General features: G+C 37.4%; 1 protein-coding gene across 4 annotated transcripts; it reads right to left on the bottom strand.

Annotated features, from left to right (window-relative positions):
• Positions 1 to 13,136: 13,136 nt before the first annotated feature.
• AHI1 (Abelson helper integration site 1) lies at positions 13,137 to 104,424 on the bottom strand. Of its 4 annotated transcripts, none has more exons than XM_039568988.1 (25): positions 104,328 to 104,424; positions 99,727 to 99,798; positions 98,774 to 98,895; positions 92,390 to 93,000; positions 91,673 to 91,827; positions 91,166 to 91,379; positions 90,060 to 90,249; positions 88,470 to 88,565; positions 86,805 to 86,990; positions 85,718 to 85,855; positions 84,576 to 84,708; positions 83,458 to 83,581; positions 81,042 to 81,271; positions 79,881 to 79,984; positions 78,970 to 79,088; positions 75,857 to 75,987; positions 74,417 to 74,557; positions 72,322 to 72,524; positions 60,272 to 60,389; positions 37,638 to 37,696; positions 32,169 to 32,234; positions 29,736 to 29,898; positions 28,208 to 28,308; positions 17,846 to 17,925; positions 13,137 to 14,303 (listed from the first exon to the last, which is right to left on the bottom strand). In XM_039568988.1, the coding sequence occupies exons 2-25, from the start codon at positions 99,734 to 99,736 to the stop codon at positions 14,066 to 14,068; spliced, it is 3,732 nt and encodes a 1,243-aa protein (XP_039424922.1). In that variant the 5' UTR covers positions 99,737 to 99,798; positions 104,328 to 104,424; the 3' UTR covers positions 13,137 to 14,065. The 4 variants fall into 4 exon arrangements, with proteins under 4 accessions (XP_039424922.1, XP_010399558.2, XP_010399564.2 ...); XM_010401256.4 differs by lacking the exon at positions 104,328 to 104,424 and adding an exon at positions 102,723 to 103,980; XM_010401262.4 differs by lacking the exon at positions 104,328 to 104,424 and having other exon boundaries at positions 84,576 to 84,712; positions 85,718 to 85,827; positions 99,727 to 103,981.
• Positions 104,425 to 110,143: the final 5,719 nt, after the last annotated feature.

The following is a 110,143-nucleotide window of genomic DNA, read 5'->3' as shown; positions in this document are numbered from 1 at the left end:
GCCTCCTTTTCACTCTCTAGCTAAGTGGCTGTCATTAACAAGGGTGTATTTAGTTCTCTGACAGCCTCAGTGGAATCCACACATCAGTGAAGGGTCCCTCCAGCCCTCCAGGACCAGGCTCACCACGGTGGCTGCAGAGAGGGGAAGGTCCTTTTTTCTTTCTGCCATCACCTGATACCTCAAAAGGTCCCTCTCAAAATGCACTGGGCTTTTTTCCCCTTCTCTAATAACACACTGAGTGCATGTGTAACCTCACTTGCAGTGCGGTTTCTTGCCTCGCACAAAGTATATTTGGTCCAGGTTACTTTTCCCTCCAACATTAGTTTTCCATAGCAACTTGAATTAGAACTAACTGCCCCTCTGATTTGTCACAAACTCTGACAGCATCCTACGCACCACCAAAAGCTGAGTGATGGCAGGACAGGAAAGTCAAACAGGCAGGCAACATCTGGGCTTGTTTTTACCTTCAGTCTTTGGTGCCTCAGCTTTCAGTGTGGAGAGTTCGTAAGGATGCTCTGCAGCTGCTCTCCAGCTGTGACAAAACCCAGACTTACCTCTGCCAAAGCCTCTGTAGCTGTAAATAAGGCAGTTTTGGTAAGCAGAGAATGATGCACAGGTCTGGGAGGAAAGAGGGGGAAATGGGGGACAAATGCTTGGCTGACCAAGCTGCTGAGCCCTCCCTGATTCACCTCAAAGAGGCCAGTTCAAAACACCTCACCGAAGTTGGGGATTCTTGAGCTGCAGTCACATTCCCGGCCCTCAGTGAAACCGCCCACTCTGACCCTCAGGAGCAGTGCCAGGCAAAGCGATGCCTCCAGATCCAAGAGCTACAAGTCTGCCACAGGGCTGGAACTGCTGGAAAGCCGGGCCGTGATGCAATCCTTTGGCAATCACTGGCTATGCTGCAGTAAAACTTGCCTGGCTGTGCCACTTGTGCCTTCTATATCCCTTGCTTTGAAGAATGCCATGTGCAGACTCAGTGAAAGGGAAAACATTTCCCTTCCCAGGAGATTTCAACAGCAAGTCTTGGATATTCTCTTGGCTATAAAAATAGAAAACACTGCTTGGTGGTGGTGATGCCCAGTTTCTTCAGACCTCTGTTCCTCACACAATGTTTTCTCAAAGTCTTACCTGAATCTCCCTCACTGCAGTTCAAGCCTATTCCTCCTTTTTTAATCAGCAAAATCATGAAGAATAGCACGATGTTTTCCTCTTTGCAGCCACGTTAGTATTAACAGATAATTACCGTCTAATGAAATGGAATGGGATTTAGAAATATCAGCCATTAAGAGCCTTCAGCTGAAAGGGAGCTGAAGTATGACAAAACCTGCTCTCTTAAATGTAGTATTTCAGGATTTAACTGGATTCACACTGTTAAATTGAAATTCCACAGCAAATGGAATTCTAGGCTTGCAAAACAACTTCCTCCCATTTATAAATCATATCACTTTGCATGTATTTGAATGCTCAAACATCTATTTAGTCCCTGGAATTATTTGTTCTTTCATTAATGGAGACTAGATGAAAGCTGCAGATACCAGCTAATAGTGATTGAACATAAAGTAAAACCCCTTTTATTGTACAGGATCTGCAGCCTGAGCACCATGGCAATAATCTAATGATGCCAAAACTTGGATGCCCTTCAAATGCTCCAGAACAATAGGTGCTGCCAGCATGACCTACACGAGGCACCACTGGCTGAGAAGCCAGGCTCTGAAGTTGCACTTTAACTCTGTGGCCAAGGCAGGACAAGGGAGCACCCTGGAAGGGCTGTGCATGCACTGAGCTGGGCAAGGGGCCAGTGCTGCTCAGGCTCAGCCTCCTGGGGCTCCTTCTGGTTTTGACCCTCTGAAGTCCAGCTGCCCGAACTCAGGAAAAGGTAAATTGGAGTCCTTGTCAGGGTATTCCAGAGCAGGGAAGCCCAGCACCCCCCAAGGACTCCAGCAAGACTTGCCCAGCAGTGAAGCTCATAAACATCTCCATTTGCAGAACTTGCACATTTTGAAGTTGACAGGGGCTCAGTCTGGGTAAGGGGTGTGAGATGAAAGTTGTCCCTAAAGCTGCTCCTGCACTTTGGAGCCTTGTCAGGGCCAAGCGTGCAGCACGCTGTGGACAATTAAATGCACTGATTGTGTGCACTCAGCTGTGCATCAGCAACCCCTTTAGAAAAAATGTCCAGCTTCCGTCATTTGACACCAAAACCCAAATTGCTTGAAAGGCTGGTGGGATTATTCAATGCATGTGCCATAAAATCCACACATACTCTGTGTAGCATGAAACTAAAAAAGCCACTGCAAGCAAAAAGTGATTTCTCGCACTAATATATCGAGTAGATTCAGTGCTTTCAGAGGGTTTGTAGGAATGGGAAAGGATAGGGAAAATAACGCAACCAAAATGTGGTGTAGTTAATTTCCTGACTATTATTTCCCTCCTTTCCACCAAATGGTTGCATTCACCAAGTACCTAGTTTCCTGAACAGAAATCTTGTTAATTCTGAGTTGTGGAGAAAGGGTTGACCACGAAGAAAAAATGTGAGAACATTACAAACCATTCACTGACTGAGATCATAAAAGAAGAGAAATGGACAGGGAAAAGGCCAAGTTCTTCAACAGTGAGACATTTCCAGCTGTACCACAGTATTTATTTTAGTTTAAACAGATGGCTCAATGAATTAATGAAATGAAGGTGCATAAGTCAGGACCCCCCAGGAATACTGCCCTCTACCTACTATCATCACGTAAGTCTGCATATTTTTCAAAAGCCTAAGTGGTCACAGCCTTTATTAATCCTGTTTCAAAGGAAAGACACTTCCACTCCTTAATGAAAGAGTGCTTACAATTGAGATAAATACTGGATTTGCAGCATGACCCTCCTATCTATTGATATGACACTATTATCTCATGTTCTGTAAAATAAGCAGGGTCTCCTCAACTACTTTTTAACACATTTCTGTTTTGCTATCAAATCAAGACACCATCCTATGTGCTGGGCAGGCATTCCTGTTTGTAGCGGACAGAAACTTGGGTCCTTTCCTTGCCAGCTTATCCAGCATTTATCTTCTCTCTCTGTTTTGGTGGTAATTATCACTTCTGAATGCAAGAAACCTGAGGGGAAAAGCAACCTCTCTTTCCTTGCCATGGAACATACTTCAAGGCTTTCGGTTTTTCTGGCCAGACTCCCATCCCAGATTTTTGGAGCTCCAGTGGGGCTTGCCCTACTATTACAACTGCCAGCAGAGTGTATTGTAATAAGTTACAGTGTCCAACTACAGCTGAGTAATCCACCTTTAGAAACAAAGGCCCTTTCCAGAGCTTTTTCCTCTCATGCCTGGTAGTGCCAGCCCCAAAAATAAAATAATCAAAGTTGCCTTTCCAAGATATATGACTGAAAAACATGATTTTACAGAAGTACTTTAAAAATCCCCAAACCCTCAAAACTTAGTCCCACCATAAATACAGACTATCTTTCAACTACTGAGTCACAGGTAGGTGACAGCTAAACTTTTAAGATTCTGCTTGAGGACTGGACATTGTCAAGGCAGTCTTACATAGATTAACTCTCAGGCTGTCCACAAGAGAAATATTAGTATCTTCAGCTAAAGACAGGGAAATTGAGGTGGAGGTTCAATTTACCTGAGGTCATGCCATAAATCACCGGAGCAGCACAGTTAAAACTGAATAGCCATGGGCTCATGAGTTCTGGAGAAAGATTCAGGGTCAGGAGTTTTGCTCCAGTTAGAGATTTATGACAGAGGAGATAATGAATAAAACATCTTCACTGCAATTTTCTTCTCAAAGAATGGTTGTTATGCACCAACACTGATCTAAGTGAGTCTTACAGATGCTATTTTGGAGGAAGAAAAAGGCAACTAATAATAGTACACGTAACAAAGAGAAAGAAAGGAAATATATGATCATCTAATTTAAATAGATCCAGAAGAACTTATATTTTGTTCCATCACACTGCTTGTAAGATAAAACTAAGCTTTTCCATGAGAGAGAGAGAGAGAAAAAATAGACAATCTTTGTAGTGAAATCACATGGGCATACCAAACAGAGCTGCCTAACTTCTTGTTTTCTGTAAAACCCTATGCATTATTGAGCATCCCTATTGTGTCTCCCAATCCTTATCTTTTCTACACTAACAATTCCAATCCCTTGCACACTTTTCATAGGTTCCTAAATCTCTTGTCATGCCCACTGCTGTTCCCCGAACCATATTCAGCTTGTCTGCCAGCTCCAGTATGCAGTGCCTAAAACGAAAGCAAAGTATTCCTGCTGAAGCTTCACCAGCATAATTTGGGAAGAAGTAATAATCTTCTGATCTTGCACACTTCACCTCTGCTAATATCATTCAGATGACCCTTTTTATCAAACAGTTATAGTGTGTTGATGATTCACTTAGTTTGCCTTTGAACCTGTCACCTCTCACATTTTTCTGCAATAAAACTGAAAAGCCACTTTATATTTTTGTCTTTGGTTCCTTCTTCCTCTAGCACAAATCTTATTGGCTCCTATTTTACGGTTTTGCACCATTACTTCCATTTTCCAACATAATTTTTAATTCTGATCACGTCCTACGAACAGCCTGCAAACTCCTGGTGTCACGCACACATTTTATAAATACTCCTACATCGTCCAGCTCATTAATGGAAATAGTGAATAGAAATGACAGAGAACTGACCTCAGGGACCTCACTTGCAATATCTCCCTGGTATGATAACTAAACTTGGATAACTCTTTTTTGAATGCAGCTTTTCTTTTTCAATTAGTTATGCATCAACTCCTCGTGATAGTTTCATCTAGACCATATTTCCCCCCCCCCTCTGGTTATAAAAAATATCATATAAGACAGTATCAAAAATCTTACTGAAATGAAAAGTCACGACACTTCTTATGTACTCTTATTGACTTAGACCAGTTTTACTGCCAAATAAGTGAATTCATTCGAATAGCCAACATCAATATTTTTCATCTTTTGATTTTTCCCTAAAAATGGTCTTTAAATAAGCACAGAAGTTCTTTGTGAAAAACTGTCAACAGTTTCAGTATTTCCTGTGACAATGTAATTCTATGCTTTTCAATATTTTCAAAATCACTCCTGGTATTTTTTAGTAAATACTGATAAAATACAGCTAATGAATTAGGTCATTGACTATTTAGACAACAGTTTCAGATTAAAGTTAATTAATCTGATTTCCGTTGAAAGTCACAAAAACAGCTGTAAATCAAACCCAGCAAAGTGGAAACAAATAATCATTTCAACATCTTCTGACAAAGTGTTTTCTTGGTTTTCAACAGCACTAAGAGCCCAGATCACAACTTTGAATTTAACTTTCCAAAGCATTTCCAAATGCTTTTCTTCCTAGAGCAGATACTTCAGCAACTTAGGACAGAAGAAGCAAAAACTACTTCTACTCACACCTTTCTAGTCAAAAAAGTTGGAATGGCAGTGCCAAACCGGCTGCCAACCTGCCTACACAAAATAGACCACCTTCAAAAGGGCCGATGTAAAACAAGGCAGCTACATCAATATTTGCACAGATTTGTCCAGGAGTGAGTAAGTTCTTTGAGTTACAGGAGGCACGAGTGCCTGGAGAAGTGAATCACCCCCGGGGATGGACGGCAGGGTGTCCGTCAGAGAGATAAGCAGCGCCTGATGCCCAGGCAGCTGGCATGCTGCCACCCATCCCATTTCTCCATTTCAGCTGCAGTTTTACACAGAAGGCAGGAGGCCAGCAGGGAACTGAGGGTGGCTGGGAGGGAGAATGGGAGCAGCACCACAAATTGCGTGTCCTTCCAGGAGTCCTTAATCCTGTGTGACATGTGCCACTGCTTACAAATCCACGTAGAGCCAGGCCTGTTTTCCACACTGCTGCACTGTGCAGACAGACTGTGTGCCCTGCTCAAGCACTTTTCTGCTGGTATTGCACAGGTTCAAATGGCAGAAAATGCTCTTTTCCTCTTTCTGACTGAGTTCTTACTCAATTTACAGGATTCAATCTGACCCTATGAGACGTATTCGTGACAAGAAACTCCAGTTCACACCAGAATTCTGCAAGTGAGGTTAACCAGCATTCAGCTACAGTTGCAGGCACAAACACATGCATCTTCAATTTGGAAGCTGTGCTGGTCCATTGCTGGGTCCTAAGAAAGCAAATATCTAACTTTAGCTAATTCTAGCTCTAGGAAAATACAGCAGCACTCTGGAAAAATATACCAACAGTTCAAACGAATTAGGAATAGATTTCTTCAATGATACAATATATTTCCAGTATGTTTTACCACACATTCAAAACAAAAAAGGAACAAAACTATATATATATATTAAAAAAAAAAAAGATAACACAAAACATTCACAGATGTTACAGCACTGATCTTAGCGTGGGAAACTGGTGGAGTTCAAATGACTCAATGAAGCAACCTCATCCTACAAAAAGACCAAACCTTGACAGTGTTTGACCAGTGTCACCCCCATGTGCTGAACTAGTCACTCTTTCCTCTCCTTATAAAATGTGTCTTTAGGACAAGCATGAGCTAAATATTAGGTGGCAAGGCCTTGTATGTACATTCAAGCTGGAAGATACTTGAGTCTTACAGCTTTCTTCTCCTAGGTTTTCATGGCTCAGGAGAAATCTTTGTTGATAGTGGTGCTGGTAATGGCTTTCAGCATTACTTGTTCTGTATTGCCTTCTGTTTCACTGGCGTGAAAAAACAGTCAGTCCTAAGCAGTGTTAAAAATATTAACTCTCCTCATGAAGCAAACTGAATCAAGCTGTTGCTAGATGATAGCATAAACCATCAGGAAATTGTATCTTAGACCATGTCTACACAGGTCTCTGTCCTCCAACACAGAACTTGACCAACAATCAGAACCTGAGAATTATCAGACAATTTTTTTCCCTGTGAATTCAGGCTACTCAGGGATCTAATGGGAGGCAGCCAAGTCTGTAACTCTTGTCCCACAAACCTGATGTCAAAAACACTGCCTCAAGCAAGTCTCAGCAAGAGCCAGGTGCCCAGGTTCCCAAACATGACTTGAAAACCCGTATTATTGTGTTGACAAAGAGTAAAAAGGGCAAAATGCCAGAGACACTGAATTCAAAAAGCTGCCATTGAGGGCTTTTTCTTCTTTCAGAGAAAATCTAACCCTGACTGAAAGAATAGCAAGGAAAAACAACTGTAACTACCACTTCAACCGAGTGTGAGGCAAAAGCACTGTCTAGAGCTTCCACCCTCCTTCCCAGTGCTGGCTCAGTGACTGGCATTCATCCCTGGGGAGCAGGAAGCCTGAGCCCTGGTCCTGCTCAGTACCAACCCACGAGGAGGGTGCCCTGGGTGCCCCTGCTCTGTGGAGTGAGGACGCCCTGCTGCCTGCTGACTCTAAGGGCAGCCCACCACCTTCTCATCCAAACCTTTGGATACAGGCAACAAATTAGGAGTTTTGGGGTCTAAACTGGGAGTCCTGATGTTTCCTTGGGAGAATAGGGCCTGCAAGGTCCAGTGAAGCTACACCCTTCATTGGGAAGCAAGCCAGTGCAGAGCCACATGTTGTTCCACATCTTCTGTGTGCCTGTGCACATCTGTGATGCATCACCAAGGAAAGCCACCCCGGGATATTTATGGCTCTGTAGTTCTGTCTCAGTTAACAGAAGAGCCATTTTCAGTCACCCTCCGTTGTAATCCAGACTTGTTTAGCTCTGCTCGCACTGATGCTTAAGGAGCAGGGATGTCAGGAGCCCTTGGCCACACTGCAGAGCACATTGATGGCCCCTTCTGCCCTTTCCCTGATGTCACTTTTTTATTATGACATTATACCAAACCACAATGGGGATTAACCACCCCTGTATAAGCTTGTTATAGGCTTATGCAGGCTGCTGGAGCTTGACTTTGGATGGCATTTGTTTTAATGAGCCTCAGGCCGATGTCACTATTACACCCATGATGGTATATCCCCATCAAGCGCTAAAATGAATGCAGAACATAGCATGAAGTTGCTTTATACAGTGTTTATACAAAGGTGTCAAAATCTTGATGACCCACACTGAAAAAAGCTGGCTGATGATGCAATGGCAAAATAAAAACATTGAGGTGAAACTAAGGGAATAATTACTGTCCATAAAAAAACCAGCACTGCCAAATGAGTAACACTTGGTGATGATAACTACTTGCATGTACTCTGAAGCACTCACCTGCAGCAATGGATGTGCAAAGGCTTAACTTGTGCACATTAAAGCACACAGTGCAAGCAAGGGAGCAAACCAGCCTAATCTACTTACCAAAAATTTGTGAGGGGAGAAAGAAGATTTTCTTCAAGTTATACAGTTGTGCGGTGCTGAATTAGCTATGTCTAGCTGTAGATTAATAGCAGGATATTCAACACTGAAGATAGCCCCCAGAAAAAGATGGAAATCAGTATTTCTTTGTTTTAACTGCTAGCTGAGGCAATGAACTTAGGATAAGCAGCTGAATGCAAGGACAACCTGTTCTAGTCACCTCTGTAAGAACTAGAGCGACAAGAGATATTAAAAAACTGATTTGTGAGAAATCTGTACTAATTCTCTTTGCAACTCACAGACAATTTCATTGGAACTCTCTCACTATTATTTAACAAAACCAAGTGTCTTTAACATGGGCAGAAAAATAAGTATGGACTGACCAAGAAGAAAGTTAAGCCAGCACCGAGCGTCTTAGCTCCACTTATTAACTTCATCACCAAAAGACATGGCGAGGCCTGCGCTGACTCAGAAAATGTGTGAAAAGAGGTTCCTCAGTCGAACATGTCCACAGAACTTCATTAACTCTCCTTCTGATCCCAGAACAGTAGGACCTAAGCCAATACATTCTGCAACAATTTCCTTCCCAGCTAATGCAGGCAGACGTACTGACTCTGCCACGTGCACTCCAGCATGCTGGTGAATGTAAGTCTGGTGAAAAATTTCTACATAATAGAGAAATAATGGTAATACTGGGCTACCTTTTTTTTTCTTTTTCCTTTAATACCTGCATTTTATGTGACTATGGAGTTTTCAAACAGCTATATCATAACAGTCTGTTGCAAGCGTATTGGGTGTTTCAGTTTGCCAGACCTGTCATAATAAATTAATTACAGGATGTTGCAGAAGTGGCTGAGTTCCAGCAGCATCTTGCACAGTTTAATATAGACCTATTTCCCCATTTCGATGTATTTGTGGTTAGATAAATCCTCAGAGAATTTACAGCTGCTACACACTAGTTTATTACACTCCCTGTCTTTGCAGGCAACATAAATGCAACAAAAATTTCAAGTCTGCTCAGAGCATAGATTTTACTGATATTGCTTTACCGGTGTGGAAACACTTTTTCTGCTAGAAGTGGCATCTGCAGTTTCTGCTGATTGTTTGCATTTGAGCATTACACTGGACTTGTAAAATTGCTTGTCACAGCCAAACGTAATGCAAATTCATTTGGCTTGACAAAGTCCTCACAATCAATCAGGTGGACGAAGTTTTAGATGAAATGCAGAGCTGATATCTTTATCTATGGCTGCAAGATAGAAAATATTTTCCCAATCTTTAAAGTTAGTATACACTAATTGCAGCCATGATGTTGCCTAATCCTTGCTGCTTTTGCTGGAGCTTTGAGTATAGGGGTCCATCTACTCTGAGCAGCTTGCAGGACTGGGACTCCAGATAAACATCTCACTGCTGGTAAACAGACCCTTCTGAAGGGGAGGGCAGCAAGGAAACTGCATACAACAGATGAACAAAAGACAAAACTCTTTCCAAAACCACTGTGAGCAGAACACATCCATGTGTAAGAAAGGGATCATATGATATTAAATGTTTAAAAGAGCAGGTCTTGGTGTGAAGTTCCAACCTCTGCTGCAGCTGTTTTGTGCCAGATGAAGAAGCTGGAGAGGACTGAATTGAGGCAGAGGTGCCTATTGCAACAGCCAACAACTATAAAGGTGCCTCCTGAAGACCTGTATCAGAAATCAGGGAATGAAATCTTCATCTATCCCAACAGCTCTGCAAGCCATAGGCTATGTGGAACTTTGTAGGCTGTAGCTCAGAGTCAGAACACAGAGAGCTAAGAGTTACTGGAGAGACACAGAATGTTGTTCATGGGTTCTGAGAGTTCATCCAGAAAGCTTCTGTAAATGGCACAAAACAAATGTTTTAAAAAGTGAAGTGGTTAAATATCTGAATTTCTGAAGTCTAAAAAACATGACTGAAGCGACCAAAGCTTTGCTATAATGCACCTACACACTATCTTCTGTTCCTTCTTCTTAAGTTCCAATTTCTAATTGCCACATTTTTGCAAGACTCCCTAGGCAGCAGCTTTCTTCTCAAAGTTGCTTATTTCCCTCTCTCAGACCTCCTCTTGTTTCTATTCCCTACACGCAGCAGTTTTGTTCCTAATGCATGTATGCTAAACTCCAAGCAATAAACCCCCTTGAACTAACATAGTATATTTTTACAAGTGCAGGTGTACATCCATAAGTTAATTTGTCTGAAATATTCTGTATGGACATTGGACAGAATGCTAAGGGAAAAACCCCAGAGTGCCAACCTCTACATGAATCTTCCTGGCTTCCCTCCACTACTCAGAAAATATTTCTATCCCCACCCAATTTCCACATCCATAAAATAGGTTGCACTGCATACATACTAATTCCATACGTGCTGGAAAAGGATCATTAAAAAACCCCATCACTCTTTGTGTTTACCAAACAAGTGTTTTTGCCTTAGTCTGTTCCCGCCTTAAATGAAGTATTTCCTATTCACCTGAGTAATTAGAGCAGAAGGATGTAGTGAATGAAGTGCCTCATTATCAAGTTTGCATCCACAGTCCCTGCAGAATGGCTACCATGCCGGCTATTTTTCATAGCTGTCTGCTTTTGCTTGTAATGGGCCATTGTTAACCCTAAATGATCCTGACATTCAATTCTCCATCAGACAATTGCGTCCAGCCGGCAGATTTAGTTCACTAGTCAACAGAGACTTTCGGTTGTCATGTTCCTCTGTGTTCTCATTAGCCCTTGTTTGACTGTGATCCATCCCCTACTGCCTTCTGAATTAAGTGATGCTACAAATACACTTATTATGTTTTATGATGTCTGTTCCTCAAATTATTTTAAGGAAAAAAACTAAATGCAATTTGATGGCTATTGGGAAACACAGGAAAAACGTGGCCATCCATTTTCTTCTGCATTGCTGATTTATGCACAGTTCTCGGTATCTCTGCCATATCATAAAAACATAATATCAAGTGTATGGTGTAACCACATACACAAAACCTACAAACACCAGAACAATGAAAGACCCACGACGCTGCTATTGCAAGGCAGCTATAAGTACCTAATATTCACACTTTTTAAAGCAACATTTTATCTGGTTTGTTCCAGTAATGAACTCATGTCACCCTCTAAGGAAGTCTCACAGAGACTGTTGTAACTCTTGCATTTTAATTCACACATCATGGCTCAGGGAGAAATTTTGCAGGACACTCGTAATGCTTCATCTAAAAAAAAAAAAAAGGAAAATTTTCAGTAGGCAATCTGAATCCTTCTGCAATTCTTGTCTTCCACTGAAATTTAAGTCCTCTATGTACATAGACAATATTCAGCAAATGTATATGATATTCACTGTAAAGTGATTTTAGAAAATATGTAGATTGCATTAACACAGAAACAAGAAGAATTATATGAAGTTTTTAAATTGGAAACCTCTTTTTAAATCATTATGCTAATCCAAACTGTTTAAAAGTTTTATCCTTTTTTGTAAATTTAAAATCCCACCAGCAATGTCTGAAGAATAAAGACTCTACTAACACCAAAAAGCAGTTCTTCTTAAAATGAATATATCAGTCATATTTCTGAACAAAAGGTAAAATCTGTCTTTGCCATTGTGCCATGCTCATAATTTGTTAAAGAGGTTTTAGGATGAAGGCTCTAATTTTAATACCGAAGGATCATAGACTTTTAAAAATTTCAGATATTTTTGTTCCTTTTCTGTTAAATGAATGCAGAAAACTAGCACCACAGTGACACTGTGTATAAAGGAATAGAAGTCTCTAACCAACCATGTGGTAGGGAAGAAAAAAAAATTATAGAAGCAAAACAAAAGCTATTGCAATTACAAAAAAACATTATGAAAAGTTTATTTTCAACTCCTGCATTTTCATGTTTGGCTCTTATCTGATTCCTTCTGCTTAATTGTTATTTGGAACTGTGCCTTGGAAGACACTACTGCTGCCTCTCCTCTCAATTTGGAAAGTGTGGCAAAGCAGCTCTATTCAGCTTCAGAGCAGTGAACATAATTGGAGCCCTAGTTCGCAAGCATGAAAGGAGGTGCTGTGCCTTTGATTAGAACTACCATCTCTCTGTGGTGTTTATCTGAAGTGTTATTTCTGTCTTCAGTGTCGACAATGGCAAATTAACATTTTACAATGCTTTCCAATGAGCTCCCAGATCTTGGCTATTGCTCAGCTCTCCCTGACGTGGAGCCTGATGTCATGTTCTGCCCTTGTTTTAAACGTGACCCAGGACATTTTAAGAAATGCAAGATGTAGAGATTTTTCCTCTTTATAAAATCTCTAAATGCCACATGTCACACAGGATGATGAGCTGAAACACACTGCAGGGACATAAGAGGTGGGGAGTCTTGACAGAATCAGGCAGCCCCAGGACTAAGGTAATTTTACACCACCTCTGACTGGGGAAAGACACATTGCTAAGTTTCCAGTACACATATGCAAGCCCTATTCAGGGCAGGGCTCCATGCACATACTCCAGGCAGAGCAAAGTTAGGACTGCTGGCAAATAACAACTACCAGTGGGCCAAAAAAAGAGTATTTGCTGCTGTGCTTTACTAGAAAGAAAAACGTTTACAGGTTTTTCTGGCTTCAAAACATGTGCAAGGAAGGTATTACAATATACAGCAACTAGTCCTCTGCATCTGGGTGCATTTCACACATCAGTGCCCACCATTGTTATTTTCACTTCTTTTTTTAATGGAATCAAGTGCCCTGTCTACTAAATAAGGGCTTTCTAATTTTATGTTATTTATTGCTTCAGAGGGGGAGGAGAAAGAATTTCCTAGCAGAGTAAAAATAAACTGGACATCATCAGCCAGAAAAAATACCAACACTAACTGATAGAAAGCGTTCTGTTTAATATAAAATATAAATTATTTAACACCGTAGATAATTAGTGAATTCAATAGTAAAAGGTCACAAAATAATACTCAAGTAAAAAAATAGATTAATGATGCTTACAAGTGAATAAGGACTACAAGTAAAACAAACAGCACAGTTGGATATGAAATATTTCATTCAGACAAAAGAAAGTACATTTGGCAAGACTGCTGCCACAGCAGCCAGGAACTCTGACAAAACTGCAGTGAATCTTTACTATGTGCAGCACACCTCATTTGAAAAATATAACTGCCTGGAATTTGCAACACTAATATATTTTGATAAGAACAAGTAGTCCTACTGAAGACAGTGTAGTTGCATAGGTAGTTATTCCACAATTCCCTTCAGAGCTGCAAAATGCAGTCCAAACAGATACTAGATGTCAGGAAAATATTTTTTAAAAGCTTATGTTTTCAGGTACACCTTAATGTCAGCACTCCTTTGGTTTTTTACCATTCTGGACACTCTTCTATTTTACTTAAAGCATACTTTAAAATGCTAATTTAATAACTTACGTAGTGGTTGGGCTTGTTTTGCTCTAGACCACACTTTTTCACTTGATTCTCTGCTCCCAATGGATTGATCTACAGCCCACATAAATGCCTAAGTGAAGGTTTAATCAGATATCAAATTAGGAAACAAGGTATTTGACAGTTTCAGTTCTTTTCCAGTCCAGTGAGGAGCTGAACCTCCAAGTTATGTTGATTTCAAGGAACCCAGGGCAAAAGTCACCCAAAACTGGTTTGCACCATTGATAAGTCACAACTGGTACCATTTTGCATATTTAAGTATTTTAATTTCTTTGTTTGTTGTTAGTCCTAGAGGAGAGATCATAATTGCAGCCTTCAACATGTCTAATGAACATCACCCCAGTATTCAGAAATAAATTATGCCTCTGCGTCATGGCATTCGGGCTCAAAGGCAATATTTGTCCTTCCATTTGTGCTTAAGTTTGAGCCTCTTGCTGCCTTTTTCTTCTTCTTCTTCAATTCCACCCCATGGGATGTAGGTTCGTTTTCAACACCATTAGCTGTAACTGATGACAGAGGAGTATCGACACTCATTAAGTTGTGCTGATTTTCTCTCTCATTCCTTTGTATCCTTTTCTTCTTTTCCTTTGTACCTCTAGAGGAAGGTGGATATAAAAAGAGTAAAAGAAACACAAAGTTAGCCCAAATTTAGAGCTTTTTCCACCTACAGCTGATGTGTTAGAGCAATTGTCTGCCTACCCTCTTGAGCACAATGCTGAAACAACTACAAAAACTACTGTTCCACAGCAGAACAAAGACAGAAAAACCATGAAGACAAAATATGAGACCACTCCACTAGTCTACTTTTTATCATAGCATTGCTTTCAAAAGAACTGCTCATGATCTTAAAAATCAGCTCGTCTTGATCAATAGACAACAGATGTAATTAAAAAATACAAATTACCAGTCTCCTCCTCTCATAAAAGCAATTGCACTTGTTTTTTTTTTTTTACTTTCCTAAGCTCAGACACCAAAATACTTACAATTAAGGAGACATTCCTGGTTTATTTATGCAACAAGAGTAAGACAGGCAGTCGAAGTATATAAGATTAGTTTTTCCATTTTAATTTGCCTGAATGAGGACAGTCAGAAATCACTTTAATGTCTATTTATGCTTATCAGCCTTCATACAGTGCCAAAAGGATCAGTCAAGTTCCTGTATCCCAGTTAATGCCTCTAACTGGTCTTGCACATGATGGCAGGGATTATGCAGATGTTACACCACTTCCACCATGAATTCCCACTCTTGGCAGAAGTTGCAACTTTCTATTTAACTATAAATACGTAACATTACTTCGACTCTAACCTTTCAAAGGAAGGTACTGTCTTTGTTAAAAATTTGCATTGTGCCTAGTACAAAGGGGTCTTGGTTTACGGCCTGAATTGTTATGTTTAATGCAGCTGAAACACATAAGCAAATGGATGAATCGAGACTGATGAATGTAATGTGTCTTTTCCACAAGTGCTGCACTGTTGATGATACTGTCCTAATGTAATCAGATTTTATAGATGAAAACGTTTACACATCAGCCTTGCTAATGAACTGATGAATATCTGCCTGTAGTTGGAAGGTGTTTTTAAGCTAAACTGTACACTTATGAATATGCAGATTGCTGCAGCTCTAGTACTGGAACATCCTAAGGAAAAGGTTCTGGAGTCTAAGACCCTCTGTGTTAGGATTCCTAGAACAATTTGAGAAGTACTGCTGCATGACAAAATTGGGATACAAAGTCATAATTATTCAGTGATACAAGTACCAATGTACCAAACCGAGTGTTCAGCTGGGTCTCGTGTAAATTATGCAGAGAGCAGTACCTAGTGCAGCTCAGCAAAACCACACAATGGGAACATGTCTAAGGACATAATGGCTGCACTGACAAGTAGCAGCTAATCATTAATATTCAAAGAGTAAGGTTAATATGCTATTTCCAATATAAAGCTACTCTAATTTTGAGAAGCAGTTTTTATCTTTTTATTATTTGAGCATCAGATGTGATGATGCATCAAAACTTAGATTAAAAACACTTAGCATCTAGAGTCTGCAGAAGACACATTAACTGGCTAAGATAAAAGTCTACTACCACCTTGTATAAAATTTGTTTTCCTATTGCAAAACCATATTTTCCACCCAGAAATTCTCAAAAAATAGACATTTTATAAGGACTTGCCATTCATGTTCTTTTAGAGCAGGTATTGTGACCATAGTGAACAATATTGTTCTAATAAGCAAGCCAGCAATCATTCATTTGGCTTAGTGAGTTGCGCAGGTGTTAAAGTTTCACTTCTCCATATCGAAAGTGTCTACTTGGCAACCACATCTCACTTGATTCTTATGAATTATGCAGTAAATAAATTTCATATCATATATGTCAATGTGACATGCATATTAAGTGTATTTCCACAGAAACCAGGAAAATAATAGTATTAGGTGGAGCAACTATTTAAGTACAGATTGGATTGGATCTCAAGTCATGTTGATATTGCTGTTAGATGCTGAAATATAAAACTTTTCCAGTTAAGATGGCAATACTTGCATGCATGTAAATTTTTAAGGATATTTCAAGACACATTGACTGCAGTGAGCAAGAAAACTACAATCCAGTCAGAGCCCTGGCAGGTCATGTTTTTTTTAACAGTAAAGTCAGAGTTTTAATGAAAAATAGGTAGCTATGATTCTGAACTGTTTTATTATCTGATCTGTGCTGTATAAATACCTATAAACAGAAATACTGAGAGTTTTTCAAACTAGTGGCATAAGCAGTATCAGAGGATCCTTTTCTCTTCTAGCTCTCAAAATAAGCTAACAGCTTGCAGTCTTTTGTGAAAAAAACCTGGTACATGTGGTCACTGCTTTGAAGTGCCATGACATGGAGCATGCATGAATTCAGACTGGAATCTCCATGATGCTCCTGCTCCCTATAGTTCAGGATGAGGGAGCACATTCTACTGACTCAAGCATGTAGGTGTCTTCTCTCACCTTTTTGAAATGTAACTGAAGTGAGTTTGGGGCTCTATGCCTTTGGTGTGACATATTCTCAGGATACCCTTAGTTTCCATTAAAATGAACATTTGTATTTGGTATGACTCAAAATTCTTGAATTTGCTTGTATCATTTGTGATTCCACACTTTAAATCTGGGGTCCCCTATTTTTCAGTGGATGCCCTGGAAAGGTCACTCAAAATAATTGTTTCCTGAAGTTCTACCAATGGAGTTGAGTCATCCCAAATTTTTGATACTGACTTCTAACAGACTGTGTCAACCGTCACAGTAACTGTGCTTTTACAGCATTTCCTTCCTTAATGTCTATGCTATCAGAATAGTTGTGCCCAAAATTCAACACTGAATTCTGTCAATGTGTAGTTGTACAGCCTATTTCTCATTGTACATGAGGGTTAAACTTTCCACTCACAATTTATTTTCAAATCTAGATACAGCTGGACAAACAAAATTCAGATTTAAAGGCAGGTTAAAATTAGGTATGTATCTGCATCTACAGCATAATGCACAGATTATTTATATGAGGAGGGAACCAGTCTGGAAAATGATCAGTGAAATAACTTTGCTTAGGTGACACATACAATGGCAAACATGGGAAGTATTTTCAGATATCAATTTTTGAAGCATAAATGGTTGCAATAGCTAGAGATATTGTGGAAGCTCTTGTTCAAAATGCTGAGAGCTTATCTGCTTACAGCTTTCACGCAACGCAGAGATACGATTTTTAAAAAATGCAAGTGTTAACATCAAAAGTGTTGCTGGCATCTTCTTAGAATGTGAAAACCCTTTGGAATTTACGTTAATTAATTATTAGAAGGTGCAAAAATAGTTTGCAGTCTGCAGCAATAAAATCCTAAGATAGCTAAGGGATGCCAGTGAGCAACCACATATCCCAGAGTTTTGATTGTTATGTACATTATAGTCCTTGGTCTTTATGTTCATATACACATGGAGATATGCATGTGTATATGAACTGTTATTTCCTTTGCATTTTGGGTGTGAAGCACTCTCTGACTGATCACCCAAAAGCTAACTTCTTGTTTTGCTTTAAAAAAAAAATAACCCTTCCAACATTTCTCTCAGTTTTCAAACAGCAGGTGGGAAATAACACTGCAATTTTTTAAGCATTTCTTGCTTACTGTGCTGCAGATGAGTCTCTATCTGTGTCATGTTTGGAGATAAATTTTAGGTCCCCTGACTTACTGGTGACTGGTGTCATCTGTAAAAGAAACAAAAAAAGCAGGAAGGTAAAAAGACGACAGACAACGGGGCCAACACATGTGCATAGAAAACCCACCAGCTTCCTGAATAAGGAGAGAATATACCACGTTTGAAAAAGAATGTCTATCAGCCATAAAATGTTAACTCCTATGTGGTTACAAACAAGGAAACAGTGCCCTGCTATAAAAAAAAGCTACTTGCAAATAAAAGAAAGTTTTCAGGTATGTGTAGAAACAAGAGGTTATGAATCTGCTTGAAGCCAGCTTAAAACACACACTGTCTTAAAAGAATTGTTATTTGTGCTACTACCAGTGAAAAAGCAGAATGCTAAAAAGCCTTCTTATTGCATAGTTTTCACAAGGAAAACCTATCTTCTTTAAGCCTGCAAGTTTAATTCAAAAGCAGTTCAAATCACGCCAGGTGACCTTGTAATTCTGAGCTAGAAAGATTCCCCAAATCTGGAAAAGTAAATTCTCTCATTTCCCAAGTAATTAGTACAACTTGCAAACAAACTCTCTACAAACAAACCTCTTCTAATTCTAAAAGGTCTCATACTTCATGAAAGAATTCCCATAAGGAAATGTGAGTGTCCTCCCTGAGTCTTCAGGGACAGGTTATTTTATTAGTTTAATATTATTTTCTACTGACTTAGAATAAACAGGATCAAGCTCCCATTGACTTACTGAATTCATACATTTACACTGCCCACAACAACCATGTTCAAACATTAGTCATTAGAATTAGTCTGCTGTAAAAACACAGATTGCTGGATTAGTTTGGACAAAAGTCAGCCTATTAGAATACAATAATGTAGCATTGACAAGGCTAGGAAGAAAAATCATCTACTTCACACACAAAATCCTTGTTAATACAGTAATAAACTTGAGACTAAGTAAATGGTAAAAGTAAACACAAAAGAAGGAAATATAATACCACTGATATGAAAATACAAGGGAGTGTTGTAAAGGGAATGACTCCAAGTAATTAATACTTCCTTCAGCATTTATAACCTCATGGTTCCTTGCCATACACAATCATGAATTCACTTTGTTTGCAGTCAAAACAAATTCTTTTTCAGAAAATCCTGTGTGAATGAGTCAAATCATTTTTAGCCTCCTTTTTGAGTAAATATTACAGAATCTTCTCACTGTACTAATACTATAATCAAATATGAACCATTCCAAAGAACAATAGAGTAGAATTCCCTAAAGTGCTACTACAGAAGACTGACCTCTTATAAAAAACAGACTAAGATTTTTAATACTTTCAGACACCTAAACACCCAAAATTATCCTTGTTTTACAGTTAGAAGATTAAAGTATCCACTAAATTTAGCTGCTTAACTGAAAGCTCTTATGATCTGTTTTAAAAGCAACTCATCACATAGCCTTTCATATATTAAAGCACAGCTTTTTAGTATGAGTACCAAGGAAAGAAGAGCACACAATTGGAGACACTCAAATAGCTGCGTTCACCTCACATGGCAACTCATGAGAATTCCTAGGTCTGTGAAGACGGACTCCCAACACTCCACAGTACTGTGTGTGACAGATTTCTTACTTTATTCCTACAACCTTTCAAGCATGTAACAAAGGAGGAACTAGATACTAGATCTGTTTGAAGCAGATCTCGCTGCCACTGCCTCCTTTTGTCTGTTCCACACACCTTCGTGTCCCTCTTAGCCTACTCCTTGACCTACTTTTCCCATCCTAGTGATGTAAGAAGTAGCAGTACTGAAGAAACGAGGGGAACAGTGGCAGATGCACAGAGGCAGTGCAGGAGCTGGTTAAGCAAGGGGATGCAGCATCAGGAGGAAGAAGTGAAGGCTGGGAAAACAGGCAGGAAGTATTTGGCTAAGGAGGTGTGGGAACACACTGGGAACTCACTAAGGACATATCGATGTAAGGAGCAATCCAGGCAGGGAAGGCTGGAGTATGGAGGAGCTGAAGAGGCTGTTGATCTAATCTTTGTCCATTTCTAAACCTCTCCACCACTTATTATGCTTGAGCAGATCTCCCATGAAGTTCCAAACAGCTCTGCACTATCGTCACTGCTTCTGTATTAAGATGCAGTAAAGCTGGTGTTGGAACAGGCATGGTGAGAGCCATGACTCTCATCCAGATCGCAGAGCTTAAATACTAATATTGTATTACTAGGGCAGTGTTTGCTTTAAAGAAAAACACCCTAATGTTTCAGATACTTATGAATATTTTTCTGATCACAAGACCAAATACTGAACACTGTATAAAAAATGAGCTCCTTTGCAGAGTGCCACTAATGGTGTTCAATTTTGCTGCTATGTTCTAATTCTCCCCGTTTGTGAGATCCAGCCCACCATAAGGAGAAGAGAACATTAGTTCATGTCAACTGTAGAAGCTTGGATTTTCTCAAGTTTCTTTTGCTTTATGATCATAGGAATTGTAATAAAATATGTATTTTTCTTTCCTAAAGGGCTTGCTTGCTTTACAGTTCTTTTATTTTATCCTGAAGTTCTCTCTTGCTTGCAACATAAGAAGCAACCTAGGCAATATAAATAAAAGCAAAATACACAAAAAGCATATCAAGTTCCTGATCCCTGCTGTAGAATCCATAGCAGTAAATCAAGCACTAAACCCTTATTGTGCAACTTGTGGGACCAATCAGGTATTTCAGAACACACTTTCTAAAAGAACCTGAAGCAGAGGGCATCTAAAGGAAATACTAGGGACAAAGTCTCATCCTAAGTCTACATCTTTGGAGTGCTTTCCTCTAGGCTGTGCACAGTTGGCCCTAAGACTGATGGTCTGCAGAGGTTCTCTGGCAGACTAAGAAGTAGATGGACAGAATACAGTGGTGTGGGAAATCTATTCAGATGATTCAAGCCATGACAGTAAATGAGTTTGCTCTGTAGCCTACAGAGGAACTCTCCCATAGAAGCTGTTTCTACAGAACTTGATCTAATTAAAAATTCATTGGATCACAGATGGCAAGAATGAACATGTTTCTGATGCCTTTTCAGATGTGTCTTTAGGACACTAGACTCAGTATTAGGTTTGTATTTTGTTTTCAATTACGCAGTCCATGGATAAAAGATTCACAGCCATGTATTTAACTCCCCAAAACTATGCCAATGCCTGCTGTCAAAACTGTTCTAACAAGTCAAGTTTGGGGGAAATGTTGTGACACCACACCACACTCATCATTTTCTTTCCTGCTATTCTGCACCCGTCCACACATTTCCCCATTAAATGAACAACTGGCAGAGGCCTTTGCTAGCAGAATTACATGTACTTCTTTTGCCTTGACCTTCCCATTTAAAATGCAATTAACTTACAATTGCTTTTCCCCCTCCCTAGTGTTTTTAAAGAACAAGCCTATCTAAATCAGACTGACCATGTTCTAGCCCTTATATCTAACAGTATTAGCTTAGTTGTGAGAATCTAGCAGCACTGTGGCTCTGTATACAAGAGACACATTGGCATGAATTTCTCTCTTTTGCATAAAAGGGAAAAATCTGTTGGGTGAAAACTGTAGTCATGGCTTAACACTAACAAATACTGCATCTCAGAAATGAAATCCACTATATGAGCTTTTCAGGGATAACAAAAGGAGGAGGAAGAGTGGGGAAAAGACACTTGAGATTGAAACAGTATGTTTTAGAACACCTGTTTCCAGTCCTGCAGCCTTGGGCTCTGGGAATTTATATGGGGTCACAGCTTTGCATCAACATTTGCATAAAAATAGTTCAATTCTCTTCAGAAAGAGGCTATGAGGACCCAAGGAGAAAAATGGGGAAGGGAGAAGTTAGCTTTCTCCTGAGACAATATGTGTCACTCAACAGCATTTTTAGTTCTGCTTGACCAATTCAGTGGCTCAGTCTGATTCCTCTGATCTTTAAACAGACTGGTCACCTACAGAAAATGTCTATGCATGAAATTTCACCTTTACTTTTTTCCCCCAGCAGGTATTAATTTGGTTGTAAACCAGATACCTTCTCTTTCAATGACTCAAATAATACTATAGACACAGGCATAAGTATTTTTGAGACAAAACACGTAGCTACCAGTTTACAAATAAAGTAGCACCACACATGCTTAAAGAGAGAGTAATTCAACTTGCAGGAGCAGTTGACAGGCTGGAGGGAAGGGATGCCATCCAGAGGGACCTTGAGAAGCTTGAGAGCTGGGTCTAAGCAAACCTCATGAAGTTCAACAAAGTGAAGTACAAGGCTCTACAGCTGGGTTGTGGCAATCCTAGACACACCTACAGGCTGGGCAGAGAAGTGGTTAAGAGCAGCCTTGTGGAGAAGGATTTGGGGGTGATGGTTGATGAAAAATTCAACATGAGCCAGCTGGGTGTGCTCACAACCCGGAAAGCCAAACAAATCCTAGTCTGTATCCAAAGGAGTGTGGCCAGCAGGTCATAGGAGGTGATTCTGCACCTCTACTCTGCTCCTGTGAGACCCCACTTGGAGCTGGAGCAAGTCCAGAGAAGGGTCACAAAGTTGATAAGGGAACTGGAGCACCTTGCTTACAAAGACAGGCTAAGAAAGTTCGGGCTGTTCAGCCTGGAGAAGGTTGAATGGAGACCTCATAAAACCTTTTGGTATCTGAAGGGGGCCTACAGGGAAGCTGGAGAGGGACTCTTTGTCTGTGTCCTGATTTCAGCCAAGGCAGGCTGAAATTTTGTGCAACAGCTGGGAGGGGCATGGCCAGGATCCAGATGTGATAGGACCTCACATCATTGCCAGGGATAGGGGGAGAAGGACTTTTGGAGAAGGGTGTTCCTTCCAGTCAGAAACTAGGTGGGGGGAAGCCATCTGGCACTAATTTATTGTAGCAGGCTCCACAGTGAGCATTTCTGGATGTGAATCACTCTCTCTTTTGTACACTTTTGTTATTAATATTACTACTGTTACTGTTCATTTTCTTATCTCATTGCTGTTTACAGTAAATTGTTCTTATCAAAACCCACGATCTTCACCTTTTGTGCCTCCAATTCTCAACTTCATCCCAGCACAGTGGAAAGCGGGGGAGGAAGCAGGAGCAAGAGAGGGGTGTGTGGATCGGGAGAGCCTCGATGGGGGAACTGAATTGGGAAGTACCATTCCTAAACTACAACAGCCTGTAATGATAGGACAAGGAATAATGGGTACAAATTGAGAGAGGGGAAATTTAGGTTAGATATTAGGAGGAAATTTTTCACTGTGAGGGTGGAGAAACACCGGAGCAGGTTGCCCAGGGAAGTTGTGGATGCCCCAACCCTGCCAGTGTTCAAAGCCAGGTAGGATAAAGCCTTGAGCAACCTGGTCTAGTGGGAAGCATTCCTGCCCATGGCAGAGGGGATTGGGACTAGATGATCTTTTAGGTCCATTCCAACCCCTTCATATTTCATGATTCTAATTCAAACAGTACAAACTGCATTTTAAAGGAAAAACAGAGTACCAAGAAATAGGAAACTAAAGAACTCAAAAGCTGAAATATGTTGATGTTGGGTAAGGATTAAGAAAAATAGCCCATTCCTCATAGATGGTGCCATAGTAACATTTCCTTCACATGAATGATTTCTTAAAGAGTAATCAAAGTCATTACTACTTCAAAAGTAGGTTTGTAAAGATATATCTATTTTATAATCTATTCAACAATTTATGTGGAAGACTACACAGCAGCTTTGCAGACTGGTTCTAGAAAAGCACAGTTTCTGTCAGCCCAGATGTCAATACCTTCAGAAACAGAGATCTGTAATCACATTACCAAGGAATGAAGCTCAGAATTATGAACTTCACTATAATACATTCTAATTCAATTGAATATCACCTTTTTTCATATCTGCTCTCTCTGAACCTTGAAAATGAACACATTCCATAGTGTGTCAAAAGTCTTCAGCTCTATTGACTGCAGGAGTTTCATTGTATTAATTCCATAGTGTTTCCCTCATTAGCATAATCACATCTTCCTATTTCCCCTCTCCTCTTCCTAAAAGATAATCATTCTCTGAAGTGTTCCCCAGTAACCTGAAGAAAGGTACCATTAATGGAGAAAATAGAAAAAGCACAAACTATAAACCAGAAGTTTTTGATGAAACTAATAGAAAAATTTCTAGCTATTATTTTTGAAATATGGAACAAGTTTTCTATGCTTTTTAAAATTTAAGATTAAATAAATAAATTTTAAGCCCATAAAATCACCCACATTTCCATAGCTCAAGCCCAGGGGAAAAGCAACAATTGCTTGGCAGGTTAGTTTCAGGCACACTGGGCTAAGTATTCACAAAGTCTGACAACAACCTCCTCTAGGGGAAGAAGAGTGAGACCATGAATTATTTTTCTGAACACTGATAATCCCAAACTTTGTTTAAATATACATGGAACCAAGTTTTGATGACCTTTGGGTAGATCATTCAAATTGTGCAACAATAATGTGGTTCTTGCCAGTAAGCCTTTTCTTTTATTTTCTATTTTACATCTTGGCATTGTTTTCCGAAGATAAACGTACCAGAAAGAATACTTTCTTACACTTTTAATGGAAGTTTTAAATTTACTGTTTTGTTTTTGTCTATTACTACTTCCTACTATTCTCATGTAACATGGAATTGCATACTTCATATTCAGAATCCAGTTACCTGCATTTCATGTAGTGAGTGGCAGGCCATTGAATTATAAAGCATGTTCGCAAGATCTTATAGCCAGCAGAAAATTTCTGATTAAAAAAAAAAGACACTCTATTGACTTTGAAATGTTTCTGATTGGCCAAAATTTTGCAAACCCCACATTCTGGTTTCTAATAGAACCCTATCTGAATTCCTGTCCTTCATCTTAAGGAACTTGAAAACAACACATTAACTGGAGCAGCCAGATGATAAATCCATCTCTATTTCTTGGAATTCTTCATCAATGCAGCAAGACTTTCACTCCATGAAATTTCTATTGTCAGTTTACATGCATGTTGTAATTAAAGATGATTATGACCTAATTTTGTGGCTTAGGAGTTAAGTAACTCATAAGGCAGGAAAACAAGGTTTGCATAAAATTATTATGTTATGAATGCAAAACTGATGGTAGAAAGTATTTTGAAAGAAAGTTCTTTGAACTAAAGCTTTTCTAAAAATTATTTGCAAAGATTAATATTGGATCTTAAGTATTACACCCTCTTGTAATGTTAATAATTCCACTTTATTCACTCATAAAGCTCTGACAATTAGCTAGATATGCATGTGTAATATCTGCAGTTGGAAAACTATTTTTAATTAGACTATCTGGTATTCTCAGTAATTAAAACCGTAGTCATAGTCAATATTTTAAGTGCTTATTTAGTCTTGAATGATAGCAAAATCTCACAAGTAATTGCTATGATGATTTTCATAGTAACTGTTTTGCAGTCTTAACAGTGCTAAACATTTGAGTAATCCTCAAAGACACCCAGAAAGAACAATAAATATAGCAGACCTAGGTATAACGAAGAACTTGGGAAAACATGTTTGTGTCCAAAAAACAAACACAATCAAAAAATTAAGTTATATTTTCCTGCTTGTGTCAACAATTTAAGAAACAACTTAATTACTCCATAAATATTTTTGGATTAAAAAAATTAAAGCTTTTCTTCCAAAGCAAAAAAAAACCCCAAAAAACACAAAACACAGAGTATTACAAAGTAATGGTTTTTCTTATTTCCCATATAAAGGAAATTGGCATTTCCCTTCATTGAGTCTTATAATGAAAAAAAATGAAAGGAATAGGAAGAAGAGTTGCTGTGTCACTGCTGCAAGACAGGAACTGCCATAACCGATGAGCCCCCTCAGTGGTCACCTTAGCAGTTTTGTCTCAGAAGCCTCTGCCTAAATTGCCTAAAGCCAAAGCCCTGCACAAGTTTCATTCATTCTGGCAAACAGCTGAATGACAAGTTGTTTCTCCTATGCAGAACTCTGTAGCTTTTGTAAACCTATTACACTTCAAGGCATCGTAAGTCTTACAGAGATTTGATTCATCATTTGATTCAACTCACTATCTTCTTGATGGTTTATACGGTCCTGATGTGACTTGAAATTAAAATAAATCCTCCACATCGTGTTTCCCAGTCATTCAGATGCTTTTGAAATCTCAGTCATTACCTCAGCCTAAAACGTGTTATTAAAGCAATTAATCCCTAAGCATACTCATGTAAGAGTGTCCTGTAGTAGTTGAGCTCACCAGGGTAACTAAGCATGGCCTAAACAAAAATTTCCTTCTACTGATAGTAGATGTGTTCCATTCCAGCTTAATGCTCCCTGATCTCGTTTAACAGCAGAAGGAAAGAAAAATAAAAGAAAGAAGAGTGCATTGACTTCACATCAGGTACTACTATGTACACTCTCTTCACTGCTCATTCTTTGCCAGTTTAATATATAATTTTAAAATAATTTTAATATAAACCCAATAATTTTATATAAATTATAGGATTTTATATAATAATACAAGATATTATATTATTATCGATTAATAATATATGATATAAGTTTTTCCAGGACCTGTTTCATAACCTTCCTCTGGACTCTTTTATGATTTTGTAGTGCCTTTGGCTGCTGTGCAAAATAAAAAGCAATTTTATTATATTTGCTTGGTTTTGGACTGTTAATGTATATTTGATTAGTTATATCCTTTGAATATCTGTAGGTACTATATAGACTACTACAAAATTCCAACTAATTATTTAACATGCAGTTAATTTAACTCAAGGTACAAGCAGAATTTGAGTAAAGAGCATTTGAATTAAACATTATTAAAACTGAGTGTTACTAAAACAAGTACTACTAGTAATACAAAAACTAGTGTTAGAAAAGTATGTCAACCACAGACACTTGAGAAATTCTAAGCAATCAAAACTAATTAAATGTTGCTTCTCACAAAGCTGAATAACAAATATTGGTTGCAAATGTTAGTAACTGTAGTTGGTGTACATAAAAGTATTTTGATACAGTAAATTTACTAGATTCCTACCAGATTAAAATAGAAAAAAAGATATGGATAACAATGACCAAGTCTAACAACAGTAGCACTTGTCTCTCTTCTAATCTAGATATGAGTGAAACTGGGTGATTATAACAACATATTCCCTCTGGGATATTCTCCTTGCCTCTAGCAAAGTAGACAATTAATGAAAGAAATCTTCAGTAATGTAATTTTTTCCATATTTATTCTAGTCTGCCTTTACAGAAGCATCTAGAAGTAATGCACCCTTGTCTTTCCTGGACAATGGTTTGGCTAGGAGTTTCTCAGCTACAAAGAGGTAAAGGATACTTCAGATTAATTATTACTATTCAGTGTAGTGATTTATTCCATTTTCCAAGTATAGTTAGGAACAAAACACTTCGTAATTCGATTTATAGCAGTTGGCTTCAAGAAGGCAGCTGGCTTCAACAAGATCACCAAGTGAGTAATCTGTACTCTATAATTTATTAAATGCTACCTCTCTATATTCACTGACTAAAAACAGAAGCTGCATAAAAAAGGTCAATAGAAATAGCCTTGAGTGTTTTAACCTTGAACACTGCAATGTCTTTTCTAGCCTAAATAATTCTATGATTCTATACACTACGGAGCAAAGAACAGATCAATCATCTGAGAAGAAGTCCCCAAAAGTTGCAACTAAGCAACATAGAATATGTTCAGAGTCTTCCAAATCAGACACAAAATACTGGATTCAATTTTAGAAAAGTACATGGAAAAGTCAAATAATTTAAAAGAAATCTGAACACCACTTTTTAAGTAGTTGTGTTAGTACCATTTCAGTAAACGAACAGTTGTGGAAAGCCATGCTTTAAGACAATCATCAGTCTTATTTCATGGAAGGGAAACATAAGCATGCAAAGTTTCTAATCTCCTGGAGAAGTGAGTGTCAATTGACCTGCTTTGCACATAGCAGAATCTCTAAAGGTGAGGTAAACATCAAATGTCTATTTTTTCCTGGACTGAAAACTGGGCCCTGTTTCTTTGTTCTTCTGTACATACTGTATATTCTGACTAACTAAAATCACAGAAACAGGAATGCTTATGCACACGTAACTTCTGCAAACTTGGGGTCAATGGGAGATTTGCCACTCATTACAATGGTGCAAGTAAGCAGAATATCTAATTGCCACATGATGGAACAGCTGATTCCACACAAGAGAAATATTAAACTTCTGCTGAAAATCTACCTGCTTGCCTGGAATGAGATGTACACACGAGAAATTTTTACATAAAGCATCAAAAATTAACACAGTCCATGTGGCACACAAAAGACATAACCTACCACTACTTACACAATCCTTCCTTCTCAAATTATTACCTTATCTAGAGTCAGAGAACCTTCTTCTGCTTCTGTTGGTCCTTCTGGTAGGAGAGGAGCAGAATCTGGTACTAATCCTGAAGGCTGTTCTTCATATTCTTCTGAAAAGAGGAACCATAATTCTCCATTATTAGAGCTATGAAAGAATTTATGTGAACCACCATGACATTACAATCTAACCAAAAACAGGATGTGAACGAAAACAGGTGAAAAATGTTTGAAGGCAACTGTTGTACGAGAATTTATGAAAATTCTCCCATAAACCTTTATTTATACTCGTAAGTTTAGATTTAAATGTGATTTATATGTTCATTATTGTATAAAGGCATTCAAACATTTACCTAAGAACAAAGTCCATACTGTTAGCAAGCAGGTGATACGTAACAAATGTATCATACACATTTCTTTTGATTCAATAATAGGATGATCACAAAATGAAATAGCAAATTATATACCAGAGATTTTATTTCACAGTTGGACAACTGCCTCAAAAATTTTGTTTACTTTTTTGTTGTTGTTTGTTTTTCAGAACATTTTTTTTAAGGCCTTCACTGAAGACTCTTCCTACAGACTTCTCTCTGGGTTTTATTGCAAGGAGGAAAGGCAGGGGAAAATGCAATGGATGTACAAGGAGAAGGCAAAAGGGAAGGGCATAGTAATTCTAATTAACTTCATCAAGTGAGAACGGTGTTATCTGCAAGTGTTTTTTAGGAAAAGAGGCTTAAATACTAGATTTCACTTTAAAGACATAGGGAGGAACTAAAAAATGGGGGAAACCATCTTGAGAAATTTTGGGTTAAAAGATTTCTAAATACCAGTATAACTGATAGTTTGATAGTTTAGGAAAGCAAATAATTTCTTGTACTATGCAACCACAGGCTGTGTCCACAAGCTGAATATTTACAACTGCCAGCACACTGAGCATCTTTATAGCAGTGGACTTAGTAGGATTGCTTCCTATGTTATTTGTTCAGATTCATCTAGGTTTGTCTGTAATCAGTTTAATCAAAACTGTTTTAATGAAAAGAACCTGGTAGCAAGTTCAATGCTCAGATGTGAGATCTAACCATTACCATTCTTTTAAAACTTCATACTGAAATCCAGTTATTTGGGAACTGAACATTTTCCATTAGAGCAGGGGAAAATTAAGAGTCTGTACGAAAGCTAGATCTAATGGAAATTGCCTAAGAGAAAACCAAGATGTTTGTGAAATGCTCTGATGTGTCCTAAAACATTGCCAAGCTGGGCCTGAATTAGGTGGCTCTGTGTTAGAAGAGACAAGGGATCAATCCAGCTGACAAATAATTAAGTCAGTAATAAGCTGACTTATTCCATAAGCTGGAATGTTTAACCAAGTGCAATGGTTAGCTAACTTTACACAATTTTTGCACCACAATAAGTCATCATTATGCCACGTGTGTACTACATAAATTCCTATCTTCAGAACAATAAGCAGAACAGCATGGTAAAATCTTGGAGCATCAGTTAAACCCACACCGGTATACCAGGAAGACAGCAGTAAACTTACTTTCACCAGCCACATAATTAGCTGGAAAATAGCCTTGCTGTCCATTTGCTAGGCTGCCAAACCACCAGTTATCATTATCTTTGTATAACACTTGGATAATGTCACTGCGATGGATGGTTAGCTCATCTGATCGATGCGCTGTGTAGTCATAAAGAGCCACTACCTAAAAGAGAGATAAGAGCACCACAGCTTTATCACAACCATGCCACAGAGAAAAAAGCGCAACATTCACTTCCTCTTGCAGAAAAGCAGCTGAAACCAAAGCTCCACTTTGGTAAAAGCTGAGGCTGCCTCAAGTTTTGCTAATGGGATCAGGGGTGGTGGGAAAGCAGCAGGAGAGGCAAGATAAAGGACTGTGGGATTGCAGAAATGGTTAAGAACATTGAATTCACTAAGATTAGCTTCAAAACAGCAGCTGTTAGTTTTATAAGCAATTTGCTTGTGAAGCAAAAGGGAAAAAAAAAAAGCTTCATACAGTCACTTTCTCAGAACTGTTACACCACCTTCAGATCCCATTCTCTGTGTGCTCATGAAGCATATGTGTTTGAATAAATACTTCAACAGTATGACAGCTTTAACCAAGGAAAAATTTAATACAAAAAGACATTGAAAACTTTTGCTTTGATCATTCCATTTTTTCTTGTTTTGTTTTGTTTTGCTCAGAAATAAGCATTTGGATGTACAATTTTATAAATTCCTGCAAAAATACATTTATATTACATTTCATGTAATGAATTTATTTGACAGTGAAACACAGTGCAGCTATACTTTTATGAACAAGAGTACTAAGAGTCATCAGCACTATGCATACTGCATATAATAAACTACTAGAAGCCTGATTTCTACCCTGAATATGAAAATATCAAGTACAATTTCTTATTTATCTCCTATGCCCTATGAACAAAAATCTGTCCTAGTGAACTCTGAGCAGAAAAGCACGAAAGGAAAACAAATAAACTGAAAAAATAAGGGAATTGCTCACTTCCCTCATCACAAGTGAAGAGCAAAATTATGACCTATTTTACACACAGAGTGCTGCTTCCCTACCTACAATCTTCACCTCATATTTCTCTACAAAATTTTAAGTGGAGGTCAGAAATGGGGATCATTAGGAGCAATAGGAGGGTTAACAGAATTGAAGGAGCCAGCAAAGTTATTTATTACTCATTACTTTTTTATTACTCATGCATGCATTTAAATTTTCAGACTGCTGAATTCCACAGTGCTTTTTATATTTGTATTTCTGCTTTGAGCAAGATGACCTGGGAGTTGTGTGTGTAAAAATATAGCCAATGTCACTTGCATTTTCATAATTCCATGCCACCAATTAAACAGATTAAATCAGTTATGAATGGGAAAAGATGGAAACGATTCTACCACTGTAAATTTTACGTGGCAATTTGTGAGATGGTCAGCACCAAAGAATTAGTATCACCACAGTTTTCAGTAGACAGGAAACTTACCTAAATATGCATTCAGCAGTCCTGAATTTACATAAAGAAGCTAAACAATGAAATGTCCTTTATCATAACTCTCCTCCCTGCATTAGGAAAGCTAACAGTAATTACTGGTGATGCTGGCAGTACAGAAATATGAACTGTAGAACAGAACCAAACTAAACCACACTAATGAGCGCCATGTCCAGTAAGAGGTGCTCTAACAGTGCCCACTTCAGTTAAGCGACAAGTTCATGAAAACCATGAGGTCACTTACAGTAAAAAACCCCCAAACCCAAAAAGGAATGTAGGAATGCAACATTAATTACTTGGCAGCATGAAGAACAATGAAAGGCAGAGCAACAGCCACTTTGTTTTGCAGTATCTTTTGTAAGACACTTCTGGTGCAAATTTTGTGTTTTCTTGAAAAAATTACAAAAATTCAGTCACATGGAAACTGCCGCAAATAGTTCAAAACATTTAAGCAAGTTCCACTGTCTGCCTCTCTGAAATAAGAAATTAATATACCAATGTGTCCTGTAATACAACTGGTTTAGTAAGCCTGACAATTTAAATAAAATGCTGAAATTGCCACTATATTCTCTGTTGACATATGATCAGAAAAATGACCATAACAGGATATAGGAAATGCACCTCAGAACCAAAGAAGAATGTAAACCACTCACAATTACACCTAAAGCAGTGGACTTACTTCTGGTGTGACACTCAAAAATTTGTCAAGTTCTATTTGGGTCCAAGTCCAGGCAAAAAATAAAAAAATCTGTATTCAACAAAATTTTACGAAATTATTTTTCAAGATTGATATAAACCCAGCAGTAATGTAGTTATCCAGTTATGAACGTCTTTGTAAGAATTACAAAATCTACAGTAGGAAAAATAACGTCCTTGGGATCATGCTAAAAAAAGGGCACGCTTTCTAAAGCAGATACAGCATAACAGGTACAGAACATATTGCAAAAAATTACATAATACTTACTGTCTCTTGCCCGGGTGGACAACTGTTTCCTCCTCCCACTCCCAACGCAGTCAGGCTGTCATAATTCTAGAAGAATAAATTATTTTAAATTTTAATATGAAACATTTTGCTAAATTACAATTGTTTTTCATTTCTCCTGTAAGGCAGTAAGAATTATCTGCAACAAAATGCTTTTTATAAAAAAGAAAAAGCAGAAGTGATGTTAAGCAACACTGAGTAATATTGGCTATTGGCTGGTAGATGTTTAGAAGAAGATATTAAATTTTTCAAGTATGTACACTGCATTAAAGACACAACTGGGCTAATGACTATGCAGTCCAAGCTTGTTTGCATTGCAAACACTACAGCAGACATTTAAGAAGTTGTTGCAGTGAACTTTACCTCTGAACCAGTATGCAAAAGATGCCACTTCCATATAATGAAGAATTTCAGGTTGGTCTTAATAACCAATACTTTCCATTTGATTCTAATTGTTCTATCCTTACCACTTGCTCTTCAGACTTTCAATGAATTCAAAAGAATAATAGGTATATAATGCAATAATCAGGATAAGCCTGCACCTTAAAAAAAATTAATTTCTGTAAAATAATAGAATGCTTAAACTGAAAGAAGATTCAGAATAATTATTAAAATTAGCAGAGGAACGACAAACTAGGAAACAAAAAGGAAGAGCTGGAAGTCCTTTGCTGGTATTACTTATTTTTTTTCCAATGGTCTATCTTCACAAAGGGAAACCAGTTTCCCCTCAATTTTGTGTGCATCAAAGGATACATGCTACCATACAGAATAGAAATATTACACAGCAATTAAAATATTTTAGAAGAGTCAAACATGTGCTTTGTGAAGTCAACATTTCCACCTCTAACAGATATACTGCGTTATAACTCTTTTAATTTGAAAATTTTAATCCAACATACTTCATCTTTTTCATATTTTACAGCCACTCCTTTATCTGTCTTTTTCATGAACTTCTTTATCTTACTTCTGCTTTTAAAAAATATATCTAAAATGTATTGTTCTTTTTATTTTCAATGTTTGGTTTGGTTTTTTTTTTTTATTATGGTGGTCCTAGGAACATCATTACAAATTACAGAGAAAATCCTTGCAAATCCTCAGTAGAATAAATGCCATTCTTGAAAACAGGGACTCTTGCCCTCAGTGTTGTTTTAATAATTTAGTTGAACTTATCCCATATGGGAAAGAAATCACTGAGTGTCCTGAACTCCATCCAGTCTCCAGATTGTTTTGGTACTGTCTCAGTAGTTACAGACACACACAGCAATTACAGATGAACTCAGTACAAAAGTGAACAGTTGCGCTCATTTTTTATCATCTACCCAAATATCTAAGCCTACCACCTAAAGAGTTCTGAATAATTATGTACATGCACAGAAGGAAAAAAAAAAGTGTAACTGCCTGATTTGATAAACAAATTTTGAACAAAGACTGGTGGAGCTGCAGTTCAGAGTACACAGCTTGTTCAGTGGTCTATTGGTAGTCAGCACTGCAGTACAGGTTTCAGCTAATTCTCATTTTCCATTCTCAAGGTTAAGAGAACTGTGCAGGCAATGTGCTTAGCCTGTGGGATGGGAGTGCCTCCTGTTGCTCAAAAATGATTCATCAGAATTATTAGCAGTATTATTTAGGTATCTAGTTCAGGTACTCATATTGCCCCATTATTATGTCTCAATCTGTCTCTCTCTTTTTTTAATAAAGTATTTATGTGGCTCTCAAACACTTGAGAACAGCTTGAAGAGAGCAAGCTGTGTGGAAATAACAAGCTAAAATCTATGAGTCACCCTGAGACTATGCTGAATGTTCTCAGACACAGCCTTAAACTTTTAAGGCAACAAGAATCCAAAGAGGTGCCTCTTAAAGAGGTATTCTGAGTATGTCACCGGCTGCACACACATCTACCTCCAGCTGTGCAGGGCAATTGCCACGGCTGCCTACCACAAACACAGCTACTGCAAGGCAGCAGAGCTGCCTCTGGTGTGCCATGCCGTTCTTCAAGTAGTGTCAACTACCAGTTACACCACAAGAAACACAATAAAAACTACCAGCCTTTCGGCTCAGAAACATAATTTTTTAAATGCTGTGTCACAAGATTAAGGCATATTTTCAGGATTTCAAAAAAGCAACAGACATACTAAATGGTATGAATACATAATTCTTAATACAATATTAATGCGTCCTTTTTTTCATGCAGGATGGAAACTAGCTAATCCTTTTCTTGCACTGAAACAGATGTGGGGCTACAGCTATGTTCCAAGGAGTTGGTCTTTTTGGGAGGCAGACCATCTGTGGGAAACAGAAACAAAATGCTTGCTGAAAAAGTGTGCCATGTCACACTGACTGTGGTTGAACAAAGCTCTTAGGAGCTTTCAGCATTAAGGAACATCCTCAGTGGAAGATAAATAGATCCATCAGTTGATGCAGAGTTCTAGACCATGGAGTATCACACTGGTTATCCATGACTGACCCACTTAGGTACCCTTGACATTTCTAGCTCAAACCAAACAAAAATGTTTCAAGACGCTGATACAAAAGAGAACACTGTAAGTGAGAGTAACCTGATACATTGTTGTGTCAAGTTTTATTGATTCCTGATAATAGCCCTAATTAAAATGTTTACAGCTTCTTTTTAATGGGTCAGTTTCTGTGATTGCTCAAATGGAGGTTTTGCTTTTTTGATGCAGATGTATAGTGGCCAACAGGATTTGGCCATTAGATAGCACTCATTCCCTTAGGAGAAGGAGCACTGAGTAAGAACAAGAGATGTATCTTATTGCTGCATTTTCTGTAAAAATCTCAGCATTTCCTTTCTACTACTGAACCAATATATTTCAATTACTACAATATCAAAATGTAAAGAAGGAAATATTGGAAAATGTAGAGTCTAATGATTCATTTAGTTTCATATGCTTCCTCCTTATATGTAAAGATATTCTTCATTGTAACAGAATAAATATATAGATTAAGTCCCACTTTAATTAACTCTTAATAACAACACTTGGAAAAAAAGCTTTTCTAAGATTAATTTTAGGCAGACACTACACATACCGAGGTGAACCCCAGTGTGTATGCCCACAGGGCCAAAGCCACCCTCCCTCCTTTTCCCATTAGCGACAGACTCAGGGACATGAAGGACAAACATCTATTTCCTGGACCCTTGACAGCAGCACTGCTTCCCTCCACTCCACCTCCCCTAGCTGCTATCTGCCAGAATGGAAGAGAAACTGGGAATATTACATATGGAAACACCCCAGAAAAGACACAAGAAATGTGTGTTACAGCTTCTCTTGTCTGTCTAGCAAATCTGTGCCTCACTGTGTAATAGCCAACATTCTGAGACTATTACCTTTCGGGGGTTTGTTTTGCTGCAGCTTTTGGTTTATGGTGGTTTCTTGGTTTGGTTTCTTTTAAGGAGAAAAAGTAAGAAATTAACTCACAGAGCTTAATTGAAAACCCCTGGTTGGCTTAAAAGGTAATATTTAAAACATTTTAAAAATTCTACAGAATAAATCTGAGATTTTGCTCCATTGTTTTCCTTTTTCCTTAGGAACCCATGGGTTAGAAATTTACTTAATTGTCTCCTCCCCTAAGAATGCTATGCAATCTCTTTATTCCAGTAAGTGAAGTTTTAAATTAAATGCTAAATAAGATGAGGCTTAAAAGAAAGCAGCTCAATACTGTTAGCACTTTTGTATTCTGTTCTCATCCTCTGGTCCAATGCAGGTGCTAGCTCGGGACACCTAACTACAAATTTAGTCTATGAGAAACAGAAGTACAAATATTAGTATTAATAGCTAAATTAAAATTATGCTAAAAGTATCAATTGGCAAGAATGATACACTCTTCTTCAGTCATAACTAATCTGTGTGGAGACGCTGTACAGCTCCTTAGGCTTCAGATGACTACAATCCTGATTTGATTACAGTCCTGCAATATTCAATAAGCATGGGAATCTATAATTTGTCTAGACAAAGAAAGGACCAAAACTGCACCAGGCTGCACTTTATTGAAACCTGAAATGTACAAATAGAAATCAGAAATGCAAACACAGCTGCTGTAGTAAAACCTACAAGGATTTAAAAAAAAAAGGAGAGAAAAGAAAAAAGGGAAAAAGATCAATTGAGAAGCATGTGAAATACTCCAACTCCTGAAATGATTCAAAACCTCTTCAACTATTCTGCCATTTCTAAATATGCTAGGTTTTGATACTAATTGCTCAATTAACCTGCACTTACATGTATTAATGCATTTATAATAGAAGAAGTAACAAATATATTCAAAACCTTAATTTAGCCCTCTCAGAAAAAACTATTTTAAATTAGCTGCTACCTAGCATTTCACAAAACAGTTGATCCTGGAAATGTTTATCAAGTTTGCTGTGGTGGAGAACACTATAGTACTGGTTGAACAATTTATATTTTTCCCTAAAAAATTACATATTGATGGCTAAAAATTTGAAAACATGAAAACAGGAATCATTTAGCAACTAATACAACTGCAATGTAAAACCATGCTTTCAAAATTTCTTGGTGAATCCTATGTACCTTACAAGCTTTCCACAACTGTCTTAACAGATTCTGTTAAAAAAGGTAGGTCCAAAAAATCCTAAAGCAGTCCAAACAAAACCCCAAATTAACTGTGAAACAGCTATAAATTACCCAAGTTAATTTATGTCCATTTATAACATTTCTCTCAAAACTTAAAATAGGTGCAGTTACAACAGAATATTAAACCATGGCATTCTGTCCATGGGTGTAGGAGGATTAACATCTCCAGTACAACAGGCCCAGCTTCATAGACACACAAATGCATTCAGTATTCAGAAGCACCACTTGATCTTTCTTCACTAGTTTCTCCACACATTTTGTGTTTAATACAGGTTCATCAAATGTATAGTTGCAATTAATAGCATTTACAGATTCTGTTGGATTTTTATTTTACTTATGGTGATCAGGAAACCAGAAACAAAGAGAAGAACAAATATAATTAGTAGAAGTTTACAATCAATATTTAATAGATAAGCAATTAAGTAAACAGAGGATAGCTGTGATTTCACTTGTTACAAGTATGAGTAAACAATGAAAACATGGTGCTGCAAAGAGAATTTAATTCCAAGGTATTGTCTTAGCTTTTCTCTCAGCTACTTATCAATGCCTGTTTTCTTAGTAAAAATAAAAAAACACAGGAGTGTGATTTTATCTTATTTATTTCTAAACAATAAGTAAAAGTAATCATGAAAAAAATATAAAGATTTGATTTGCAGATATCTGATCTTACTACCAGCTGGTCACAGCATAAACTAATTTGGCCATGTAGACAATTGGTTTGAAGATACCTCTTTTTTGAATAAAGACAGGATAAAAAAACCCACGTCTCTACAATGAGAACTTGTGAATAATGACATTTTATAGTTAAACATCAATTTAAAAAAAATGCAAAGAGAGAATTCCTTACCGTCTGTAGTCTACCCAATAGTGTTCGACTAAGAGGATTTCCTACTGGGCTGAAGCACCCTGTGAAAAGAAAAGGCTGTGAATTTTCTGCTTGTTATCCTTTTTCCATCGAATAAACCATTTTATTTTAAAATCATTATGTTAGCAGGGTATGTTTGACAAAATTCTAATGAAAAGCAGCAGCATCTTTCAGTCACAACTATGCATCCTTCAGTCGGGAACAGTTGGAGGGTTTATTTAACTAACAGACCTGACACAAGGTTAACTAATCCAATATTTCCATTCAAATGATTTGGAGAAGTAGCTCAAGCTATGTCCACATGCCACCTCGTGCTCAAAGCTGACACTATTATCTAGGCTGTATTGCTTTTCTCTTCATTGAATTTCCAAGTAATGCATACAAAGTTTTCCAACAGAAATGATCACAAAAACTCACAAAGGAATTACTTCCTTATTTTATCTGAAAGAATAACTATTCCTATTCAGTAGTTCCCTTTGATCATCAGAGTTTCTATCACAACACATCTTGCTGTTTATTTTATTCACTCTCTACATAGCGCACTTGAACAAGTACTTGTAAATTCTTTTCTTTTCAGACTATTATGTTAACTACTAAGCTTAGGAAAATCCTTTTATCATCTATGGATTTATCTTTTTGTTATTGGTCTCCTCAGCTGTATACTTAAGAAAACATCTTAAAAAGAAAAGACACAAAAAAATCTGAAAATCGTTGAACATGACAGTGAAAAATGCTACCGCATCATTGAAGAACAGTTTCTCAAGCACAGAAATGCCAGGCAACACAGAGTTAAGCTCACTGGAATTTCTCTGTGAGACACTAGCTTTGAAACAAGTTTTGTTTTTAAAGAGAAATAAGTTCTGAAAACTCATTTTCATTTGCCACACCAAAAGCCTGCTTTTGAGGAGTCCAGTACCTGAATAAAGTGGACTTTTCAGATTCAGACTCCCATGTACTGGCAGAGCTCCACAAGGAAACTTGCACAGCTCCATCTATAATACACTTTCTAAAGCCTAGTGGTTTTGACTTTCACAGGAAGTTTACTCATAAATGCTTAATCATTAAGATATTTAGACATTTCTAACTAGAATAAAAGCTGCAAGCTCAAATAACTGTAGTTAAACCATGCTCCTGCAAATCTGCATGCAACTGATCTCCTACTTGTGAGAAGTCCTAAACACATGCAATAATGGATTATTTAGCTTCATGTATGAATTAAAAACATTTTGATCTTAATAATTTCAAAAAATCTTGCATAAATTCTGAAATACTTTATTTTGAAAGGCTTAATTTGCTTTTATTACTTTTTCCCACCTCTTTTAAGAAGAAGAAAGAGATGAGAATGCAAACAATTTTCTGAATTCAATCCATCCTTGCAGACAGTAGTCCTGAAGGCAACCTTTTTTCAAATAAGCTATTTGCTAAAACATTTGTTCAGTACTAACCAAAAGTCAGTGGGGATATTACTCCTATTGATATTGTTATCTACATATTCAGAAAGCCAGAAAACCAGATGCTACAGAGATGATAGTACATATGGATGTATTGTCACATACACATGTTGTATCAAGTCTTGGAATAAAAAACAAACAAACTGAAAATCAATAAAACGTCTGCATGATAAAAAACTTTATTTTTAAGATGGCCAATTTGAGCATGGGAATGTTGTGCCACTTTACACAAACCCATACTAAGATAAAAGATATATAAAATATTTGATAAAAACATTGCTTGTATATAAATATTCAAGTTTTAATTAAAAACAACACGAATCTGCATTTTTATCATTTCCATTATTGACCTTCTTATTTTTCTAAGGAAAACACACATTACTTCCAAGTGCTCCTGGACTGTAGGTTTATGGATGTGAGTACTCCTGTGCAGCCTCTATATTCAGCTGCTTATCAGGAGAAAACTTTATGGTTAGACTGATATTCCCAATTAAGCCTCAAAAAGGGCAGCGCAGACCTGCTACGCTGCAAGCATAGGACAGAGACAGATATGTAACTCAGAGATATAAGGAGTGCTGTATGGAATTCTAGAAGCTGGCACTGGTTCAGACTCAATGTTTTCCGTGACTAGAAACAAAACAAACAGAAAATTCTTATTACTTTGCTTGTGTAAACAGACCACAGCACACCTGGGTCCAAATACTCCATGAACATGTCTATTGGTTACCCCAAAGTAGTCTTTAGTGTCATCTTGTTTTTAGTTATCAAGCATTCCTTTAGTAGCCCCTACATTCAAAATGGCCATATTAAAAAACCCCAAGAAACAAAACAAACCCAAACCAACAAAAAAAACCTGCTCAAATCTTCCCCATTCACAAAACAAGCAAGCAAAGGAATATACATCTCTTCTTCCCCAAATGAGGCAGTAGAATTTTAAAGCAATGTTACACAGCTATGGGCTTGATATGGTTCCATGCTTGATGAAGCATGTAAATGACATCAAGCAGGTGTGACTAACAGCCTCAGCAGTGCTTGCTTTGATTCTCTCTCATCCAGGCTGTACACGCTTTTCAACAACCATAGTGAAACTGAGGTCCAGATTCCCGAAGGACATTGCCACTTGATCTAAAAATTAAGTTTACAGGACACCGTGACCTGCTGGGACTCTCACTTAGTCTGAGCTTATAGAAAGGTCATTAAATCCCTTGTAAGGTCAAGCCCAAAACCACCCCCCCCCAACACCCAGGGTAATCTAGACTGTCCTTTCTTAAGGAAACTCCAGAATCACAAATGGAAAAGCATTTTTATTGATGCAGATGTTTTATGTGAACTCTCCAACAATATTCTTTCTTAACACATCTGCTGTCTTCACCTTCCAAATAATATACATCTTCAGAAGCTAATCTCTACGAAAGTATCAACATTTGAATCATTGCATTTCCTACTACTCTACATTGATTCTTCAGCAGTTTCCTTTATACGGAATTTTACATAAGAACATATTATTTCTAGGAGAACTACTGTTAACGTCTAACTGCAATGTTAGGCATCTCAAGATGATAGATGCTAATGCTTCTCCTCAAATGCTCTGAATTTTCACATTGACACAATTTAACAGCAGGAGAGCTCTTCTTTAGTGCCCACATAATCCTATTGTTACAATTATGTCCTGAGCCCACCTTTAGGGAAATGACTTCCAAAGAACTGGTTTGAAAAACAATGTATCTGTCTACCTTGAAAGGAGCCTGAAACTGTGGTAGTTTCCTGTACAATTTGAACAGCGAACTGAAACAGTTCCCCTTGGTCACTTCTGCTAATATACTCTTTGCCAGTATAACTGCAACTAAAGAGAAGACAGAAGCCATGCACTTGTCCAAAATGTGTCTGTACTACCAAGTCCCCAGTTTTATTGCATGCTTTCACTGAAAAGCTGCCATCTGCTCTAGATAAACACATTAGTGTGAGGTGATCAAATTTTAAATAGTTGGACTGAAATGCACAAAGTAGGTGAGTTCACTTCCAAACAGACTTGACTTATATAGAAATTGATATGGTAACAGCAAGAGTGCCCCAGAATAGTACTTGTAATAATTAAGAACACCTCCTTTCAAATAACAGCATCTTTAGTGATTTTATTTGTTTTAAACTAAAAGCATAAGAGGCAGAACAGGGAAAGAAGTCTTTCTAGGGAGTCACATAATTCCACTATTACCCTACTGGACTGTCTACAACCACACAATGTGAAATGCTTCTGTGAAAAAATGCTCTTTTAAAAAAGGCTTAGATAGCATTCATTACAGAACTCTTGCTTTAATGAACTTTTTGAAAGAAGATTTTTTCTCACTTTCTGAAATGCTCTTGATAAATCTATTTTTTAATTACTAAAGGTATTTGAGCATAATAAATCTCTAAGGATTTCAGTCACATGGAATCTATAGTTAATGAAATCATCCAAAAGTTCATCCTGGAAAATTCTCAGAAAATCACAGAACAAAGGACAAATTTACATCTAAGGAAACTGAAAAATGTTAATATTCAGACATTTCTGTGACAAACACCTCTAAAGCATGCAGAGAGAAAAAAAAAATCTTACCTACTCTAGTTACACATTATTCTGTTTTTAATGGAGTTTTACTTTAGGTTTATACTAATTGCTAATGTCCCAAAACCCACAAAAATCCTGGAAGACATGAAAATAAACAATGCCTCTAGGAAATGTTATTTCTTGTTACAGAAATTCTTATGAATTATATCATGGTTGCTCTTGCAACACAGTGTAGTTAAAATACACCCAATTAAATAACAAACACTGGAAAAAAAGTCAAGTCACATATGAGATGAGTATGTGTCAATCAGCTCATTCCTCTCCCTACTCATCTGCGTCTTTAAAACTTTTTCCAGTAAACGGAATCGTGTTTTCAGCACAGTCGCCAAGTCAAAAGTATGATCTTTGTCACCAAAGGATCTTTTAGAATGCAATATAATCTCTACTTTAGGTTTCAAAGGAAAGTTTTAAGGTTTCAGCTATTTCTGCAATTTCATTTTTCAAGCTATGTATAATGTAAGGGAATTAAGGTAATTTTGTAATGATCTAAATATATATTAATCTTCCCTCAAAGACTTTATCCTCAAACCAATTATGCTCTAACAGATCAAGCAGAATTCATTAAATAAAAATACTGTTTATATATTGGGTAAGAACGTGTTTTCCTTTATTTAAACACAGGATCACAAATACATTTAGAACCCACCACAAACATTTTCAGACACAGTTCACACAAAATGAAAGGAGTGGATGCACCTACGTAACACAAGCGTATCTTTTTGTTTCACCAGCAAAGCAGATGTTTCAAAATATCCACTGCTGTAGGAGAAAGCCCACTTCCAATTCTGCTCTACATAACTTAGTCTAGCACCTTTGATTTTGAAGATATTCCAGACTGAATAAGAGAATTGATAGGACCAAAGTGTATTGAAAACTATTTCAATGAAGTTTAATCTGTATCATGGTGACAGGACAAGAGGAAATGGCCTCAAACTGCATTGGGGAGGGTCAGGTTAGACACGAGGAAGAATTTCTCCATGGAAGGGGTTGTTAGGCATTGGAATGGGCTGCTCAGGGAGGTGGTGGAGTCATCGTCCCTGGAAGTGTTTAAGAAACTACTGGATATGACACTTAGTGCCATGGTCTAGTTGACAAGGTGACTCTTGGTAAAGCTAGAGCTCAACGACCTTGGAGGCCTTTTCCAACCTAAACAATGCTGTGATTCTGTGATCTTGCAAACCCCTTAAAATGTATATGCTCAAAATAGACAGTTCTCACATGCCGTATTTAAGGGTACATACGAAGGCGCTGTGATGGCAACATTACTGAATGCAAAGGTCTCCTACAAACACCCATTACACTCTTGCAGGGTATTCTGCACTGACAGAAGTCTACTCAGTGTCAGCCCATGCCATTACTAGCACTCTCCTTGTCTTTTCCCCACCTTTTGCTTCTATCAGAGCATCTGGAAAAGGTTGCATTATCTCCTCAATGTCATTCTCATTTTCTAAGTGGGATTCCAATTAACCTAAATCTATCCACTTAAACCCAAAAATCTACAGGACAAATAGAATCCCTCTGTTTACTGTCTCACTTTTTGTAAGTTATATAGAGAAATTTCTGATTATTTATTTTGCCAGTTGGATATGAGAGCTGTCTATATGCTATATACACTTCAGAAAAATGAGAGACAGAAAAGCTCTGGCAGCTCTACTGCTGCCAGACAACACTCTGCCAGTTAGTGCAGACTAATTTAGATGGCAATGACAAAAATCCTAAAGCATAAAAAACCTCAAATCCACCCCACCTTACCCTCTCCAAGCTAAGCTGAAACAGCTGTGCTGATAGGTGGAAAAGCATAGCTTATTTTTGTTTCCCTTCTCCATCCCTATTAATGCAATAAAAACTTGTAAATTAACAAAATAATCTTGGGAAATTATGTCAATAGATTGGGCTTGGTTTGCCATTCAAAATACTACACCATATAGAAAAAGCCTGTGCATCAGGATAAGCTTTCAATAAAAAAGTAAGTAATGTTTGCCTTTTCAACCAATTGTTCACTTAACACTGGTACTAAAAGGAGTTATCTAGAAAAATAACTAGGGAGTTACACAATTCAGAACCATGCAGCTCCAAACATTGTGCTGCAGCTTCTTTAACACAGCATGCAACTTCCCAGTGGATGCCCCAACTGCAACTGCTAGGAGAACCCTCCGTTCTCAAACCACGAGCAAGTCATGGTTTTCCTGAAGTGAGAGACACAAGTGGTCTAGTGTGCTTTAACAGAGTAACTTCCTTCTCCAAGAAGTGATGCAGTTCCCTCCAGCTAATGCATCTGGTTGTCTCTGATTCCACAGCCCAAGTGACCAAGTAGTTTGTCCTTGCAGCAGAGTTAAATGAACACTGGAGCAGTGGAACAGAGCAAGGCTTAAATTCACACCTGTAGATCCACAGAGAGATACCTTTGCTGTAATATCCACCAATTCCAATCCTCATGTAAGAGACCTCAGAATCAGACAGCACCAACATGAAAACACTATGCTTCTGGCAGTGCCAGATCCCACAACATAATTATATCTCTCATCAGCCAAAAGAATGCATAGAGATACTCATTCAAGTTTAGCCATCATTTTCATTCCTGGTTCAAGGTATACAAGGACACATACATGTGTTTGCTCTGAGAATAATCCTCCAGGAGGAGGACTATAGAGATACTGGCTTTGGGTTTCATTTGAAAACATATATTTTGTACTTAGGCACAATGAACAGGCTGAATTTGGCCCCTATTTAAAAAAAGCACAATGAAGTGAAAACTATTGCATCACAAAAACAATTAAAAAATCCAACTTTTTAATTAGAGATTAAAATCAAATACATTTAGCAGCCTACACACCCACCTAATTATTTCTGAGTAATCTTATCAAACCATCATCTTACATTTTTCTTGCAAATGTTAAGTTTCTACAGTACCATATATAAACAATGCAAGTAGTAGCACGTGTCCCAAGCATTCTTTTGAAGTAAAGAACATTTATTGAATTCATGCTAATCAGGAATGTGCTAATTTACGACAACTTCTAACATGACATCACAATGGCAGTAGATACTGAAAATGAGCAGAGGTTACAGTATCCAGTTGCTTCTTTCTACAACATAGAGAACAGAAAGTGATTCTATAGCAAACATCAATAAGCCTGCATAGATACCATCAGCTTTCTGAAATCAGATTGGCAGCATTATTTACAAGTTTTAGATAGCAGATAAAAAAGATGTAAGGAAAATGCAGACTATGATGCATTCTTTGTATTACTAAGAGTTATTTTTCTTCTAGTGCTGCAGATATCCTGAGAAAGTCATTATTAGTTTTGCTAAGCTCACCTGGACTATTTAAAAGCAAAAAAAGTAAAGTAAAATTGAAAAGAAACTTATTTTGTATTCTATTACATGTAGTTTGTGGTGTTCCCTATCAAAAAATACTTCATGAAATACAAAAACTGCAGTCCCTTGGAGTTGTAAATGCCCAACACTGAAGTAGCAACCTTCACTTTTGAGTTTAGTAATAGTTTTGCTTCTACTTTAACTTACCCTCCCTGAATCAGAGGAAATTGAGGTTTTAAGCAGGATTTATGATTATCTGTTTTCTAAAAATATGTAGTACAGTTAAATTTTATTTATTAATACAGGTAATTCCTATGTAATACAGTTAAATAGACTTTATCTGCAACTCTCGAAGTGTCTTATGACCTCATGACTCTACTCATGTCTTTAAAAAAATGTATTTGACTGCAGATAAAAGGCAAAGAATGAAAATTATGCAAGGAAGGAAAACCAAGTAATTTACTTCGCATGGTTCTTCCCACAACAGAAATTCAGCAATGGCTAGTTACTCCCAGTTACTTACATCAAATTAGCCTGCCGTTCCACAAGTGAAAAGATGTAAGAAAATATGCTTGCAATACCACAAATACTCTTTAAAATCACCAATTTTTTGCAATGCAAAGTCTTGTCAGTTAAGTAAAAACAACCACTTACTGCATAAACTATTGAATTTCTGTATTACCGAGTAAGCCTCACAATGTCACACCACATCTTGACTGGAGAAAAAAAAAAACACTTTAAATCTTGTAACTGCTTGAAGAACTTATGTAGCATTTTCCTAACATTTACATTCAGGGTAGAATAGTATCACCAACATCATCTGCAATATGCTGGAAAAAATAAGTCAGCTTGATATTTCAGGTCTCTATCATGACCAGAATAGCCACTACTTTTTCTATGTTTCTATGACATTAGCACTTTCAGCCAGTACTGAATAGTAATTTTGACAAATTATTACCAGAAAATTCCATGAAACAGACAAACAATTCATACCTTATCAAACCTGAAAAATGCAGGACCATTGGCAGACACTGTATCAGGAAACCATTATATAAGATTTTTAATTTGGTCTCAAATCAAAAGAGTAAGGAAAAAAGCTCATGACAGACACACTTCTTACTGTATATTCAGAATTAGAAGATCATGTCTTTAAAATACACCCCCGAGTTTACTTTCCATTTTTTAGTTCAGAAATTAGACTGGTCAGATATTTCACGAAAATATGTCTGTGGTGAAACCAACTACCCCATGAGAGCTTTCCCACATGCGTACTTCTGAATTTTCAAGACAATTTATGAACTACTTTAAGAAAGAGTTTTTCTATGTATCAGTGCTTAGAACATGTATGAATAACTAAGCCCTTTCCAATTAGTATCCAATTGTATAGGGAAATATAATAATGGCCTGCAACCACTTTGGTAACAAAATCTGAATATACTTCCTTGCAAATAACACATGACAAAGCACTGACTAATATTGGTATCATCTGTTACAGAAGAAAATATACTGAAATATTAAGTCCAACATTAAAGCAACACATTGGATATCCAGCTGGGCACAGATTTCAATGATGTTGATTTTTCAGTTTCCTTTATCTAAAAGGTCTTCAAAGTCCTCTAGAATGCAACACCAACCTGTTACTGCTTTTATAGCAGTGGATTTTTTGAATGTTTAGGTCTTAGGAGGGGAATACGCGAAAAAAAATAAGCATGGAAAATGTTTGCAATGAACATAATTAGGAAGCAATACTCCCTTTCATTTACACAGGGATAAATTTCCTGAGGAGAGGTAAAAGAAGGCAAATTAAGACAGGCAGGCTCATAAAGAGGTGCTGTGCCCAGCTTTGGGCTAAAACCACATTTCTAAAACTCTGGATTATCCTGGAGAGAACAGAATTCTCTCCAAGGTTCAATCAACAACACAAAATGCTGCAGCTGGGATTAGAAGACAGTAAGATTTTCCATTATCTCAGTGGCAAGCCAGAAAGTAAAAGTAACAGTTCTATCCAGTGAATTTGTATCTTATTTGTACAGGAATTTTGCAAGCAAGACTATTAGCACAGCAAGTTTAAAAATGTAAACACAAATATTAATGAAAATTAAATTCTGAACGACTGAAAAAAGAAATATCATTTGACTAAATATTTTTTACAGTATCATGAAATAAATTTGATTAAGCACTTAATCCAATACCATACCAGCTTTTTTCACATCATCACACAGGTAGTGCCAAACTGTTAAAAACTGCAGTACTTTAACATGTAAGCTTCATTATATGACCCATCCTCTCTGGTTTGACTACCAGTTGCAGCTAAAATCACTACTGACTAAGCTCATACAGCATCTCCAATAACCCAAAACCCAGACAAAAGCAGCAAGTGCTAAGTTTTCATAATCATAAGTAAGAGGAGAGTGATTAAGGTCTGAATATTCAAGGACAAGAAGTTCTCCACAGCCTACTCTGAAAGGAACCACCCATTTCTATACATTATGCGTTGTAAATAATATCAGAGTTTCTTTAAAACTGACTTCATCAACAACCGCTACAAACATCTGTTTCTTCAAAAGGACCAAACAACTGAAAAACAGAAAATTGTCTAGTAACACTCTTAAGTTTGGAAGTCTCAAAGCATATGTCTTAATAACCATGTTCAGTAGTTCAAACTTCCTAGATGGTTTTTGCACACGCTTACGTGCCAATTATTAACTCAAGAACTGGTGATACAGACAACCCTGGACACACCTTGTTCTCTTTGAGTGATTCCTGGAACTTACTCTGAAAATTATTTGTTTTGGTAAGAGAAGCTGATTTGCAGGAAGAGCCTTAATTGAAACCACAATTTCAATTGCTGAAGATCCTTTACATGTGTGAGTAGCAAAAAAAGATGGAAGTTTCCTTTATGTTCTGTACAAGAAGGAAAACAAATTTTCAATAAAGTACTGTTACCAAGGTACACATGATGTGGTATATTATAGATGTGCATCGTGTGGGCACTACACTCCAAATTTTGCACATAACAGAAGAACAATTATATTTCTTCTCCTCTTGTTGCTGTTTTTTATGCAGAAGCAGCCAAATCTGAAGCAAATATAATTGGGCAGAACATATATTATATGAGATTGAACTGCTGGACATGACAGGTGAAAAGCTACCACTAATTAATCAACATGTATATTCAGAACTTGTGTTTTGAACTATTCCTAAAATGAAAATTTCCAAGAACATGCTTGGAGTCCTTACAGGAGAAAAGTATCAACACAGGATAAGTTCTTCAACTAGCTCTGTTACAACATTCTCCTGAACAAGTAGAAGAGGTGACATCTCACAGACACCTCCTCTGAATTGAGAGAGTCACAAAAAACCCCCCCACTTTAAGGACAGGACGATCCTTTTTTACTACAGAGGTGAACTCTGCTTAAATGTGATTATCCATAAATGAAAACTCAAAGATGCAGGGAGTAGGAAAATGAAACCAATTTAGGGTCTTCAGCTGAAAATACACCTTACAAAGTGAATCTTAATATGCTCTGCAGGTGCATAGTGACAACCAGAAGTTTGGTGAATGAATTTTCAACACACTTTTGCTACTAGGCAATTTGTCACAGCAAAAGATGCTCGATGCATATTTTGAAGGAAGCTCCAATTTTCTGTATTTTATTATTTGGCATATTAGCTGCAGCAGTCTGCTTCCTTTGACCAGTCAGGCTCTGAAAAGATTCCAGAAAGACCTGTATCAACATATGCCATTGCAACACCCTTCAGCTAATCTGTAAAAAACCCCAATCCATAGCACCAGAAGCTAGCATATATAGACAACTGGAGTAGAGATTGACAGGATAGGAAAAGGGGATGTGATATCTAGAATCATAAGGGGATGCTGGAATCAATCTTTAGATGAGCTACAGAGTGTAAAATATTATGTGTCACACAGTTGAGTAACAGCTTTCTGCAAAGGGACTGTCCAGCAAGCCAGAACAAAGCCTGGGGTCAAGTGAGCAGGGGAGACTCTAAAAGGTTTTCAAATTTGCGTGTCTGTCATTTGAATTTTTTTTCTTTGCCTGGGGAAGTGAAAACTGAAGAAACTGAGCCCTAATTGGAAAACATGAGAAAGGAACCTCTGCAATCTCTTCCTTCACTGAGTGCCACAGGTTGCAGAGAACACCCAAATACAAGTTTTCAGAAGCAGAGTTTTAAAAGAATTCTAGCACTTCATTTGAGGCCAACAAGCAATGAGTCACTGTTCCTTACAACCTCCAGCAAGCAAGAAAGTGAGCTAACAATGAGCAGACAGGCTCCCAGTGAAGCTCTCATTTCATCTGCATCAAGGCAGCACATTGAGGCCACCTCTGTATACAACAGCACACTACTGTGTGACAACAGCAACATCTGAGTTACACACCCACAGAGTCTTCACTTCTCTGTACCTGCCTTCTGCTTTGTTAATGCTTTCCCAAGCCACCATCCTCTATCATTAGCTTCTACAGAATCAACATGATCCATATCAAACTGTAATGATCAAACTGCATCACTACCACTGCTTATTGCAGAGCATAATATAGACCACATACACCCGAAGTTAACTTTAAAGGTATTCTATTAGTAGAATGAATCATGTCAGGGAAGTTTGCTGTCACTGAAATTGGTGCTTCAGCAACAACAGTAACAAGTTGTCTAATGAACCCGTGGAAGTTTAGTTGCTTCACACATAAAAATCTATCAACAAAATTAGCAAAGGCTTTTTAAAAAAGTTGAAAAAGTATGCATGTGTACCAAAATGGGATGGATAATATATGTTTAAAACATAGATTTTTTTAGTTTTTAATGTATTGGGTTTTGTTAACTTGTCAAAACCAGCAATGAAATGAAAGTACTTTGGTCTCCTCTTGGGGAGATAGGGGTGTCTCCCTCCTGTGCACCATGGCTGCTACTGGGGTTTTTGCATAGTCCTCCCAGCTCCTCTGGAAATGACAGGAGCAGAAGGACTGGAGCAATACAAGAAGGGATCAATTTCTTCATTTTTTTCACTCATGTTTATTGCTGCACAGACAGCATCCTTGCTGACCTGAGCTATCTAATGGAGGAGGGAACTGATACTTTACTGCACAATCCTTGGCAGAAGGAGTTTCCCCTTTTGTGACCAGCTGAAATTTCAACTAAGCATGTTGTTGTCTCATGGCTCAATAGACCAAAATTACAGACAAGCTCAGAGTGAAAACAGCTAACAGGACCTCTCAACTTAGGAATTAATTAGATTCAGTTGTTTTAGGATCCACAGAACTGAGAAAGTAAGGGCACACTTAGGCCAAATCACTTTTGGCAGAGACTTTCCACAGTACTACGTCACACCCTGATTTTGCAATCTATATCCACTGCTGCCAAACAGAGAGTAATGCTTCATTTAATCCACACCCTTGTATAATTTGGCTGAGAGTACTTCCTTTAGCCTGAAGGCTCAGCAGTAATTACCCTAACATACACCAATTTCAAATAAATATAAATGGTGTTCTTTAGATAAAGTTTTTGGAATCTTCAAAGATTGCTGTTATTGTGCTTTGTATTTAGTGTAATTTTTAGAGAAATATTTTAATTAACTTACCTAGAAGAAACATGAAAAAGAACATATAATAAAGGAACATGTGTATCTTTGATCTCAGTATAAATAATTCTAGCAAGTTTAACTAGAAAATACAAACTCTTCTGACGTTTATAACATTTTATCAATCAGATAGAAGAAACTGGATAAGCAACCTTTTAGAACAGAAGAACTAGATTGTCATTAATGTTAATGGTTATGTCTCTGTGTCTTTACTATTCTGTTGGAACATTTTTGTGGTTAGATGAATCTATTTATACAACTTATGTTTTCAAATTAAAAAATCATTTTTACTATTCATTTTGTAAGTGTAAACACTCAGCTCTTCTACCTTAAAACATGGTCCTGTACTTGTGCCTTGAGCCAGAACTCTGACATTGTCCAGTGATGTGGGCAGCACAGCAGGGTCACAGAGTTCTGAGGAAGTTCCTTCCTCTGCAGAATGGCCTGAGCTACCTGTAAGCCATGATGAAGGCACAGGTGTGTCCCGTTACTCGTAATTTTTATTTACTGCTGAAGTCAGCTGTAAGCTGGAACATCGTGAGCCTTTGTAATCTGTTTGCACTGAAGAAACTGAGTCACAGCCACTTCAAAATGTAAATGGTATCACCAAATAGCTTATAAAAGAAGGAGGTATAAAAAAACCCCCCAAACCATCTTGTGATAGATGTTCCTATTGTTTTAAAAGAAACTAACTTTGAGAAAAATATCTGTAAGCTGTATTTTTGAGTTCTTCCATTGCATTATAAGCAAATAGTAACAAAAAATTTTTTCTTTCTCCCTTCTCCCTTACACATTTCCATTAAGTCAAAGTGAGAGATATGAATATCTTAAAATGAATGATCATTTTCCCCAGGGGAGTTCCCATTCAAATTAACAGACATATATAAAAAGCACTTTAGACTTAATTCTCTTCTGCTTATGGTAAAAATACTTTTAGCAAACATCATTGTAGTTACATCAGCTGACACTTGCTGAGAGCTGATCTGTGGTGTTGAGCTGATGATTTCTCTCTACTGAGTTCTCCTACCATCTTTTGAAAAATAAAGAGAAAATCCACTAACTGGATCTAAAACTTAATTCATTATAATAAATTCTCAGTGACTATGCAGTAATCTTCAATTAAAACAAAGGTTTGTAATGACTGTAAAGGTATGTTTATCTTTGGTTAATAGTAGGAAAAAATCCCACAACAGAATAATATACTCAAAAACCAAGGGACTAAAATAAGTCAAGTTCACTCACTTAAAAAGTGCTAGTATTCTGCATTATTGTTATCCAGACCAAGTGGTGGTGGGGATGTTTATGTAATTCAGTTTCCAAAAGAAAGAAAACATACATACTTGATCCAGCCGCAGAGTTAAATGCAATTACATCCTACAAATTACAGAAAATGTGAGAACTCTGCAAAGTTGCAATAAGATACTTTTTATAATAACAGAAGGCAACTAACATTTCTACAGTTAGGAATGTAAAAGAAAACACTAGGCAAAATTTTGAATTTTTTGGCATCAGTTTCCCATTGGAATAATTAAATGAAAAGGTCACATAAAAAAAAAAAATCCATGCCCCTCAAAATATTAGAATAGTTATTTTGAAAATTTTTTGAAGTTTCAATTTCTGAAAAATGTGTCAGGCAGAATTAGTTCTTCAGATATGTGACAGAGCAGGAAGACAGCAAACTGCATAAAAACATAGAAAAATGTCTGAGAAGTTAGACAAGTATTAGGCACATATTTCTTTCATCTTGATGCACATTCCCCTTTTTCAAACACATGACATAATCTAGTAGCAGCAGACTGTAGCTTGCAGGAAGCTAAACATTCTGCAAGCACTTACTCTCATGTATCACTTCCTATGTTGGCAGCACCTCCACAGGACATACTAAAAGTGTTCTGCATTTCTATCCAGTTTCAGACTTAAAGACAATGGGCAGCAGACTGCTAATCAAAGATATTTCCCCCACTGGACTGGCTGATCACATGAGGCCATTAGGACTACCCCTTTCTCCCTCTGTAGTAGTAAGAATAAATGGAAAAGATAAACAGATTAGGCAACCAGCGCAGACTACTACAGCCATTTTGCACAGGCCTTATAATACCACTTCATTATTTGCTCAGTCAATAACACAAAAAAAGGCCAGCAGACTCACCAATGCTAATGAAATTGAGAAACTTTGTGAAATTATTATACATTATCTACTTCCCTTTTGTTTTTTCCTAAGTAAAATAAAGTAAAATTAGTTTCCTATCATTACCTATTCCTCCTAGCAGCTTGTACTACACTCAAAGCACTTTCAACTAATAGTGTGGATAGTGAACCACTTTTAGGTGTGTATTTGGTTCTCTTCACCATAATATGCTCCTGCCCCAATTTTAAGAAGATGTGGGGATAAAAAGAAAACTCTCAATGAGACTTAGACATTATGGCAAATTGCTACACCATTTCCATAGCTCTGATCTGTGCAGTCCTGCAGGCTTAATTGCTTTCACCATCACAGCAAATCTAAACGAAGCTGCTGGGTGAGCTAATGAGGCAGCTTACATTACAATTCAACAGGGAACAGTTATACCCAGATTCTTTCAAAACAAAAATTGAGTTCCTTTCTTACATTTATATTCTTCGCAAGAAGTCTTTTACACACTCTCAAGATATTTCTCTTAAAAATTGAATAGGAAAATATTTCACTCCTATGTTAAAATTTGATTTGTTAAAATATAATATTTACAGTAATATGCTAGGATTAAAAAGAAAAAAGTATGCATTCAGTGATCTGTGTGCCATTCAATTTGCCTGCATGGACTGGATCCCAGTAACAGATTTCTCCAAGGGGCACTCCCACTGGCACTCCCTCTAAACAGAAGTAGTACCCCTCCAAGGTCAAAATTATGTATTTTCAGCACAGTAGTGCGAGGAAGATGCCAATGCTGCCACCTGTACCACATGGCTTCTTTTAGTCATCTTCTGTCTTTCAATCAGTTCTTTCAAGAAATACTACAAATACTGTATTTCATGTTATACTTGGACTATATAGTACACATACATGCACACTTCAATTAATATATACTCTGTCATCTTTTTTAGTATCTCTTCGGAATATTTTGTTAATGATTATTCTCAAATTAGAAAAAATAAGTTATTAGAATAACAAACTGAATTCAATTGTTCATTTAATACATTTTCAATAACAGTTTGCGTAAGTCTTTTTTCCCCTAAGAGTTTCTTAGTAAGACATGAAAAGAATAAGGCCACACTGAACAAGTTTTCGGCGGATATTCTTCCTTGAGTGGCACAAAATTATGTGAAAGGCAAAAACCCAAACAAAACCATCCAATTCCTCCAGGACTGTGGCAGTACTGAAGGAGAGATGTTACAGAGTTGGGGAGAAAGTATGAAATACTGAGAAAAAAAAAAATCAATGATTTAACATACATATGAGACTGCAACTTTTGATGTGTTTCTGCAGCATGTCTGCACAATATGAATTTTGCTGCATGGTGTACCTCCTTTTTCTGGTTCTTAAAAAAACCCTCCAAGAATAAAAATGGTATTTTGAGAACATTTAATGATGCATAAGTTTTTCTGATATCTTTGATGTAGAAATCTATTTCACTGTTTGCTTGAGACTGAAAGAAGCAGTTTTAAATAGTCTATCAAATGTAACAGAGGACTTAAATGTGAAGCCAGTTTTGTTAATACCTTTAGAGCAATAAAGAGTGCTTTGAAGCTTTCCCTTTATATAGGTGGAAAACACCTTTGACTGTCAGTTGTGTTAATGGAGAGAAAATTTCTAATTGTTCTCAACCCTGCCAAAATGTTATGTTTTTTGTTTTTGAGATTTTCTTTAAAGATACAAGAACCATCACGTTTCTAGCACATACGTAATTAATTTTTAAGAGCAAGCTTAATTAAATGGTTTTATTGAAGTCCAAAATTCAGTGAAAAGATCTGTGTAGTATTTATAGTCGAGCTTCAATCTCCCACATAATTAACAATTAGGGTCACTGTTAATTACAATGACTTGAAACCTAGAACTTATTTTAGAAAGCACGTCCTGAACAGAGTGGTAGTTACTGAAGAGTCACTGTTGAAAAAAGCCCAAAGATGCTGGATATTTCTTTCATGGCATGCCACAGACCTGCAAAACAGTGTCTCATAGGAAGGTGATTTCACTGTTCAAAGATGCTCACAGTCTTAAGGAGGAAAGGCAAACAAAACCAGAGGAGATTTTAATGTTTGTCAACTAGAATGAGCAATTGAGAATCTGGAGCTTTTGCTACTTCCCTATTTGTTTAAAAAATAACAACTAGGAAATGGGTCATCCTGGGAGAAGTTATAAAGAGGAGCATATGAGAAGGAAGAGATGGGAATGTTTAAGACCAAGTCATGGATAATGGTACAGTGCAGTGCTGCAGAACAGCACTACAGGCCAGGTATGATAAAACTAGCACTAAGCATAAGCAGAGCTATACGGCACAGGCCAAGGCTCAATTCTGACTATCAAAGACAGATCTCAAACAAATTTTATTACCAAGGAAGGGAAAAAAAAATTAAAGAAACAAAAAAAGAAGTTCAACAACCTTAAATACTACATACCTTTAGGGACAGATTCCTTAAGAGTACTAAACATCCATAAGACTTTGTGAATCTGAATTATAAATGTAAAACTTGAAGGGGATGATTTATTCTAAAGACAAACATCCAGTAAACTTTTCAAATTATTGAAATAGCTATGAGCACAGATACAGCTTTACTGAGTCAGACACAAAAATTATCCTATATGGTAAAATGAGTCACACTCTTGATGAAAAATTTCAGCTAACAGGCTATCAAGACAGACGGTAAGAAAACCCAAGTTCCATGGCTTTCTCTCAAATTCAAAACAATCTTTGTGAGAGGAAGGCACACAACACACATTTTCTTTAATTAATTTTGTTAATCTGATGAAATGTCTCTAATGAAATGCTTGATACATAACACAAAAATAAGTTGATCCATGTCTTGTATCTGCTTTGTGGTATTTATTTTGCTAATTACTATTTGACAAAATTCATTACGTTTTTCTAGCAATTCTAACCACACTCTTGACAAAACTATCTCTTGCACAGCACTGCATAGCGTCAATGGGAAAGCACTAGATGTTTTTAACCTTGAATTTGGCAAGACTTTCAACACTGTCCCCCATAACATTCTCACAGATGAACAGCTCAAGTATGCACTGTGTAAAACAGACAGCGTTGAAGTTGGCTGAGCTGTAGAGATCAGAGGTTTGTAACCACTCACATGAAATCTAACTGGAGACTTTAGACCAGGGGTGCACCCCAGAGGTCGATACTGGAGTCCATACTTGAACTTTTCCATTACTGACCTGGATTATAAGACTGAGTACACCCTCAGCAAATTTGCAGACGGTAAAAATCTGGGAGGAGGGGCTTATACAGCAGAGGGACGTGCTGCCATACAGAGGTGCCTTGACAGGCCACACAAATGGGCCAACAAGAACTCTTGAAGTTCAACAAGGGGAAATGCCAAGTTCTGAACTAGGGGAGGAATAATCCCATCCACCGATTCAGACTGAAATACACAAAATATCATTTAAAGATAATAAAAAATCCTTTCTGTGAGAATAGTCAAACATTGTAATAGGTTGGCCAGAGATGTTCTGGAGTCTCTATCCTTAGAGATATTCAAAACCCAAATGGACACAGTCCTGAGCTTTAGGAGAATCCACTTTGAGCAGGAGGGTTGGGCTCCATGGTCAATGGTATCATGATCTTGTCTTTACTCATCTCACATAAAGAATATTCTGTCATTGAGAAAGATACTGAAGTTCTCTATTAGATGATTAAACAATAAATTACTTAATTTAGAGCAAACTGGTTGGAAACAAAGGCAGTCTTGCCTCAGCATCCATGAGCTAACTGATCTTGAGGCAAGTGGGGAAACAGCAGAATAGATAGCAGAATAAGACTGGGGCTTCATGAAAGCCTATAAACCTGTAGAAGTATGCACTTGAAAAGCCAAAACATATGATACATCAGGGTATACAGAATCCATTTGTCAAAATAAACACACATATTTAAAAGCCACAGTAGTGAATATTACTTTTATCTGAAGTATTATATTACAAAGTCACATATAGCTAATTCAGCAAATGTATCTGGATATGAAAAGATTTGAAAGTCAGGAAAGATCGGCTGTATTACTGCTACTGCTCATATATCACTGTCATAGGTTAGCAAGCATAGTCCCGGAAGGGACGTCCTTGCTAAGGGGTGCTTACAGTTTCCTCTGGGAACTGATAGAACCTATCAGCTGGCCAGTTTGAATATGGACAATTCTCTAAGCCACTTAAAGTTGTGATCACCTCTGTGATCCACATTTAAGAATAGGCAAACTCCCCCTCCAAGCTCTCTCTCGTTTCCGGCGCTGGGACAGGTGGCTGCAGGGCCCGAGCAGGGCCCAGTGGGCCCGGCCCAGGCCCTGCTTGGGCCAGGCCGGGCCGGGCCACGGCCATCCTGAAGCCATGGACCTGTTCCAGCCGTGGAACCCCCCCCACTGCCTTGCCGTGGGCAGCCGGAGCGGCTCGGCTCTCCCCCCTCTCCACTGCGATAAGAAAATTCAACATTCCAGCTGCAAAGCTGTAAGGCCGAGGTGAGATTAATCCTTTTTATTGCTGTGAAGAGCTGAAAACCTGAGGGAAGAGAGAGAGGAGATGCTTAAAGCTGAAATTCTCTTGTGAAGCTATGATATATCAGAGTATCCTGTTGTAATTTCATGAAGATATGGGGGGTGGAGTGTTCAACTCGTGAGCAGAAGCACCTGCGTTGAGATAGGCAGATGCTGACGCAGCTGTAATTTCATGAGAAGTTTGGACAGGGAGAGATGAACCAGATGAGGACTTTTGCTCCAAACGGGAAAGGAGAAAACCTCAGTCCCTAGAGATGAACCAGATGAGGACTTTTGCTCCAAATGAGAAAGGAGAAAACCTCAGTTCCTAGAGATGCTCCCAGAGATAGTCCTAAAGATGAAGATGATGAAGACCCTTTGCTCCCAGGGAAGGAGAAGGGCCTCTGTTTTTGTTTTTGAACGGCTCAACCTTAAAATTGTACCCCAAAAAACTTCAAGAGTGGACCCTCGAAAGCAGTTGCGGGAAAAGCTGCAAGTCGGGGGAAAGGACTCACACGCAGGCAGAGAGACTCCTCTTCCTAAATGGACTGAACAATATTTGGAAGTGGGCGGCTGTCTCGTTGTGATAATGTTTTCATAGCATGAGCAAGAAGAGACTTCTCTTTCTAAATGGACTGAACAAGGTTATTATGGAAGTGGTAAACAGACTGAACATCTTAAGGGTTGTCTTTTCACATTGTCAGTGGGAGAAGGGAGGAAGGTGGGGGGAGGAGGAGAGTTCTGAAGGTGGTATAATTTTTTTTCTTCTTTTAGGTCTGTTAATAAACTTCTTTATATTCGTTCAAGTTTGGTGCCTGTTTTGCATTTCTCCTAATTCTTATCTCACAGCAGATAAACAGTAATGAGTATTTTGGACCAAACCACTACAATCACAAAGATGGAAACACTGTTTTTCCACTGTTTCCTACCTCAGACAAGACCTAGGCAATTAAACTGTCTTTTAAAAAGAGAAGGCTGCATATATTCAGGCTACTACACTGTCCATACTACAAGACATCAGCTCCACCTTACCAAACTACTAGAGCATGCACATACACCAGTTATGTGGTTACATATATTGCTAACAGAGGTTTATGCATGTGAATGGGAATTCTGCATTTTGCCTTAAGAAGCACTGAACACGCAGCAAAAGGTGACAGAACTGAACTGTCAACATAACCTTCAGGATTATGCAACCATCTGCTGGAACTCTAGTACAGGCAATTGTTAACAATGCAACATCCCAATTAACATAAGTAAAAAAAGAAAATATATTTTGTATATAAAACCAACATAGAAAATAAAGGTTCTGTCCTTCCAGCACAATCCATAAATCAATCGATTTTCTATTATTCAAAACCAAAATTTAACTGGCAGTTAGGCACTATGAATACAAGCACTTATCTTTACAGTTTATAACCAGTGGGGAATGATGAAATAGATGAGTAAATCTTTTTCATGTTTCACTGAAAACAACTCTACCACAGTAGAACAACTTGAAGGCCCCCAAAACAACAGAGAAGTAATTAGCGATTTTAAAAGATTTTCTTACAGAAAAATCTCTTTCAGTTGTGGCCCACTAGTATTTTTATGGTTGCCTTCCCTTAAAAATCTTCATGGCTTCTTCTTTATTATAGTTCCTTTTTTACTATGTTTTCCTTGTATAAATAATACCCTGTACCTGTGGATCATCTTGGAATTATCAGTCAGTTTTAGAAACGAAAACATTGGGATTGTACATGAAGAGCTGTAACATACATTTATGTTTGCTCGTGGTGTTTAGGAAGTCTCTCCATCAACACTTTTACCTGTGCTTCTGCACAAAGCAAAATTCAAGAAAATAAAATTCCTTGGTTTGAGCAATACCGGGAATATCCATTTAGAACAACTTAAAGTATATGTTAATGTTCTTTTAAGTGTTAGTCCACTTACTTTAAACATTCACAATATGTAAGTATATGTGTTCTACTGCTTCTGTAAGATTTACACACTGTGGAAATCCATTGGGCAACAGATGAATATTATGATGGCCCTAAGCTCTTTCGTTAAGGTAGAAAATCCAGAAGTTAATGGGCGTATGGCCATTTGCATGGGGAAACTGACTAAGAGCAATTCTGAGACCAGTGGTCAATCATTTAGACCATGCTAAGGATCATTTCCCCAGCTGCTCAGAAAATGTAATCATAACTTCATTTGCAAAAAAAATTGTCTGCCTTTAGGAGATAATTCTATATAATTACAGAGATTATTCCTATCTTTATTATCTACATTTTAAATCTCTATTACCTGTTTTCATTTCATTATATATTCCACCCTCCCTCTGGAATTCTTTTTACTCTTCTCAAGGATACAAAACAAAAACACTTCGAAATTAAGGTTCCAATTTTCTGTCTTATTTTACAGGTGCCCAGAAAAAGAGAAAATTGCATGAAATTATAAATTTTATTATTAAATACTGTGATTAGCAACAAAACATATTATTAGCTAAGTAAGCATCACAAATGTATATAATTGCATTGCTTACCTTTTTCTCAAACACTTTCAATACAAAATATCTTTAGGAAAAAAAATCTAAAAACAGATTAAACACAACTGCAAAGAGACTATCAAGCACTATGGTTCTTCTATTAGTACATATGCTTTAAAATTCCATTCTTTTTGAGTTTCCATGCTTAAGATACTTCGGTAAGTATTAAAATATTATCAAAATATTAAATTAAGAAAAGCTGACAATCTCATCCTCTTCTAGGAACTTACAGCACTAATAAATAAGTGTACAGCTTAAAGAAAAAAAAGCATTACAAAGGAACATGCATCACTATTGGACTGTATCACACTGCACTTAAACAATATCACATATAACAAAATTGGGTTACTCCCTGAAAGAGCTACACAGCAAAATTTAGAAAGGCAGAAAAAAAAATTCTCATAGAAGTTATCAGCCATTCCCTAGAAAGAGTGAAGAAATAAAAATACTTACCGCCCTCAGTAGTGAAAGTATACAGAGGATTCAGTGGAGTACTCAGAGTGCCTGGCAGTCTTAGCTTGGAGTGTGGTGACAGAGATGATGATGCAGGAAGCAAGAGATTTGAGCTCGCCTGTAATAGGAAGACAAATCAGAAAGTGAAGTGTAATTTCCTGGGTGACTTACTGATGCAATAGCTAGAAAAGAAATATTTGCTTACTGTAAATAACTATTAAATTCCAGGAAAAAAAGTAAAACTCAAGTTGATGATGACTAACAACTTCAAATTTTTTTTTTTTTTTAGTATTTGGAGATACAGACTTGGAAAAATTACTGGCGCAGCTATAAACTGAATTGTGTGCTTATATATGGACACTAACTCTCAAGCAGTGCAAACAGAATTATTTGAACCAGCATCTCGTTCCATCTTCATGTATAAAAAGAAGACGACATTTACATACGGTCATAAACTTGTAAATGTAAAATAATTTCTAACTTTTGAGTACTCAACCTACGCTACATCCATGAAGAGATACTCACCATTATAGAAAAAAAAAATCCTAAACCAGTCCTAGCACAAAACTGATTTCTGCAAAGCAATAAACACCAAGATCCCAGACACTTCCTACATGTAAATTACACATCATTCCAGTCCTAATTTCCATAGCAACAAAGATAATGTAGTTAAAATCTGTTTTCCTATGGAGTTTCTTGATAAATATACAACTATTACAAATCAAAAGCCCTTCCCAAATTTTACTCTTGACGTATTATCCAATACAGTCTATAAAAAAAAATTTAATTATCTTAAGCTTTAGTTGATCCAATTGAGAATTTTACTGTTTGTTAACTATATTTTCACTGCCTTAATACACCAAAGCCAAAGGGGAAGAAAAATAGGCTTTGAATAAAATACTTGCAACTTTCTTCAAGAAAGATATTCATATGCTAAAATTCTTATGAGTTATTTACGTAAGACACCATAGTTCTTGACCTTTTCAAAAGTCAAGCCTGTTTCATCACATAGAATAAATGCACATGGTCACTTAACCCAACTAAAAGCTCCCAATCAGTGGAGCACTACCTCTGGCCTCAGTAAACTCCAAATCAGAACCTTAAACTTCAGTTGTAGGCCAGTGATATTTTGCAAATTTTCAAACTACTGGCTTGTAAATTCTGTTTAAAGAAAGGAGACAATCACCAATTCACTCTAGTTTAACTATCTCAAAAATGATATATTTTATCTATCTATTACTTCTGTAATTCAATAAATATTATTCTATTCAATAATGCATAATATTTGGGTCTTGGTAGGTGTACTGGAATGCAGGTAGTATAGCAGTAAAAATGTGTGTTGAATTACTTGACTGGGCCAGAGAGTATCTGCCACCATCTGCTCTGCACCACTACACTAGACCTTCATCTTAACATGTCTGGTTTTTGTGCAGGAATATGGATTTAATTCTGTGGAGGGAAGTTTACAGTAAAAACTGTCTTTGACTAACAAGGGACTCTTGCCACAAAGGCGTACAATTGTAATGACTACTTCAACAAAAAGAAAAGCAAGATAGAAAATCAGATTAATCATTGAACATGATTTTTAAAAGCCTTAAACCTGCTAGATTTTACTACAGTGTACAAATTTAAATGAATGCTAGTAAACAGAAGCTGTGAAATGTTTTCAGAATGGAGGCCTGTTTTTCTGAACAACTGCAACAACAAAAACAATCTGATTTTCCTACATTTACATATGCAAGCAAGTAAACTTCATTATTATAAAGTTTTCCCTGATAAAAAAAATGGTGGAAAGCCATTAGCTTATGTGTTTACTAAAACACAGTAAAAACAATCTGTTCTGCAAATGTTTCGAGCTCAGCATTCCAGTGTTTCATCTTCTTTAATCCACTGTAAGCTCTAGGGAGAGCCTTTCTCCCTAGATGAATGAGAAGATCTCCCCTTTGCATGAATTCCTTGCTGAGTGCACACTACACTATAAGACAAATGGAGGCTTGCCAGTCAAATATTTTAATGGAAGTCTCTTTCAAATTTGCTATCAAAAATTAAGTTTCAGATAATACCAGGAAACGAAGACAGGTTGAATATACTGGCCTTTGGAAACCAAACTACACAGGGCAGAGCAAACTATTGAAAACTAGCACTTAGGAGATGCCTCCCCAGTTCATCCTGGAAGGAAGAATTATGAAGCTAAACTTGTTTTGATTCTGGTCCTTGAACGAACTGTTTAAGAGATATGGAACTCTATGTAAATTATTCCTGTACAACATTTAATTAACCTCTCTTTATTTTCCTGCTGTACTATGCAAACACTCTCACTATACATGCGAAATAGCACGCTTTGAAATCAAGTGCAACAGACACACACAAGAGAAGACTGAACGTGTGGTCCTGAAGATTTAAGAAAATCACCCGTACTAAAATGCAGCGTAAGTTCTCTTAGAATACTTCCTTCTTCTCCAGGCCCTTAAAAACAAGATAAAAACCATTTTTAATAAAAGAGCTTTTAAAAATGAAGTTTTAAATCTAAGCAACCTCACAGGAAGTGATTAATTCCTCCCCTTTATGGCAGTGAAGCTGAATGCAGGTGAGCTATAAAAGACTGCCCATCCAAAGCAGAGACAAAATCTGAGTTTTAATGACCTTTCTGCCACTAGCTCTTAAGCATTATTTAAATCTCTAAGAGGCCCAAGGAGGAAAAAAAAAGCACATGTTAAAAGAAATGGGAAGCACTCAGTTAGTAACTGAGGACTAGTGATTCAAGCACAACTGTTTCCAGGTGAAGTACAGTGTTCCACGAAAAAGAATTAATTCTCCTACAACAGGCGGACATAAGACTACCCACAGAACAAAATGAAGCAATCTTTTTTTTTTGAAATGCATGCTGTGGGAAGGCATTGCTAAATACCTTTACAACAACGAGCAAAGTTGGCTAAGATAGCCAACCATCAATTTACTTATTTTTCACAACAGGCTCCACTTGCTTCATGCCCAAACCACAGCTTTATCAAAGACACAGTTTACTACTATCATGAACAGAGTAAAACTAAGAGTTAAAACATTTGTATCATTTTTGTCACAGTAAAGATACCTATATAATTTTTGCCAAGTTTAAACAAAGACTACTTGCATTTTCTGTGTTAGGGCAGCTCTATGCAAATTATGCAAATACACATTTTCAGTGGAACTAGTTTTCACATTAAAAGTGAATTGCATGAGACAAAAAATAGAATGCTCTAAGACTTGACAAGGTGACAAAAGCACTTTCTCTTTTTCCTAAGAATGCAATTTAATGACCTTTGCAATCAATATAATCAACATTTCCATATATACTTGCGAGCCTAATCAAGTTGGTCAGCTCTATATTACTTTTCAATCTCTTAGTTTTAGGTTTCTCTTCTGAAACTTTATGTCTCTAGGACACTGCTTTCAAAGACAGTTTAAAAGCATTAAGACATTATTCTTCAGAATTTAAAAGCTGAATCTGAAATAACAAAACCCCATAATACAAATTCATATTTTTCTCAATGCTAGAAGAAAATACATAGGCAATAATGCTTAAAGTAGGAATATGGCACTACGGCTTTTAAATTTGCAATGCAAGTTTGAATCAAGTTTACATCTATGTAAAAGTACAATCGCTTCTATGACAGTAGCACTAGAAGGACTCCAATGAAAGCTGGAATTCTATTGTGGTCGAAGTCCTGCAATCACTTAGAGATAACCTCTTCTGGTCTTAGATAGCTCTAGGCTAAGTAGAAAAACCAAACATAGCTAAAATGAGATATTATCCCCACACACAAGCAAAACTGAAATAGATTTACTTTGCTTGTCTGAAGCAAGTATGTTCCCCTGAGGCTTCTACAGTCCTCTTACTCTGATTATCCAGATCAGGAACTTGTCTACATGGCAGTATGGTTTCCTTGTAACTTGAGTGCTCAGCTGTTTTTCCTCATAGAAGCCCAGAAGTGACCAGGGCATACATATAAAAATTGACACTAAAAGAGGCTTCATGCTACAGTTTAGTCATTGTCTACAGATGCTATGTCTCATCACAAAGTAATTATGTATACTCAGTTCCTTAGCTCTGCCAGAGTTCTGGCATTTCAATTACATGTTACTTCAAAAGCTTTCTTCCTTTTTTCTTTTTCTGTCTTTAAAAAAAATGTTAAGGAGAAATTAAGATTATTATAAACACTTGGAATAGTAAGCTTCTTTCATTTAGTCACTAGGAACACTAAATTCTTTGTACAAGAAACAAAACAGTTAAATAAAGGCTCAGTTATACAGAGGACTCAGCCATTAAATACAAAGAGAACGACACAGGATTCAGCCATTAAACGTGAAGAGAACGACCTTTCTGGAATTGGATAAAACTGGCATTTCAGCTTAAGAACATGCCTAGATATACACATCCTAGTAGAAATGGGCTATGTCACCATCAACAACAGTAAAAAGTAGATTTGTCTTGTTTAGTAAGAGCCAAGTAGCTTATTATGTAAACTGTGACTTCATGCTATGATTAATGCTATCAAAAAACATATGACCAGGGGGGAAAAAAATCCATTACTTCAATAGTTAATTTTAAAATGGCTTTTTTTTGCAAATGAAAAATGGATGTAACCTGTCCACACACAAAGATACTTGTCCTATGATTTTATTTCTCTTTCTGTTATGAAAAATAAGACACCAGCAATTCTTCTAACTCAAATTTTGTCACACATACAAACCTACTCCTTCATACCTGCTGGTAAAAGACATTAGGGTGTTATGACTCTAAACACAGCACAGAGCTTCAGGTACTCAGATGTTTTTAACCCCACCCCACCTACCACACACAACACAAACTCCCCCCAGCCCCCCTGTACCTGGTTATACTCTCAGCTTAATCTTGTCTATCATTCTTTAACTCTCAGTTAGAGTCTCTTAGTACTTGAGCCACGATCCATTTCCTTTCTGCACCAAACACAAAATCGAGTTGGTAAAGACCTCCAAGACTACTGAGTCCAGCCTTTGAACAAATACCACCCTGTCAGCTAAACCACAGCACTAAGTGCCAAATCCCATAATTTCTTGAACATTTCAAGGAATGGTGACTCCACCACCTCCCTGGACAGACAGTTCTAATACTTAACCACCTTTTCAGTGAAGAAATTCTTTCTGATGTCCAACCTGAACCTCCTCTGATGCATCTTGTGGCCATTTCTTATTGCCCTGTCACTTGTTGCCCGGGAGAAGAGGTCAACCCCCCACCTTGCCACAACCTCCTTTCAGGCAGGAAGAATGTTCTTCATGTTGCAAGAAACTCTATCACAGCCCCAATAACCATTACCAAAACTGTCATTAATATTATTAATTGACTCAGTGCCCATTTAAAGTATTTTCTCTTATTAAAAGTTTCTAATAAAAGCTGCTTTCTCAACAACTTGGTGACAACAAGCCAGCTGGCAGAAGGAGAAGTAATTTGCTGGGTTTTAACATGAATGAATCCAGCTTTCTCTGCTTTAAAATACTATTTGAATAAACATAGTGTGCCAGTTTGGACACCCCAAGACACATAGCAATACTCAGACAGCCCTGTTTAACTTTGTTCAGCAGGGACAAAATAAACATGGAGTAACTACTCTGTAACTGTACCAACATTTATGACTAGACAGGTAATAGGGTAAAACTTAAAACAAAACCAATCAGTAAAACCCACACACAGTAGAAGTCCTTAATCAGTGAGTAACTTTTCCTTAACTTTACGAACTGTACGAACTTTTGTGGCAGGAAAGCTAGTACAGGAAAACTGAAAACAAAATTAAAGAAACAACCACTAAAATCCTCACACAGTAAAAATTCTTAACACCAACTTATTTTGCTCTCTGATAAAATTATTATAAAAGTATATTTTTATGCTAAAAAATGAATGAAATTCATTTTCTGGCTGGCATACCATTTATATAAAACGTAAGTCACTGAGACACGTACAATGGTGAAAGAGGTCATGGTTTAACTCTAACCTAGGCAAAACCAACACATACATCTATTTTGACTGTGCTGCTTTAAAATTCACCTGTTGGTTGCCAAAAATGAAGAATGCATAAAAAAATTCTTATTAGGCAAAGAATCTTCTAACATAGAAAAATATGACAGACTTTAAGAACCTGACCTGCTTTGTAAGATTTTCAGACAGCGGTGGGGAGGGAATCAAGTGAAAAACAAATCACAGAAAAAAACTCCATTATTTGTTCAACTTTTTCTAACACAGGCAACTTTATTAAACCTAGAAAATTTAATGAAATGGCAAGAAAAATTCATCACAATTTCTGAAACCTTTCTATAATAAAACATTTCTTAAAGACAAAGTAAAATTCTGGCAAAGCTTTTATAAGCTATTAAGTATTTTACCTATATAAAGCTTCTAGTAATAATTCAGCCATTTCATATCAACAATCAGTTTATGAAATCACAATGATTCAACAGTATCTGCTTGGAGAAGAGAAATGGAGAAGAGGTTTATAAAGGTTATCTTTACATAGCAAATGAAATGCACAGGATTATAGGATATCAGATGCACCATGGCTTATAAAATACATCCATGTTCTCTACTAATTTGATAAAAAATTAAAAAAGAGATTTTAAAAATACTGCACATTTCTTATACATATGATAAGATTGTAGAACACCAGTACCTTTCCTGGTAGTTTGTAGATAAAAATTTTGTATTGCTGGCACAATTGAGTGAAACAGCTATTTCAGCCTGCAGGAACATTGCACCATTTTCTTGTACTAGGCCAAGAACATTCACAAAATAGGCAATGTTTTAAAAAGAGTCCTCAGTACTTAATATATTATGAATTCTGGTTTTCCATCTTCAGGTAGAAGTTATAGTAAGTTACTACAGAATTCTTACCTTCCAGATCTGCACTAAACCCCGGAAGTCAAGCATGGTATTTCAGAATTTACCAAAACCAAGATGAACCAGAGGACAGATTCTTACAAGACTGAAAATGGTAGCATGAAAAAATACACACCACTTGGGCATCCAGCTCTGCCTCTAGGTTTTTGTTGCAGACAAAAGCACAAGTTTCCCTCTTCTTCCACTTGATGGCTTAGATAGTATCAGTATCATGTTTATGTGTTCCCCAAAAGGGTTGCACGCTTTTTTCTGAAAAGCAGTGGCTTTAAATTCTGTTCTATTTCAACACAAGAAGATGTATTTTGCATCTCCACTAAATTTTAAAAGGAGACCATCTGAAAGGACTCTAGTATTTGATGTATACTACACAAAAGTATTGTTTATGAACATATTTTACAGTTGTACAGCTCAGTGATGGAAGTTCAGTACATTCCATGCAATCCGAGATGTAAGCTTCTGGATTCTCCAACAGTACCTACTTCCTTTATGAATTGTGCCACAGCAATAAATACACTCAAAGGACAAAAAACAAAAACCAAATAGTTGTAAGCATTTCTGTACATAGGAAAGAATACTTTTACATTCTACTTGTCTAACATTGTATTTATAATGCTCCGAGTATCAGAATTTTGGTAACCACTTTGATAACCTTTTAATAACACTTTTCAGAAATACATCATGAAGTAAAGACTGGAAAAGCTAATCATACTTTAACTTAGAAGCATTCATATATTGAGAGATAAGGCAGCCAACATATAATTGATTCCAAGTCTAGTACTACAGAGTATACACTGATGCTATTCGTGAGTGCGACAAAGGGGTCAAGCATCTAAAAGCCCAATTTCAGAGCTGGAATACTACATCTTCAAAGAAAGCCCTTCTCTCCACACCTACACAACATATATCGTCCCCTTGTTATGGATAGTTAAAAACAGGTTTTTTCACTGCTAGATAGAAGTGAAATTTAAAAAACAAACAGTAACATTGAATGAAAACCACTTATGAGCACTCCCAAGAGCCAGAGATGAGTTAAATGTTTTCCTATCAAAAACTTCTATGAATAGAATCATACATTAGTATTAGTTCCCTTAGGCAGAGATAAATAATAATAACTGCTGCCAAGATTCACTACTCTGTAATTTCTCTGTGTGGTACACAAGCTGATTCTGCATTCTGGCTCCATACAGAAATTAATTTTTACCTTTTCTATCAAACGGTCTTGGCTTTTGTGAATTGCTAAAGCTTTAGCACAATAGTCAACTCTCAGTTCTAATTACACAATTTCTGGGTTAATAAGAATGGCAATGTTGCAGAGGAGAAGAAAAGAAACTTCATCTATCTCCTAATTCATTAAGGTTCATGTTCAGGTAACAAAGAAGAAAAACAGAAAAATAAAAAGCTATTGGTTCTAAAGGGACCTGGAAAAAAGGCATGGGTCATAAGACAAAGACCTCAAGCTCATACAGGATCAGAGTACTCTCTATTTCTATCTAGCTTAACCCAAACTTTAATGTACTGACATTTTCTTTTCCAATCCTGTATCTAAGTCACAGAACTCCAAACTCTGCACTTAAAAGTTAAGTTTTGAATCCAGCAGCTATGCTGCTAAGTTCACACATGTTAAAACCAGAGACCCCTGTTTTGTCAGATTTCCTGTTTTTATGTTCCAGCACCTTTGTCTCATAAAACATGACTCCAGGCATTACCTTAGGCCAGGTCTGCAAGGTATGCTGCCACCATGCTTGTCCCAACATGGTATTTCCTACATCTCTGGGACAAGGGCATGCAAACATGACCCAAAGACCAGGACTACTGTGCACTGGGGCAGCCCCACCTTGAGTGCTGTGTGCAGTTTCAGGTGACATAACATAAGAAAGACATTAAACTATTAGAGAGTGTCCAAAGGAGGGCAAAAAAAATGGTGAAGGGCCTTGAAGGGAAGCTGTATGAGGAGTGGCTGGGGTCACTTGGTCTGTTCAATCTGGAGGAGATTGAGGAGAGACCTCATTGCCATCTACAACTCCCTCATGAGAGGAAGAGGAGGGGCAGGCACTGGTCTTTTCTCTGGTGCCCAGTGACAGGACCTGAGGAAATGGCCTGAAGTTGTGTCAGGGGAAGTTTAGGTTGGAAAATGTTTTTTCACCCAGAGGGTGGCTGGGCACTGGAACAGGCTCCCGAGGGAAGTGGTGACAGCATCAGCCTGCCGGAGTTCAAGGAGTGTGTGGGCAATGCTCTGGGGCACATGGTGTGACTCTTGGGGATGGCGCTGTGCAGGGCCAGGAGCTGGCCTTGATCTCTGGGGGTCCCTTCCAACTCAACATATTCTGTGATTCTGTGAAATACATACAAAGTAACACCTGTGTTTTTACCTGGATTTTTAATGTTCCAACTTGACCACAGGGCAGCAAACCACCCCTATGTGTGGTTTCCTAAAGTCATCTTTTTCCATTTTTGCTTGTCTGTTCCCAGAAATATTAGCACATTCTCACACATGTGGCTGAGTGGCAACTTTTAAGAGTTCTACTCTGACAAACACTTTAGAAAACCATTTATGTGAGTGTGCATTCTAACAAGCCTTCCAGCAAAGCCTGCTTGCACAGAGCCATCATTTTTCGTATGAGAAAGGGAATTGCACACACATCAAAAAATAATTCCCAATTACAAATGAGTAGAAATTTTAAGTTTTAATGTTATATATTTTACTCTGGGGCTGTCCAGAATGGGATAAATCAGGCAGGCATTATTGCAGCCACATGCAAAAAATGATCCTATCCCTGCTTGAAAAAGATCTTCTGCTGTCCCCTGAGTGTCATGTTGGATCTCTGGAAAGATCAGCATCAAGACTCCTTTCAAAGAAATCTTCTCCCCAATATCCCAGTGGTTTAAGGCCATGCAAGGAAGCACTCTCAGTGTTTATAATCACTACTGCTATGTGACAGATAGCAAACTGGATGTGGATGCTTTCAACCACCATCCTGTACTGTTTGGAAACTCACACAGTGAGAAGACTCAGATGAACTTTTTGACATCTCCCACACAGGTAGAGAGTTTTGGAGGATGCTGTCAAAAGCACTGATCATGTCTCTGCTCACAGTGGACTTACTCATCCCAAACTGGTCAATGGAAACCTAAGGTTACAAAACTCCAGTGGCTGAAAGTTAATTCTCCCAAACACAGTTGTAGGCTTTCTATTTCATCTAGTTACATGGTTCTGCTAAACCAGATTTGTCTCCCACAGTCCAGAACCACTGGTTAATCTGGGAATAAACAGTGCAATGATAAATACTCTCATAAATTCTCTATCCCCATCTTTTTCTTCATATGACCAGATATCCAGAACAGTAAAAATTTATCCTGGAGTATCTTCCTGGAGTACTTGTCCCAGACACAAGGCTACATGCTCCATCCTCTCCATGTTGTGCCCTTCTCTGATACACAACTTGAAGGCACTTGTGCTCACTCTAAATGAGTAGGAAGAGAATGAGCAGAAGGCAGAAAAAAGGTTTGCTTCCATGTATCAGGCCACATGTAACTGAAAGGTAGAAGCAGCTTGCCACTGTTATCCATGAGAGCTAGCATGTGGTGTTTCATGAAGGGGTTCACTGGGAGTTCACAGTTCAAAAATCAAAGGTCTGTGGGATAGCTCTCTTCCAGAGAGTTTCAAAACTCCGGCCTAATAGGGATGCCAAAGCCAAGGAACCAGACTAAATCTAATCCAAAGTAAAACCCCTACAGCATGATGACAGTAGTTACAGCAACCTCAGGAACAACTGCTTTCATCTACTCATCTGCTTCTTTTGTGATTCACTACTTTTTAATGCAGACAAAACCTAAAACTACATTTAAAAAATCTACACATACTCAAAAGTACTTCAAAATGAAAAATAGTAAGTGCAAACCCAAATGCAGTTCAAGTTATTGTGAAAAGTAATTATAACTTCACAGTGATATTCAGGAACATTCTGCATCCTTACTGCATGCAAAATTGTCTCAAGTCGGGGAATTTAATTTAATTAAATTTATTGCCAATTACAAAAGTTTTAATTACCAATTTGGGTATTGAGAAACAAGACAAATAGTAAAACACCCATCCAAAGAAAACACTTTTCATCTCTCTTTGTCTGTCTGCACTTCAGGCACCGCTTTTTTCTCCTTTCTAGTCCCCAGTCTCCTTGCTTTTGCCATTATGTTGCACTCAGTCCCTTTGGAGAGGCAACGGATGAGTGGGGCAGTACAGTGAGGTTACTGCATAGTGACTTGCTCTTTTTGACTCTTCTTGTTTCTTGCTCTTTTCAACTGCTTTAGTATGGATCCTCCACCAGACAAAATCCCCTTTGGGATTGTACCTGTCCAGCATGCATTCTTCCATGAATTGCAGCCCCTTCAGAGGTGTACCATTAGCTGTATTTTCTTTTGTGTGCCCTCATATATCTCTTGTCTCTCTCTTCAAGCCTACTCTGTTATTTCCCCCATATTTCTATTTCTGCATTGTTTTGTGTCTCTTGCATCACCTTCATGCCTCCTTCTGTGTCTTCTTTCACATCTCATTTCACACAACCCCTCACATCCCTCCTCCTTGTATCTTCACTTGTGCCCCCTGACACATTTTCCTTTGCATATCTCCTCTGCTGTGGTGTTTCCTGTCTCTAGTCAGTTCTGACTTTTCTTAAGTCTGTTTTCTCAGAGATGCCATATTCTGTTTGGTTCCAGTTTCAGTTGTGCAGTGGGTCCATATCATCCTTCACTGAGCTGGCTTGAAACAGCTGTGCCCAGCACAGGGAAGACCATGCTTTCCTCCCAGCCCTGCAGCTCCCTAAAACCCCTGCCATTTACGCCACATACAATTTTTAAGGTGGACAGGAAGCTCAGCCGTAATGATTTATGGATCTGTGATTTCACATAGATGGACAAACAGCGACGGGCACTAGCATAAAAACATCCCTTGTCATCAGTACTTGAAAAACAAAATTAAGGTTTTTATGATTGCTCTTTTCTTAAGAGCTACTTACACCTGCATTAATATTAGTGAGAGATTTATTAATTTCCAAAGACCAGATGCCATGACAACACATATGGTTTTTTATGTATACCAGTTCCAGAATATGGGAAGACTACAAACTTCTGAAATTAATTAAATCTGACTTACCATAACAGAATCAAGTTTTTGTTTCACCTTCTGCATTCTCATTGATGCTCTTGCAACATTGACAAACTGATCTGCTGGAGACATCACTGAGCTCTTTTGTACAGGAATTTCAGAAAAACTGCTAAAGAAGTGTGGCTCTCTTGGTGCAGCTGTGGTAAGTGATGAACTGAGATCTCTTACGAGTTCAGCTTCCTGTTGTGCAACTGTAGAAATAACCAATATTAATGTCTCAGGTGAAGCCTTACATTGCCATGGGAAAAAAAACCCACTGAAGGATTGCAGCCATTTTGTCAGCCACATCTTCAGTCAAACACCATCAGAAGCTGTACCAATAGTGCTATAGGGAAAACCTGAAAATTACATGAAATTTTCCCCTTACTACCCTTTTTTTTTTCCCTAACTCTTCTGATAAAAATATCTCAATTCTGTTATCTGTGTTCAGCAGCCTCTCATACAGAACTGGTATTTTTGTATTGCTTATGAACAACAGTGCTCCTCATGCAGAAATATTGGCATTGGGTGGGGGGAGGGAGTGGGAAGAGAAAGGAATTTTTCAAAGGCAATAAAGTTATAAAGCTTGCACTGAGTTCAAGTCAGTGACATTTCACATTTTTTTCCAGCCTAGTTCAAGTGAGTTTATTATATTTGAGCAATTATTTCAGAAGCTGACAGACATATTATACATGCACAGGACACACTGACTGACAAATTGACTTTTGCAGTTTTTTGTACTATGGTCTCAAGCCAACAAAGGTTAAAAGAATTCTTCATGCAAGTTCTGCCTAGGATATTAATAGAACTGTTGGTGTATCTAAAATACATAATGTCGGAGCCTTAAAAATTGTGTGTGACTAAAATTAGCTTTACTATATGTTTAAATCTTTCAACACTATGACAGTATGACTATATTCTAAAAGCAAAGAGGGTGCTTTTAACCAAAATAGGAACAAAAAGATAGTAACCAACAATGCAAGAAAAAGACCACAACCTATGCAAAGTCTTACTGTCAGCAGTCAGAAGACACAAATAACTATGACTGTGCTATCTGTGTGATCTCTAAATGTGTATGCACATATATATTTTTTCAAACTACAGTGTTAAGTTTTTTAAGACTCACTGTCTGCTCAACAATCAAAAAATTTTAAAGAAACCCTTCACCCCCCCAAAAATTTCATTGTTTTTTAAACTTTTTCCAAAGTACAGATATATCCTACTTAATTGAAGTTTAGCACTGAATATTGATTGCACAGTCATTCCACTTAATATTCCTGTAAAAGTCAACCAATTCAATAGACAACCTACACTGAGATTTTATACGAGTAATCCCATTACTACATTACTTAAAAAGCCAGTGTATAAAGACAGGATTAGCTTTACAGATCTGTTCCCTGCAAACATAATTCAAACAAAAAAATTACTGCATAATTCATATTAACACATTAACTCTCTAGATGCAAATGTTCTTACTTGAACACAACTACCAAAAAAGCCTGCAAAGCACAATCTGAATTTTATTTTGTATACCAAAAATTCAAAATTAGCATTTATCACTATCTTCTCTTCAATATAACATTGGGAATAAACATATCTCTCACATAATCACATCACAGATGTAACAGCTATTTATTAAAAGTCTGTACACTCTCATTCATTTCTATACAGCTCCTCAACATTATTTTGTAACATAGCTGGCACAAACTATTGAGATTCCTATTAAGCTCCTAATTAGTTTCCCAAACAATTGTATTTTCTGGTTCCATAATTCATCTTGATACTGGAAAAAGGGCTTTTGTATGATGCTGCCTATATATGATAAAGTGCTGCAAAAATCACACAGTACGAAATACAAAAACAAATTTAAACTTGAGGGACCTCTGGTGATTTTGGCTTGGCCAAAACCCTTGCTTAAAGTGGCATCACTTAGAGCAGGTTGTGCAGGATCATGTTCAATTCAGTTTTGGTATCTCCCAGAAAAAGATATGCATTATCATCAAATGACTGTTTTCTATTTCCTTTGAAAGAAGTACCAATACTAGCAAACCACTTATAAATACAAAATACTTACAGGTGAATATCAAGAAAATTTGTACTGTACCTTTATAATCATAAATGTATACAAGTATTGGATGGTTTTGACCAAAGGCACAAAAAGACACCATGTGTTCATGTGGATGAAAGGCAACATCACGAAGTGGAGATGTGAAGGAGAGTTCAGAATATATGGCCACCTGATCTCCTGCAGAAGTGAAAAAAGTTTATTAATGCCACAGGAACATATCTGAAACAAATTCAATACAGGAAAATAACAGCTGGTTAAAGCTAGTATTACTGCAGTGTCTGCCACTGTAAATAAATGTTGTTCAGTCAATTTCCTCATTGAGAAGTAGCATTTTGGCATAAGACAAAGGAAATATTGCATGATTTTAAGTTATTCAGTAAGTCAGAAAAGTTATTGCTGTTGCAATAGCTGCAGGAAATGCCAGAGGATGCACCAGGTTAGCTGAGTTCTCTTGTTCTGATAAGCAAGTTCTGGAAAGGTGGCGTTCCACAGTATTTGTTTGTGCTTGCATTGTACAAAGATAGCCATCTTACTTGTGGATTTCAGCTATACAGTACTGACAGGAGTGAAAGTTGAGCAGAGAATTATTAAAAAATATAAATAAAATTAGCTCTTCAGCTGATGGCACTACAAATGCAAATACAGTGTGTAAACAAAGTCAAAACCCAATAAAAACATATTAATAACAAAGTTCCTCCCTCCTTTTATTATTATTATTTTTTTTAAGTTTCAGGCAAATTATGTAGTGGCAGAGATTCAAGTTAATGTAGCTGGAAACATGGAAAGAAATTCAAAACAGATCTGTTAGTTATCTGCCAGTTTTAAAATATTTACTTTTTTTATTTTAAAAAATTATATAGATTATAATTACAGACAGAATATAATGTCATCAAATCCAAAATGGTATTCTGCTACTTTCTACTCTTATTTTTGTCTCTTTTACCTCCTGTACAAGAAACTCTACCCTACATTTTAGTCACATTTTTTCAGAAAAATTTTGGTAGCTATTTTGAAACTCCTTGGCTTGGGGACTAATTCACAGAGGAACCTTATATACCACACACCAAAAATATTCCATCTCTGACTGCCCACCACAGAGATGAAGTGGTTCTGAACAAGAGAGATTTGATTCTCAAATCTAAACAACACAACAGAAAAACTTACCTGACCTAAAACATTTTTTGTGCATTCCATTTTAAGATCCTCACCACATGTAAAGAGTTGCAGTATACAAAAAGCTGAGCCTCAGGTGCTCCAGTCATGCTGGATATTACAAATGTTACCTCTATTAATTTCCTCTAGAGAATTAAATCTGAGATTAGTAACAGCTATTTAAAAGGTGGAGCTGAAGCTTCAGGATTTAAGAACATCTTACCAAAGTTTAATTCCGTAACAAAAGTGTTTCAATAAACCTTAAAAAATCCTTTCCCCCTCAGCCTTGACAATCTGGCTTAAGTCCATAAAATAATTAGTTACCTGTTTCTGGATTCCAAACATAAGCCTTTCCATCTTCACTTCCTGAAAACAGGAATGTACCACATGGTGTTAAGGTGCTGTGAATCTTTTCTCTGTAATTTGTGGCACCTATGTATTTCTTTGCAGCCAAGCTAAAGATAAAGAAAGTTTGCAGATATAGCAGATACGTTCAGAATAGACAATGTAACTTTTTAAGTGTCAGTTCCCCCCTCTATTCCTCAGAAAAATCAATATACCTCGCATCCCAAACACAAGCACACACTTTTTGCAGAGTGCAGTGTTTATCCTTTCTTTTCCCTGACCTTCATAATGCACCTGACAGTATAGGTGAAAGTGTACATCCTTGTCTTTCAGCAGAAAAAGGAAATCCTCAGATCTAGAGAACAGATAGAGATGCAGTAATTTGCACTATCTTGATCCTGGGCTTTGCAAAAAAATGGGGAAATTGTCACTATTACTCCAAGCTCTGCCAAAAAAGTTTTCATTATGCTTCTTGAGCTTGAATCATTAAACTTACCCAGCAGCTCTCTTCAGCTCTTCAGACTAATGTCTCCTTGGTTAGAAAACCAGTAGTAGAATCAACGGATTTCAGACATAAACGTTGATTTACTATTGATATGTTTAATATTATTTTGCAACTTAGGTAGCCTAATCTTTTTTCAGTAAAACACTCCTGGTCAGCACAGTCATAATGATCTACTGTCAAACAGTTTGTAGGCATCAAGTAGGAGAGAATCCACAAAAGGATAGAAAGAAGCATAAGTCAGCTTGTAAGAGGCTATTTTAAACATGAGGCATAGCCTAGAAAAAGGTATCAAAGTTCAACATGGAGACTAACCCAGCAGCAATACTACAATGCAGAATTGGAAGAAAGAAGAACAGCAATAGGCCACTGTAGCCCTCAAGGACAGAAGACAGTATCTTTTCAAATTTGTTACTGCAGAAACAATGGAGGTATACTGGGAGAAGTGCAATGCATTTAATACGACAGTAAAATTATTTTAAACAATATTCCAAATGCGGATACCCTAGATGAAATTCTATTTGGCAAGTAAGAGAAAAGGATGCCTTAAAGATCCCAGTGCGAGACCATATTAACCCAAATAAGAATTTTAGCTGTATGAATAAGAAAGATAGCATCTCTGAGATGTCTTTAGGAGAGCCCTGCAAGATGTAAAACTAGCCTTCACATGAAACCCCAAGGAGAGGACTGAACCCAAACCAAATCCCGATCACATACCTAAGTGACAGGACAGCAGCATTATCCAAAAAGATAAAAAAGCAAGTTGAAAGGGGAAAGTTAAGAGCAACCAGCTGTCAATCAAAGTGAATTGTGTTCATCCGTGACCTCCACCCCCTCTTTTCTCATGCAGGGAATGAACAGTTAATGCTGACGTGTAAAGTTATCACTGCTGGGTATCTGACCCTGTGGTTTATTGATAGACTTAAGTCAATGTAACTGTGGGCTGTGGTCAAAGTAGCAGTCCTGGTGGTGTCCTCTCCACCCTTATTTTCCCAGGCTCTCCCTCATTTCTTCTCTAGTGTTTGGGCAGCTATCAGATGAGTTTGATCAGGTAGTTGATTAAAATGAAAATTAATCATTTGTATTTGTAGGCTAATTTTTAGTTGAATCAGCTCACTGATCTGACTTGCCCCTCATCAAAAGATCTATAGAGATGATAAAAAGGAAATGCTAGGAATACATGGCCAAAGGTGTGGGAGATTGCAGGAGATGGTACGTTCTATGGATAAACTTGCTTAAAATCATTGTGAAATTGCACCCCATATTAAACTCTTTCTTAAAGATTAATATGCATGCCCATTTTTCCCCCTCAAACTAAAACTCTCTGCACATTTTAGAAAGAGGAGCAACAGAAGAACACTAACTCAAAAACTATAGGTTCCCTCTCTTAATCCAGCAATTTCATGCTTCAGTTGAGTGGACAGTTTAGCTCCTAGCATGGCCATTATAAGTCATCATCCACAGTAAAAGAGAAAAGTGCACTATAATACAGTAAAGTCCTAGTTCAAACATTCAATCCAGTCCAATAACAGAACTGCTTAGCTTGGAAAACACCTTCAAGATCATTAGTCCAACTGTTAACTTAGCACTGTCCCGTCCACTACTAAACCATGTACCTAAGGGCCACACCTACACATCTTTTAAATACCTCCAGGGATTTTCTGTGTAGTGAGGGGCAGAAAGAAATCTATGAAATTAAGGATGAAACATTCAGAAAACTTGTTCACATCTTTAATGTGACTTTCCAAGCGCATCTTATCAACATATGAAAGTGATTGGTGAGAGACTCTGCCCACTCCCACCCAATGAAAGGGCAAGAGGGAATGGACATAAATTGAAATATAGCTAATTCTGTTTAAAATGTAAGAAAAAAGTCTTTTACTTTGAGGGTGAATGAACACTAGAACATGTTACTCACAAAAGTCATAAAATCTCCATCCTTCAAGATATTAAAAACCCAATTGTATAAAGCTCTGAGTAACATGCTGCTGTGATTTGATTATTGGGTTGAACTGGTCATTCTCCCAACATGAAACTCAAGCGAGTCTGTAATCTTCTTGGTTTTTATTTTAGTTTATCATCAAAGAATCATGCTTATAACTATCAAGAATGAGAAAACTTGTACAAAAATATCTCATAGCCTGCTTAATACACCATAATATGTACACCACTGCGTTTTTCAGTATTTATGATCATCTTCCATTTCATCATCAAAATATCCTTCACAGAGTCTTGAAAATGCAAAACTAACACATGTATGTTACCAAGTTCTTTTCATGCCCAGACTGCATTTTAAAAGGGATTTCAATCTTTACAAGACTAACATTGTATTCTTCATGCCACTTTAGGCTCCCAAGTAATCTAGTAATTTTTAGATATTCTATGCTAAAAGTCTTACTCAATATCACCCAAAAGGTCTGTAACAGAGCAGTGTTTTGAAACCATTTCCTAACCCTAACATTTCTATCCTTGATTATTAGGACATCTTTCTCCTTCCCAACTACACAACTAATACCTTTGTGGTACTTTATTCCCCCAAGTAAATTTTAAAACAGAAAGGAAATACACATTTGTCACCAAAAATACTAACATTCTGAGGTCCATAATTCTCAGGGTACTGTCTTTGGCATGGATTAATAAATGCCTTCCATTCGGATGCACTTCCAAATGATTTATTGGTGTTCCTTTAATATCATTTTCTTTTATTTCCTACAGAAAGATGGAAAATAAAGAAAATTATATAACTTTGTGTTTTAAAACTCATGTTTTTACATGTTATTGCCCATTTTTCTCTCGCATTACTCTTCTTCTGCTCAATTCATTTTATTTGGATAAGGAAAAAGTTTGTTCCTATATCAAGGCATTACATCCTAGACATCAACCTTTTACAACCATGAGGCAGATTCTGTTGTGACTGAATTTTAAAAAAATTAAGCTGATGACAGAAATGCTGACTGAACATTACGGTTCTGAAGTATGAACAAAGGTGATTTGTAAAGCCTGTGGTCTATTTTTTTTGTCTCTAGAGAACAAACTTAACACATTAGCATTTACCTGTTAATACAGTGCTATCAAACCCCAAGTATTTTCATGTTTTATATAGAAAAAAAATATAGAACCACAGGATCCTAGAATATCCTTAGTCGCAAGGGCCCCACTATGAACATCAAAGACCAACTCCTGACCCTACACAGGAGAGCCCCAAGAGTCAAACCATGTGCCTGACAGTCCAACACTTCTTGAACTTTCTCAAGCTTGGTGATGTGACCACTTCCCTGGGGAGGCTGTTCCAGTGCCCAACCCAATTACGTTGCAAAACTATTAAAAAAAATTAAGTCAGTGAATTGCTGCACATTGTATCAGTTCTCCTATACCAATTTTTAAAGAAAATACATCTACACAGTTAAAAGGTAATGTATAAAAAAATTTATTCAAATCAGATTTATAGATATGAAACAGTTCATGTAAAAATTACAAAGCTAGTTTAAGAAACCCGTTTACCTTATTTATCTTCCAGTGTTGAAAAAGGTGTTGAGAACTTCCTTTGACAGGTGTATCCCAAACTATTATCAGTCCTGAACTATCTCCTGAGAACATGTGGTATCCTGAGAAATAATGTCTTATAAGTAAAATACCACCCACAAAAAAATAATACAGAAAACAAGAAACAACCTTCTGTTCTATCACTTTTGTGAATAGGCAAATACCAATTATTCCATCTCTTTCGCTATAATATACTCATTGCAAATGCATTTGCTCATATTGCACAACATAAGCTGACACCATAAATTTGGATGTAGCATATACATCAAGTACTGAGGTGCAGAACATAGTTTTAATATTTTTCATTTTTACTCATGTTCTAAAACCAGCAAATGTGAGCATTTACAGCTCAACGAGCTTCACATGATAGCTCAATGCTTACCTATACATTCACTAAGACAATCTGGAACTAGAACAAATAGTGTTTTCCAACACTTGCTCTTTAAGCACAAATATTTATTCTTTATAAAAATACAGCTTTCCTCTTTGCAGTACCTACTCAGTGACTAAAATGAACCACCTATTAGTGATGTCACTAATACTGGAAAAAGTCTAACTTTAACTTTCACTCATCTTCAACTCTTCCTCCACTAGTACGTGTCAGTACAACATTCACTTTCAGCTGTTAACCTACCAGCTGACATGACTCGCAATGGTCAAACCTCTGTCCCTTTCTCTCAGTGTTTCCTACTCTTGTCAATATTGAAAAGTTCATCACCTTCCCACTTCTTCAGTCTAGTGTTAAAATTCTCACAATCTAATTACTACTACCTCATTTTCTTTATGGAAGAGTCATAGAATGGTTTGGGTTGAAAGGGACCTTAAAAACCATCTAGTTCTGACCTCCCTGAAATGGGGAGGGACACCTTCCACTACAACAAAGCCCTGACCAACATGGCCTTGACCACCTTCAAGGATGGGGCACCCACAATCTCTCTGGGCAACCTGTCCCAGTGTCTCACCACTTTGCCAGTAAATAACTTCTTCCTAAGAAATTATATACTGGGAAATAATAAAGAAAGAAAATATACTGCTGCCTCTACAAAGTGAACTAGTAACACTCAAGTTGGTCTTCAATTGGAAAGACAACTATTTGTAAAAGCAATATTAACTATATACCTTCTGCATCAAAACAAAGTGTGTTGATGAAACTTTTGTGACCATCAAGCTCCTGTAGTAGTTGCCCATGGATTTCTTTCACATTTGCATTCCAGATTCTAATCACTGAGTCGTAACATCCTGTCACAACCAACGAGTCAGCAATTGGGTGGTACTTGGCAGTATAGACAAATGAAGGATGAGGGAAAACTCTCTCTGCAGAGGCCGCCTTCATTTCTATTTTCCACATTCTGAAAGGAAACAAGGTCAGAATTTCTACAGCAGAAAGCAGTCACACACACAGGTACAACTGCTGCTGTACTTTGTGCTACTGGTTCTAGAGGTAAATACTTGCAAACACTTAACAACACCTGTTTATCCTGCCATTTCTTCCACCTCTATTTAACCCTTTAATATGGTACTTTCCAACAAGAATTATGAAACATTTACTACTTTACACAGAATTAGGTCTTCAAAGCAAATTAATGACTGCTTACTCACTTAATGGATATATTTCTCATTTTAAAATACTCATAAAGAATTCCATGGAACGCATTCATTTCTTTCTTTCAGGAGTTATAACCAAATTAATATTTTCTGGGGTATCATCCATTTAAAACAATTTTAAAACAAGAAAACCCTTAAAGGAACATTGAGGGCCACTAAATATAAATAAAACCCGAGAAATTTTTAAAATAATAATTACCAGCCACACAGTGATCATGATCTCAAGGATGTTTACATCACATAAATTCACTTCTTACTATTAATCTATTTCCTATCCTTTGCCACCCATAGCTGCAAGATCAGATTTTTCTTAGTGCTTTCTATTTGATGGTATGCATTTCATTAGTGAGCCTTCCCAAAAATGAGTCCACAAAGAATAGAACAGTACCTGGATCATTAAATACAGGTGGGCAGCACTTTGCACAGAGTGTTCAGCTACAGTACATTATTAAATTGTTTTAGTGGCACCCTTCCAGGTGAGGTGACCATTTCTGGTGGCTACTGAGGAATTCTAAGCTTACTCAGAGGTGATTTAATTAGAAAATTCCAACCCTTTAGAGTACTGCAATTAATTCACAATTTGATGCAGAAAGGTCACAAGGAGTCTACCTATCTTTTAGAATGATTTTGATCTAACAAAATAAAAACTAATTTATTGCTCACAAATATTGTGGAACTAAACCTTGGGAAGGCTTGAGGATAACATAAAACATTATATAAAGAAGAATTCACATAAGGTCATGAATTTACCTTCACATTGCCTTAGAATTCAGTACAACATTATCCAAATAATAAACTGATAATGGCTTTAAAGCAATGGGGTGCTGGGACTTTTTAAGGAGCTGAAGGCAACTCACAACAAATACAGGAACTAATAACTCATACAGTGACTGTGCATAGTACACAGAAAAGGAGGCAGACCACTGCAGTTTCAACTTGCTGCCACAAATTCAAGAATTGAGGAACAGCTCAGCCTTCTTATAGGCAACATTAATGACTGAAATTGATATTTACCTCAGTATAAAAAATTCTTATTTAATCCACTCCCAAATTAAAAAAATAAAAGGACTGAACTCTCAAAACACTCTTTTTAGGCCTACATAGAAGCAGCAAAAAGACCTTAAAACAGTTCCACACATACAATATATCATTTAACAATTCTTCTGGCATTTCAATTATGCAACTGCCTGTAGCATTACTGAGTTGCATAACAGAAATAACAGATAGGGATCTGAAGAGCTAAAAAAACCCCAAAAAGCTCTATGAAATCCAATGAAGTTGTTCATAATAAAACTGTACAGTGTCCCAGCCATGTTTTCATGTGTATCTACAGCTTTGAGGGTTTTGGTTTTCAGATCTGAACAGATCAATATTTTAACATTAACACTGTATGGAAGTACACTTTAATTGTAGAGGATTTGATTTAATAAATAACAGTATCAAAATTCATATACAGCAATTTAAGCTGAATTCTTTTACTAAGTGTCAAAAACCAAAAGAACACCACCAATACACATATATGCAGTGTGGCAAATTCACACACATAACTTGAATCTTAAATTTTCAATTTCCTGCCTCATGTTCAAATTTGCAAATTTAATATTTCATTTACAGTATGGCAATTTCTCCAGGAACAGAACATTACAACTGTCTCAGTGTCTTCTTGAAATAAAAAGTCTTTTGTTTTTTCACTGCACTGTAGATGTAGTCACTAGAGTTTTTGGAAAAGCTTTAGTTTCAAATACAAACACATTAGAAATAGTAAATACAGTGTAAGAGATTAACCCAATCACAATTTTTATATTACTGTAGTCACACAGTAATCAAATCCTTAATTAAAACATTGTAGCAGTTTGTAGTAACACACTGAAATGGACCACTTTCTTTTCAACTTCTGATGGTATCTGCCAGAACATCTCACCATACTGACCTGACAGTGCCGTCAGAGGAAGCAGTAAGAAGATATTGATTGTCTTTTGACCAACAAAGATCATACACTATGTTAAGGTGACCATAAAATTCTCTCAAGAGCTGTCCAGAAGGAATTTCATACACTAGGGAAGTTCAAACAGAAAAATAAAAGTTTTGTAAGTATTTTCACTCACATAGATGTAGCTACTAGAGCCAAAGTTTAGTCTAATCCTAGGCTGATTTTCTGCTAGCATAAATCAACTCATTTTCTTTGTCTTCTTATTTTGAGGCAACAGAATGAAATAATTGCTAGATATGAATGGACAGAAAGCATCTACTTCCATCTAGTGGTTCATGGATGTCACAAATGTCCTACCCCTTAAGAAACAGTTTACTTGCTTTAAATTATTAGAACCAGATTAGGATTAAGCTGGGGTTTTTTAAATTTTTGACAACTACTTGACCAATCTTAGAAATATTTTAACACTGAGATAATTTTCCGGGGCTGTGTAATAAAGGAATCTAGATATACTGTTCCTTGCATTTAAACACTTACTTTGTGCATGCTTAAAATACTGCTCTCTCTAAATCTCAGAATTCTTATGTAAGGTTTAAGAACTATGTAGTTGAAGCTAGTCAAAAAGTAGTCAAAAGTTTGAGTTATAAGGAATGTTTGTACTTGGACTGAACTGGACCATGGAAGACAGCAGCTTCCAGCAGTCTGTCTGGAGATGACAACATTCAGGCATCTAACTTTCAAGACAGGTTAGGAGAAAAACTTACATGAAAGGTGTATGAGGTGGAGGCTTAAAAAGTTATTTCCCTTAAAACATTATCATCAGAAACTATGTTCCTTCTGCAAACTCATTTAGTATTTCCATTAGGTCTCTGGGCAGAAATCGTGCCATTTCATACCATTAAACTGTGTATATGTAACCATGTAAGAAAAGCCAGTTTCAGCCCTATCAACACAGAAAGGGCGTTTTCCTCAATGCTCTTTAATGCACAGAACAATGTTCAAATCACAATTATAAACCAGAAACTTTCAAAAAGCACAATTTAAAAATTAACTTCCCTTAACCTTTAAATTCCAAATGCATGAATTATAAGAAAAAAACCAAAACGTTTTTAACTTACAAGCAATAGGATAGCCATTCCTTCCTGCACATGCTGCTGCCAGTGTTCTCCCATCATGAGAGAAGCGGATACAGAAGCAGCCCATATCCCCACCTCGCAGGGAAAACAGGTGCTTGTTGGGTATGCGGCAAGCCTGGCTTTTCAGGGAACAAGCAGTAGGAATATTAATTATGTAATGCATAAAATACACTCTAACCCCTGACATGCAGAAGTTCTAAAAGGCTAGTAACTTCTTAATGGCATTCCAAAGTAAAATTCAAAGACATTATTACAAACAGAGACAGTTTTGCAACATAACCTAGGCCACATGAATGTATAATCTCTTTCTGCTCCATTATTACAAACAACTAGCAAGTTTAAAAAGACCTAAAAAAAAAATTAAAATTGAAATAATTTCCTTAATCTTAAGAAGAGCTTAATAATGCCTACCATCAATGATGTAAGCTGTGGAGTTAAGACTGTAAGTCAAGCTTGTTTAAGGAGTCTAAGCACAACTTTTCAGCAGTGTGAACTCAGAAACCCAACAACAGGCACTCAAACCTTTGGTCTTCCACCAAATCACTTTTAGCATCCTCATCTGTATTTAAATCTCTGACTTTTAAAGACAGAACCAGAGATGAAACATCCCAAAAAATGGAATGAGTAATATAGCTCCCTTTCCCTTCTCCCAACATACTACCTCTTTTTGACCCAATGGCTTTTTCTCCTAAACTAAATTCAAAGTTTAAGGTGAAGGACGATATCCACAGTAGCTACGTGGTTCTTCAGTGTAAGCTCTTTGTGTTATCGTATAAAAGTATCTTCAGCAAACAAACAAACAAACAGAAAAAGTCAAGAAAATATATTTCTAATCAAGCTGAAATCTGAGAACTGGTTTCCTGTCTTACTTCCATTACCTTAATAACCCTACTCTTTCAAATTCTTAGAGAATTATGCAGATAAAAATACCTGTCTGTTCTGGTGAAAAAATGGTTAAATCAAGCATATTTGCTCAGGTTAAGCCTCATCTACTATCTATGACAGTTTTTTATGTTTTGTTTAATATTTTTATTAATTAATTAATTACCTGCTTCATAATACTTACAAAAATATAGTAAATATATAAATTATTTTCATTTAAAATTCAAAGAAAAACACTTCACCTGTCCAGGCAATCTTGACCATTTAAATGGCTCCTTCTCCTCTGAAGAAGGTTCATATCCTTCTCTCTGGAGTTCTGACAGCGCTGTATTAGCTTGTTCCTGTTGAACAGCTGCCATGGAGTGAAAAGAAGGACCAACCTTAAGGCAAACAAAACTAAGTATCAGGGAAAAAATATTTTTAAAGCGAACAATATAATTTCTGAAAAGATTAAAAGGTACTTTTAATTTAAATGTTTTGCTACATCTGAAACACAGAGAATGGAAGAAGCTTAATACATGAAAACTGCATTGCAAAATTTCACAGGAAGTCAGAAAGTAATCCAAGCTTCCAAAGTTGTGTCAATCAAATGGTATCACAATTTTTTCAAATAATTGTTACTTTCCTACTTTTAATAACTATTAAGGTCAGTGAAAATTAGAATTACTCTACTATTGTACCATATTGTACTACTGAGAAGGTGCATATCTCACCAGGCTTCCACAGATCACCTCTTCATAGTACAAAAGTGAGCAGAAGAAAGTATTATTAGAGCTCTAAATACAAAAGGGAAATTATATAATAGAACAATATTGTACTTGCATTGTAGAAAATGAAATGCCATATTTATCTTGAATGCTCATCTCAGCACATACCAGTGTAAGCCTATCTTTAAAGAAGCTTTCATTTGTGAAAAAAAATACAGCTCAATACAGCTAGAGGGTGCTGGGAATCAGAGTTAAGTAACTTGCATATTTTCTCCAAGAATTCATACACCTGCATGAGTCCAGTGACTTAAAATGTCAATTCTGCTAATAAGAAGGAACATTAATCAAGAAAGTACTCTGAAATTCTTCTGTCAGTAGCAAAATATTCGAAGCTTTAGGTGGGAAAGTATGCCTATTTTTCAAAGATACCTATGAAGGGCTAAGTTTGAAACACCTACCTTGAGATGCAACATTCTTATTATATATTTTATATACTGCATGTAAGCCCAGCTTTTATATACACGCATAGGAACATAGACTCACATCCTCTATCTAGGTACTAGTTCCTACAGAAAAGTCTGCATATTTGCAAATATGCTTACGTATTATATATTTAACTTACATGATCTGGCGGTTTTAGGCCTTTTACAGTTATGTATAATGTTGATGGGTAACGATTTCTAGGACATTTTGCCCACCAGTCATAAACCTCAACAGCATTTGAATATGACTTGGTCCTTGAAGGTGGGTAATATAATTGTAGACGAAGTTTTCCACCAACATTTAGAACTCCATTTGCACCTACAAGCTGGAAGGGTGATTAAAAAGAAGAAAGAAGAAGATAAATGAACATAAAAGATAATTTCTAGTATCTTAAGTAACATTATAAGCTCTTGAAATCCACTTCCCATTGCAGAAATATACTAACTCTAAAAGTTATTATGAACTAAGCATGTATTTAATCCCCCCAGTATCAAATCACTAAGATTAAAGACTAGATGGCAGCCTAGTTTTGAAAGATGCTTCACAGCAGCAATATCTTGTAAGTGGGAACACCTTTGCAGTACCACTTTTCTACTTTTTTTTAAATTGCTAGTTGCTAAAATCAACCAGATCTCAAAGGACTGCCAATCCACAAACAGCTTCTTCCAAATCTGTCCTCTTTGAATGCTGCAACAAAGGGCATTGGTAAGGCTTTGGTTCAGAGCAGAAGATACAGCAATGTAGTAACCTCTCCAACTTCAGAGGAGACAGTCCTCTCTACGGAACCGAAGAATAAATGCACCTGCTGCCATTAACACAGATCAATGTTGAACTGGGACATTTCTACTTAGACTGATACATATGAAAGGATAATGCAGGCAGATGCAGTAAGAATGATGAACAGGCAATAATTTTATTCATATTTATGAGCTGAAAATTCGTTTTTCCCTCTGTTCAGCAGTAGGCTGTACTGAATGCCTGGATGCACAGTTCCTACAAGCTCTGCTAACAGACACAGGATACCAGACCCCTGATTCCAGTAGCTTTATCTTGGGCAGAGCTCAGAAGAATCTCTGTATTCAACTGCTATGGAGGTGCCTATCCCTTCACCTAATTTGCAGTCCATTATCTTCTCCTGTATTTCTCACATTTCCTCTATGCTGTGGACTGTCAATGACTATCACGCACAGGGGTAGATGTAAACAAACAATCCTCAGGGAAATTGTAGTTTGTCAGCTCTCAAAGAACAAATTGACACATTCAAGTATCTCTTAAAAGGGTAGAAAGGTACACATGTGCTGGCTAAATTACCCATATCTCACATTTGGCACATTTGTATCTCAATTGCCACAGCATTTCAAACTCTGCAACTGAAAATGAGAAGCATTTTAGTAATTAAGTTAGGGAGTCTTTTCAAAGACTGGACAACTGAAAATGCCACTAGAATACAGAATAGCTGAGGTACAGAAATTAGTGGATTTGTCCTATTGTTCACAATCACACGAACACAAAGAAAACCCTAAAAGAACACAACCTTCTGTACTTTATGAACAAACAAACAAAAAAAATCTTACACATTCTATATTTTCTTGAAAAACACATTCTTTAACGTCAAGCTTGTCACTGTGTTGATTTCAGGGAGTGAAAGAAGAGGAAAAGGAGAGAACAGCCAAGCAAACAAGGATTTTTTTTTCCATCTCTGCTGCTGAAAATATTAAAAAATGCTTTCCTACTTAGTACAGCAAGAGATTTTCAGATAAAAGGACTTACAAATTTTGTTTCTTCATTTAAATATTTACAATACCTTTAGAAATGCCCAACAAATTTTTCGGTAACGACCTTCCTGAACTTGTATATCAGAGTTGGCTCTCATTTCATTCATACGTAGAGAATCAAGGACCTAGAAGTATCAGCATGAATATAAATGTATTTCTAATGAATATATACTTCATGGTAATTAAAAAAAAACTGCTGAAGATATGCTTGGTCAATTCACTAAATTAAACAGATTTAAATTTTGAGAAATTACAAAACCAGTGCTTCTTCCTCACAAGTATGAAATTAGAAATAACAGGTCCTTATGTATTTACCTGATGACTATTTATGACCTCCATTAAAAAAGAGCCTAGTCTTAAAAAAACCTGTTCTTGCTCCCCTTACATCTCAATAAAAGAGAAGAAACAATAATGTGTAGCTTTCCTAGTAATTCAGAAATCCCTTAGATCACAAATCTGACAGCTAAAACCAGCTGCATAATAATCTAGATGGAAAATGGCAGTCTAAAAGTTAGGTTTTCTTCCCTAGCTTTATCAGTTTTGTCATCAAATCAGTCACAGAACAGTTTGGGTTGGAAGGAACCTTCAAAGATCACAGAGTTCTGAGCCACGGGCTTGGACATCTTTCACTAACTCTGGCTGCTCAAAGCCCCATCCAACCTGGCCTTGAACACTTCCAGGGATGCCTACGAGAGCCTTCATTTTTCTGTCAGGGACCAGAATTTTCTCATATTTAGCTACTCCTGGAAGTTTACCCAGTATACAAAAAATCCTTAGCATAGTACTTTTTTTAAATTGGTATTTCATAAACCTGAAGTCAAACAGCTTTTTTTCAGTGTAATCATATTTTTGGTCCCAACATTAGCACAACTTGCATGAAGAATCTTTACATACAAATGTAACTAGTTTTGTATTAAGCAACTAAGGACTCTTAATTTTACGAATATGTTCACTTACAAGCACCACAAAACATTAAAAAATATGGTAGTAAGTTATATTCAGTCTATTTGAAATAGGAAAAAAACCCAAGGAATAAAAAATATTTATTCTATTAGGCTTCCATTTTGATGTTTATACTACAGAATCTCCCTGTACAAATATTGAAATACTTAAGCTCAAAATAACATGGAATATATAACTTAAAATTTTTCCTTTAATCATAATGGTATTGGAGGACAAATTAATAATTACGAAGACTGGGACAGGAGAGGCAGATGTGTAAAATGTTAAAGGAAACAATGTAATAGTTTGCTCACTGGTACAATGAGGTGTTGCTACAACCAGAAAAATTCTAACTTTGAGCTTCTTGTACTTAAACCTCTTTTCAAATTTCAAGAATGTGAAACCAGTGATATCCACCATATCTTACCAGCCTTTCCCAGAAGTTTCAGAGCTGATTTTATAAGAAAGTTTCATCTTCCTTATTATTATCAAAACAGGATCCTTTTCTACAAAAAACCCCACTTTTTGGTACCTCTACTTGATTTTGTATCTTAAAGTCATGCTATTAACCCAATTGAACTGCAATAAAACACCTGAATCAGTCAAATATATGTTGTTGAAGAAACAGCCCAAAAACCAGAATGTGCATAAATCGGATGAAAAATATTTCATCTTACCTCAAAAAACAGGATAACCTGAGGGTTTTCCTCAGTGTTTTGAATAAAGTAAGTAAAACGCTCATTAAATATTACTTGCTCTTCCCACTCTGGAATTGCTGATTTAGACTTTCTAAAGTCACATGGTTGTGTCATTATAGGAAGAATGTGCTGTATTTCTTCTTGTTCATAAGATGAATCTTCCTTCTTGCTGTTTGAAAATTTCCAAAGAATTACAATTGTTAGAGCATTTAAAAAGCAACCTCAAACAAAACAATATTTTCAATTACTGAAAGCTAGGAAACATATAAGATACTATATGTATGATTCTAGAAAAAATTTTCTAAACCCACCCAAAATTTAAGACAATTTGCAATGTATATAGAAAAACTACAGGCTGAAATTGAAAATCCTAACAATTAAGTTACTGTTAGCAAATTTCTGCATAATGATCATGGTGGAGTCTACTGCTCAAGCCCCATTAATATCTGGTTTCAGGAAATTATGCATAATGACAGTGGAAACAAACAACTGAAGTAATTAGAAATATAAAGAACTAAATTTAAGGTTTCAAAAGTTCTTAACAAAAAAGAAAAGGCAGATGCTATTTATACTACAAGAATTTTGCTTACATATTCTAATCTTTGCTTTTACATATTTTTGAGACTTAAGAAATTTTGTCTCTGGGAAGAAATGTGTTGAAAAGATCATAGATGTGTTGGAAATATCACAGATTCACAGAATATGCTGAGTTGGAAGGAACCCACAAGGATAATTAAGTCCAGCTCCCAGCCCTGCACAGCACCATCCTCAAGAGTGATACCATGTGCCCAAGAGCATTGTCCAAATGCTTCTTGAACTCTGTCAGGCTGCTGCTGTGACCACTGCCCTGGGGAGCCTCGAGAGCAATACAGCGGTGCAGAGCATTTAAAAGTGTCAAAAAGAAAAGAAAATATCACCCTTATTTATTGTATGTATATTTATACACATTATCATAGATGTAGAAACTAACGAACAACTTCACAAGCTTAAAATACCCCATTTTCATTTTCATATTTAATTTTGTAGGGAAGAGTATACCTATTTATTGTAATCACTGATAACAGAAACAGTTTATTAAAAGTCACCTATAATCCTTCTTGACATATAAGCCACTCCTCTGATCAACAATATGGATTTTAACCACAGGATGAGATATCAAGTGATCAATTTTAAGTCGATCTGATCGATGGATATAAACTCCCAAAACAAGATCATCACCAAAACCAAATTTAGACTGAGTTGAAATTTCTGAATTCTTCATTTCCTCATCATTTTCTGCAGCAATTTCCATGGTTTCTTCTAGAAGTGGGAACAAAGTAAATAAACTGTCATTAGCGGAACAAAGTAACTTCTGTCTCAACTCAAAGCTGCTTATAGTAAATGAATTTTCAAAATTTTCGATTGATTTATCAAATAAAATCCTCAAAAATAAGCCTCAGAATTGGCAGAACAGAGATACAATTAAGTAACTTAAGAAATATAAGTAACTCAAACAGCTTAATCACTTCTGTATTATTACTAAGGACAAATATTTCTATAGCAGCACCAAAAAAAGTGCAGCAAAGTAGTACAGTATTATTTTGTTGGCAGACCTTTTCTGGTTTTCTTCTTAACCTTCTTGGCTTTAGGTTTCTGTTTATCCATGCTCTCCTCCAGTTTCTGGCCTTCTGATGTAAACAGTGTTTCAAGTGACTGACCTTCATTGCCACCTTCTGGATGATGCTGCAGCTCAGAAAGGGACATTGCACTGCAAGGAAATGGATCACTGTCAGCAACTGCAGTCCACTGCATATATTGATACAATTACTCATTGCCATTATTAATCCGCTTGAAATTCTGCAACTCATCATCTGTGTATCTTGAAAACGTAACAGCCCCCAGCCCCATTAGTGTCTTGCCTTTTTCAGTGCTCTCCCCACTTCCTTTCCCTCTAATTTCCAGACAATTGCAGTACCATTTATATGAATAGAGTTAAGCTAACACTCTTTTGCTGGATGAAGGCCATCACTTATCACTAAAAAAAAAAATCAGGCACAAAACTATCTTAAGTTAGTTAAGAGGTTAAGAGTGAGTTCCAAACAAACATCAAATAGCAATGGAGGATATTTTTAAAAAGAGTTAAAAAGAATCCGTGAGCTAAGTATTAATCATGACAGCCTTTTGAGAAAGGATTTGGTACTATTTTTTTCATATCATCCAGTTAATCACTTAGAAAATATGAACAATTTATCAGAAAGCTTCTGCCTATCTTAAAATGAAACATTTTGCTTAAGATTCACAGACACACCGTGTACAGTTTGTCATGTTACCTTGTTTCAGCTTCACTTAAAATTGCTCGTTCTTTCTTCTTTTTCTTCTTTTTGCCCACTTCATTATTCAATGCAACTTCATGCCTTTGAACAGTGGAGGTAGATTCAGACATCTGTTCTTTAAGTTTCTTTCTCATTTTCTTTTTAATTGCATTTGCCTCTTCCTCAGCCACATGCAGCTGATAGGCTTGAATTAGCTGCTCTTCTTCTTCTAATTCAATTACATTTCTCACTTCAGTCAAGGAATTTTTGATCTTTCTATCACCTTCTTGATGAGGTACATCTGTTTGTGATTTACTTTTTGTTTTCTTCTTTGGAAAATCATTAGTCTTTTCTTCAAAACTCCCCAATTTAGCTTCATATAAATCTTCCTCCTCATTAAATTGTTCTTGTAACAGTGATTTCTTTTTCTTCCTGTTCGACTTTGGCTGCTTCTTCTCCTCTCCACTAACAACATCATTGTTTATTTTCTCTGCAATTGACGCTTTCTCTCTCAATTTATTTTTTGTAAATCTGGGGCTCTCTTCTTCAGGATTATATGTGTTGTTTATAATTGCTTCATCATTCACACTTTCCTTAGATAGATCAATATTATTTCTAAAGGTATCAAGCTATAAATGAAAAGAACATAAAACATACTTGTACTAAAAATCATGTTCTAAGGATAAACATTGCACTTCATGTTATTCCTTCAGCAACATTACACAAAGTAAAATTAAAGATCTAGTTATTTTGTTGTTTCTATTTGACAAGTGACAGATTAAAAGTCAACAGAAAATTCACACTGAAAAAAAAACATTTGGTGTTTGGGCACCTCATCCTCAGTGTTACATTATGTTTTCATACGACTTTTATGTATATGCAGTGAAAAAAGGAAATCAACAAGTCCACTCCATAAACAGATGCCAATATTTTACACTATAGAGGACTTGAAGACTATGTGCAGTAGAATAACAAAAACTTTCATCCACTGAAAATGCAAGTGAGAGAGAGATTTCAGGCTCGGCTGTTTGTAGTCTCTTGTACTGAAAGCTGCTTGTCAGAATTAAATTTTAGCTAATGCATTTGTTCAAGCACTTCTGCTGCTAATATTTGATGGTTTTATAAAAAACACATTGTAACCTTTCCTCTCTCCTTCAGGTTTCTATTTCTGGTTACTAAAGGTTATAATGCCAATTCCCTGCCTCCTGCGATATGTTCAAGGTCAGGCTGGAAGGGCTCTGAGCAACCTGATCGGGTGAAGGTGTTCCTGATCATGGCAGGGCACTTGGGTTAGATCACCTTTAAAGTCCCTTTCAATCCAAACCATTATTTTATGATAATGCCAAAAAACACAGCAAGTAACTGAGGTCTAATTCTGTAAGGAGGTGAAGACACAGATCTCTGTTCCTTGATGTAACTTCTATAAAGTCACTGAGGTTCATTTACTCTGTTGTCTTACAGAAAACTCTCTTCGAGTCTCAACATGGAACAATAGGAAGGGCTTTAAAACACAATGGAAAGAAATGAAAAAGTTTCGAGAAAATACAGGTATCTGCATACAAAGTTTTATTTGCCAAGACCTTCTTCTTCAATAAACACATTGTTCCCTTGTATTCAGGATACCAGTTACAGAATCATGTTTGCCTCAAAAATTTGTAGAAAAGGACAATATGTATAATAAGTATGAAAAAATTGTCCTTGTATCTTCATCTTATACTTGCTTAAACAAATCACTAACATCATATTTATTTCTAAGTCAATGATTCAAGAGGATGTGGAAAATTTCATACAAATAACTTGAAATACAGAACAGAGTACGGAAAATAAAAGAATTAAAGCATCAGGCTCTGTATAAACCAAAAAAAAAAAAAACCCTAACAGGATAATGCTTCCTAATAGATTGTTCACTTCCATATCTTTATTTCTATTAATAACTGCAACTGTAGAGTATGAGAAATAAAGATTAAAACACACTGACAATTAAGACCCAACAGTGGCCAATAACTAAGGTCATGCTGATTTTTGCCCTTGGTAAAACATCAATCCACTAAGCACAAATAGTAGAATTATTTGAGAAATCCTAAACAAAAAGCCCTCACCTTTGACCTGGTCAAGAGTTTCTAAAATAACTCTGATATTCAAGAATAATCTCCTTAAAGAATCTACCTGATGCAAAAACTGGCTTGAAATACTTACTAGAACTCGTTATTTATTATTGCCTACAAACAAAAAATCATGGATTCATAGAATCACTCAGGTTGGAAAAGACTTCTAAAATCATCAAGTCCAACCATATTCCCAAGTGCCACATTCACAGGCCTTCTGAACAATTCTAGGGATGGTGACTCTTACCATTTCCTTAGGCAGCCAGTTCCAATGTCTGACTATCCTTTCCAAACCTCCTCTGGCACAACTTGAGGTTACTTCCTTATAACACAAACAAACCACAATCTCAAACTACAGCAAATTTCAGGAACATTAATAGGTACTGCAGACAGCACAAAGCTGCTTCAGCAGTTCAAACAAACTCCTCAGATAAACAGCCTGTATGATCTCAATTCAGGCTACCTTTTCCACATGCTGTAATTGCATGATATAATTAGAGAGGAAAGATGTGAAGTTACAAAACAATAAAGTAAAAGTCAAGAGGTTCATAAAAACCTGAGGACTCAGGCAGAGGTGGGGATTACTGGTACAGATTCTCTGTCTGAAACAAAGAAGTGAGAGGTATCAACTAAGAGCTATCATCAACAGATAAACACAGAACTGAGTTAGAGAAAGGAGTTAGGCTGGAAAAGCAGCTGAGAAAGACAGGCCTGTTTCTGGAGTAACTCTAGAGGGTTGCTGACCCTGAACCTGACTTTCTCAGCCTAAAACATGGAACAAATAAGAAGGCTTTGTTTCAAAACAGCTCTGTAGCCACGTTACACCAGGGCAGAGGAAGCACTCTCCCCTGAAAACAGCCTTGCTGGCACTACTGGCTTGAGAAGAGCAGGAGATGGGTGCCAGCCAAGGCACACACAAGTGGGCTGACACTCCAGGTTCACACCACAGTTAGTCAACCCCAGGTCACATCACTGCCATTCATGTCCCAGAGCTGATAGCAGGGACAACACCTAAGAATCTTACACCTTTTCAAAAGGGCTTCTCAAATATGCATGAGTGGAAGCTGGCAACATATCAAGTGATTTTGTCACGGATATCTGGAAACTTGTGTAACCAGATTTACAGAGGTACCTGAATTTCTGCCCACAATAACACAGGCACACCTTGAAAAATTAGGGATGGACACTGCCAGCCCACTGAAGAGCTGACATGTAAAAGACCATTTACTTACAACTGAATTGTTAATGAACGTACTTGTGAAGAGGGCTTGTTGGGTGGGAGGTATAAGAAAACCTTAATGTACTAGGAAACCAATTTTACTGCCATTGCTTGTGTAAGACTATAAAATGTAGACACTCAAAGCTAGAAGAATTTTTATTTAGAGATAAGATGGGCTTGGAATTTTTTCACCAACTTCTAACAGAAAACATTGAGAAAATGTGTGGATCAGTTATATAGTCAACTACTATCAATTCTCCTATTTTACACACAAAAACCAAAATGCTAAAATCCAGCGGAAATCTCCACAATTATTCACTGCTTTTCAGCCTATAAACCAGATAAATCAGTTGCACTCCTGCCTTGAGTACAAAACCCAAGTTATCAATGCCTGTCCATCCCAATATTGTAATCTGATCAGATAACAGTCTAGGGAGGAAATTTTTCCCTTCATAAAGGGATCTCTAACCTTTTCATCTGGTAGAAAATTTTAAACATCCTCTTTTCAACCACAGAATTGGCATTGAACCAAATAAATTCAATCATTTTCATGATGACTTTAGATAGATGAATGTACCTGGACATTACCTGATCTGAGGCTTGCCTCATTCTAACAATTTGTAATAGGAGGCATAACTGGTAAAAAATAAATATGGTGACTGCCCTAGAAAGGATGTTGGCAAATTCACTTTCTGACTGTGTCTCAAGCGCTTGTTTTTCCCACTATGCCTTTAAGCTTCACACCTACTTCCCCAGGGGCTCTTTACTGAACAGCAAACCAGAGCTTTCACTGGCCACAGTTGAGGTGTATTTCCATCTCCATTACAAGCTCTTCATTCCTATCAGTTGTGGCTTCAAGTTCATCCCGCCCTACAGACATCAACCTTTCCTCTTCCACGCAGACTGCTTCCTAGCTCTCCAGGCATGCTCTCCAGGCAATGGGCACACAGAGCAGAGCAGGCAAGCAGGCAGGCACTCTCCGTATCCTCACTTCTGTCATTTAAAACCACAGCAACCCCCTGCAGCTCCAGAACTCAGGTTTCAAAGAAACAGTGGACTATAAGGGAAAAAGTCTTATTAATCTTTAAGAAAGGCTAGAGCAAAGACAAAGGAAGGAAACAGACTGGAACATTTCAAGTGGAAATAGGCTCTGAACCGTGACCTGTTTTTGATCAAAGCTGGGAGACCATTTATGGCAAGTGCATGACACAAAGCCAACCATCACTGACAAATTTCACATTATTTCAAGATATCTGAAACTGTACAGTTAAATCATATGAACTGAAGAAAACGGGAACAAAACCAGCCAACCTCCTCCATCTACCTACTCTTCCACTCCCACACACTCTTATTTCTTGCAGACTGTTTATTTGCTGAAGCTTTTACAGAAATTTCTACTCGAATGCAACTGGCATGGAAAACACCAACCTGAGCTCCTGCAACTTTGTCACACTTTAAGGAAATACTCAAAATGGTCAGTAAGAGGTTTCAATACAAGCTCTCCTCAAGTTCTTAGTTTTTAAGTGGTTTGATTGGTAATATTTATAGCTTCAACAAAGCCAGAAATTTCGGCTTCCACACTGATCCTAAAAATGCTTCTTAATTTGCTTCATACCACTAAGTTTTGATTCAGATCACTGTGATTTTAAGTGCTTCTACATAACTCCAAAACACTAGTGTTTTACATCAGAGACTTCTGGAATGGAAACAAATTTCAAAACCAGAGCAAATTTAAAATATTTATGAGTAATATGTAGTTGCACATGAACATACAATTATGTGTTCAAAATACTTATATATTACAGAATTAATAATTAACATTTCATTAAAAAGTAAACTTAACTGAGGAAGAATTTAGTCTTTTATTTACATATATGCCAGTAAAAAAGGAAAAAACCCACCCTCTAACTCTCTGTGCTATTTTTAGACATCGTTGATTCTTTGTATAGACAATTGACTAAATAGCATATACATCAAGGAATATAAATTTTTAAAAATACACACAAAATCCAATTTCAAATTGTCAATCTAAGACCAAATAGCAATACTAAGTTTAATATATCTATTCTGAATATACTTAATATATATAACTACACGTAAAATTTATGACATTACATAAAATACAACTCATTTGTCTTAAATGAGTATTAAAGAAGGAATTTTCAGAATCTGATATGGATACAATTGTAAGAAAAAAGGCTGAAAATATAAAACCTAACAGGAATAAAATAAAAAATCAGAATATCTGTCTGCAAAGCAAATTGCTTTCTTTCTAAATTCTAATTCTTCCAAGTCAATAATCAGGTATGCATAAACTCGTATTGAACTTTTATTCTCCTCTTCAGGAAAAAGGCTACAATGTGAACCATAACTCAGAGGAATTTCTGAGGCTTTTTTAACGACAGATATACCACAAACAAAAATGTCATCTAACTATAAATTCAGGGTGATAGAATCCTTCCTAATCTGCAAGTCACAAGCTAAAGCCAAAATCTTTAAAAAAAGTTGACAAGTGAACACGGAACCACTAAAAACACAAAGCTGAATGGAGAAAGTCACTAATTACTGACATTAAAAAAAAGGACAGAATGGAATAGTTAATTATTATCTCTAATATTATTACACTTTCTCATCAGTTCTCAATTGACAGCTGTATTAGACAGACATACCTGTATTACACAGATGTAGTACTCTCAAAATTAAATACATTTACAGACTTAATTCTACTAGCTCTCAAACATCTAATTTACTCCTGGTAAAGTCAACTGTGATTTTGAAAAATTTTATGAAAAAAGGGAATGGACAAAGAAGTACTGGTAGACATTAAATGAGTGCATGCCTGTATGCGCCACTTTCTTTTTACCAGTATTATAGTCTATATAATTTTGGCATACCTCCAAGGACACTTTGCTGGTGCACAAACAAAAAAGCCACACCAAAAACAAGGGATACATGCAGAAACATATTTTACACTTTATTTTATTTAAATGCTTACATCTTTTTTCAACAATATGTTTTCCTGATCTTTTTTCTGTTAAGGAAGGCAACCAAACAAAGCCTGCATGTGTTCCAACTCACCACAATACTCTCCTGAGAGTCAAACTTCTTTTTCTTTGATTTCTTTGTGTCTGCTAGGCCAGCATGGCGCCTGAAGATTTCCTCAAAGCGGACTTTGGTTTTTGCCTTTGCCTCACTTTCAACTGCAAAAAGAAATCTAGAGTATGATTTGCTATCTCAGTAATCACTGTTGCTAAAAAAAAGGGCACAATCATGCTTTAAAATTGCAAAGCATGAGAATTATTTATCAGGGAAAGTTTACCAACAAATTCACTTTGTATTCAGTTAAGAATTTCCACTGGCAACTTAAGCCATACAAGGATAACGCAGCGGATTTCCACAGACACACACACACACCAGTCTTGTCACTAAAGACAGCACCATCTACTCTGTCTCCTGAAGAAAACACACTTTGAAGAGTATGCACACCAGGATTAGCACAAAACTTGGGCTAGCCAAAGCAGAGGACAGATTATTGCCCTCTCTGTTTATGAGCAGAAGTGACACACTGTCTTTGAGGAGAAGCAGCAGCTCCCAGTTCTTACTGTGCCTGGAACCCAGAAGAGCACCATACTGAGACAGACCTGTAAGAGCCAGGAGCCAGCACTCTGCTTTTCTATGAATCATGATACTGCCATCAGCAGCATTTCAACCTTGAAGCAATAGGTGTTCTAGTTCCCCTCAGGTAATGCTTAATTTGCAACTAAGAATTCAAAACGCAACCTGGCACACCACTGAGAAAGGCTGTTGAATCCTCAGCAAAAGGTATTTACCACTGTCATTACAACTTTTTAAAAAGCCCCTGAATTTAAAACAAAAAAATAACACCACTTTGAAAATCAGCTATAATAATGAACTTTAAAAGGAGCCAATGCAGCATTAAAGATTTATATAGGACAGAAATAACTTCTATCATTAGCATCTAGTTATAACCATAAAATATGTAGTGGAAATCAAACACAAAGTATCCTTACCTGCTCGCATTTTCAGTCCTCAGTTAGAAGTGGCTCAACACAACAGCTGCTTCTCCCTCGGAATTCACCATTCTATTTAAAGTATTTAACAACCATCATTAACATAAATGGTCCATAGACTTGAAGTTAATAATTCAATCTGTGCTAATTAGTATTAGGCATGAGTACATTTTATTTAGAAGTAAGTATTTCCCTATTTGTCTAAATTATTAGAAGTTTTCACTATCAAGTCCCAGCTCTGATACTTATTATTTGAGGGTAAATAAAAAACAACACTACAGCAGTTTAATTAGCTGTATTTCTGGACAGTAGCCAAATAATTCAGCACTGCAGTCCTCCAAACTTCTAAAAACCCCAACAGTTTATTGAAATAATAATGACCCATGAAACCATTTATGTTGAAGCCTTTCTAATCAGGTTTGTCTCCTGACAGCATCATTGAAGAAGCCAGCTGATAGTTTCCAATGCAAAGGTTAGTATCTGACAGCAAATCTAATTTTATTACAAATCTCTACATATTTATGTTTATATAAAGCATTTGTATTTTTCATAAAGCAGACAAGCAACTACATGAAATTCATTTTGCTAAAGAAAACAAATGTTAGGCCCTCCTGGTTGTGGAAAAAGCCTGTAAATGCAATCCAAACAAAGCTTGAAGGCAAATAAAAATATTACACAGGTTTATCTTTTCATCAAGAAAATTCAGACTGTTCTACAAAAAACTTCAATACAAAAAGCTGTTGTGTAAACAGTGGAACTAATGAAGCGTAGGTTCCTATGCAGGTGTGATATTCCCCTTAGCCTTCCATGCAATGAACTCTGGTACCTATGTCCCCCACAGCCCATCAGGTGACAGCTCCGAGTTCTCCCTAGGTAACACATCCTGTGAGACAGCAGCAATTCACATTCACTGCAGACTACACTGACCCGAACAAATTAAGACATGGCGTTAAATACTGCCAGGCTGTGTAGTTGCACTATTCTCGCACCATTTTGGTCCGAGCCACCTGACACTCACCCAAACTACACCTGGATACAGAGCAGGAGTTACTATGGATTACTATTAACATGCAGTTTGCATGCAGCTGCTCTGATTTGAGGCTGCAGGAGTTGATTAGCAGTGAAGAGAGCCAAATACAGCACTTGGCCCTCAGCACTAAAAATCCCTCCTGGACACATACATTTCACCAGCATAGGAAAGAGCTGAGGCTATACTTGGGTCCCCAAGCATCCGCACCACCCTACCCTCACATCCCTCTCATCTCTTTCACAGCCTTACTTGCACAGGCCTGTTACTTTCAGGTCATTTCACACCCATTACTTACAGTGCTTTGGTTTGCTGGATATCCAAACTAAACCAAATTAAGGAAAAAAAGGCAAAGTGTTCAGGTTGGTTTAGGATTATAGAAGAGCTGATTAGCCAGATGCCAAGAGTAATTAGTTAACTTCATGTCTTTAGCATTTATACTAAGTATCCAACAATTTAAGGTTTCAAAAGAGTAAGGACAGCCGAACAAACTCCATTGGAAGAAAAAAAAAGTTTAGTTTTGCAATATGCTTCCAAATGACACTGATGAAGTTGCAGTATTTTCTCTATCTACAACATGTTCTGACTCCCAAAGCTAAGCTTTACTGTCACAACTAAACCAGTAACTGCTAAAAATAACACTTCTTACCATTCATGGAAAGAGAAAACACCTTTGAAAAATAAAACTGCTTTTCCAAGTTATACTTGGTTAAACCAAATGGGCATTTTACAACTTACTAAGTGCTGCTTTTGAAGTAGTCAATTCACAATTGGCTAGAAACCACATAATTCAGAAGAGTAGAAAACTAAGTAAGTTTATAAAATACACCAGATTATATCGCTTTAATCATTGACTGAGGACCACAGGAACACGGAAAAGTATCTTATAATTAGCTGAATGATTTCAACAAGCCCTCAAAAACTAGTTAGAAACAAGAAATTAAATACTGAAGGGCTCTTAAATTTAAAGCAAAAAATATGAGAGACAATACAGAACACAAAAGCAAAATGAGAAAAGTGCATACCTATTCCAAGTATGGAAATGAGTTTCTGGTCAAAGGTTAAATAAATTAATCCACAAAAAACCCAACCATCCCATAGGTTGGTTAAAATATTAATTTTGCAGATACTTTTTGACTATAATGGAACAAAGGCTAGGCTCACCTCACGTCCGCAAGCACTCTCTGTAAAATGCGTAATTTGCAAAATTCACCAATGAGTGCTGTTTGTTTATTCATTAAGTGTCTACCCTGTTGTGGCAATAAAATTAAGAGATAAAGTCCTCTAATGACAGTGCCATTGTTTAAAGGCATTTCCAATTTAGAACTTCATGGTCTTTGACATGGTGCATTAAAGCAACTATCAGGCTTGTGTAAATATAGATCATTAATCAACAAGGATAAGAACAAGGCTGTTTACTCAGTGTAATCTCACCTTAGAATAGGAGAGATTTAATCGTATATCAAAGTTCAGCAACCACCATGCCCCAATGCAAATAAGCTCAGGTATCATTAATTTTGTAAAACACATTTTTGCCTCATCAGATTGGATGTCTTCCATGTTAGTAAATATAATACAATCCAAGACCAACAAAAACACATACCTGGAACAGTGGCATATTTCAGCCACCAGAAATAAACAGGAAAACAAATTCATAAAGCCCAAACTTCCAAGAATTAATATACTTTCCTGAAAATAACCTAGTTTGCTCTTCTCCAGTATTCTATCTGTATTTATAAAAGTGATTCTACATTAAACGCTTGCTCTTTTCACCATATTTTACAATACTCACTGAGTTGCTATATTCTACATCTGTAATACAGGGAACTCTATGCTAAACGTGCCATAAAGGTCACCATACACAAACCCCACTTTTACTGGCCACTAAAAGATACAAATTAAACCTATGCTATAATGAGCAGAACATACAGAATTTGCACTACATAATGGGAAGTGAAAAATTTCTTACCTAATTATAACCATTTAGGAAACTGAGCTGACAAAAATTGCACACTTAGAATTTTCCCGAACTAAATTCTTCATTTTTCTTTTGTCGCACTGAGTGAGCATAAACTTTAGTGGCTGAAAACAAGTAGAGCATCAGGCCTTGTTTGCTTCTCATCTTTTAGACCACAGAGGGAAATCTTGGGTTTTACTAGTAGCTTTCTAATTAAGCTACATGTAGGGATTGCTACTTTGAGATGTGAAAGAGCTTCAACTCAGAATTATACAGCAAAATTACACAGAGATGAATCTGTTCTTCTTCACTATTGACAAATCTGACAACAAAAACCAATCCAATTTTATCAGCGAAAATTCAGTCTTTTAGTCCAGAAAACTGACAGACAGCTTTAAGTGACATACCAGGTAAACTCCCTATGTACTTGCATGTCAAATAAATACTAATAAAAGTGCAGTAGTTTTCTACCAGTTTAGATGTGCCTGTAAAAATCTTGTGCTCATACTAATTAAAAAACACGTTTTAAAAAGCTGGAGCTTTAAAAAGCTCCGTTTTCTAGTAGTAACATATCAGAAAGTTTTTGCTTCAGAGGTTGTGGTTTTTCCCCCAGAAATCTGGCACCTTTAGTCAAGAGAAAGTTGCAAACAGACTGATGGCAAAATTACGGACTTCAGTTCTATGTAAGGAAATACAGCCGACTTTTATTGTTTATTAAGTTTCTGCTTTATTTTAGATTATAATTACGAAAATGTGTTCTCAGCAAGTGACCACCCTAAGTATTTTTATTTCCAATGTGACATTCTGCTTTGCCTGGAAGAACAGTGGTAGATTTAAAAGGCATAAAAGGACGTTCCAACCACACACCACAACTGGACTAACCGATGAAATTATTCAACAAGGATGTGATGTGCATGCAGATGCGCACTCCTCAAGCGAGGGAGGCATCCCCACGTTGGAGCCCAAGGTGCCAGGCACGGAGCAGCACTGGATATTCACTAGTAAACTGCCCACGCAATGTCACCCCAGCGAACTATAAAGCTCGTGAAGAGCCGAGGGCGAAACACCGACCTGGGGATTACGGCTTCCCGCGGCACTGCCCCGGCCACCGCGCCGCGACCGGACAGCGACAGCGCGCGGCTCGCCCTAGGCCGCCTGTTCCGAGAGTCACCGCGGGGTCCCTCTGGGGCTACTCCGGGCACCCTCGCCAGGCGCGCCGCCCGTTCCCGCTACCTCCCGGGGCGCGCCGAGCCCCCCGCGCACCCTGGCCCGCGCCGGCCACCGCCCAGCCCGCCCCCGCCCCCGCCGCTCCCACCGCCGCCGCCGCTCCCCAGCCCGATCCCGCTCCCGATCCCGCTCCCGCTCCCGCTCCCGCTCCCGCTCCCGCTCCCCGCCCGCCAACGGCCGCGGTCCCGCCGCGACCCCCGAGCGGCCCCGGCCGAACGCAGCCCCGGGCTGAGCCCCCCGCCCCGGGGAGCCGGGGGAGGGAACAGCGGCGGGGAGGAGTTACCCAGCCCTATCCGCCCCCGGGGCCGCGCACTGGGACGAGCGGCGGCACACGCCCGGCGGGGCCCGGCCCGGGGTGCGGCCCCGCTCCCCGCCGAGGGCATCACTCACGTCGGCCCCGTCCGCTCCCTTGGCGGCCGCGACGTGGCCCGGCGGCTGCTGCGGCCGCCCCGCCTCCCCCCCTCCCTCCGCCAGTGGGCTCTTCGTTGCCGCCGTTCCCCCCTCCGCAGCGCCGCGCGGCTGGTTCCGCCCAAAACAATCCCGGCTCCCAAGGAAACGGCGCGGCCGGCGCAGGCGCGCAGGGAGGCGCGGCGGGAGCGCGGGGCCCGGTGCCGCCTCCCGGCGCTCGGGCGGTGATAGGACAGCGCGCTCTACGCGGTATCCGCGCCGGGCCGTGCCGGGCCTGCTTCCGCGTTCCAGGGCTGCTTGTGGAAACCTGCTCCCGCGTCATGAGCTGCTTGTGAAAAGCTTGCCGGGGGCATGGGGACGGAATTGTTTTCCACTCATGCGTGATGAGCTGTTTACGAAAACCTGTTTGGAAACGTGAGATTGAAAATTGGCGGGGGGGGGGTGGGGGGGGGGGGGGGAAAGACGGTGAAAAGCATTAGAAACGGAAGCCGTCCCGCGGATACTTTATGGTCCATTAAAAAAAAAGTGTCAGAAGTACATATGAGCTCTCAGAGTTCAGACTGACAGAAGTTGCTGCCGGAAGAATAAAGTCTCTGTGTAGTGGGCTCTGTAGAGCTCAGGAGGGCAAGTGACAAGTGCTTGGAGTGCTCACAAGCTTTCTGCAAATAGCGGCACAAATGGATGTCCTCGAGCTATGCAGATACTGGAGAAACTTGTATTTGTTGCCTGATTTAGTAGTTGATTAAAGCGGTGTTGTGGGGGACTTTTTCCCCGTTAGGGATAATTACCTAATAAAGTTACCATTGTTGTAACGGAAAAACTGTATGTTCATTTCTTCTGTATAAAAACAGATTAAAACTGTAGATGCCAAGGGTACCTCATGCACTAGAAGGTTTGAGAAATTAATGCAAAGTTTTCGATGAACATGGTTAGTTTTTTTCAGAAGTAAAGTTGGGTAAAATTAGTCTTCCGTTGACAGCAATTTGCACAAACTAGAGGTGAGCAAATGCTTGTGATCCTGAGTTTGTGATGTAGTTCCCAAGCAGTGCATCCCTCAAATTCTGTCAATGAATTACACTGGCTTCTGAAAGAATGCACTTTCTGAAACCTGGCTTCCCTGTTCCTCAAGTGTTGTTAGTGCTAGATGGTACTGTCTGTTTTTGTACTTACCTGTCCTCTGCTTTCTCAAATGCTTACATGCACTCAAGTGATAGCTAGGGATATTTCTTTTTTCATAAGGTAGCTGTCCTGGATTGCCTTGGCATAACACAAACAAAAACCAACACCTCAGCATTCTTGTGCTTCTTTTTTATCTTTAGTGTGTCTCCATTTTTTTATCTCTCTGTTCTTCGTAGTACCCCAAACTCCATTAAATAATGGCCTTGAACAACCTGATCTCACCTGCAAGTTGGCCTTGCATTGAACAGGAGATTGGACCAGAAATCCAGATGTTCCTTCCTAACTAACTTCCTGGCAGCTGAGAGGCTCACTTATGGTAAACTGAAACCCAGTCATTTTTAATTATTGACGTAGAAAACAAATTTGATGTTGTCTGATTTGACCTGTCAGCAGCAGTAATGGGCTACAAAGCCACCTAAATAAGCCTGGCACGAGGCATCAAGGGGTTTTCTATTACTAGCACAAGCTTGTGTCAAGTTTCCAGGAACACCTGTTTCAAAAGAATGTCTTAAAGATTTCTGTGACCATTAGACCTTTGACAAGCACAAGGTATTTGTACAGTTTGAGATCTATCAGCAAGTAGTGCTCAGGCCCATTTTCCATGTCAGCAGAGAATACATCTGACCTCTTTAGCTGACTTGCTTAGTTGTGTTTTTGGGGGGTATAGACAGATGACACCCCTGCAGTTCTTACTCATAAATAATAGATAAAACCAGTAAGTCTATGTTAAATTTGTTACTTTCATCCTGGACTAGTTAAAAATCACTGTTCTGGAGTTAAGAGCGTTCCATACGGAAAGCTACTGTAAGCCGAGGTTTGATGTGCTGATCTGAAGAAGACTTTTTTGCCCCATGTTACTTCTTGTGAGCTCCTATGTCCTACAGTTCTTGTGATGTGCTTTGCATAGTGCATAAGGTGACCTGCTGATATGAAGCAGTTCCTGTGGCTGCTAGTCACACTTTCATTGCAGCTAAAGGTGTTGCAATGTGTATTCCTGTGTCAGTGCACAAATCTGGTTTTTTCCATTTCCTGACACTGAAATTTTTTTAACAATATTTGGACTTTACTCATTATTGCAAAAGCAGTGGAAGTCAGGAGCAGCACCTAAAGAATCCAGGGGAACCTGTACAGCCCCCAAAATAACAGGATGACTTTTGTCTGTACTTTGATGGCCTGTGGAACAGACCAAAGAAAAGAAAGCATACATCAACATCCTAAGCAGAGACAAGCGTGCAATTCCTATTCTTCTAGAAGAGGAAAAGCAAGAATTTTGAAAAAGATGGAACAGTAATTATGGATTCATGGAGTTTTTCAATGGATTGAAAATCATGTGCTCACTGTGTTTGCCTGATTTTTCAGTTGCAGGGGCTTGTATAGAGAAGGCTTTCCATTATCTTACATTTGGGAAGTAGAAAGGGGCGTGAACTAAGGTGGAATATTGTAGCATGCAGGTAAACAGTTTGTAGATATCAGATGCATTCTGAAAATCCCGCTGGAATTCCAGGATGATGAAGAATGGATCGAGCTTCTTGTCAGAGAAGCTGACGTTCAACAGAAGGTAAAATGTGTCACATGCAGGGACAAGCTCTAGGTGTCACTCGAGGGTACAAAATAGGAACAAGATCTGGGGCTGGATAAGTCGGAGAGTTCTAAAGACACAGTGATGTTTTGGCAGAAGTTAATTGTTTAACTGATCAATGGGTTACTTTCTCTTGATAGCAAAATATAATCGGGTTTCTGGTATTTGGTATTCTGAGTAAACGATGTGAATGTTTGACAGTTTGAAGCTTGAGTTGGGGCAACTGAAAGAAGAATTTTAAATATATAATATTGATAAGAAAAAGAAGCATCAAAAAGTTAAAGTCAGTCATCAGTTCTTTTAATAATTAGAGACCAATTTTGCAAGATGTTCTACATCCTGTGATTATTGGATCTTGCATGCTAAATTTCTAGGGCTTTGAAAGCAAGTCATAAGGACTAGCAATGCTGGAAAGCTGGTGTGCCCCAAATATGTGGCTATTGGCAGTAAAAATGTCTGTACATGTTTATTTGGCAATCTGAATTTCTGTGGCAGCTTCTCAGAGATCTGAAAGTCTTTGAACTGAAAAGATTTTCATGTTATTTCAATCCTTGACTTGTCTCCTAGTCCTGAAGTGGGTGCCCTTAGTTCAGGGGGGGCACGTAAGCAATCCTTTCTCAGAAAAGAGTTTAAGAACGTTCTTTATCCTCATTGGCTTTGTTGAGCCATATTTACCTTCCCAAAGCTTTCTCCAGAGTAGGTACAAGACCAATTATGACCGTGGATTTTTTTTTTCTTGTGTATTATCAACTTCTTGTGGATGCCAGTTCTCCCAAAGCTAAAATTCTGAAATACAGAAAAGTTTTCTCACAGTCTACTATAGTTGTTACTTGTAGGTCAAAAGCAAAAAAGTCTTATATTAAAATTCAGCAAAACATTTAAAGAAACCTACTTTCTTTTTTCTTTTTTGGACATGTTTCCAGTTTAGGACTTTAAAATGGTTTAAGGAAATCAAGTCTTAGTCATCATATTAATGCAGAGACTTGAAGTAAGGCTGGAATTATGAAGTGACACAATCCTAGAGGTCTGGTATTAACAGGAAATGTAAGACTCCTAAATTTTTAATAAATAATTTTATTTTTCATTTTAAATAAGCTGGAGTTATTAGGAAAGTCACATGAACACTCCCTTGTATATATGTTCAATGTACTAGAATAGCTATTTATTTTGCAACATGAGGAAAAGAGGGTAAGCTCATTTGGTTGAACTGCCAGAAAACTAGGTTTCAGAAGCCATAGGTTCAAATTGTGTCCAGACAAGGAGGGTCATGAACCCGCTGAAGAAAAATTTTATTGTGTTTTCAGTATTAGTGTTTCTTGAGCAACATCTCCTGAGGTATAGCTAAATCTCTAGTGATATTTTTCCCGTCCTCAGAACAGGAATGCTAAGGCTTTTGAAAGCAGGTTATCGTTTGGAAAACGCTCATGTTCTCAGAAAGCTTCGGGAACTTCGCCACATGATGGCAGTGTCACAGCACGTGTCGTTGTGTCTAACTTTTCTGAAGTGTTCTGGAAGCGTTGGCTATTGGAGCTCGAATTTGTCTGTAACTACGTGCAGCATCGTTGCTTTTTAACTTCTCAAAGTACAGTTGTTCCCCTTGTATGGTTAGTGCATCTTTGCATATGTTTTGATTAAATTATTTTCCTTCTGTGCTGTTTATTAGCTATACAATAAACTTTAATAAAGAGTAACGGATCTCCTGAATATCCCTATTGTATCCTATGGTTAATAGTATTTTATTTGTAGAATAATTCCCACAATCTTTTTTTTTTTTTTCAGAAAAGTATTTATTCTTGAAAATGTACTTGTTCTGTTTCAGAATGTAATTGTTGGTGTGGTTCATCAGGTATCCTTTCTTCTGAAGGGTTGGGTTTTTTATCAAGTCAGTTTGGAGACTGTAGTGCTTCAATAGATTCTTACAACTTTTTTTTCAAAGTCTTCAAGCCTACCTTTTTAGACATTATTGTTTATCTCTCTGAGGTATTTTATTCTTCAGTATTTTATTAAGGTTCATTTCTTTTTATCCTTCCACTGGTTTATTGAGTAAGAATCACTATTGTAAGCAAACAAGTGGCCATTTTTTTAACTTGGGGAATACTTTAATAGTTCTACTGCAAATACAGTGTTCACAAATCTTGTTCACAGTCTAGCATTAAAAATCAACCCTGTGCTGTCCTGCTGCCAAGCTCTCACTCCACCTGTGAATGAGAATACCCAGTTGTCTTTGACTGGCTTTTGCTGCAGCAGGAGGCAATTCCTCATCCCTGCAGCTTCCAGCAGTGATGCTGGTATGTGCCCTCATTCAGTCCCAACTCCCATATGGACACTTGGCCTTGCTGGGCTATATGCAAGAGATGCCCTTCCCACCCATTTGCCAGACCCACGTTTTTAATAATCCACCTGTAAAACAAAGCCAAGGATTCTTCTTTGTATGTGCACCCATAGAATAGGAAAAAAGTAAAAGAAGAAACCATGTCCCTTTCTCTGAGTTTTACTATAAAGTGTCCACAGAGGTTGCTGTACTTCCTTTCCTTTCTCATGTCATTTAGCAACAAAATTGATGCTGTGAAAAGAAATATTCGAATAGTCACTCTAATATTGGTGTAAATCATCAGCATTATAAAGAAACACTTTTCTCCAGCACAGACAGTAATTACTGTCTTTTGTCTCACCTTTCTCCTCTCTCTTGCCTTGCAATTTTGTTGTTGTTGTTGTTCAGCTTGCCACATGGTGGCAGCTACTTTCTCTTTTCTGGTGATCACAGCAAAAAAAATGCTACGGGCTAGATTTCTTCTGAAGTCACTTAGGGTGGAAAAATCAACACACCATTCTTGCATTTAAGCAGTGGGAAAGAGAGCCCTGCCATGTCGTGCAGCTTGGTCACAAAATCAGCAGGGGAGGGGGAGCTGAGACAGAATCCCACATCTAAATAAATTATATTTTGGGAAAACTCAACCTTGGTTTCACAAAATCTTGCTTGTCTGGAAAACACCTTAAGTTTGAAAGAGTTCAAATCAATGTAAATCTAGGCTAACTCTCC

This window comes from Corvus cornix, chromosome 3, assembly GCF_000738735.6.
Source record: "Corvus cornix cornix isolate S_Up_H32 chromosome 3, ASM73873v5, whole genome shotgun sequence".
Taxonomy (NCBI): domain Eukaryota; kingdom Metazoa; phylum Chordata; class Aves; order Passeriformes; family Corvidae; genus Corvus; species Corvus cornix.
The sequence above is the reverse complement of the archived record's forward strand: the minus strand, read 5'-3'. Positions and strand labels throughout refer to the sequence as shown.

Excerpts from the sequence above, each read along its gene's own strand:
- AHI1 (XM_039568988.1), bottom strand. Across the intron at positions 88,566-90,059 it reads AGGTTATCCTGTTTTTTGAG|GTCCTTGATTCTCTACGTAT; the intron begins GTAAGATGAAAT and ends TGATACTTCTAG. Across the intron at positions 81,272-83,457 it reads TCCTCTGACGGCACTGTCAG|AATGTGGAAAATAGAAATGA; the intron begins GTCAGTATGGTG and ends GTTTCCTTTCAG.